This window comes from Anopheles moucheti, chromosome 3 (assembly GCF_943734755.1).
Source record: "Anopheles moucheti chromosome 3, idAnoMoucSN_F20_07, whole genome shotgun sequence".
NCBI classification, from domain to species: domain Eukaryota; kingdom Metazoa; phylum Arthropoda; class Insecta; order Diptera; family Culicidae; genus Anopheles; species Anopheles moucheti.
The window spans coordinates 21,196,688-21,318,448 of NC_069141.1; the positions used below are offsets into that span (position 1 = coordinate 21,196,688).

Sequence of the window (121,761 nt, forward strand, 5' to 3'; positions counted from 1 at the left end):
TACGGGCGGACACAGTCGCAACAGACGCAACAACAAAAAAACTGGAATCCGATCACCGAAGTGAGATGTAAATCACTGTCTGCCTAAATTAGGCCACCATCCGTAAACAGCCAAACACGAGCCAAAGCAAAGAATCGCAGCCACAGAACACCGTACACGGTCGAAGAAGTCTTGCCAATAGCCTCACCAGCGTGTGTCCGAAAGGGTGAAGGGAGAACAAAATTCCCAAACGAAACTTAACCCAAATGCGTCGTCCGCGGATAGCCACCTCGACACCAAACCCCCCCCCTCCACTGCATGGGTCGGTACCGAACCAAACCGCAACATTTGCATGTGCATTCGAATCGGTGCGCCTATATTGCACACACCGGGTGAAGCGTGAACTTCTCCATTCGGCATGCACTGGCGCGACACGGGCGCGAAATCGAACCCCGGGACCGCTTGACCCCTTGTCAAAGCAAAATGACACTAATGCTCCCGCGGGGCAACCAGCGCAACCCGCGTATTCATAATTTATATTGCGCGCGAGCTTTGGCCACCCCCCCTCCCGCTCTCCTTGGGGGGAAGAATGTCCTTCGTGGAATCGCTCGAAGGGTACCTTCTCCCTTTTACGAATGCCAAATAGTAGCAAACGCATCGCGGGCTGCTTTCGCACTGGTGCGGCAGATACCCCTGGGGATGTTTCTGGTTTGGTGAATGTAGTGGTGATGTAACCCGCGCACCGTAAAAGGACTTTGGTGGTCATTAAAATTGTTCTCGATTTGAGCTACATTGTATGTGATTAGGACGGGTCGTTTCGGAAGATTGGACGTGAAATGAGCGCTGCCCGATTGGGTGTGAAGCGCAACGGAGAGATCGTTAGATGACTAGGTCTGGTGAGCAAATAGTTGACAAGCGGTTTTAGATGATTCGTTGTCAGTAAAGGTGGAATCTGTGTTAATGAATGGTTTGCAGTTAAATTGCAATTGACATTTCAATGATGGTAAATGAACCTACTGTGTTACTTGGCATCTATGGCAGTATAAAGATATTTGTTTTAGAGTTTTTGAATAGTATTAGTTGATAAGCTTCAATCAAAAGGAATTTGGAGAATAATTTAGTTATAATATAATTTACTAACAACAATCAGATATCTCACAAATGTAATCCTCTACATTGCTACTGATACACCGTTCACGATGATCAGGTCAGCAATTTGTAAACCCATGTCCGTTTACACAAAAGCAAACGTCCATCAGCGTTTGTCCAGCGTTTGGTTTTCCGCCTCCAAAACCAAAACCACGCAACAGAAACGGTGGCACATAAAATTAAACAAATTCTTTAACCCCCTTTTTGCCCCAACGGACTGCTACCAGAAATGTAGTGTGTTCTGCACAGCGGAAGAGATTGGAACGTAAAAGACGAACTGTTGAACCATCATCGACACGACCCATCATCGACACCCTCCCCCCCTCTGGTCGATGTGCCGTGCGAGCATGATTAAATAAATGCAATAATTCTCCGAATATGGGCAGAAGATGAAAACCGAGCTGAACGATCCCCGGTGCCCGGAAGAGTCTTCGCGCAATGTAGGACGAGTGATTGATTTGTTTACTTGCCTCAGGAAGCAAAAACCTATCCCTGGGCGTGTTTGTCGGGTGGGCTCATGGCACCCGACTCCCAGGCACCGAATCCGCTTTTGATGTGTGTGATGCTCTGTTTCTCTGGAATGTTTATTTACCATTCCTGCCATGTACGGCCTTCGGGTACAGGGATGCTGGATGTTCAAAATGCACTGAAAGAGGCCCCGAAAAAAAAAAACAAAATCGAGTAGCTTATCTACCAATAGAAGATACAAACGGTTAACAGCTCGATACTGCTTATTAATGTCAGACCCATGGCGAATCGTTTACTCGTTCGTTTGTCAACCTCCAGCAACACGATGCCCCGGAGCATGTTTGCCCACAAACGGATCGGTTCGAACGTTTAATAAGACATCACCGAGGGCTCCGACACTGAAAGAGGACCACTCAAAAATTAATTCATCCATTTTCTGTGTTTTTTTTTCAAATTTCGTTCTCTCTTTCTCTTACCAAACCATCCACTTGTGGCTATCTTTTGCAATACTATCGAGCACCCTACTAGCGACATCGTGTCCCAGCACTGGGATGGAGGTCAAGTCGAGGTTTCGGCGGTGCGTTGCTACATCACCGAGGAGGACAGCAAACCTTGTTGACGGTTGACGGGGAACGCCTCCCAACTGTCAATTCGTAGCCGTGGACCGTGGAGGAGATCGACGCGAAATGAGATTTTGTTTCAATATGTTTTTACCGCATCTCGCAATGTGGAGCGTGAAAATGGGCAAACCATATTTGTTTGCTGTCCGCTGTATTCTTGCACAATCCGCTGGCTGTGTGGTTCAATCGGGTGGATAAACGTACGCTTTATAAATGCGTGTAACAGGTTGCATGTAATCGTTCGCTTGTGATAATGAAGAACCCTTCAAAAGCGGCCTTAATGATCAACTGCTTAGGATCCTGTCTCAACCGAAAGGAAGTTGAAGTTGGGCAGTGTCGAAATGTTATCACCAGCATCTGAAGGTCCCTGACACGACGACATCCGTCACGAGCTAAACGCCAGTGTCTCTGTCATCGTCGTTCAACCCAGTCACAGACCCTCATCGCAACAGTCGCGCAGCGTGTAACATTAAGGGAGAAACATATGGCACTTTTAGTCCACAGGCACAGACCAGGCGCTCGGTGTTCTCTGTGACAGGCATGACGATGACTGCACGATGCATTAGGCAGTACATTAGACAGACTTCAAGACCATTTCTTTAGCACTTGTCAAGATCGTTGTCGTCGCTTCGTACGTTCGCTTGTGGCAGGCACAACTTAAGGTGGCTGTTATGCGATCGTCTCGTCTCGAATGAAAAGACCCGTCTGCAATGAAAGCGAATGCCGATTGGTTCCAGTGGAGGGTGTGATGATGCTTTCCGATCCATCGAGCGCATTCAAACTTAACCGCTGTGAAAAGTTTGAAAAGAAAAGTTCTAATGAATGGTCCGAAGATGGCAGGCGGGATAAATGATTGATTTCTAAACTCCAGAGGTCAGCTTGCTGTTGCTAAATTCGCAATGAAAATCGAGGTCGAAAGGTTTCTCACCACAGGGCCGCGGTCACGGTTCGTGACGGTTCCGGGAGCTCTCACGGGTGAAATTTGAGTAGCACGATCTTACGCGGTGCCGAAGCAAAACCGCTCATCTTTCAATGGAAAGCGAACGGCCCCCCGACTCAGCCGGCACATTGTTAATGCAGTGATTCATGGGTTCCCGGTTTTCCGTCATGCAACGTGTAGCATCGGTTTTCATTACACCATAAATCAGAAGATTCCATTTCCACCCCCGCGAGCAGTTTGAAGTGGTTGATCATATTGAACTATTAAAATAGGTCGTTGCTGGTGTCTTTGTTCGCGGGTGTTGCGTCTGCTTATCTGCGAGAAGAATAATTCTGGGGAAATCTAATTGTAAAACCACTCGAAATGGATCGGTTTTGTGGCACGATCAAGCGTCAACTGTGAGTGATCTTGGTTCATCGCTAAAAGTTAGGGTGTTACACACTAGGGCACCGTGAAGGAGGTGCTGGTTTCATGGCATAATGTGAAATATTTCATTTGGCGATCAAGTGCCGGTGGGAAACGTAGTAATGTGATGCAATTTATATTTGTTGAGTGATTTTTCTTACTCGCAAAATTTGGGTAATGTCCTATATATTTGTAAGACTTTTTTTTTCTAAATTTAATAGTAATAATTTCTAATGTTTAATAACAATTAATATACGTAAATGATTACATTAATATGCACTGAATGTAAATAAGTAGTTTGTTTTTTTTTTATTCTACAGTCCATCAATTATTTTCACAAAACGTCATATTCATGAAATGGACCGGAAAAATGTCGCAAAACTTTCAACAACGGGAAGCACTAGAAGAAAATCTTCCTTCAAATCGTTTGCTCCAAGTGAACCAAAAGAGTGAGTAGTTTCTATTCAATCATTTCACTGTAAATACGTAGCCTACAAAATGTTTTAATAGATTGGACAGAAGCGAAATCATTTTTTAAAGTGAAATTTAGACACAAAATGATTAATTCAAACATGCCTCATATTTCTCTTTCATCTTATTGTATTTAATCTTCACTTCTGAAATTCCACTTTGTTTTGAATCCAAATCCCACGCGAGGAAATTTTATAACCTGCTATCAAACCCTGCATTTTCAAATAATACGCCGTAAATGCTGCAATCCGCATGCATATCGACCCGCATCACACTGCCATTAGGCGCGTATCATAGCAACGCAACAGCGATGGGATGATGATTCATCAGCATGCACGTTCTTTTGATTTGCAGAACCCAACCGGATCGTAGCGGTGGCAAGGTGGAACGGAACGCCAGCGGCATCCCTATCCAGCAAAACACCCTGCACTATGCAGCCAACTTTGTGAGTATGCATATTTGTCAGGCTTTATTGTTCGACGCATCAAATAATGTCACTCTCACTCGGCACAAAGAAGAGCGTTCCTTCATCAGCCTTTTGCGTTACGGTGCCGGATTCTTATTTCGGTGCACTGTTTGACACCGGCCAACACACACATACACACACACTAACACTAGTTTTTAATTAAACAAAATTCTTTCTAGGCCTCGGTGCATCGTCCCCGGCAGATAAGCAGCATAGCGGCGATCAAAAGAACGGCCGGCCCGAATGTGGCGAATGTGGATGGTTGGGATGCGGCGACGGTCGTCTTTGGCGTGGACCCGGACGGCCAGCAACCGGGTCAGAACGCTTACCCACACCACAAGCGACACCCGAAGTACGGCACCAGCAAAGCCGTACCGATGCCACAGCGCCCGGAAGCGCACGGGAATAATGGTCCGATAGGCCGATCGAATGCCAAAGTAGCTCTGACGTACACGGACCAACCGGCCGGCCGAAATCTGCACCCGGCCGGTACCGGTGTCGGCGGCGAAAACAATGGCAGAATATTTAATCAACCGGCGCTTCCGCTGCCGGTGCAGATTCCGAATCCTTACGCGTATACGTCGTCACCTGCGGTGCCTTCGGTGACGGCACCAAATTATGGAGCCCAGCAGTTGGCGCACAGACCGGCACATCAGCTACCGGTAGCACAAAAGACTGATTATCTGCAGCCGTCGTCGTCTGGTGGCATCAGACAGGGCGTAAATCAAAAGTCCTCAAGCTCGACAGCCTTGCCGGCCGGGGTCGGAGATGGCTGTCGACGGTTTGCTGCTCAGCCGGCCAGTTTCGGGACTGGTAGTCGTTTCACGAAACAGCAATCAACCATGGCTCCGGCCCAAAGCGGCGCTGCTGCTGGGAAGCTAACATCGAAACTGCTGAATGACATCTACGAAAAACACTTGTTGAGCCAAACTACCTTCGAGGTGGGCACGAACGGGCTAACCAGTTCGTCCGCAGCGGTGAAAGCACCCAACAACCTGGCACCTGGCAAACACAACTCCTCTTCGGAAGTGACTCGAACGCTAACGAAGAGTGACACTCGGTTGCGTGCCACGTCGAAAGCGGCGGGAAAGGAAGGCCCATCCGTGGCGCCGTACGATGCAACCCTTCGAGGTGCGGAAACGGATGAACATAATTTGTACGAGTCCGTGCGCAGCAATTATCACATATACGAAAAGATTGACTCGCGAAGATCTTCCCTCGGCGGCACTGTCACGCCACCGGTAGCGTCGTCGGCCTCGTCTGCGGCTTCCTCGCTAGAGCAGTACGTACGCCCGGTGGCTCCACATCTAGCACCACCACCACTGCATCCTCGACCCAAGTCGCATCCATCCGGGGGGTTAGAACTCGAATCGAATGTCACGCCACCCTCGACCGCCGTCCGTCAGATCAATCTGAATGAACTGCAAAAATCGATACAGTTTAAACTAGCGCCGAACAGTTGCGGGGGTTCGAACGTTCTTTCGCCGATCCAGGAACGTCCCCCATTACCACCGGCGATCGGTAGCAGGACCCTGCTATCACCACAGAGAAGCTCATCGACGCGTTCTGAACGGGTCAATATTGCACTGGAAACGGCCAAAGCGATTGCAACAGCAGCGTACATCGAAAGGTGAGTGATGTTTATAAGCATTATCAAACATCTATCCTTATAATATTTTCATCACAATCGCGTATTCAAGTCAGAACCCACAGGTTTTGTTGAAATCTTAGAATAAGTGAAAAAAACTTTATCATTTTTCTCCAAATTTTCTCAAATATTCTATCAGATCTGATTCAAAAGTAAGTTTGATTTGAAAGAATGCTTCTACCTTCAAGACTAGACCGCGTCCAATCCTTCAAATCCACCTTGACGAAGAGAGATTCGTTGCTGACAAATAAATCAGCACAACAGCTCTTCAGTGGGTGTGGGCGGATAAATCTGACAGCTTCCCGGCGTTAATGTGCCACCAGGAATTCCTACCGTCAACAGCAACCGATCCTAATGGTGGTAACGCTATGCAGAGCCTTGGTACGGCAAAGACATAATTCAATCCGATTAGTTCGAGAGAGAGAGAGAGAAAAAAAGTACCACAACTCCTAACCGTGTAAATCCACCCCGTGGTACGAGTAGCTTTGCTGTCTGCCCATGTGCCCTGCAATGCTGAGGTGAAAGTCAGCGATTTGTTTGAACATTCTTGTATGCTGCCGTACCGAAACAAAAGAGACGACTACTTAAGCCGTCCAAATAAATAACGCTAATGTTTGCTCATAATGCGGTGACACTCCAAACTTGTCACCCGGGTGCCGATTTGTTGCGGTTGCGTCCCTAGTTGTGTTTCCCCGATCGTGAAGATCGAATCACCGCGATCGCGGAGGGAAAACTGGTGACTTTTCCGGACATTTTGAGTGTTGTTGAAGGACAAAAACACGGAAAAGGTAGAGCTCTCTTAGTGATGGTTTGTTTTTAATTCTCCCTTCCGCTTGAAACCATTCTAACGAGGTTCTAATTTCGGAAAAAGGTTACATTAGTGTCTCCATTGGGGCAGAAACGCTCCAGTTCCCCGACTGGTAGAAAACAGCACAATAAATTTACGAACTGTTCAATTCAATTAGTTACACTGTTGGAGGGGTTCTTGTCGGCTTCCAGGTCGGTATCGGTTTGAGTAAAAAGTCGGAAGCAGGTGAAGGTGAAAATTGTTCCAACCAGTCACGTTACCCGATCGTCCGTCAGGCGTGGTGATTCGGTGTCATAAATTTATCACAATATCACATAATTCATGCCGTCTCGGGGTGATGTTTTGTCATCCACCGTCAGCGTCTGTCCACAACTACACACAATCAGTGGATGTGGCTTTGGATGACAGAGATTGTACAAACATGTCGTGGGGCTAGACAATGGGTTTGATGAGATGAAGAAACAGTTGCAAGCATTAGCCCTCTTCGGGGAGGACGATGGCTCCAAACTGTGAAAAGTGTTTGACTGTAAGGAGCCACACAACCAACTCGAAATTGATGGCTTCAGCAAAGAGTTTGTTTCGGAAATACTTCAGAAAGTGTTTGTGCAACCTTACAAACCTTAAACAATTTTGAGGTTATCATTTTATTTGACTTCTTTTATAACTTTTTCCAAAACTTAAATATTATTTACGCCTACGTCAGTTTGTAATTTTACAATGTTATTTCTACGTAAATTGAATAGTTTCCAAATAGAACTTAAGTTTTTATGCAATTGTTTTGTTTATTTTCTTAAAAAAAGGTTGATTTAATATTTTAAAGTTTTTGTTACTTTTTAAACGTCGTCATTTAACGTTCGTTTTCGTACTCTTTTTGAACTTATTTTAATGATTTAGTGCATGTCTCTTATTTGTATCTTTTTATAATGTTTTATTGATGTATTTTATAACTTCTTTTAAAAATTGTACAATTATTTGAGAAAAAATTAGATTGAGAATTTGAGCATTTATTTCCTTTTCATCAAGCCTTTTTGTTAGTTTATTTTTAAATAACAGAACATTTTCGATCGTATTTGATGTTTCAGTACCTTTTTGGTACGTTTTAGCAGAATCAAAAACTTATGCATTCAACTTCTCTAAAAGATGCATAAACGCAACATCACCAATGAGCCAGAGACTATCCAGAAGCGAAAAAAATGGCAATGACGACGGTTACGATCATTTTCGTGGTCACCACTGGGCCGCCGGCAGCGGGTTTAACCCTGCATGGTCATAAAAATTGTTTCACGAACGTCAAAACAATCTGCTTGCCGGACAAATTTATGTGCGAGCACTTTTCCTTTGCCGCCGTGTTCCAACCATAATGAACACGCACCAAACACGGCCAGAAGAGAATAGAAGCGAAAAGTATGATCTGATAAAACTTTGCAATTTTCGCATTCGCTTGGTTTATTTATTTTGCTTTCTCGACATGTAACGTTGAAGTTTGTTTTTTTGTTTTTTGGTACATTTATTTGGTTTGGTTTATGTCTGTTCAGAAAATCCATTTTTTTTACTATCATGCTCCAGGCTTTCCTTCACCGTTCATGAGTTATGATTTTGCGGTAGCATTCTTTATTGGGATGTGACACATTGCTCTTTTGTACATGCGTGTAAGTGTATGTATATTTTATTGAGATGTAAAGTAAGTGCAGAGTTGTTGTTTATAAAGTGCGTCGTTGTGAATTTCAAGTAGAAAATATATATTTACGGTTTAATGCATTCACAGTCATGCCATTGCTGACTAGATGGCAGATGTCATTACTAGCAGAAACATTTCCACCATGGCCTACTCGGCACCGAAACATCCTGCCGATTAATACATTTTCGTTGTTCAACGTTCCGCGAAATTGACGAAACAAGCTCATTCCGGGCCCCGTATCCAATCTTCACACCCGGCCAAATATGATGAATGCTGTTAATTGTATATTTTATGGGCTTTCAAGATGAGTTTGTTTTCCAACACCAACACCCCGGGCCCAGGGGTCGATAGTTCGGTCGAAGGTCGGTGACAAAGTTACGCGCGAATGATTTACGATGCCGCCCATAGACCCAAACAAACATTTGGCTTATTTGTTGGCTGTGCAGGGGCAGCTAGCTGGCTACAAAAAGACAACCGTACCAATATGCACATTCTGCGCTGTTTATTGACTTTATGAACGCTCTTCAAAGAAAACCATATGGTTTTGTGCGTCGTGTGCGACGAATGGTTTTAAAAATTAATTATGTCTCGTGGCGCGAATTAAGCCATCCCAGGCCGGGAGTGCTGGTGCGATCGGTGGCGCCTTTTTTATTTAAAACGCTCGCAGGATGAAGGATGCGCATGGTGTTGTGATCAGTGGAGGATAATGAAGCGCATAAATTATCTCACGATCGGAGCTCGTTGGGACATTCTTGTGTTGGTTGCTATTTGCCTGGATGACATCTGAGTGATTCATGTAGTACTGTAACTTTGTGGTTAGGCTACAATGTATGTCTCGGATGACACTGAACCTCTGAACAAAATGTAATACAAAGCCTTAATTCTATGGATTTTATTTATTTTTTACTGGATGTTGGAAATACCGGACCGCTCACTTTTCTTCAAATTGTTTTAATTCATCCTTAATTGAAAAAAGAACTTGAAATTATGTTAGTTATTAGTTATGAGATGCAGATTAGATGATATCTGACCTTATTAGAATGAAATAATAACAGTCAAGCAATCCTCTAATGAAACGCATTAAATTATGCAATATATAAAATACGCTATACGCTTGTAAGGCCTAAATTAGTCCTTTCATGTTCAAACCTTAAATTTAAACATTGGAAACCTTTCGAAGTGAACATAAACATAAAGATTTTTCGTCACAAAAACACTTGATAGCTCTCGGGCCAGAAGGACGGATTCAAGCCGAAAACAAATTCTTCAACATATGGTTCCCACATTCATGCTACACCTTCAAGCGATATCATATTACAAATGCTCATGTAATGGTTTTGCTATGTTGCATTTCCTTGTACTATTCGGAAGCGTGAATGATTCCAGTGTGCATCTCACTACTAAGAGTTCGTAACGCTTCTAGTCCCTTTCCAATCAACGACAATTCTAACTAAGGCGTGAGTTTCAAATAATTAACCCCATCCAAGGGTAGCACCCCAATCGAGCGTGAGGTGTCAGTTTCCAATTAACTACACCAAAACATGACACTTTTCACCTTGTCACCTTCACGTTGTCTCAAAATTTGTAACTCATTCGCTGAACGACCTGCCGAAATTAACCGGTAATCAATACCGTCTTGCCAGTTGTGTAGCTGCCGCTGGGTAGCATTTGTTTTACAACTTCTCCAAAAAAGCACACCCAATAGGATGCAATAAATGTTCGAAAGTTTGGGGTCGGGTTGGTGTTGGAATCGATTTGTTTCCTTTCCGAAGCGGATGGAACAGACGGTTGCACACCGGAACGGAAACCGGATAGTGTTCATGTGTGTGCCGCCCGCGCCAGCGTCACGTGAAGGGATCGGAGCGAAATTTTAGGAAATGCATTTTCCATTGCATCGCCAAGTACTTAGCCGTGGTGCTTGTTGTTTTCGGATGTTTCGTGTACACCAGGGTGCTTTTCTGGGGAGGAGAGAGAAAAAAACGACCTCATCCGCGTCTATCCGTTTCCAAAGCGGATGGTTTTATACGTGGAGTTAAATTTCCCGATCCGTGGGTGAGTCAAAAGAACAAGCTCGGTACAAAACAAAACACAAAAACAAGAGAGAGAAAGAGAGAAGACACCACCCAAAAAAAGAGGCAAAACGGAACCCATAAATCCGAATTATCGCCGTGGTGAAAATTTATGGTACACTTTGAAGCGAAAATACGGCAAACGAAAGGATTGCCTTCGTGCGGTGGAAAAATCCCCCGCGAGCGTGCAAAGCACGGGTGGGAAAGCGGGTGGAAATGGTGGAAACAGTCCCAAAAGTCGAAACGAAATAAACAAATTTACGGCAAACAGTTGTTTTTGTCAAACTGATTTGAAATATTTTTGTCGTCCCACCCAATCGGAAAAACGTATCTGTTTTGTGGCTTAGGTAAAGGTTCTATGCTCTTCCTGTTCATTCCCCCTATTTTTCGCTGACCTTTCATTCTCTCCCGTGCACGGCAGCGCATGCTTGGATAGTTTTATCTCTTTGACAGGTGCATTCGTTCGGCGGAGTTTTCCCGACCAAATGGTTGGAAAAGCGCGGTACAGCCAAACAAAAAAAAAAGAAAAAGGTCGGTTTATCTGCTTTTCATCTGCGGTAGACGAATCACCTTCAAAACAGCACCATACCGTGGAAGAACTGTTAAAGTGGTCCATGCTTTCCATGGCACCGAAAGTGGCCGTACGTGTCTGAATGCGAATCATTACAAGGGACATTGTGGTTTCTGGTAATTGTTATGGGAAATGTTGTTAAAAACGGTAACCTTATTTCGATTGGTTTCCTTTAGTTTGTGGAGTTTGAAGGAGAGTTTTGTTAGGGAAATTCCTTGACCCTCTAAAACACTTTTTGTTCGATCATGTAATGTTCAGCGAAGAAAAGGTGTAACAAACGAATAAAATAAACGCGATCATTCGCGCTCAGATCAACATCACCATTTACTTCCCCCATCATCGTACTTTGATGTCCTTTCGAAACAGTTCGCCTACTCATTGAACCGATGTCACTTATCCGTACACAAGGTGTACGGTAAAAAAAGCCTCGACTGTTTCGGTTGTAAAAATGAGAGATAATTTAATACCATGCATCTGGTTCGGCTGCACGGCTCTGCCTATAAAAACCTTCAACCCCCGAAACGTGCTCGAACGTGCGTTTTCATGTTCTTCGAAACGAAACAATCACGCACAGAACGTGCGTATGAGTCACGAATTCTTAAGGGTGGCAGTTTCCACGATGTGTGCGTGTGTGTGTGGAAGCTGTCGGCTCTTACACACTTTAAAATTGACACGTTTCCTTTTATAGGATCATTTTTTAGGCTGCAGCATAACCGGAAGAAGTTTACCTCTAACATAGGCGCTAGGCGCATTCCGTACGCAAGCCGCTCGATCGTAAATCATGTCACGGAAGGTTGGCGCAAAAGGGCCTTTTTTTCGAACGGCAGTAGCAGGCACAGGACGACCGATGGTAAGGTAACCATCGAAAGGAGACGACTTTTTTCCGTGACAGGCCTGTTGTGCATTACGGGTTACGGGTTGGTTGGGTGATTTTGAAGATGGATAAATCTATTTTCACATTAACAGCCACGAGTTGCAGCAGTTTGCACGTGTTGTTACTATTGCCACCGATGACTTATCGTGCGTCATCGTAGGAAGGTATTCTTTTTTTTATCGATTCTTTTACCGGAATGTTCCTTCCCATATCACTTTGGTGTTATTCTAAAGACAAAATCCTGTGCTCCCTTAGGGTGGGAATAAAGTACCAAACAAGGATATGATTAGCTGCAGTAATAAATTCTCTAGTGACACTGCTATTAGTTTCCTTTAAAAGATACCAATAATATACATGAGTGTATGAACATGTATGTAAGAGCAAATGTATTTTTTTTTGTTTAAGAAAATTGTCTTAAACTTATTTAAAACGAACAAATCGATGTATTAATCTCCTTGAAATAATTTGATTTTTATTTGCTGTATATTTGCCTCAAAGATCCTGAAAGTACGCAATTTTTATAATATGTTAAGCTTATAATAATCTTCATCAGCATACTTATTCCGCTAATACTTTTTTTAGTAAATAAAGAACATTTACTACTACCTTTCCTTTTGTACAAAAAAAACCTTCAAATACTGCATAAATTAGCTTCATTTTGTTCGCCATTAGGATCTATACTGTTTAATGACTTTTAGTGGTTTAGCTGTTTATTGCCATTTGCAAGCTCAGTACTATTCTTAAATGTCCTTAAATAATTTGTTGCATTTGTACATACTCCAATAAAATAAAAGCATTTATTTTATTGTCCATTGATAATTTTTACCCTTCCCTACCAAAATCATTGTCAACATCCATCTTCCCATCCGCCAAACGATACATTCAATCTAAAAGAGCAAACGTTTGCGTCTTTTTCACACATGGAGACGCTTAGTTCTGGCAATGATAAATACGTATTCCTTTGTCTTTTTAAGCTCTTCAGCACAAATCGGAGTAGAGTACGTGGTATTAATTTAGCAACAATTAAGTCTAGATTTATGACTTCCCAATGTGGGTAGAATGGGCCGCTGCTGCTGCTGGACATTCGCTTCTCATATGCGTAGGTGACCTGACCTGCTCCCTACTCCGCTTATTTGTAATTCCCTTCATTTTCTTGTTTTTTTGCGCCACCCAAGCAAAGAGCCACACCAAGGTTCGCTTGAGGGGTTTAATCCCACCCTGCCAACCAGTATGGTGGCATTTTCTCAACCTACCCAGTAGCGGTAAGCCGGACTTAAGCAATGGTTTTAAGTTGAAGTGTAAATATTTACACTCCTGCAAATGCACGGACCGCGGCGTGTGCGAGAGACAGCTGCAACAGATCGAACATTCCGGACAGACAGACCGAATTGCCGTGTTGCACTGATGCACCGCAATGGACAGTGGGGATTTTTTTTCCGGCCACTCCATCTATTACAAATACCAATGTTTTCTCTTCGTTCCTATGTCGGTGCGTGTGTTCTAATCGCTCCTTTCCGGGCGTCCCAAAAACACATTATTTAAGTAGGTCGTTCCGTACCGTTTCTTGCGTTTTAACACGAGTGAAATTCGTTTCGAAAAGGTTATTTTTTGTGGATGCGGGTAATTATGATGCGATCATCTGTGTTCATTCTCATCTCCTTTTTACCTGCTTATGGTGGTTCCTGTTTTTCTGCTGCAACCATCCAAGCGCGGACTCGTTAGTCTCATTTTTCTTCATTAATTAGTGATATAATTAATAGTTGCTCTTCTCACACGCGAAAAACGCGTGCCCTGTGTATCTGCTATTTGGTTTTTCCCTGTGCTCACACACACACAAAAGAAAGGAGTGCGTCCCAAGCGAAGCGCCATGTAGATACATAGGTGAAGATTAACAGGAGTCACATAAATACACGAGCAATGGAAAGAGAGATAAGTAAGTGCAGTGATCAAACGCTGTCCTTCCGGATGGAATTCCGACATTTTCTGTGCCTAATAGCTGTCTTCCGAGGTGACAGTCCGTGGTAAAAATGAATAATGAGTGCTCTTTGCTGTTCGTAAATGGGGTAAGAAAAACCGCAGTTAAAACGCATGTTCTAAGCGATGCCACACATGCAGCGGAAGGTAGATAGCAAACGAAAGAATAGAATTAATTGATATGATTTATTTCTCTGCGGCTCATAAACCATAAACATGCCGTTGAAAGAAGCTTCCATTACATTTCCGATTGATAATGGCTGAAAAACATTTTCCACTTCGTCCTACTCAGACGCCAAAGTTTTCCATTACTACCATTGCTCCTTTCATCTGTTCTCTGGATTGTCAGAGCAGAATAATTCTTCAGTTCTTCAACTTCTCCACCACTGCTCTCGGTAAAGTTTATTGTCAAGAAGAAAACAGCCAATTTTCCTGTTGTGCTGTGTGTTGTGCCGGAATGGTAAAACAATGCGGGTCATTTTTATGCGTTACTTTCGGTGAAATTTCCTGTTCCACCGCACGCAGAAAGGTGAAAAAGGCTACCGTGGAATGTTGCTCCGAGCTTCGAGTGCACATTTTTATCTGACCAATTACGGGCACAATTTGTTTTCGAGAAGAAGTCATTCTGGCGTTCATCTTTATTTACCGCTTTGAGTTACAGTGGAATTTGTTCCACATTCTTTTGATAGTTGGAGTATTTTTAAGGTCATTTAAAAGGTTCAAACGGTTCATAAAAAATATTGTTTCAGAAAGATTCGTATCAGTTCACGCTTTTTGATGATTCTACGTAATAAATTATAATTATAAATTTGACGAAATTAATGCACAATACTTATCAAACATTACTGCGCTTTATTGCAAAACATTTTTACTAAATTAATAGAATGAAAATTTCTGGAACATTTTTCCTTGTGAGTGCCCATCGGTAAAATCACTTCCATCATGGGAAGGTTTGAAGTCACTCAATCTCACAGCCACACCGCCTGGAAGAACTGTTTACAAAGTACGTTTCCAACCACACTGCGCATCACGTGGCTTTGTTTTGGGTTTCGAGCAAAATCACCCAAAAACCGTTTCCACATTCCATCGCTGCGTCGCGGAAAAACTCTTCGGGCTCTACGGTTTGGAAGGGAAATCTCCCATTCAAACACTTTCTCGCGTTCTCTCTCTCGATCGTTCTCACTCTCAGGGAATGACAAGCTCCATAGCATCACATAAACTCGCTCACCGATTTTTCCCGGTGAGTAAAACGGTTGGATGACAACATTTTTGCCCGCACACGGTACCGGCGTTCCGCACGGGAATGTCGACCATATGTCGACTTTAGGCCGACTGGAAAATGTACCACCCCGAGAGCGGCAGGAAAAACCGGAACCGGTTCGTTTCGTTGCTTCAGTTGCATTCGAGACGCGTTCGACGTAGCACAGCTGCACGTTCTCGGTTTCGTCGCGTTGTTTTCTCGCGTTGTCGGGATTGCGTCGATGTTGTCGGACGTGAGTTTATCGGGGAGTATGTTTTATCCGAAGTGAAAAAAAATGACGCCGTGAAGAAGAAATGGGCGAAATATCAATCGAAACATCATAAAATACGGCTTTCTTTACTGAGGTGATTTTCCAAGCGAAACGTGACAAATTCACGTACCGGAAATCGTAAACTCACTGCCGAAAAAAAGTTCAAAATTGGTAGTTTTTTTTTTGGTAAAACTGACTGTGTGGAAAACTCTAGCATCAATTTAGTTGGCAGAAAGCAAAAGACGATCGGAAAATTGGAAAATTTCAGCACATCGATTTGAGAAAGTTGAAGGATAGTTAAATCTATTCCACTTATCCTTCTCGTCCGTGCGAATTCGTGTTTGTGTGTGTGTGTGCGGGAAAGTGTACGTGTGTACGAAGAAAAGTAACGATGACTACTGTTTGCACACGGTGAAGGTGTGATTTAGTGCCAGTGTATGTGTTGCCAGAATAGAAGAGAAAAGTGGAAATTTTTCGAGTCAAATCGATCACATAATTCTTCGCAGGCGAAAACGTGACCCCAAACGTAGTGGAAAAAGTGGAAAGGTTGCGGAAAAATTTTACACCCGCACAAATGATTTTCACCTCACCAAATCTAGCCGGTAGCTTTCCCATTCCAGGAGCTTTGGGTTTATCTTCCGGATTGCGGGTTGTGTGTAAACGCGTGTCTGTATGTGTAGTCTTCTAGTGTGCCAGCGATGAGCCTGACTGTAACCGGAAGGAACAGGGAAACCCCTTGGCTGAAGCTTGCAAAATTCGTCCGATGAAGCGCCGACGACGATGATGATGATGTTGACGATTCGGTGCCACTCGACGGCACGGTCCGGTGGACATGGTGAAGCTTTTCCGATGCCTAGTGCCGCACCCGTGCCGCAAGGATAACGGCGGCGACACGATGTTTTGGTGGGCCCGTTGTCGATGATAATGCCCGCTTCGTAACGTGAATCGAGTGAAATCACAGCCATCCCGGGACCTGATTACACGGCTGCCGTCGTACAACAAATTTTACATCAACCCGGCCGAACGACACGCCACGCATAGTAGTGCTGCTGCTGCACGTGCTTCGTTAGCAGTGCTTGCGTACCGGTAGGTGCCCATTGAGGTTAGGTTTGATGCCGCTTACATAGTGGCATAACTCGATCGAAATCGCATAGCTGTGGTTGGGTTTTTTTTTTGGTGGGCGTAAAAAAAGTGATTTTGAAACAAGAGAAAGCGTTCCGATTTTGTCTGTGCAGACCGTGCAAATGATAGTAGCGAGTGAAAAGCGTGGAAAACAAATCCTTACAAAAACGACTACTGGAAACAAAACCTGGCGCGCGTGAATCATCCTGAACGTAAAGCCAAATTTCATCAACTGCTGCAGGCGTCTCCATCGGGTTTTCCTTTTTTACCCTTTGTGCGAGCGAGTGTAAGCGCGTGTGGGTGCTTCTGTGTTAGTTCTGTGAGTGTGTTTGCCGCACACACACAAATTCCCGGTGAGACTCAATTAAAATTATTAAATTGAAGATAAACGCAATAACGCGAATGGGTACTATTTGACCGTGGGATGGAAGTGTATCAAAGCTACCGTAGCTGAACGTACGGGAAACATATTTTCCCTTCAATCGTAGCAATCAACGCCAGAAAGCTCACGACTCGCTTGCGAAAACAAAAACGAAGTGAAAAGTTCTGAAAGTGAATAAACAAAACCGGGCCGTTAGCGTACAGCATTTTTTACCGCACCTAGCAACAGTAAGTAAAATCTAAACTGTTATGATATCAGTCCATTTTGAAGCTTTCTGTTGTACTGAGGGTTTCATTTCTGTGTACACATATTCCATCAACTCGGTATGACTTTGACCCAGGTGAATGTTGGCAAACATTCTTTTTGCCATCGTGGGAGGTTGGGAATTCGGACAGCCATGTTTTATTTTTACGCTTTTTTATGCTTTTTTCGCTCTTTTTCGCCTTCGTCGGTATGGAGATTAAGTTGGAGAGATTTTATGTGGTGCTTTATTTTTTTTACATTCATTCTTCTTACCCCCATGACGAAGATGAAAAATATACTTTCCATATACCATTTGCATGTTTCTCCACCCTCGACTCATTGCTTTCAGTCTCCTCCGGTAGCAACTTTACCCTCGGGTTGGATATTTTGCATTTCATGTTTTGAGCGCAGAATGTTTGACTCAACAGTTTTTGTCTGCCCTTGAACTGTCCGGTTTGGGACAATCGGATGTAACACTTGGAGCTACCGGAAACACAACCGAAAGAGATGCCGGTTCATGTTTCGTAACGCGGGCAGATTCCGAAGGAGATTGACCGGGTGGCCAGCAGGGCAAAAGAGAAGTGGAAATAATTTTCCATTTTTGCCAACTGCTCAGCCGGCCATTCCCATGGTGCTTCATGGCAAGATGCTGAAGGACCCCGCTATGGAGTATGAAGCGCTACAAGTAGATACGAGCTAAGGGAATGCTGAGAGTCTCAAACAATGCATTAAAAATAGTATTATTGATTTTTGTTTCGCTTTGCTGACTGGCTGTTGCGAAAGAGATTATTGAGATATGTGGTTGGTATCTTTTTTTCGGATAAAAATGAATCGGAATGGAGGGTGCAATGCACGGTTTGATAATCAAAATCATTTTATTAAAAGCTAGAAATTGTATATGAAATTTATTACCAAAAAACTAAACAATAATAAAGATGATTGCGTTTAATGCTCTTTTATTTAAGTTATTTATTCACTCTTGATTTAGTTTAATTGATCGGAAAAAGAGTTGTAATTCAACATTTCTGCTTTTTTGATTTATTTTCCATGGGAAGGCTCTTTACAACTCCTGGTAGTATGCAATTATCAAGAGCAATAAAACTTTTCAACGTAGACGGTATTTGCATAGCATATATGTAGGCGTTTATACACAAAACTTACCGAAGCTAAGAACCACAGAGGGAAATCATTCCACAGTTTAAGTATGTTAACATAACGGTTTATACTAAATCGTCTTCAGCCTCGGATCAATTGTATGCATTGTTTGAAAGGTTTGTTTCAAATAGATTCCGAAATATAAAAAGAGTTTCGAGTTAAATCGTTGCTTTTATCTGAAGTAAATCATTTCCTAACAGATACGAACTTTAAAGCATTGCAATTAATAAAAACCTTCACACTTTGCCATCCTTTGGAATCGAATCGAATTTACTCAGCGTGAAGGCATTTCACGAGAGCACCCTTTACGCTTGGCAAAGATTTTTCCACCTGTCTGACGGCTTTTCAGCAAACATCATTCACTCCATTTCAACAACGACATCTCCTGTGTGCTGAGGTGCAATGATTCCCACTGACAACATATGCACGAAGCGCGAAAACCTTCACCCATTGCACAAAAGGCACAGAAAAAGCAAACAGAATGAATATCGCAAAAGTAACATTTATTCAGCAGCAGTTCATCAGTCGCGATGGAAAAACACATACAGCCACGCTAGTACGGTATCGCCGTGGTGGAGTGTTTCGAACATATGCACTTTCCACATCGTTTAACTATGCTCGAAGCGGGAAGATGATCGTACGATAATCCTCGATGCCGACGATGAGAAAAGGAGATGGGCGGTGATGAAGCGCTTCCGTTGCCAGATTGCTCGTGCCTGCTTGCCACGACGGTCAGGCTCATAAAAGTGTCCCTTCAGCAGCGTGACGTAAATGAGAGTAGGCTAATGAAAGGACACTATCCAGATGGTTTCCTCTGGACTCCAACCGGAAGGAAAACGGGGCGATACGCTTACGCCACGTTCACTAGATCGTTCCGCTGGGACTATAGATTGGCGTAGCAATAATAAGCGTCTCGGAAAATATCGATTTTAATTTACATTCACTTCGCCCACCGCCCGACTCACGCCCAATATGAGCTGTGCGAGCGGACACACCACCGGTTTTTATGATGCTCGGTGCCACGATGCACCATTATGCGCCCGGAACCGCAGGGCCGGTCAGCGAATGCGGCCTACACTTGCAGCCCGATAATGGTGTAACGATAATGGTGCGCGTTATGTTCCAGTTCGTTTTTGCAATGCGAGACCGCCCATGTTCGACATGCAAAACGCTGTGACGCTCCGTGTAGCAGTCCGGGACCGGGACGGATCGTGCCACCACTGGTCAGCGTTAGACAGTTTCCCATGACGGGGTGCCGGGTCTTTGGAAACGACACAATTGATTATGTGCGTGATTTGCGCTTGTGGTGAAGAAGCTAAAGGGACCGGTAGTGCTGATGCATAATGCTCGTTATTAGCATGTTCGCCTTCACGCAGAGCAAATTTCTTTGTGACAAGCGTATTGGTTAAATATTTTGATTTGATGCAGTGTGTGTTTGTATGCTGCTTGACGGAAAGGAAGATAAATAGCTTTCAGGTTGGCTTTTCCTTTGGGGGAAAAAGTATTGCAATGTATGGAACAAGAACGTCACAAGTGGCACGCTTTACGACACTGTGTAGGAAGTGTACACTTTTTTGTGAAAGTGTACATATATTAAAGTTTAAAAAGTATTGAATATGTTTAAGTTAAGGCCATACTTCCTTCTTAAAATTCTTTAAAGTAGACTACAAGGCGGCAAGACTGACTGCATGACAAGAATTTATATATTTCAATTGAATTGAAAGGCAGAATATTATTGTACTTTTAGTCAAAAATTGTTTCTTAAATTATTTATTTCCTCTGCCAATTTTCTAATCCCACATCAAGAAGTACTTTGGACGATAATTATGCAACGCTCCGAAAAGAAGCCATTTTTATATTTATTATTCAACGTACTATTTAAAATATTGACCATGTCATGAAGACATCTACAAAAAAAATTGAAGACAATTTGTTTTCTCAAGTATTTATTACAAAAATCTCGAGTTTGTTTGATTCTGAGTGCATTTTATCCTGAAATTTGCTTAGTGAAGCTATGCCGATATTTAATAGCAAAATTGAATACATTAGCGCAGCCAGGAGATTGGTAGTAGAATTGTTTAATCTAATTTATTATTCATTTACCTAAAGATGATCATCGAATTACGCTACCTTTCGCATTAAACTCAATCATATCCATCCTTTCGAATATGCTTTCCGTAGGGATACGCACCCACTAAGCTATTAGTTATGAACGATATCAAGCGGAAAAGCGACTATCAAAAGATCGTTCCATCCCCGAGTAAACGAGTGGAAGGATAAACGGTTTAAAACCATCGAAGGTTGTTGGTTATTATATTAAGCATCGGAAGCAAACGCACACATCGTACGAAGACTTCGTTCTCCGTTGCATGATGAGAAAACCATCCACAGCTCATCTCGCCCAATACACTGCGGAAGGAATTTCTCTATGCAGGGCAGTATGTTATGTTTCGCCCGATTCCAAAACCAGCATAACATATCATCCGTACACTCCTTTGCCTAACCTATCGACGGTTGCTTCTCAAAGCTCTAAGCCTCAGCAGCAGCTGAAGGCTGAGGATTGGCATGTGAGGGGAATAAAAACATTCCCATTTTGAGAAATGTTCCGTATTGCTAGATGGTAGTCCCCGGAACGCCGGCAAAGCCCGAAACCCATTCCCGTACGGAACATATGTTGCATGAAATTATTATTGCTGACTTTAGACTTTTGACTGCTGATTCCGGGAGAGGTTTCTGCTTCCACGGCCCCATCTTGCCATGTCTGTTCCTTTCTCCTTTTTTTGCAAATGGACGAGAGTCGGTTTAGCTACCGTGTCGTTCCCAAGGGACTGTTTCTTCGCAAGTGAAGATGCTTCCTTTGCATCCACGGAGTGTTTGTGTGTCACGGTATGCTTCTGCATGAGCATGTGTGTGAAGGGATGGCTTTTTCTTTTCTAGGGCAAAATACAAGGCCAACAGAAACCCGCACGGTTGTTAGGAGTAAGCATATCATGCAGGAATTTAAAAGGATAATAGGATTTTATTATTACCAAAGTTGCTGTATATTAACATTTTTCCACAACCATCGACATTTGTGCAGGGAAGAATGATGGGAAGAGAGTATACACGGTGGCAGAAACTCCCGAATAGCTTGAGGATTTTGAGAAGTTCTCCATTTTGCAACGCAAGGCAATGTTTTAGGTTTGGGAAGCTGATGATTTCAAGTGTTTTTTTTTCTTCTCCGTTTACCACCGGATTCCAACCTTTGCTTCACAGCGCGTCACGTGTGCTTTATGTCTTCCGGGATGGTCCGATTCCGGGCCGCAGTTGAGCATTTAGTGATGGAGAACCTTTTTTATTGGGAAACAATTTGGTTCTGTCAATTTATGAAATATTTGTTCTCCATTATCTTGGTTAAGGGTAGAAAATAGGTGTTTCTCCTAGAGGGTTGAGATGAGGAACTTCGAACTGATAGCAACAATGGCCTACTTTTTTATTTAATATTAAATACAATAGGGTAACATTATAACTTAAAGCTTTCGATACAAATAATCCAAAGTGGAATGGACCGTTGTGAAAAATCACGAAACATATGGTTCATTAATCCCTTCGCTAAACAAATGGCAGCGCTGAAAAACCATACCCAACGTATTCGTTGGCGCGTCATAATCGTGTCTGATTGCGAAAGTGGTTTCTTTCAGCTGTTGCTCTTAACTCCCGAAGATTTATCCTTCCTGCAATGCTTCCCTCAACCATCGCACTGGCTCCAGGAAATAGACCAGACGGGGAAAAAGGTCAATCCGAAGATGATGCGCTGACTCAGAACGCTGCTTCGGGCAGTGCAGAACAATATGATATATTGGAAAAACAAAACCTCACACCATGCGCGCAAAGGAAAGTGGACGCAGGCATAAATAATGCGTTTGTTTATCGTTTTCTTTCACCGCTGGAGCGTTGCCGTAACGAAGTAGCAATTTAATTGCTGGAATTCCAAGAATGGAACACCTGGATTAGTATGGCTGGCTTAACGTCAGCATGATGGATATTGATTTGGCATTCGTGTAGGTTAATCTGTTTCGGGAATGGCGTGAGAGTAGTACCGGTACATTTCAATGTTCCAAAAACATTGCATACCTTTAGGCGTTTACGGTGAAAGATCCTTTCAGAAAGAAGTGTCACGAAAAATCAAGTCGGCACAGGAAAAGTTTCTTATCAATCACAATTATTGGAAAATTAAATCTCAACTCCACCGTATCCATCAATTTGCGGGATAACTTTATATATGCGGGATATGGTTTCCATTTATTTTCGTTCCCACCAAAAACTGCCCTGTCTGCAGCCGACTTTTCATTACATTATGTTGATCCATAATAAGAGGAAAGAAACAGCAAAACAACACCCACACGCATACACATTTCAATCGGTTCATTGCCACCACTCAATCGTAATTTAACCGATAAATCCCATGTCGTCAATCTTTTGCCATCCAGTTTTCCAGCTGATCTCGTGCGGTAATAAATTCCGACCGATAATTGATAGGTAATCAATTCGATGCGTACGGTGCATTAATTTACCCCCGTGGTTGCGGAAAACCTGCCCGGCTTTTTCGCCACCACCCGCCTTCAGTGAAACACGTCAATTGCACAAATAAAACGCACATATTTGGGAGAGCGATAAAAAAATGGCTTGAAACAGTTATATGTGTGACGTGGTGAAAGAACAAAAAAAAAAGCAGCACAGTGTGGTATACTGTAAATGCATATTTGCACACAAAACCTAGTGTTTGAACGAGTTTTCGGTGCCATTTTTTTGTGTTGTTGTTGTTGTTTGTGCCTGCGAGGAAAACCGAACAGTGGCCGAAAATAGATTATCACATCAAACGATTTTCACCCATAAATTGAACAAACAAAACATCCCCCCCCGAACGTTTTGCCAACCCCGAGCGGCGAGGTCTGGAGGAAGTGTTTGCATTTATTTGGACCGGTAAAGTTTGATTTTTCGTACAAAAGGAAATTTATTTATGCAAATGGCGTTCGGTTAGGCTTCCAACCGTGTGACTGTTGCGCCACGAATGGAACTTTATTCCCTTTTCCCCCCACTCGTGGGAATCGTTTGTAGTGTGTGGTCGATTTTTGCATACCAAATCTCTGGATTGCATGGCGGAATCTCCTCCGTTCGCGATGCCGCTATGTTATTATTTGATTTGCAATAATACTATTTTTATATCGTTTGTCATCGAACGCGTCACCGATCGTGGGGTTGGTTTCTTTGCGGGCAAAAAAATGTTTCCCAAACATCGTGCCATTCGCCGATGAGTGCGGCAATGAATTCTTCACACCGAAAACTGTGACCATGACACTGACGGTGACGCTTTGGGGCTGCCGGGTGAAAAAACAAACGGGCGTTACAACGAGGACACCTTTGGACTGCACCGATAGACCCAATGGACCGGAAATGCGTTTGCGTGTGCTACTCTGTGGTACGTGATGCGGTCAGTGGTTCTGTCATTCGGATCAGTGGTCGGGCTCACAGAGAATTCACACGGTGCTTTTATTGTGCTATCAGTTTTGGGGAGAAATTTAACAAAATGATTTCCAATGCTCGAGGTTGCCTTGCTGGCCATGCGAAACGATTCATAAAATTGCCCAGAGCGGTTGCATGTTGAATGTTTGGGAGCAATGGATTGGAAAGGTATTTGCACTGCTATTGAGTGTGGAAAAAAATAAATGCTATGGAGACTTTGAGGAACTTGAACATTATATCTTGCTTGTGTAACTGGGTGATCAAGAATTTATTTTAAAAACAATTAAATTTAGAAAAATCACGTTTAAGTTGCCAAAAGATCGATCACTTTCAACGCATCGAATTAATATCTAAAATAAATCGAACAATTTGCTAGTCCAACACTGTACAACTTCAATTGAATTCTGCTGCCTTCAATTCGCACAGCATTAATCTCGCTTTAAAACAATCCCGGCTGGAAAATCGCTGTATGATGAATTACCACAATTTAAACGATCCAATTTCCAGCTTCCCCCGCGTTGAACCTCATTTTCGCAAACTACACCCCGGCACGGTAATGTTGCCCACTCACTCAAAGCAAGCAAACCACGTAACGCGATAACGCTCAGCCACCCGTGATTTGCCACCAATCGATAGTAACTTTTGCAACTTTAAACGGTGAGCTACGGTGCAAAATTAACTTAAGTGAAGTTGTCACCATAAATTACCCTCTAACCTGGCCCTGGGTTCGGTTCACCTGAAGTTCAACGGCGGTAGTAGTGGTAGTCTGGATCCTTCCCGGAACCATCCCTGGCTTGCAGACGGTCTCTCACGCGCCGTCTGTGGGAGGTTTGTCGGAACCCGGTACTAATTTCAATTAGCAGGATTCAATTAACACTAATGAGATCACTCTCGCCATCGTATGCCATAAATACTTTCACTACACTGTGTTGAGTTTCACGCGAGTGAACCGGAGTGTGAGACAAAGTGTCCTGCTGTGAAGGAGTGCTTCCGGGAGGTTTTTTTTTTTTTGCTTCTATCTGCTGCTCTATCTCCCGCTGAAAGTCTCCAGCGATGGCGCGAAGATGGCCACCGTTGGGAGTGTCGGGAATAAATCAAATTTACCGACTGTAAAAACACACTTCTTCGCATCGGTGGTGTGAGCTTGCAATGGAACTGAACACTGATCGGGATGTCACCGGGGATGGCAACGTTCGGTGGAAGGTTACAGCGGCACTACATCTTAAATATCATCCATCAGATTCTGCGTACGTCGGTGCCATTTGCCGGTATTTCAAATCTGAAGCGGCGGTGAAGTGTTTGGCAATGATGCAAACCGACGCGGGCATGAGGTCGTGAAAAATGATTCCTGCTGCCTGCTGCCGTTTTTGTTTTAGGCGCCAGAACACGGCGTGCACGCAAGGGAACTCGCGCAAAATGATGCCTTCTCGATGACGACGACGACGCAACAATGTCCGGTCCGGTGCTGGTGATGTGTACAAGTGTTTTCATTATTTTTAACAACCGTTAATACACTCGCTCGCTTCTTTGCCTCTACCCCGAGGTTATCCGACTGGTGCAGATGAGGGAAAATTTCGAAAAAGGCAAGCAAACAAAAACAACTTCACACTCATTGAGATAGTCGAGATGAGCGCGTTTTTCCACGCAATTTCGTACTGAAGCCTTTGTTTATTTGACGCACCGGGGGATGGCTGGATGGGCGAGAGTGAAGATAAGCGAGGCGATGGCGACAAGGAGGCTTGATGGTGAAAAACGATCGAGTACTGGGTGGCAAGCAGCAAAACCTGCTCCCAAGCTCCTTCGGGGCGAGATAATGGAAGAGTGTGCGAAAAGCGAAACTCTTTCCTAAATATAATTAATTTTATAGCCAATCATAAAATTGATTAAATTCATCCCATCCATCCGTCCGGCGTTCGACGCTGGTGTCATGGGTTTAGTGTTCGGTTTTGGCGTCGTTTCAAAACCGACACCTTCCTGTTGAATGGGAGCGATTTTTTCTTTGCTCCCCAGAAACATACCACACAGTCTGGCCCCGTACACGTCACAACGTCATCCGGTACGGTTCCGATGGAGGCGCCTAGTCGGGTGTGAAAAATGGCATTTTCCTTCCTTTTTCCCAACAAGATTTTCACATGCTCCGGAGTGTTTCTTTCGACACCAGGCGTAATGTTGGTACGGATTGAAGCGTTGAAAGTGCGAGTGCAAAACGACAAGACCTCCACCCGGTTAATGGATCCTTAATGAGTTCGTTTTTGTCACACATACTTACGCGAGGTGATCGATGAGTCGATCGATGATACGTTCCGGTGCTTTTTGATTTTGTTTTTGCATAAAACAAAAAAAATGCACCTTCTCTCTGTGCATGGATGATACAAACGGAATCCATTTTTTCTATTTTGAGCTGCGTGAATGACATGGTGAGCCGCCGTAAAATGGATTTCAGCCGATCGTTTGACGCCAGCACCAAATGGCAAACACCGCCTCGCTCGTGATGTTTATTTTTCCAATATTCTCTTGCCAACAGCAGCATCCTTCAGCATTTCTGCCGTCGATGAAGATTGCAGACAAGGGAAATGTTTTTATTTTTCATGTATATCCTCGACATCCCTTCTACTTCTCTCTCTTTCTCTATCTCTCTATCCCCCACAAACAACACGGTCACATATGGTTCGTGTTCATTTCGATGACGATGTGTCAGAAAGTGGAGAAGGTGGCTGCTGCTTCCATCGAACATCAGATGTCAATTTTCGCTGTATGTCGCATGCTTTTGTGTGCTGTTGCATTCACTTTTATCATCCCTTTCGGGTAGCTGGTTTGATCAGGCAAAACGAAATGATAATAGTATGCTGTCACTTCATAGTACCCTCAATGTGTTCATGGTACGGTTGAAGAATTTTATCAATGGCTAGGGTTGTTGATTAAAAAGAACACAATGCTTCGAGAGGGATAAGATTCTATGGATTTTTTTTATGAAATCACAGTGTGTTACTGTAACGAACAGTAATTTTGCAGTGCCTGATTTACAGATTATTAAACTTGTTTAAGGTATGAGTTATCGCATTTTTTTTACAAAATATTCTTCAATTCAATGTTTTGTCAGACGATTGAATGACTGTTTATTTTAATGTATTTATATTTTGTTTTGTTTTAAACATTTTATTCATCTTGATTGGTCAGAAATTGTAAAATCTTGCTAAAATTTTTAAAGTTTAACTTAATAAATTTTGCTTAATCAAATTAAACACAAATTCAATCTACCCAATACATCAAATATTAATCAAGTAGTCTCATTTATCACTCGGAACTAATATTTACCGCCATCAAACCACTCAAGCGCAGCAATTCCAGTGCAAAACATAAACCTCACCACACTTTAGGCGATTGGAAAATTGGGCACACGCCACAAAACAGGAAGCATGGACACACATCGCCGTGCTTAATTAGTTTGCCGTTTAATTTGGTTCACAGTTCAATCGGTATTTGAAGCTTTCCAGGTGTATCATTTTCCCAACACTAGTTTAAAACACTAGTGGCCAAACATCCCGTCCGCATACATAACTATCCTTTGAAGGTGCGTTCGACATGATGGAACACCGTGTGAAGTAAAGGGATGGCGTTGTTTTAGGTCTCACGCTCGCTGAAGGTGAGAGTCTAAAAATAGGATGAAATTATTTATGTTTAATTTGCGAACCTTCGTTTCGCTGGTTTTGCCAGCCTCCCGTCATTATTCGGGCTGCACGGTACATAATGACTCCCTGTTGGTGTTGGTGAAAATGGAACTGGTTTTGGGAGTTTTTTGGAGACAACTCTCCTCGTATTTACTACCTCGGCTCCTGTGGGAATACCGGGTGACATCAAACGGGCTCGTGTGGAGAGAAGCTTTGACACCAAGTAAACAGCAAGATGGGAAACCTTCACCTCAAAAAGGGTTTTCCCCTTGCTGGTGGCAGAAGCAAATCAGAATCAACGTTTAATTTCCATCCGGCCGAACGGAACCAGGACGTGTTTCCGTACGTGTCCTCAAGAAGAACTCATTAATAAAAAAGGGAACGATGCACACGCACACACACCTTTGCCGGAAGTCGCGGATTATACTGTCTAAAAGGGGCAAAGATGTTCAACGTTGTATCGGATTTCCTTCAACCATGGAGCTTCTCCATGATGTTTGGATGTTAGTGTAATAGTTGTACCCGAAATCCCGACCCGTGCGCTTCCCGGGATCTGCATAAACATTGCCCCAAAATAAACAACCCCCTTTGCGCTTTCCCATTTCCACTGGCCCCAAAAACTTGGCTACGAAACATCGCCGGCACAGAAGTTGACGGAAGTTCGAAACCAGGTCGACTGTGTTTAGTGGTGGCGTCCCACAGGAGCAAACGTCCCACTGAAAACCGGGAAGAAAAACGGAAGGCGACATCGGCATGGCAAAGGCCCAAGAAGATAGGAACGTTGCGTTAAAATTATCATTTATATTCAAAACATATTTCCAACTCCCAAGATTCGCATAAAATAAATATTTTTCTGTACACCTTTGCACTGCGGTGTACCTGTAAACCCGGCCCGGCCTCTTATTTTTGCGCACAAGCAGCGCAAGATTTAGGATTAGACTGGGGTAGTGGGAATCTCCCGCCGAGACGGGAGAGGCCCGCCTATCGGAAAATCACACCCCGACGCGAAGGCTCATGATGTCGTGATTTTCTATGCAAATATAATTTTCACTACGCTGTGACCTCATCCTTCGTGACACCTTAACCACCGTGGTCGCATGGGGAGGGGCAAGGTAAGGAAAAAAAAAACCACCAGCGCTATACCATTCGATTTGGTCTGGCGATTTTCCTCGCTGGCTCACAGGGGGGGTTGCGTACGCCGAGTTTCTTCCCAACGCAACGGAATGGCATAATGAGGAAAATAATTTCGCTCATTTATTATGCGCTCCAGTTCGCGCCCGTTCCCGTTCGTTTACTTCCGTTACTTGTGCGGTTTGCTTCCGTTTCTGCCCGCGAGGACGATTTTTCCGATTCCGGCTCCGTTATTCCATCGCGCACTCGACATTTTGTTGCGACAAGGTGACGAAGGGTGACTTTCTCTAAGCACCATCGATTGTCTGCTCGCTGTCGGTGGGTATGGGAAAAGCTGTTCCCTCCCTTAACAACCCCTGCCAGTACAGTGGCAGGATGGAAAAGGAAAAATGGGGAAGGAAAAACACATCCCTTAAATGATAGTGAATACCACAAATGAAGATACGTACGTACGTAGGGAAAAAGGGACAAAAGAAGCGTCAAAACAAAACGAATTACGAGCCAAACGACAATGCCGGAGAAAACACAGTGACAAACTGCTCAAACTGCTTCCGGGCGGGTGGAAAAACGGATGCTTTCCCTAAACTGGCAGCCGATACATCCCCTTTATCCCGGTCCTGCCCACCCCATCCCCTATCCGTAATCTGATTTTATCGTGGAAATTGAGATTTAACCGAGAATTATCGCATTTTTATTCAAATAAATGCTACCCTTAGATTAGATAAATTTATTGGTATTCGTTTACGAACCACGACGCCGACAAGCTACCCGTGTGCCCCGGAAGTGTCACATTAAGCGCGAAACGGACAATACAACAGCGGGCTGGTGGTTTTGGTATCATTTGGCTATCCACAAAACGTCAACAAAAGCTCCCGCCTTGTTGGTGGTCGAGAGTGTGGAGTGTGAACACGAGGTTTATCATGGACGATCCCTATTATCAAGTGCAGATTTTCCACTCACGCCAAATCTTCCCACACTCATCGGGAGTGGCTTTTACAGCTTTTACCCGGTTAAGCAGTGACAGCTTTTTAAGCGAATTTTTCCTCGGATAACTTTAGCGCACCACGCTGCTGGTGACATGGTGACACTTGAAGAAGTTTCTGTAAGAAGTGTTTGCTTTTATACATGTTTTTTTTTGCTTTCTCTCTTTCACTCCACCCGGAAACCATTATCACTTTGCTTGCTGCCGTACGCATATGCCGCGCTTTCTCTGCTCCGTTTTTTTCCCGAACCTTTTCCCGAGTTGGTGGATGAAGCAAAAATTTGAATATTTTTGCCATTACTTTTAGCATAAAACGATTATGTCTCCGGTGGAAATATGCTACTTTTCGGGGGGTGTTTGCCTTCTGCAGGGTTTTGCTCCGGCTTGTTATTAGAATGTGTGGTGCGCTTTCCTGTTATGTTACGGCAGGAAGAAAAAGGGGTTATTGTTACTCTCGAGTACGCCGGTTGTGATGGTTGGTGGTCGTATGTGTGACGACGAGATTGTGTTTGAATGGATTTTTGGTCACTTGGAGAGGCAGTAGTAGTGAGGTGCCATTGTCATTCCGAGTGGGTTCCGGATGTTATCTGATAGATTGGAAGCAATTTTTCGGTGAAATGGAAGGATCATGCCAGCCTTTTGTGATTACTGTGCAGGTTTGGGGTCATAAATAGAATAAGGTGTTTATTTTAAATTTATGTCACTAAAATGTGGAGGCTCTCTGGATCACATGTGCATTGCACAATTTGTTTGAAAGAATCATGGGTTTAACGCATAGTTCTTGATAAAAGAAGTACTCTACTACTTTAATGACAATTTCCAACATTCAATCGCAAACTAATACACGATCTCTTGAATTTGAATCACCAAAACTTATTCGTGCTTATATGTTTCAATGATTATAACGCTCCGAATTTTCCCATGAAAATCCTAAATCAATCACAACACATTTTAGTGCCCGCTTTTTTCAACTCCAATTAAAACACATTTTGCTTTATTTTCATCCCTCACTATCACGGAACTTACCGCATCTTGCACCCACCTCAACAACTCATGCTAAGCAGACCGAAAATAATCCATAATAAATTCATGACCACAAAAAAACAGTAGCACAAGCAGGCGGTGAAACTTTTTATCAGAGCATCATGCAACACGGGAACTTCAGTCCATTGCCGACCGTTCGGTCGAACGCACCAACCGCAGCTAGCGTGGAAAGTTTTCCCATAAAACGCTCATTTTCCGACTATTATTTCATAATTGATCCAACCCGAAATAATCAATTCGCAAATGAAAGATGTCTTTTTAATGGAGGTCGAGATCTTCCCGGTGTGCTGTCAAGTTCACTAACCAAATGCGAACCCTCCGCGCTCAAAAGCGCCCTCAAACGAGCTGACATTTTAATGGAGGTTAATAATAGAAGTCGGCCGGGTAGATAAACTCCTACCCAGCTTCTCTCCGACGGTGCTTGAGAAATCCCGGTACCAAGAAAGGACAACAGATAAGTGAGATATAACACGGGCCGGGCCCTGGTAACTCTGTCGTACCGGAAAAACCGGGGCTAATCGGTGTATAGTATGTTGTCCAGCATGGTGATCCAGCATTATACGGGATGTATTCGAGCCTTTAGGGGTTGTTTGTGGACGTGCCCTGTCGGGTTGTATTTGCTTACGACTTTCGGGAAGATTTTCATCTGATGACTAGACGACTAAAAAAGATGTAAATGTTCCCCCTCCCCCCCCCCCCCCCAATCTTCCCCAGTTTCCGGGTACCCCGTGGAACATACGGCACACATTCCACTGTGAAGTTTGGGCCCCCTTCTCGGAATGTGTTTGCTTCATGTCGTGGAATTTAATTACTTCCTTGGTTCTCTCGGGTTGCCTTCACCACACTCCACCTGCTGCGCGTGAGCAGCAACATGGGCCAAAGAAATGCGCTGTACGGTCTAAGATGCTACCCAAACTGAAACTCATCGACCAGCCCCGAAAAAGGTGGACTTGTGGAGAACATTAAAATCAGTTTCCACAAATATTTTCTCCCGGTCTCCTATGCCTTTGACACAACCTTCACACTTGATCACGTACACAAAGCCTTCCTTCTCACACTCCTTGAACGGGGGCAGAAAGTTCCACCTCTTCTCGTTGGTCCTTCTGCCAGGTTTAGGGGAGGAATTCCCTAGCCTGTCTAGCCTTTTGGAAAGCAATAAGAACCTGCTTCTCGCATTGTTTTACCTTCCATGGATGGGTAGGAAGCAGATGCACGATGAATGCTTGAATTTTCCGGTCAGTCATGGCAATATGCAGGGACAGGGCGTCGGAACAGTTTAGATTTTCAAGCACCTCTTCGGAGCGTTCGACCGGGCTGGTAACATGATAACCTTTACCTGAACCACCAAACGACCAAGTGGAGGGTTTCGCTCTCGACTCACAATTACAAAGCTTTTCATTTTTCGTTTATTAAATAAATGAAGGGGATGCTCGAGTGTTTCCTGAGCTCCAGTTTTGTGTCCCTCTTGCTATTGTCCCCTGGTCCCTTCCTTTCCGTGTTCAGGCCGAAGGTGAAAGTGAATGAAAAATAATGCAAACGTGTTTTCAAAATGCTATGCTGGCAGTAGCATACAAACGTGCCAGATGTAAAACATGAGGGAAAAGCCCCCAACATCGTCATCAACGTGCTCAGGGAAATTGTACCTTGCCAGAGCATGTACCACCGTACCGCCACAGCATGCAATGCTCGCTTTTAAGCAAGACGAGAGGCAGATTTTTTGTATGCACAAGAAACGACATTTTAAGCAACTCATTTTTTTTTTCTTTTCCGCTCTTCATAGCTCCAAGAGCCACTAACCGGCTTTAGGACACTTTGCGCGAAGGGAAACTGTGGCAAGGTGTGGCTGTAAAATAATTGTAATGAAAACAATTTTTGCGGTGTAAAAGTCTTAACAAGGGTTCAAGTTATTATCGTCAATTTTAACGAGCTGTGGGGCGAGATTGTCGGGGAGCTTACGGTGTCAACGATAAGGCGGTATGGCTTCATTTGCTCATTAAACTCTTCCCGAGGATGGTGGGCAGTTGCATTGACGTGTTGTTCGAAATGTTCCACGCTACAGCTGTTGCTCTTGTTTCATTACCTACCGGGACATTCATTTGTATGTTAGTAGTTTTTAAGACGCTTGAGATAGGTTGGGGAATGGTTATATGGTTATATATGGTTATTTTTTTGAAAAGTTCATGAACTTCATGAAAAGCTATTGCAATTTGCAATGCCGAAGACTGAATTGAAGTGGTGATGTGGTTGATAAGATGCTTGAGATTATTTATCGCACATAACGAAAAAGGTTATTTGAATTTCAAGGGGCTCATTCATTTGAAAGAAGTGTACTGTTCTTGGTCTGTAAGTTCATCCGAACAGGACATCGTCATGAGGGAGAACATATTTTCCTACCGCTCAACTTTGGATAAATTGGAAGTTTTTAAAACTGCCCAGAGACGACATGCTACTTTATGAACTTTTTCCAAAGCTTTTTTTCGCAAAACAACCCAAAGTTTCCTTGACTTTGGCTCTCTGATCTTTGTGCAGTTTTGCAGTAAAGATCCAAATGACAGTTTAATTAAAAAGTCGGTCCAACCACAGACCCGTGGCTAGCAGATAACATTTTTCAACTTTTTTTTTTTCATTAGGTTCTCCTCTTACACTTGATTCGAATCTGCCATGCTGCATAAATCCTGCTGTGGCTGTTCGTTGGTAGAAAAAAATCATCATCACCCAGAAAAAACTATCGTCATCATGCCGGTTGCACCGTGCAGAAACGTGTTGCCCCCCCCCCCCCCCCCCCCCCCCCCCCCCCCCCGGAAAAAAGCCCCATCCGTCACATGTATTTTTCATCATTTTGCACCTTCTCCAAATAAGTGGAAATGGCCGTGAATGGATGAACGCCCATCCATTTTCGGAAAGTTTGCTTTTTGGTTTTTTTTTGCTCTTGCTCTTCTCCTACTTTGGACCACTCAATTCCACCACTTCGCCGTGCTGGTAACAGTTCTAAAGGATGGGTTCGCCCAACAAATCCCTTCACGGTGCAGCTTTCGCGTTCGCCACACCAAAAGTCGCCCGTGAGTAAAACCACACAAACTACGGGGATGTGCGAACCGTGTGTACACAAACATATATACATATATACAATTTCATGGCGGATTTTCACGCTCGTCCATGTGCCACGAGATGCCGCTCGGTCGTACATCTTCCATGAAATATTTCGCTCACCCAAAAAGACGGATTGACTGAGCCGGATTGTAAGGACGGAACTCCTGTTTAATGTGGAATGCGTTTGTACTGCAGCTTATTTTTCGCCCCACCTCGTACCGTACAGCAACCGTTATTTGTTATGTTTCATGCTTCTTAACATTATCCTCATCGGCTTAGTGGCCTGAGCACGCGGGCAAGTCGCGGGCAATCGCCTTGTGCAAAGGGAGCCAAAACCCACCCAAAGATTGCACGAACAAAAGCTCCAACTGGAAGAAAGTTGACCAAGTTCACCGTAATGCCGTCGTCCGGGGCGGTTACGCTAAAGCATGGGGAAAGTTCTGACAAAAACATTCACCGTTTTTATCACCCATTGGCGAGTGTACAAGATTTGCTGATTCTTTTCCGCTTTCTTTGTGGCGTCCGTTTTTTTTTTCAACGTACACTTTAATACAATTTTTGGTTAAAGTGGAGAAAAAGTTGCGGATCCTTGACGGCTCGCTTGTACATCCGTTTGCTGTGCTCTGGCAACGAGTTCAAAAGAAACAGCAAGAGATCTTAACAGGAACAACCAAGAAACCTCAAATGACAACAGCTAACAATTGGGATATGTTCTATAGAAGAGGTGATGGTGAAAAAACTGGCAAGTTGTGATGAAAAACGTCTTCTCTTGAAGAGAAGAAAAAGCTTTACCACACCAACTTTAAGGATGTTGAGGTTAGGAACCCTAGAACAACGGAAGCAGGGGATTTTTTTAATCTTGGGTGGTCTGAAATAATCACCCCGCAAGATTAAAAGTCTGAGAAAATCTGTTAATAAATTCATTCTCCAAGGAAAGCGGACAAAAGCTCCGAATGAAATATAATCACAAGTTTATATATTTATTATGTCCCCGCTGTACAGCTAGCAGAGTTAAGGTACATCATTTATTCGCACACCTTAATTCCTCTTCAAAAGTTTCACCGGAATGCCAGCTGTGGGGCGAAGAACCAAATCCGTCTTGTAGCGCACCTGATTGATGGATTCTCCGGGCAAAATTTTGTAACTAGCGAGCAGCTTTACGATGGTAACCTTCATCTCCAACAGTGCGTACTTCTGGCCGATGCAGTTTCGGAACCCGGCACTGAACGGAATGTAATCGTACGGTCCACGCTTAATTTCGTTTTCATCTGAGAATCGTTCCGGGTCGAACTTTTCCGGATCGGGGAACACTTTGGGATTGCGGTGCACGTTGAAGATGTTGAGAGACATGGTGGTACCGGCAGGTATTTTAGTGCCATCTGAAAGAGAACGTGTCTCGGATTAGTACAAACGGTTCCCTGGGGAGAGGAAGACATACGTACTCATTTCCATATCCTCGAGAAGTTTTCGTCCAATGAACGGAACTGGGGGTACCAAGCGTAAGGATTCCTTGATCACCAAATCCAAGTACTTCATTTCCTGAAGTAATGCGCCGGTTAATGCAGTGTTCTTGGCGTTCGCTCCCAGCATGCCATCGATCTCCTCAAACAATTTCTGCTGAACGTCTTGGTGTTTGGCCAGCTGAAGAATTGAGAACGAAATGCCGGAAGTCGTTGTGTCGTGACCTTCGAACATGAACGTGTCCACCTCCTCGCGAATGTCGGCCGTACTGAGCGGTTTCCCATCGATCGTCACCTTCAGCAGCTGATCGAGGAAGGTATCCCGGCGCTTCGAGTACAGCTCATCCTCATCGGCGTCGAACTCCACCTTACCGACGGACTGTTCTGCCTGCAGCTGGCGGCGACGCGTCTCAATGACGGAGTTGGTGAAATCATGCAGCTTCTTAATGACCCGGCCCTGTTCCCGGGCGAACGGGTACAGGAAGAACAGTGAGGGGAACTGACGCAGCACACTAAACACGCGCCGGAAGATAAACTCCGACATTTGCTTCACGGCCCGGGCGTACTCGTTGTTTGGGTCCTCCTGCGCGTTGATCTGCACTCCCATCGATGTGGCTACAATGCGGAAGGTATGCGATAAGGCGCGATTAACGATAACGTACCACCAGCATACAGCTGATCCAAAGCACTACCTACCACAAATGCTGTCCAGTGCATAAAGCGTAATATAATCGTAGATATCGAACTCTTGTTTGTTCACCTGCTTCTCCAGCTTGGCGACCAGTACGTCCGCTTCGTGATTGAACACGTCCATGAATTGGTCGAGAATTTTAAAGTGAAACGCGGGTGTTATGATTCTACGCCGCTGGAACCACTTTTCGCCAAACGACAGCAGCAGGCCGGTGCCGAGCCACGGTTCAAGAAATTCATACGGGAAGGACTTTTTCGTTGTCTTGGCGAGTAATACTTTCTCCAAGTTTTGCGCGCCGGAGATATCTAACACGAGGTCATTGAAAGCACCAACCATACTAACGTCGGCGCCATATTTATGGTGCAAACTGTTAATCAAGTCGAATATTTCTGGAAAAGATGCAACCTTAAAAGTCGTGTTCTATTCCCATGCTTCAAACAATACTCACCTGGAACAGACTTGTTGCGGAACAGATAGAAACATCCCAGGAAGTAGTCAGGGTAAGGGCCCTTGAAATGCTTGGCAATGTGTAGCAATTGCTGTCGTTTTTGGTGGTACTTGAACAGCACATAGCTCAGGTATACCACGACAATGGCCACTAGCAGCATCATTATGTCCACACGAAACACTTTCCCGTGCGACTTACCGTTGTTTACTGAAATACTCATACCGATCGAGCCTCTACCCTTCGGGTGATTGTTTTCACAGATGTCTAATCGGCTGGATAGGAGATAGCAGATTCGTTATCTGCCCCTCGAAATACTCGATCAATGATAATGCTACGCCTGTATAGGTGTCGTATTTTCACAATCGTCTCCAAATGCTACTCATGCTGACTCGGCATAAAATCGTGCGAATTGCTCTAATATAAGCTGCAACCTTTGGAATTAGTACTTGCGCTGCTGAAAACTGCATCTCATACAGTGTCAGCATTTTATTAGTGCAATTTGTTATGACTCCTCAACAATCGGTCCATTGTGAAGCATTTCTGGCTTGCAATCATTACGGTACGTTTTGGAATAAAGCATATCGTTCCAACTTTCCTTGTCATCTTTGTCCGAACAACCCAATATTGTTCGTTTCCCTCCAGACACAGACCCATTGCATAATTGCACCATAAATCAACAGTGAAAAGGGAAAAGGACAACAAACAAAAATATGTTGCTGCGAAAAACGGACGCTTCATCATGGCAACCAATGTTGTGTGCATAATGGAGGCTGCATGTAAAATGTTTTAATTGATTTTGATACCCGCACAAATCGTCTTTTCGGAAGTAAAGTCACCACTTTATACACCACAAATGCGTCATCGCATTTTCTTGGTTTGCAGCATGCTCCACCAATGTGGAAAAATTAACATTCGATTAAAAAACATTATTTTTCATTTGCACCGCACTGTGCGTTAAACCCCATCCTTTCAGGCTCCGGCTGCAACACGATCGATGGCGATTCGTGATGCCATCCTGTTATGCCATTGTGTTTCAATTCCCCATTTTATGCCTTTTGTCTCCATATCAGAATGTTTCTATACTTTTTTTTTGTTGTTTCTCGCCTGGTATTAATATTTTCCAACAATTTTTTTGTACCCCATTTTTCCATCTTTCAGAGCTGCACAACGATTGGCTTCCGGCGGTAGCGAAATTGCACCGGTAACGAAAAACGGCACCACGGAAATGAGTGCGAACGGTGGTTTCTGTGGAGCGATCCAGCGGGCACCGCCACCGATACCGGCCGGTTTGGCCCGTCGGATGGCGAACCGGGAAAATATCGGCCTAGGCAAGGTAAGTCGATACGATTGCATCCGGGGGCGAAAGGGGAAAGCAACTGCGTTGCAATATGTTATTTTAAATGGATGGAAAATTGTTGATTCGAACTGCAGCGCTGAAACAACATTCATTTTCCGGAGTGTTTATCGCGTTTCCTGAGATTCAACCGGCCATTATTGGTGCGTGTATTGTGTGAGGAAGGTTTTTTGTTTTGTTTTCCCCAATAGGTGCAGCACATTGTGCTTTCACGAAAGCACACCGACGCCGTACGATATTTTAATTGCATGGAATCTCTGTTTGATCTGCTGTTTGTAATCAAATAAGCAGATATTACCGGTAATCATGCTGTTAAGAATATTGTTTACTTAAGAAACGCACCACGCTTTCAACACAAAAATTATTAAAAACTTTATCAACAATAATGAACTTTCATCTCCAGTTTTTGGATTATTCGTGTGAAATAGATTGTCCGGGAAATTTGAAAGGAATACACCTATTCATCAATAATCGAGCTTGTTCTCCCGAAGTACCCTTGAAAATTGAGCTTATTTTATTACTTCCAATCTTCTGCATGCTAAACCAAGAGGCATCCCATAGCGACAAATTGTACAGCAGCTCTGCAACACTGCAATGAAACTGAGTACTAAAACACACTGCATCACTACTATTCCTTCCTTGTGTTAGCTTCCACCAGACACACCAACAGCAATTCCGTAAGTCACGTCATCTCGTGCATTTCCTTCCCGGCCACTCAAGCGCTTAATACATTTTGTTCACTTGCACGATCCCATGCTGCCCGTCGGATTGCGGGTGAAGTTTTCAGTTTGACTTACGAAAGCAGTTTACAATGGTACCGGCAAGCATCTCACCGTTGCTCTAGTGGTTCGATACGTTCCGAACCGCTTAAGAAGGTTCGTACGCGAGCTCGCGAGACTTTAGCTTTTACCCTGGGACGTGACCCGTTTCGGAAAACTATACGGGATTTATAACCGATTGGAATCGGTTGCTTTTTTATTCCTCAACGATTGAGGTGGTCTTAAGATGGAAGAGAAGAATCGAAACTTTATTTAATCGATAGCCGGGGCCAGACAAAAATTATGAATGCTTCCAGATTGAATTACTATCTTCGTTAGAGCATTGTTTATCTTAAAAGTATTGCACATTAGGAATAAGTATCTAAATCGATTTACAATGAACACTATCTAACATCTTCCATTTTTGCTTGATATATGACATACAGACAAACACAATTCTCTTCTCCCCAATGTGATACCCCCGTAAATATCCCACTGTTCGCCCGGGGAAGCTTGAGTAATGTTCAATTTCCTCTACACGATTGCTTTCCACACAGTATGGAGTCGTAGCCGAACCCCCAATACAATCACCCCATTTCCTCACTCAACCCCCAAATCCAACCGCAGACAAACGCAAATAAAAGGTCCTACTAAGCACAACCTAACCGTTCCGCTTCGCAGTATCAATTGCCCCATTACCGAACCGTTTCAGTAGCAATTGTTGGGTTGACCATCACCACCATGCCGGACTCTGTAAAAGGAGCAACAACAGCAAACAACACACCAACTCCACATCCTACCGCAGGACTCATTTTCCCGCCAATGGCAGCAGCATTCAATTTCCGGACTGCATACAGAGAATTGGCCACTCGTACCCTTCTCGGCAAGGCGATTGGAGAATAAAAATGGCTTGTGCGGATCGGATCGATTGGAACGGGGAAGGCCAGATCCATTTAGATACTTGAGACAGCCACTTGTCGCATGATCGTGAGATGCGGCAAGCTTTCGATGCAGGAAATGCGATATATAGAATGCTGTTCCTTTGGCAGAATATGGTTACAAATTGTAGCTTGGGGTTTGGGGAGCTTTTTACATTTCGCTAGTTTATGTCACGTTTATAGGCAACAATATTTTATTCTAAGCTAAAGGACGTATCTCGGAAGGTAGCTAATCACCAGCTTCATCTTTTATTACAAACATTAATTTAACCCCAATAAAGATGACTCCAGTTACATGCGCTATCACCCAAAGCAGCTTGTCCTATCAATAACAGTAATGTATGGAAACTTCCTAATCGGAAGACCCATCTTGGACCGTTGTCCGTGCGAAGGTGTGTCCTTTAAACCCCCGGCCGGAGCAAAGGCACATCAAGCATCGGCCCTGTCCGGATGTCCTGTCCCCGATCTAATCGTGTTATTAATTTGACAAATTCCTTCTGCCTGGCCGGCCTATCGCACAGACACCGACACCGACAGTCGATCGATAGACCACCACAACCTCCAAAGTGTGTGCGTGTGTGTGCCCTTTGGGCGGGTTAGTTTTTCACCTTAATTTAACGTCCCACGGGTGTGGAGAGGCTTTCCGAAGGGGGGAAAAACTTTTCCCACCAACCCATACAATCAGCGTCAATGAATGGAAGTTTTGTAGGCCCTCGGGCAATAGGCGCACGTGGTTGAAGCTTACCCAAGAAGCTAAAAGGACCCAGAATATTCGCCCGAAAAGTCATACATTACTGAAACAGAAATGGGTTTTCTTTTTTCCAGTTGCCCAAAAGAAAAAAGCCAACCCCGGACCAACCCTTGAAAGATGTTCGGGGTGAAGTAGAAAAAGAAAAATCAATGACCCAGATCTGGTGCACAGATTTAACAGGCGAAGGCGCTGGTGATTCGTTTCTTAAACTGCCAGCTTTGGGTTTGAAGCGAATTTAATGTCCAAGTAGCCGGTGGACGGTCCTTTTTTCCTTCCTTCAAGTTACCATCGCAACGTCTGGGGTTTTCAATGGGGGTATCGGCCCAACAACAACAAAAAAAAGAAGCACATACCTACTTGATTGAGCGATTCCATTCTGGACGTGATCTGAAAGCTTTCTAGCCATAATAACGGAAACATTTTCAACAACCACTTTCCCCATTTTTTTTTCATCGACTGGGACACCAACGGTTCGCTGCCGGAAACCGACTACACGCATCTGGGCTGTGCTGCATTTGATTCCTTAGCTTACCATATTGATTGGCCCACGGGTAATCAATAAGCCCGGTCGCGTTTCAATATAAACGTTTCACGTGGAATTGCAATCGAGAGACAAAAAAAAAAAAAAGTGAGAGAGAGGATTAAAATTTACCGACCAATACAAGTGCACCCCGAATTCACACCGTTGTCGTACAGGGTTGTCCCGTCCTGGACGTACCGATACCCTCGATTCCCGGTACTTAAAGTCCTCCGGTCTGATGAATGCTTAATCCTGGAATTGATGCGAAACGCCATTTCGACGGGAGCGATTTATCAATGATAAAGAATGGAAAGCAAAACAACAGCAAACACTGCGGGGGATGGTTGAGTAGCTTCATGGCCGGAGGCTTTTTTTGTATTTGATGTGTATGAGAGGATGGTCGTTTGTTGTTGTTATTCTTGAAAACCATCCCCTAAATTTCGGCGTTGAAAGTGACCGCGGCTAGTGGGGGGGGGGGGGGGGAGGCTAGAAATCTTTTCAAATGGGTGTAAAATAAATACAAAAAAACGACCCCGTCCGACATAAATTGATCCCTGCGCGGACGCGGTTTCCAGTTTGATGTGGATCAAGGTGTCGGTGTGGTTCATTTTATTTCCGTCCACTTCACTGTTGACCGTATTTTGTCGTTTTGCTCCTATTTTTATTTTCGTTGTTTAAGAGGATCATTGAGTGGCACGAACAAATGGGACTCGCTTTGGGGACTGATTTTTTAATTTCCGATCCGATTTTGGGGGCTCCATGATCTGTCCCGGGGTGGGGATGTGGGGCTTTCGTAGTCACCGTAATTGCTACTGGCAGGTTGACCATTTACCAGTCCAGTCAGTTCCACATCCGCCTGGCGGAACCACATAGTTAAGCGGGCGCACAATGGGCGATGGGTCACGGCACATGGTACGGAATGGGATTGAATGCGTGATTAAATATAATTGAAATAAATATTAAATTATTGTGAAATTATACCGTAAACAAGAGGACCGCACGTTGGAAACAAAGCCCTGTACCCAGCGCTGTAACTACATTTCCATAATACGCTCGTAGCAGGAAACGAGCTTTTGCCCTTCGATTCACTCGGGTGGGAACGTGTCGAACACAAAAATATGTAAACCACCCCTGCGATTCAACGAAAGCTTTCAGGAAGGAATCTTATTTACGACTGTTCCTACACAATCATTAGCGCTATGATTATTGCGTATGATTATTGATGTAGTTTGGTTTAGTGGGTCCCGATAAGTGTTACGATGCCAATCGGTAGCAATTGTTTGCTTAAGACCACGCCTGTTTATTGTTTGTAGCTGAGCCGCGCTTTGTGGCAACATAATCGGGCCCCCATAAACACCGCAATCAAACACAATCAGGCTCGGGGAAAGAAATTATTACTCTAATCACCAAAGCAAATAGCATCGTAGAGTGATTATTATGGAACATTTACAAACCGAGCTTAAAGCTATAGGACTATGAAATACTTAATTTCTTACCTAACTTCCACCATGCTCCTTCTTGTTTATTTGTTTTTCTAGTACTCTTTGCTTGTCTCGTACTATCCTCCTAACAGGATGTTAAATTAATTGGCCAAACAAATGTATTCCAAATTAATTCCATACCGGTGTCATGTTTGGAAAGATCCTCACCCCCGAACGTCATCGCACGATTCGTGCAATATCTTTAACTTGCAGGAGGATGCAAGAAGCAACTGAGCAACACACCCAGCGATTCGTTTTACAATCCTCCACAAGCGAGCTACACTTTCCTGGCTTATCCTTCCCAACAGTGCAACGTAAAGTGGCAAAGGCCTGCACGTACTCCAGCAGAACTAATGATTTGTTTCCGCCAACCATTGTTTTATACACACGAGCTGGGCCACGCGTTAGTCACTTTTCTCTCTCTCTCTCTCCACATCCGCACTTCGTTCGCACCGTTGTGTAAAACGGTCAGTCCCTTTTCCGGCTGAGGCTACTACTAACGACTTCCGGCCAAACGTACCCCCTGACTTGCTGTGTGAAGTAGCTGTGTGGAAGTGTGCTTTTCTGCATTTCTGCACGTGAACTCACGAACGAACGAATGGCACTGCGGCCACACAATGGAACGCATCGAAGAAAGCGCCTAGCATCACTGGCACCGTAAGAATGCAATCGAAGAAAGAGCGCAGGATGTTTGCCGAACCGATGCTGCTGGACGCAAATTTACCCACACACACACACACGGGGTCCGAACGGGGTCAGTTGTATAAAATATTCCAGCAGTTTAAACACCGTACCGGAGAATAAATTAGGAGCAAACATACGTTTTCCATAAATTGCTAAACTTGGGACCCTTTGTTAGCTGGGAGCCACAATGCAAGGGCTCGTACAGGCACTTGTGCACCATTATTTAACTCCTCCGGCACGGAAGCTTTGCTAGGGCTATTCTCTGTGAAGCATGGGCAAATTTTACACCACACCGCTTAAGCCCGTGCACTTGAAATGGATGAAGAAATAAATTTGCCTGCTGGTGGCCGTTAGTGTTTCGGGGGGAGGTTAGAAAATGGTTGAATCCTTAAGCAATTGAAATCTATCAGCGCCCGTAGGATGAACATGAGCTACAAGTTGAATGGCTTATCCTAACACGATGCCGAACAGCAAAGGATTCAGAGGAGACTGTTGTAGAACAAATTGCCTTAGGAGACGCTTTTGCCGATTATTCGATACATTCTGGTCGGTCAGATCACATTGTTTTCATATTAAGTCAGTTTTGCTACACGGAATGCATACTTTCAGGCTAAAATAAAAATTGTTTAACAGAAAATCATAGCTTACATTTCCGCATTACTCTATTAGGTACTACTGTGCTCTCGTAACTCTAGATGATTACTGTTTTTATTTTTGTAATACCCACGATACTCGCTATCAATAAATAAAATTTACAACACCAATGTGTTGCATACATTTGGGCGTTTAACGCGAGGAAGATATTTCAGCATTAAGTAAGCCATGGTAAATAGACTCCAATACTGGGGAAATCGTTTTAAAATACCTACCTCCCACAAAACCCACCTTTTTCTCGCTTATTGCAGTTGATTTGACCTTAATAACTGGTAAAACAGTGTAACGAAGAATTCCTTAGCATAATTTCAATCCGATTGCCCTAGTTACGTCGAAAACGACGCCATTTCGTTCCGATTACTTTCACCCACATCACGGAGCGTGGAGTTGAGTCGTGAAACTTTTTCCATTTTCCCACACTTTTAATCACCTGCTAGCACATGTAATTTTCATTAAAATAGTCAAAAGGCTGGCAGAAAAAAAACAAGCGTACGCTAGAAAATGAGAATCAAACACACAAGAATAAAAAAAAAACAAGCGGTAGGAAGTCTTCAAAATAATTACATCCGTAATCCGTTTCCTCGCGTGGGTACTGTTTTGGGTTCGTTGCAGTTCATTGCGATAATTTCCACGACACGACACGACCAAGCGTCCTTCCAGTGGTCCAGTAGCACCATGCCCAGTTCAAAATGGACCGTGAACAGCAGAAGAAGAAATGTGTAATCTGGATGCCAGTGTGACCTCACACCGATGTCAAGGTGTCCTTCCAAACCACAGATGATGCCAGTTTATTTACCGGTTGCTTGCCGCTATTCGCTTTCGTCCGCGTGTACGCCGGCTAACAAAGGAGTAAACTCGACTCACTCAACTGTCAAGCTTTGGCCGTGTTTCGAGGCAAGGTTTGCGATGTAATATTTGTACGATTTCTTGAACATTTTTTCCCCAGTACTACACACGATTACCTTTCCACACGTCGATGTGACACCGAGGCACATTCTTGCCATTCCTGATTCCTGTTTGCAACAAAGTTACAAAGCTAATTTCATGCTTTCGAAAGTTGTCCGTTAGAAAGCGGTAGTTCACAACTGCTACTGAACTTCTCAAAAGCCCTCCTCGTGGTGCGTCCCCATGTTTGACGGTGGACGTCTTTATTGGAGAAAAAAAAAGAAACCCATAGTATGCCACCGGGCGAGTGGTTATGATAAATAAAAATGTGAGCAAGGAGAAAGTAATCGCCTCAAACCAAGAAAGCTAAACAGCGACAGGTTGAGTTGGACAGGAAGACAAGTTTCAAGTCCAAGCCTCGGCTCGCTGTCTCAAGTATGGATGAAACAAAAGCAACACACATTGGAATGGTGTTCTTAACTGCTTCATTTTTATTTCGGTACGCTTTATTGGGAAGCAAAAGACAAGCAAAGGCTGTAAGTGCCACACCACTCTCGAGGGAAAAGGTGATAGAAGGCTAGAAATTCTGCCAAAAAACTGCTTCGGCCACTGCCACCATATTCTTGGCGTTCCTTAACCAACTCGTAGCAACTTGGGACATCTCCGGCGTGTGTCTTCTCACTGAAGCTGTCGGCTATTCCATTTCCCATCCGCCTCCTTATGGGCCACCAAAACCTCTTCGACCCATCAGCCCGTGATGTAACTTCCTCGGGCTAAGTGTGGTCGTAGGATTCCTTTTCGCTCGTCACGCCACGAAGAAAATAACAGTACCATCCTCCACCATAGTTTGTATCCAGTCCGTCCGTCTGTCTGCTTATTTATTTACAGGGTAAAAAATAAGATCAGTAAAAAACTGACAACACGAACCCGACCCAACATGACACCGGCAGCAACTGCCATTATGCTTTTTCCAGCCACTCCATCGCTACCTTCGCCGGGGGTTTTTATTGTGACCGCCCCGGAAACAAACGGATGTCATAAATAATTTATGTGATTTTCAATTTGCTATCTGCCACATTTTGTTAATACCTTCCAGCTTCGTTTCTTTCTCTCGTGTCCGACCCACTTGGCCATCAGGAACAGCGAATGACTTCCCGCGAGCCGTGGAAGACTGGCCCACAGGTGACAGGTTGCAAAGCATTCGTTTAGCTTTCGTGGAGGGTTGTTGTGCTTTTGCCTAAAAGGTCAGCAAATCGTTAACCGGGAAACCATTACAGCTGGGGGATTTTATTTCCAATTACATTTTAAAAAAGCTTCTCCCACCCGTGAGGGGTTTGTTTGTTTGTTTGCTGTTTCTCTTTCTCTTTCTCGTGTCCCAGCCACACGGAGCTTTCAGTGCAGTAGTGGTGTACTGTTACTCATTTAAGGTAAATGGAGCTTTTCGCCCATTCTCGGTATGGTGCAATAACGCTTTCAAATGTGGAATTTAATGAAAATAGGATACAGTTTCAACACTTTCCACCAACAGCAACGTGTCCCCACTTTGTGGGGAAAATAATGGAGCCCCACCCTGTTCATTCCGAGCCTTAACAAGCCAGACACTCATTTGGTAGTGAAATAAATTGGTCTAGACTGGACCATTTTCCGGCCGGTACTGGTTGTTCCGGTCGTGCTTCATCTTCCCGGTGGCGTGTGTTTGTGTTCGTCTGACCCACATTTTGCGTACAAAGTTGGGACTAGTTTTGAGCCTCCAAGCAGTGAAAGAGTGAGGTTAAAGTTGGACTTCCTGGTTCGGGGGATCGAATAAACCTTTCACATACTTTGGTGACTGATTTCCCGTAAAGGAATGCGAAAGGAATGTAGCACCACTGCTCGTAACAAAACCACTGTCAAAAAACGGCAGCTAAAAGCTGCTTCGTCCCAAGGCGCCCGAACAAAAAAAAAAAGAAATGGCCGCAAAACATTCTTGAGCACTTTCCGACGCCGGGTAAATAGTCACTCAATTAAAGTTATTGTTATGGTCCGTTCGTATGCTGAAAAGTCGTTAGCAATCGAATTTATGAGCGACACATCGACCCGAACGGAAAGGAACGGTTGCTGCCGGCTGCTTGAAAAACCCCGAAAATCGAAACACACGCCACGCCACGCGGGGTCACACGCAACGCAAAAGCTAAACTTTCTGCCGTTCTGTCTCGCTGCCGATCGACGCGGGCAAGGAAGTTGGACGAAGGAACTGTGCAACCATACTACGCCACGGGAGCATAAAAATAGATTTGGGAAAAATAGAACCACGGCGGGATACTGGCCCGGCATTGGACAAATGTGGTCCCACAGCAGGATGTTACGTGGTTCTGGTGGTTCACTCCCAACCGGGGGAAGACTCGCCGAGCTGCACTCGACAGGCAATCCGCAATCAATACCGAGTGGGGACGTCCTGCTGGGCTTTGGAGTATATAAAATCGAGCGTACAAACAGCTGAAAACAAAACCGCTTCCCGAAAGCGGTAACCTGAAGAAGGTCTCGTTGGAGGGTTCAGTTCAGTTCTCGTTTTTCTTATCGTAACTATTCCCGTTCGCGCTGTTGGTTGTCTTCATTAGTAGGTGAATGGGGATATCTTTCGCCCCCGCTCGGTAAGCAGAATTCAAATCTACCTTTGCCGATGTCCTGCCGAGCCTGGTAGTTAGTGCGACTGATAGTGTTAGTATCGATCGGTTTTGCCTCGAGCAGGGCGGAACCAGAAGGCACAAAAGGGATACCGTCCACCGTCTCATAATCATCATCGCTACGATCATTACCACCATTGTGAGGGGTTCAGTTAAACCAAAAGGGAATGGTCGTGCGAAGCAAAAGTTGAGGGAATTAAGGATATCCTGCTTTCCATCCTATGCGAAAAGAGCAACAACAACAAAAAGAACAATCAGGAAGCCAACCCTGTCCAACGGTACGACCTACATCCCGCCGTGCGGGGCCAACATCAATTCGCACGTACTTCACAATGACCAGTTCGCCAGCACGTCGGTTAGCATAAATTGCACTACCAACAACAACAAAAAAAAAACCGGGGGGAGATCTGCACGGCCATCGACACGGCCCACCCAGTGGCCCAGTGACATCCCAGCAAAAGGTGCTCGTTTTACTCGGTCACGAAGCTTCCCTTACTGGCCAGAGAGTGTGGTTACGCAACAATGGGCAATAAAGGGCACATTATTACTCCTTCACAATATTTATGCAGACCCGAAAAAGGGACGGCGCCCATTGCCCGGTTCCCCTGTGCGTCTTCATTCGGGAGCTACCTTCGGGAAGGGGGGCGGGAAAAGCTGTTGGTGGGATTTTTTGTTGTTGCCCTCCCAATTGGTCCCTACCGAAAACTAGCAGCGATGGGAAGCATTGCCTCTGGAACGATATTTTTCCTCTATTTATTTATATTAGCCGCTCATAATCATGTCTGAAATGTCGATGTTCGCACTTTCCGGTGGGACCGTTTCTCCGCGCTACGATGGTCCGCATGATCCAGGCTTATCCCCATTTTGTTATTCCTTCCCTTTTCGACTCTACCGCTTACACCAGCCATCGGGAACGATGTTTTTGTAGTCGGTAAATAATAGCCTTCCCAATAGCGGTATGTGTGAGTGCCTGTATGTCAGACGGCAGTGGGATGGATCGAAATTGGCCAACGTCCCAAACATTACTCCCGGCTCGGACTCGGAAGTCGAGACACATACTTTAGGGTGGCAGGAAACAGGTTGGGTCCGGTGCGGTGCGGGAATTTGTCATAAATATGTGCCGGGTGTAATAAGTTTGGCCATGTAATGTGAGTTAAATTTTATGCCACACGGGAAGGATGCGTGACGAATTTTGACAGTGCACACGATGATTCCCCCGCCCGGCCCGGCCGGATTTGTTTGGCAGGGAAGTAGGTTTGTTTTGTCTGTTAGAAGGATATATTTTACCGTTTCCATCACAAGCAAAAGAAGACAAAAAAACCATTCATAACCATTCTTGCGGTAAAAGGCGAAGCGAACGAGTAAGGTAATTTGATAACCGGTCGGTGGAACAAAAACAGGCAGGTGAAACACATTTACGTGCAAAAGCATACAACCGATCACCGGAACGGTAAAGTAATGGATTACGAACAAGATAAATCAAATAAAGCTTACTTATCTTTTCTTCTGGCTCGTTGCTTAAATATTTACACGTAGAAAGCAAGCAATCCTGTATAACATGTTGAAAAAAAAAGTATTAAGCCTAGCCAGATGGGCAAAAACCGATATAGAAACATTTTTAAGTATCAAAACAGGCAGGAATAATAAATTCGAATGTTTTTTATTACTCAAAACATAATTTAATTAACTAAAAAAGTGCATTCATACAAGTAAAAACTAATTTTATGCTGCATCAGTCACGTAAAAATAATAGCTCAGTCAAATATTGCATACTTTCGGGCGTTTTTGCCATTTACTTCATTACGCCTAAATTTATGCATGTGCAATGTTGCAAGTTGAATTAAAAGACAACATTAAAACGAAATTAAACTTTTCTTATTTTATTGTATTTTAAGTCAAAAGGCCAACAATAGTCATATCAATTATGAAGATAAATATAATATTAGTTATGAACAATGCTTTCTTGTACGAAATAAACCTTTCGATGTGGATCCCAAGTACATTTCAACCACACTGCAGTACTCCATCACTCCTGCACGTCAATCACGCACGTCTTACCAGCTTCACCGGGATGCCCTCGACCGGTCGGATCACCAAATCCGTCTTATATCGCATGCGACGACCCGATTCACCCGGCAGGATCTGATAGCTGGCCAGCAGCTTCACGATCGTAACCTTCATCTCCAGCAGTGCGTACCGCTGTCCAATACAGTTCCGGGAGCCCGCACTGAACGGGATGTAGTCGTACGGTCCTCGCTTGATTTCGTTCGCTTCCGAGAACCGTTCCGGGTCGAATCGTTCCGGATCGGGAAAGACGGTCGCGTTGCGGTGGATGTTGAAGATTTTGATTGAAATCGATGTTCCCGCCGGGATAATGGCACCGTCTATGTACAAAAAAAAAATAGAACCACCCGTTCCGGAAAAGGGAAGAAAACGAACGCAAATGAAGATTGATCCATGTTTGGGACGCGAACAAAAAGCACTCGAACGGAGCAACAGGATGGTCCGTCGGAAGGATAGACATCGTTGTATAGCAAAAAAGAAAGGACGCAAACTACTCACTGATTTCCATGTCCTCCAACAGCTTTCGGCCAATGATTGGTACCGGTGGTACGAGCCTCAGCGATTCCTTTATCACCATATCGAGGTACTTAAAATCTTGCAGCATTGCATTCGACAGTGGAGTTTTCTGCTTCTCATCTCCCAGTATACGGTCAATTTCCTCGTACAGCTTCTGCTGCACGTCCTGATGTTTCGCTAGATGCAGAATAGTGAACGAAATGCCGGAAGTCGTTGTGTCGTGACCTTCGAACATGAACGTGTCCACCTCCTCGCGAATGTCGGCCGTACTGAGCGGTTTCCCATCGATCGACACCTTCAGCAGTTGATCGAGGAATGTGTTGCGACGCTTCGAGTAAAGATCGTCCTCATTCACGTCGAACTCCACCTTGCCGATACGTTGCTCTTTCTCGAGCTGTGACCGTCTGTTTTCGATAACGGAATTGGTGAAGTGATGCAACTTCTTGATGACTCGACCTTGTTCCTTGGCGAATGGATATAGGAAGAACAGTGCGGGGAACTGCCGTAACAGGCTAAACACGCGTCGTAGAAAGAACACACTCATCTGCTTGACAGCCTGTACGTACTCGTTGTTGGGATCGTCCTGAGCGTGGATGCGAACTCCCATGGAGGTTGCTAAGGTGGAGAAGAAGTGTTTAACCCTGTTACCACAACCATAACCTTATGCTGTCACTTACCACAAATACTGTCCAATGCGTACAGTGTCACATAGTCGTAGATGTCAAACTCGCCCTTTCCCACGTGCTTCTCCAGTTTCGATACCAACACGTCCGCCTCCTCATTAAACACATCCATAAACTGGTCCAATATTTTGAAGTGGAACGCCGGCGTTATTATCTTACGTCGCTGAAACCACTTTTCGCCGAACGAGATTAGCAGACCCGTCCCTAACCACGGCTCCAGATAATCGTACACGAACGATTTCTTGGTGGTTTTGGCCAGCAGAATTTTCTCCACATTTTTGGAGCTCGATAGATCCAACACCAAGTCATTGAAGGCGCCAATAATCGCCACATCCTGTCCATAGCGTTTGTGCATTCCAATCACAATATCGAATATATCTAAAATGAAGAAGAGTGCTTTAAACTCCGCCACTACCATTGTACCAGCATTGTAGCCTTTGCCTTACCAGGAATGCTTTTGTTTTTAAAAATTTTAAACGTCCCAAAAAAGTAGTCCGTTTCGGGACCTCCAAATTTGTCGCGTATTGCCAACAGCTTCTGTCGGTGTTGATGGTACCGGAGCAGCAGATAACCCAAGTACCCGACCAGCAGCGTAATTAGCCACAACATTCTTTAAGCGGCTAACAGACTGTTCGTAGCGTAACTCTACCCGTTCCCGAAGACACTTATCAACTGAAGACCGCAGCACGTCCACATATGAGTAAAAGCATTCGAATTTTAATGACTGTTATCAAACGAGGTGAGCCAAACGGGCAGATAAGGCTTATCATGGCGCATAACCGTTGCCTTGTCTTATCATTGTTGGTTCCCAGCTAAAAAAAAGAGCTCTCATATTCACAAAATCTATAGCTTGTTGGTTAGTTAAATTGCAATATGAAGTTTAATCTTTGCTGCTATTAAATCATTATCATTCGATGGCAGATTAGCGTTCCAGTATCAAATTTCAAAGTGCAGCATTACTTATCGGGCTATTGCTGAGGCAATACGGAATGGGTATTACTTTATTTAATGCCACCTGCTCCCCGTTTCCCCGCAGCTGCCAGACACTCGGTGCTCCTAATTGTTCCGCTAACTGGTGAACATTATTATTTGTCTTTTATCTTAAAATCGTTTTACTTTTTCAAGATGTCTCCAGCCGGCGTGTCGCTTGTCGCTTTAACTGTGCATGACGGATTGAAGTCCTGTCTGTATTCCGCCTTTTCCCACAAGGATTCACCGGTACCTCCAAACGCTTCACTCGATGCAGCTGGAACGAGTGATCTTTCCCCATTAATTTAGCAAACTGTTCAAGCACCTCTTCAGCAACATCCCTTTAATCATTCCACTTTTTTATCTATCTCTTTATTACTGTGGCTAGTCCTTGTCGAGGTTTCTCATTACTTCAACGTGCATTGCGTTGCGAGAGTGTGCAGAGAAAAACAAAGAAAACGTTACAAAATAATGCCACAATACATCGGTCCAATCTGGTTCGTCATTTTCCCTGCGTGAGGGTGTTCAAAGCGGAACCATCCCGTGTGCATTTGGTTAAATTTGGCTTACCGACACATTAAAGGTGAGGAGCGCTCAATTTCATCTCACTGTGCTGCATGCTGAATATCTCTTCATTCTTTTGCTTCACTTTCGAACCTTGCTACTGTGACGGCTGTGTGACATCGATAAGACATCGGATGAGCTCCTTTTTTTTACTTCCAAACGTCACATCGTTCATTTTCCTTTTATCTTCCCTGCCGGAGTTAAATTCAACACGGCTAAGGTTTACGCTTTTGATGATAAATGCATCATAGCGTAAAAAATCCTTACCACCACCATCAATTCGGTGGGAAACGATACGGCCCAAACCACAACCGCATACACTTTGTGAAGGAAATCAAACAAAACGACAAGAGATACGTTTAGCACGTTGGACAATGTGCTTGCCATGTATCAGACACCACAATAGCACACACAAAACAAAAAACGAGCAAAGATTGAATATCTCCATACTCTCCGGTGCATATGTTAGCGTTTTTCATTATCCATTATCCTGGCCGTGTTTGACGGGTCGGTTCGTATCGGAAGGAAATCAACACGGAAAAGAAATCCCGAAAATAGCAACAAAAACGAGAGGAAAGTTCACTTCTTCTTCCAGCGGCTTTGGTGTGTTTCTGTGTGAGTGTTTTGCATTTGATACTAAAGGAAAAAAAATCGACGTAAAGTTTTATTGCTTTTTTCGACATATGAATTAACGGAACAGTGTGAAAGATTATGGACAACTAAGGACAAACGTAGATCAAACTGTACAATTCAAAATTTTTGGAAATATTTCCAATGTCTGAAATGCCACCAACAACTCCTTTTCTTCCTAGTTAAGTTAGGCGAGCAAATTTGTTACCTTTAAAAATATAAATTGCATACTTTTGGGCGCTTTGAAATTACATAAAAGGGTCTGAGCGGAGTTAAGTTAAATTGTTCTCGTAATTTGTTTTTTTTTTCGCTTTATTTAACTTATGCAAGCTCTTAGAAAAATAATTGTAGTCATTGAGCTACAAGAAGCAAAGCATCGACATATTGATTTATGCAAGTTTTATTGAAAACGCCTAAAAGTATGCAATTGGGCAAGCATCTTATACCTTGTTATCCCTGTGACAAATTATGCTTACAATGACGTTGATAATAGAGTTTGTTTTTTTTGCTTTTAATGCAATAATTCAAAACTTAACCATTCATTTACATTATTAACTTTCTTTTAATTATTTTGTTATATTATAAACTTTTAATAATACAGTGATTAACATGATTCGCACACTGTGAACTAAACCATCGCATATCGATGCAAGATCTGGCCGGATTTTCACAACTCACTAGTCATCACCTTCCAATTTTTGCACATTCTCCCCAGTACCGCTTCGTGCAGTGTTGTGTTTGTGAATGTAATGCGCTTGCTGCAGTTGGGTGCATTTTTTATCATTACTGGCATCAATTTTTCCTTTGTTTGCTTCTGTTTGAAGCATGTTGCTGTGTGTAATTTGGGTGTGTAAAACAGATATTCTACGTGAACAGCTGGCTAAAAAAAACTCCCCCTAAAAGCACAAAGAACATCATGCCCTTCACTTTGCGGATGAAACAAGTTCAGCAACTCTCGCCTGTTGTTGTTTTGTTTTCCGTTTTTTTGTCAGAGTTTTTCCTTCTGTTCACAAAAGGACACGTATATCAGCGGAATGATTTGTGGTGTGGATATTATTCTCGTTTGATTTACGGCACATCCGATTGTGGCCCGTGCCCCGGGAAGGATGGCGTTCGATTTTAATCCAAAATTCACCGACGCATTCGGGAGATGCAGTCGGGCGTACGGATACGTTTGATAATTTCCGGTACACGAACGTAAGCCTGCAGGGAATAATGTTGCCCCTACTTCAGATGCAACATTCATCCATCCCGGATGCACTGGTCTTAAATGGTTAGACATACGCCACCGCTACCATTGCTTCAATCATTAAAGCGTATTGAACGTTGTGTATTGTTAAGAAACGATCCTGTTAAATATTAATGACTGTTTCATTAAGGGTAAATATTTAACGCAAGTGCAATGTACATGAAAGATTTCCTGGACGTTGGCACGCAAAACGATTTTTGCCTGTTTACATTTCCACGGCCACACAGCAGTCCATCCATTATCGATGAGGAAAGTCAATCGCCCGAACAAGTGTTTGCTTAGTGTTGCGACTCAAAATAAACCGTCTTATTTACGCCAGATTTGCTTTACGAGGCAAGGAAATGTCCGCTGCTGAGATTGCCCGCAAGATTTCTGCTTTCTTTTCACCGATAATGTCACACAGCACAGCATGAAAAGGAAATGACCCCGCACAGATCTCGAAATGGTACAACGAGCTCGATCGATAAGCAGCTGGAATTTGTCTCCTGTCCCGTTTGCAGCCAACCGGTAACACAATGGCGACCGGAGAATAAAGGACACTTTGCCCGAGCTCATCTCGTGTCCGGCGTATGCATTCTTGGGGGCAGATGATAAAACAGTGCGCAGCTGGCACTGATGCTGCATCAGCATCATGTTTGTTCTTGGCTCGATTCAAGAAAATCCGTTCGATGTTGACCGGAGAGCATCGAGTTTACTTTTTCATTATTGCTGTCCCTCCCACCCGAAGCCGGCATGGAAGGAGTCCTGCCAAGATGGCAAAACTTAGCTAACTCCACCGTGGAAGGACGTACCAAGAGGGGCGTACCATGACAGAGCAAGGACCGCAGCTAAGGGTCACTTGGCAAGTGAAGCAAGCTCCGGAAGCTTATGGGGCACCATTCTCGAAGCACCAGCTGGTGTCCGGTTGCATCAGTTCTATTTATTACTCTTGTCACAATCCGTTTGAATGGGGAACCTTTTAACCTGCAGCATACACACCACTGCAAACCGGCTCGGTTTTCTTTGCAGCAAGCGAACAGCTTCTTGGCGTAGTCCAACAGTTCTCGTTATTGAAATTATCAACCCCATAAAACAATCTTCACCCTTCTTGTGTGAGCTGGTGTATTCAATGAAATCGATCAGATAACATACGCTGCTGCAGTGCCTGTGGGCACTTGGAAGCGGCAACAAATTGCTTGAGATGGTTGTGAATCTACACTGTGGTGGAGTTGCTCTACTTGCATCTCTTTGTGGTTTTGTTGTTTGTAAAAGAGTGTTTGTTAAACAATATTGAGCACATGACTATTCGTTTTTCCAGAAGGCATTCGGTTTGGTAGTTTCTCGTAAACACAAGCTTCATGTCTAAAACTGAAGATCTTCTTGATGAAATACGCGATTTTTGGGGTTTCTTTCACTTATTTAATTCTTCACTAATATGAATCTTTTTCCTTTCCATCTTTCACAGGTAACTAGATCAAAGTAGTTCTTTTGAAGTTTTCAACACAGCTTTGTAAGTTACAACCATTTTCAACTTCACGTAATTTCTTATCGCGAATTTTTCCCTTAATCTTTCCACTAGGATTTATGAGGCTTTTTTTAAACTCAAAGACTTCAATTAAGAATCAACCAAGATGGATGAACAATCACCATGCTTTGCACCGCGCTTTCCGTAGAGCCAAAACTTCAAACTTGTACGTCTCCTTTTAAACCGGCTTCATTAAAACGGAAAGCCGGCCGGAAGTTCAAGACGGTCGAAACCACTGATTCTTCAATTTTCCAACTGTCACCTTGCAGATTGTTCGTACCTTTCAGCCCGCACAGGTTCAACCCCGAGGCAACACGGTACACGTAGGGCTATCCAACAGTCCAACAGTGGGTGCCTCATTTTAATTGGATTGTGTTTAATTATCCATTAGCCAAAGTTTTGACGGTAATTTCCTGCTCGGCCTGCTACCGACCACGGGCACAATGGATCGCTATGGGGAAGTGACCTGGCGCCCACAAAAACCACCAATAGGCACATAGGCCGAGTTCGAGCGGCCATGGCAACGCATTAACCCTCGAGGGAAACACACACCCTCTCTCTCTTTCTGTTGTTGTGATGTCGTGCAAAAGTCGTCTCTATTAACGTTATTGTTAGGACGTCCAGGAAAACTCAATGGTCTGGACCTTGTAGCCTACAGAACGTCCTAGCAATAACACCATTTAGGCTTCAGGTGCGCTACCTTGTGCGCTTGCCGGTTGATTGTGACAATTTATATCTTCTCGCTCAACAGAACCATCCGGTTCACCATCCTTCAAGAAGCGCTCCGGGGGATGAGCTCAAAATCGATTTAGATTAAATCGATAGAAATTGATATATTAGCTAAATAAAGTTGTCCTCCCTTCCTCTCGTATAGGTACTGGGACATACACACAAACCTCCCCCCAACACGTACACTAAAGTGTGCAGTGTCCGCAAAACCGCAAGCGGAATATCAATGAGCTACACAGTTGTCACTGCCTGGTCCATCCAATCCGATGCTCGTACTGCACGAATCTGCACTGCAGCATAATTTGTGTCCGGTGCTAGAACTCTGACAAGATGGATGATTTTTCCAAGAAGCTTGCCCACATGCCTTCCATTTTGGGTTCGGTGCATACAACGTTCGTCGATGATCGATTCAGTGCCGAACTTTGTCATTATTACTATTATGTTGGTTCCAATTTGGTTGGCCGCTTCTTGAGCGCTGCTGTGAACAAGTCATAAAGTTGATGGTTGCCTTCTCGTTTCGATGCGCCATTAGTTGGGATCATCTTGCTGCAAGCATACCACGGACACGGTTAAGTGTCCTTTCCCTGCACGGTAATGGGGGTCATCCCATCGAGATGTTGGAAAATCGAACTGCATGACCTCATGAGCAGAGTTCGCTACGACCATTTCCTACTCTCCGTCTAACGTCGTCTAATGATGGCAAATAAATTTTGACATGCAAAAAAGCTCCCGCCCCCAACCGAATTCCTTTTGCCGCATATTACGATCTACGAAAGAGGTGGCAAAAACGGAACTTCATCCGTCTTGTCCCGTGACGAAGCGAAGGACACACTGACAAGGGAAAGCAAACATCGTCCAACAATTATGGGTTGGTGACACTCGGTTCGTAAAAGAAACGAACACGGCATCCGGGGTTTGGGATGCAAAGAACGTGATCAAATGAAGTTGGCTCATTTATCTCCTGGCCAGGCGAACTTTCTGAACTTTTCTGTTCCCATCGCAGTGACAGTCGTAGCAGGATGTGTGTTTGGGGTGGAGTTTGTTTGTCTGCTAACGAGCTCTGGAAATGGAAACAACTCCATGCCAGCCATTGTGTACCGTTGCGTGCAGTGCACTGCGCAGTGCGGTGCACCGTTGCGCACTTGCCCACGCTCCGATGCGAACGATGCTTTGATGATGTGGTTTCGAAGTCGTTTGGTAAAGTCATAATAGGATTGAAGCATTAGTTTGCCTTTTTTTTAGAGGTGTGTGGGTGGTGTATGAGGCCCATCCCTTGCGCTGCCATTGGGATGGACAATTAGGAGTTTGATAGTGTGCTTTGTTGTACGGGTACTGTGCTTGTGCTTGATATATCCATACGCTTGCATCATCCAACCCCCCCGTGGTTGTGGACATCTGCCCGCAAGCTTTCGTGAGAAAGCACACAGCGCTGCGAGTAATCTAACGAGCTTGATGGTTGTAACTCGCATCGCTCTGAAGGATGCAGTTTGTAACGTACTAATTGCCATGAAGTTTGCTAATTGAATGAAATAATCAGCAAATGCGACGATTCATGGTAAAGTGTTTGCGGAGGAGGAAACAGTCGTACCGTTTTATTTAACAGATATATCCATGGAAAGTTGGTCTTTGTGCCATAGTTGTGGGTTGGTTAGCTGCGTTACTAATTAACGTAAACTATGGTTTAAGTTGTTGTTTTTTTAATTGAATACAACAGAGAGTTTAGAGGATTCTTAATTCAAATATTATGCATAAAAGTTTCTACAGTGGATATGATACAATTCGAAATGTAAAGAAAGCTCTTAATAAGAGAATCATTTAAGATGACTTTCTGGCCGAACGACCATATTGTTACTTTCTTACAGTAGCAGTAGTATATCTACTCATAACTGCCGTGACGGACAGCGTTCGTCAGTTTATTATCCATGTACCAAGCTTTTTGCCAGAATGCTCTCTACGTTATCCTTTCGCTGAAGCCAGGAAACAGTAACAAACTTATTCACTGCAAAGTGGACTGAGCTGCTGCTCAATTAGCCATTCCGTGTATCGTGATAATGTGTCCCTGGCAGGATGTGTTAGCGCAACCGAAATCCCCGGGACAACCATTAAACACATTGTCTTCCTGGGCATCCTTTGGCGTCCGAGTAGGGGGGGTGGTTTGGTGAATGGCATGGCCCATAATCCTATCACTTACAGCTGAGCACATTTTAATCCACGTCCGGTTGGCTTTCGTTCATATCGTTTCTCCGCACATTCACCGAGAGTCTCCGAGATCCGGTGGGCCGATAGGGAAAGCGAGTGCACCGCCCCGGGGAACGCAAGACACTAAAGCCCATCGCTTAATCGCCAACAATCTTTTAATCTTCTTCCATGTGCTTCGTGCCCGCGCTCATTGCCACTAATGTTCTAATCCCGCATTGTTTTAAATTAATAATCTCATTTCATATTCCCGTTATGATTTCATTAACTGGCATCCTTTATCCCTGGTGTAGTGTGTCTGTGTGTTTGTGTTTTGGGTTCTTCCCTGTAATCTACTCGCCGAGAAGTTAGCGGCCCACCGGGTTCCCGCCTTTTCCTTTGGACCATTCTGCACGGCAGTTCGAGAGGTCTTGTGGCAGTTTGGCTGGAACATTATCAATACCATTAAACGGGTACGAACGATACGGGCGTACTGCGGTGGCCTCGTAAGGCTGGGTTTGCCACTGCAGAGCCCACACTAACCATTGTGCAGTGTCGCAATGAAGCTTCGGGACCGCACAGGGCAACGAGCGGAACTTCCCGATCGGAGGAGCCTAACGAAGTCATTAGCATAAAACCGTAATGTGTCCCAATTAATCATAATGTGAAAAGTCTGCTTGTCGGTGAATAAATTAGACTCCTCCTTCCGGAGCGGGCTGGCCGGTAGCCGGTGCCACACGCAAATACGGCAAAGCGTGAAATGTTTAATTCATACCGAAATTCCGAAGAAACATGCTGCCCGGTGGGACAGATGGGACGGGCGCTGTTCGCTGAGACTCGAGTATGTTTTTAGGCGGTAGCCAGCAAGTAATAAACCCACCAAAACCGAGCACAAAGTAAACAAATGGACGCGCGAATTTCGTGTCGGTTTGAAATCTGAGCAATTTTTGTTTTCATTTGGGGGGGGGTGCTTAATTTTTTCGCAAAACGTGTAAACATAGTAACGTTTATTTGTGCACCAATGTCGACACGTTCGAAAGGATATTTTTATTTTTGCTTTTATTTATAAGCTTTGCAACACGAACATTTAGCTGGTTGTTAACAGTCCATGTCAATTATCTAAATCGACGCGAATGTTTGGGATTAAAGCTTGTTGGACGTACGAGTAATGGTGGATTAGCTAATTTTTCGCTTAAAATATTCAATAAGCGACGTTTCCGTGGACGTTTCGTGTTTTGTACGCCTGAAGGTATGCAATCGATAGTGGTGAAGATCTTTTAAGCTATAGTTTAGGACCCTTTAAATACCATCGACAATCCTTTCATATTTTGGGTCAAGTTAGCCGTTCCGAGTGACTTCGCATGTGTATAAACCTCTCTGAAAATTTTCGAAACTGTATAAAATATTTTGCATACATCAAGGCGAATGCACTCTACATGCATCCTCGGATGCGTACCAAGGTGAATATACTTGACTTCGAATTAAAACCATTTAAAAGAAAAATTTTGAAACTGTGTCGCCTAAATTTATGCAATATGCTAGACAAACCTGCTTTGTGCAAACCAAATAGGCTTATTATTTTCCTTCATACTATTTCAGGTTAAAGTAACTTAAAGATAGTTTTTCTTGTACTTTCTTCCAATTGTTTTTTCAAGTAATTCTCGAGCCAGCACAATAACACTAACTACACTTCACCTTGATTTTCCAACCACCTGAGAGCCACTTTATACCAATCCTTCCACAGCCACTTTGGCCGGAGGGCTGAAGTTTTCCATGGGGAAAAACTTTTGCTTTCTACCGATAACAAAACAACGCACTCACCCATTCCCGACGCATTTCTGCCCATCAAAATGACATCCACAAAATTGAGCACCGAAAGCGCGATCCCGCTCCCAGACACACGAACGACATTTTCCGAACAATTTTACTGCTCCCCACTGTCCTGGTGGCCACTCTTACCACCGCTGCCACTACTTTCGTGGCTGTTCCGCAAAAGGCTTCTCCACGGTTGAGTATCCGAGCTGATTGACGACGTACATTATTCCAATTGTCACACTTAATCCGCCGGTGGAAATCGATGGAAGAAAACCGTCCGTCCCGTGTTCGAATCCGAGCAGGGGAGATGGAGAACGACGGCAACCGTTGGGCATAAACTCCTCGCACAAACGGAATGTTAAAGTGCGGATTTAGTGTACGTGTGTGTACGGGGACGCGCGCGCGCGCGCATATTTCCAAGCTTTCCGTCGCGAATGCTACCGGTTTCGGGAGGATAGGCGAGGACATTCTCTGTTTTCCTTCCGGTGGTAAGCGAAACTCCCGCATTGCTTATCCCCCTTTTCCGCACACCATGCTTTGCGTTCGCGCCGAGGACAAATGTGTTTTTGTGTACGATACGCTACACGCGAGTGCCACCACACATCCCACATCCCACCGCATAGGACGGCGACTCGAAAGTCGGGAATTAAATGGAGGCGAAAAGTCTCTCGACTTTGCACTTTTCCCATCCTGCGATAACGATGACACTTGGCGAAGCGAATGTTCTTCTTGCGCGAATGGCTGAATGGATGGTTGGACGGATGAATGGATTCGTATATCACTTTCGGGGCAAGCGTTGTGTGGCAACAGTGAGCCTTCCGGGCAGAATCGTACGTGTGGCCACAAGTGAGTGCAAATATGCTGTTGTCTGGTTGATGGGTACGTACATTTAAGGTATCGCTGTCTTCACTGTACGTTGTGAGTGCTGCGGGGCCTCAGTGCAAACTATTCGAAAAGTATTCGAGAGTGCAAATTGTGCTCCATCGCCATCGTCTGTTCATGTTTCTATTTTAGCACTTGCAAAAGCAGTTTATTTGCTAGTTAGAGAGCGAGAGAGAATTAAATCTACCTGACAGAAATATCGTTAAAAAGCTTTCTTTGCTAATACAATTAACCACATTTGACGTCTTTTAGTGGTGAACTGAAAGCTTCGATTGTCAATTGGAACTTTATGAATTATTTGGCCATAATTATTTGACCAGTAAAATTTAAAAATTTTATTACCTTTCACGATTTAAATTTAAAAAAATCATTCACTCAAACATTGTGAAAATCGTTAAAAAAAACGTATCATTTCGCTATTCACAACGACTATCACAACCACTGCAACACAAAATGACGAACGCTTAGACGCATTGTTAGTCGTCACCCTTCACAAATGTATGCAAATCCACCCACAAGCTGCCTTAAATTCGTTCCACAAACCTCACAAGGATTATTCAAATTTCCCATCCCATACGGAGGAAGTTTTCAGCATTCCCCGTTTCTCAGCAGCAGAAGAAGCATCTTGAGCAGTCAAAAACTCCTTTTCCGTTCGCTACAACCGGTAAAGGAAGGCGACACATGAACGACACGAGCTTCCAGCTCACAGACAATTAGATATGACACTGTTTACATTCTCAAGCACTATTTATTCCCGTAATTGAGTGCAAACAGATCGACGATAACACACCGTGCCTTGGTACCATCGAACGGAGAGGGAGGGACGAAATCTTTGGACAGATTTCACGCGTTCTTGGGCCAACATTATGTTGAGCATTCATTCCCATCCGAATTGTTCTTCGTGGCGCAAAAAGGTGGTTCTACGTACGCGGAGATGAGTCAAACCCCGTTCCGCGACGAATGTCTGCGTGCAGGTGATGCCTGTCTTAACGTGGCTCCTTACTTAACGGCAATAGCTCCCTGCTCAAACTCCCACGCCCGGGTGCCCTTCATCATCACAATTACCATTCACGACCGCACGGCTGAAAGTTTTCCAATTCAATTTCGGTTTCGAGTTTGCTGCTAAATTCCAACCAACGAACGCTGCACGGAGTGTGGGCGCAACAACGCAAAACCCTGTCACCGACTGACAGTACGCCAGTACGCCACCCCAGTCGCGGTACGCAAAGTGCCCGCAATGCTCCCCAAAAATTGCCATCGCCGGAAAAGGGAAATTAATTAGAAATAATTTATGGCCATATTTGTGTGCGGGGTTGCTGCTTCACTGACGGGGTGTTACCGCTTTTCCACACCCTGTGTTTACAGCACCCGCGCGGGTCTACATCCCGTGGACAGTCGCTGGACTACCGGCGATGCCTGAAGGGAGGGAGAGAATATAAAATTTTACGACTATTCACGTCATGCATCATGAGCACAATAAATCCTGGGCCAGTGTATTTGCTTAATTAAACTTGAGCACTTACTAATTCTGCCGCATTCTGCCGTCGATTTGGGGAAAAAAAATATCCACCAGGCAGTGACAGAAGTCAGCCGTGATGATGGAGACGCATTAGGGTAGGGGTGTGTGTGTGTGTTCCAAACTTCCCAACGATATGAAACTCATCCGGCGCAACACAGTGCAAATACAATGCTGACGAATATCGGAGGGATCCGTTTGGATACGTAAAATGACGGGATTACTTCACGTCAAATGTGACGTCTACTTTGCGCAATGTTAAACTCCGCTCCCTCACGCTCTGGAGGGTCAAAATTTAAAAATTCATTATCTTGGATGACGGACTTTTCCTGCAAATCATCGTCATCTTCCAACCACCGCCACACAGTGGCCGGCCCGTCCCGATAGTCCCGTGTGATGGTACTTGTTTACGAAACATTAAGCAACTGGGTCGGCTCTGCTGTTCTACCCTCCAGCTCGATTTGATTGGCTCCGTTTTGATTGGATGCAGGACCTGTGTGTGTGTGTGTGTGTGTTTCTTCTCCGTGCTTTATACAAAGGTTTATCATTTGAACATTTAAGCAGGAAAGTTTGCAGACCGAGCACGAGCACAAAAACCCTTCCATCAAAATCTAATCCATGGCCGATAAAAAGCGAAAACATACCTTTCGAATGCTTTCTGGGTTTACTTTAAAGCGGTCACCCAAGCGACAAGGCTTCCCGGAAGGTCTGTTAAGATGAAAACAAGCTAAATGAACGCTTTTGTTTAGCAAAATAGAAGCCGTTTTATACGAATAATATAACATTTTCGATACGTTGTACGTTTCGCCTAAAGTTATGCTATTCGCGTAACAATACTCATCTATTAGTAAGGTTAGCACCTGGGCACAGCGTTCCATCCACTATTCAGCTATTGCTATCCCGCTCTCAGTACCACAGCTCAACTTTGATCCTAGCACAACACTCAACCATCAGCTCCAAGTTTCAGCTGCATCCTTTTTCAATTTCCCTACTCACCGCGTTTGCAGGTCCATTTTTCAGCCTGCTCATCTCATCAAGCAGCAACGGCAAATGGGCCAACGGGCCATTTCCGTTTTGCACATCCCTGCACACGTTCGAGTGACTGGAACGTGCCTGAAGTGGCGGTGAGCCTGTCCGGGAGTTGATAAACTTTCAAGACAACAATCCTTCAGAGTTTTCAACTTTCCTCGGAAGATTGTACCGATTGAGGAATATATAAATATAAAATGCTTCAAACTATTACGAATCCGCCCGGCTAGCTCGGCATTCTTCAATCGTTTTCTGCGTAAGGGAAAAAGTTTGTTTGAGCAGTTTGCCAGTCCCACAACTGTGCTTACCTTGTGTTCGTATTATGCGCTCGTTGCTGAGTGTACTACCTTTACAGAGCATTTTCATGCATGATTATCTCCTTCATAAGTACTTGAACAAATGGTTTTTTTCTCCTATTCATTTATTCATCGATTTGGATCATTAGCATTCTTTATTCTCGTCTTAACGAACAAGATCTCGATGTCGGTGTGTCTCGATTTACTAAACCTTCCTCAAGTCCTAAACCAAAACCCCAATCTTGGTCGATAAAACTCATCAAATTTTCTACGATTATGCAAAATTTAACGCAGCACTACTTCTGTTCTCATCGTCACACGCTCACCAATCTGGTTTCATCACAATTTTTGCAACCCAATCTTCTCAACAACCTTACCCATGATGAAGGTGGTTCGGGGTAGATACTGCAACGACCGGTACCTTAGCACCCATCGATTATTTTTGGGATTTTCCCATGGCTTTCCTTCGACGGCCCAACCCAACCCACATCGATGCCTAAACACACCCCCAGGCCTTGGCCGGGAATAGGCAGATCTTTATCCGGCATTTTTGAATGGGAGCCGGGAAGCAAAACAGATGATTCTGCTTGCCACATCCCGAGAAGTAGCAACCATATAACAAATCTCGATTTTGCCTGGTTCCATTATCCTTTTACACACGCATCAAGGCACACGGGAGAGTTCTGCGGCATTTAGGTTACTTTACAGGATGCAGGATGGTAGGTTCTTCCAGCGGAACTGAACCGGTACCAAATATTTCCCTTGCCGCCAGGTGAATGGTGAAGACATCCAACGCAAGTTGGAAGATATTTCTCATTCCAAACGCAGTACTTCCGAAGGCAGTTCCCGTCTGGTCGCATATATTTTAAGCGCCTAGTATGTGTGTATGTGTGGGAGAATTTATTTTGCCCAAAATCGATTTTTGCCTGCCGGTGCTGCCACTTTTGCATACACTTTCAATGCACCTTACCTGTTACCCTGCCTGTTTTCCACGTCACCCTGACCTTTGCGAGGCATGGGAATAAAATAGCTTTTCCTACGAAACTGAACCTCACCCTCGATCGTGGAACGAAGTAAATTCACCGTGAAATTTTCATTCCACCATTCTGTATCAGTGCATACGTTAGGGAAATGGGGTTTTTTTTTTGCTTCCTGAAAAGAACCGGGAAGAAGGCCCAACGCGGATGCCTGCATCCGGTAAGAAGGATTTAAAATTCCCTACTTATTCCCGTGGGTTCCGCTTCCGAAGCGCGGCAACCATAGTCAATAAGCCCGTCATGCCCGTCTAGCGCGATTGCATACATTTCGGCGTTTATTGGATACTACCTGTGAACCGATACCATACGGTGCTTGAAAGAACCTGCCCGATTCACAGTAAATCCGATTGTTTACACATCTTTAAGCAGCGACAAGACCGGGATAAATGTTCACACTAGCCACAACAACCATCGGCACCGGTACGTCTTTTACGTACCGATGCAAAAGAGCAACAGAACAGGCGATCCTCGCCTCGCTCTTTGGACACATCACCCGTGCGAACGTTCCAAGACCTGCAGCGTTTGACATCGTTTAGATAAGCTGAAAATTTATATTTAAATTTCAAATTAAAGGATCCAAGCCCTCCGGGGGAAGAACCGTAGCCGAAAAAGTCGACCGACCGGCGCTGGTTGGTTTTCGCCATTCGCCTGAGCCTACGCCATCCTATCGCAGCCAACATTCAGTCTCAGCTGCTGATTCCACCGAGTGAAATATTCTTGATAAGATCGCTACCGGCTAATTTATACAAAAGTGCCTCGCGCCGCTTACCTGACAACCACCACCACAGGGTAACGCACGCAAAAGACTTCCTTTACCCGCCATTTACGTTCAGGGAAATCTTCATCGGGAACGCATTGTGAATGTTGTGCTTTACCGTGCGGGTCCCTTGGTTTTCGTTGGTCTCTCTCTCTCTCTTTCCGAAGTTGACAACTTTAGCCCCCCCGCTGCATCTGTCGCCCCCAACAATCCGACTCATCCCTCCGTTGAGGAAAGTTCACCGTGGCCTATCGCTGCGAATGAATCGATACCGGGAGATGGCCCAAGGCAAACATTTTGCGGTAGCGGCTTGTCAACCTGGTAAGGGATTGAGTTTGCCCTTACGGTGCTGAGAATTTGTTTACAGGCACCTTTTCCTTTGAGGACTAAATAAAATATTAGCAAACACCATGTAAAGTTGATATTTTTTGGGTATAATTCATTTCTCGTTTGAGCTGTATTACGCAGGAGACTTGTATTATATGTTAAATAGTTAGTAAATATTTAGTTTACTCAATCGCTATTTTATTTTAGAATCTTACAAAGGTTAAACCTCTGTTTTCTTCGGAAAATTCTTCGCTGTAGAACTGCACTTGATCATTTTTAACCTCAGAACACATAAATTATCACACTACAGTGCATAAAGTGAAAATCCTATGTGTTAAACAATTTCATCATGGTAACAGCTATAGCCCATAAGAACACACACCATATATCATCCCATCCGATCGCCGACTCCCCGGAGTGAACTCTAACACCGGAGCTTTCAGCACGTGAACTTTGCCCATGTGTTTTAATTATTATTTATGATTTCACTTTAGCAATAATAGACGAAAGTTGCTCCTTCACTAACCGTGCAAGCTTTGCCGAATGCCGTACCGCAACCGTACCCCATTGCGCCGAACTGCAACCGTACAGGGCTCGTGTACTCCTTTGTCCAATTATGCATCCCGAAGTCTCGACCACTTGCCTCGCACACAAACCGACTCCGCTCGGTGCAGCACTCGCTTCATAAAGATCCGAAAAATATTGCATCATTCGGGTTGCGGTATCTCCGTTGCAGTAAAGCTAACCAAAGTAACTCGCACAAAACTTTTTCCCAAAACATCTGCACCCTTCCCACTGAGACGTTTCCCAAGGAGCTAAGAACGATGGCGGGTGGCTAAGAAGGAGAAACATGTTTCTCCTCTCGAATGTTTTGCTACAACGTTTTGTTTAAATATTCAGAAACGGGTTTTTTTCCCCGCTCGTCTCTTTCATGTAGCAAAAGGAGTCTGTTCTCAAATTATGTACGATGTTTATTCAAAGTAAAATGATCTCCTCTTTTCTTTTTGGGGGGGGGGGGGGAGCAACAAGAAATTTCAACCACGGCATAACTTTTGAATGCTTAAAAAGCTCACTGTTTAAGGTGCTCACGGCTTGAAAGGAGACTGTTCTAGCAAGTGGCTGGTAGCGTTACCTCAAACTATGCACACGCAGTCGAAGAAGATAAAGTTATGAATGGGAAAGTTTTGCATGTTTATACGGAACGGGTAAATGTTGTAGATTTAAAGAAAAATATATTAAAATTATTTAATGAAAGAAAAACATTTCCTCGCTGAATAGAATGCGGAAATGAGGGGAAAGAAAAGGACAACTTAAAGATGGAAATAGAAGACAGTGCTTTACATGAGCAAATGCAAACTCAAATTTAATTAAAGGCATGATTAATTACTAGTTAATCACCTTGCAAAGTTCTTAAAACAGCTGAGTCGTTCGGTGTCATTCTATGAAAGCTGAAAACCATTCACAATTTCAAGTTTATATTCGGGGCTCAAGGCTCGACACATGATCTTGATATAGAGTACTATAAGTTACCCAAGATATGAAAATAATTCGTCGATCTTCTGTTGCTCTTGTTAGTCCTTTCAGGCAGTTCATTTTATTCATAATCTAATTATTTTTAATGTTAGTAGCTTAAAACGCAAATCTGATACTAAATCAAATCAAAATCAATTTCAATTTCATGAAGACATTCCTTAAATAAGCAGAGTTGAACTTATTATTCCATACTTTTGATGCAAAAAGCTTTTCCACAACCGCTGCCATTGGCATCATGGCACAAAACATACCTGAAGCTAATTTTCCAACTGCTTTGCGGGAACTCCATCCCATACGGGCAAACGGAACAGGGAAACGAGCAATCTTCCCTCCATCAGGACACAAGACAGCAAAAGGTGTGACGGTAAAGTTCGAGCCACTCGTTTCAAATTAAATAAACATCAAATTAAATCTGCAACCGAGGAACGTTTGGCTTCGAAGACGATTCCCATTCTCACCCCGTGTCGTGTGCGACAGTCAGATTGTGGCAGTTTCGATTTTCTGCAAATCATGCGACTACCCCATGCGAACGAGTGGAGGACCCCGGTGGTGGCGGGAAGAATCCATTACTTTAAATTTCTTTTCGTACTGTTAAGGTGTGTAAGCACGTGAGCACGGTGGCACGTGCAGACGCAAGTGAGCAGTAGCAGCAAAAAACATTCCAATCCAACACTCTCGACCGGTACAGTCAGGAACAAATTCTGGGAAGCAAAGGACACCTTGTCATTTTCCGTTCCACCGTGCATTTTTGTCTCTCACCTTTTTACCTATGTTTTGTATTACACGCCGGCCATTTCCTACCGGTACTGTCACGGGTTTTTTTTGTTTGTTGTCCGCTCAGAGGTTTCTCCAAATGTCACCGCTTCCTCCAATTTGCGGTGGTTGGTTGCCTTTTCCGGTGCTAACTTTCCTGATTTTCCACCGCGCTTCTGCCACACTCAAGCAATTCAGCACTCGCTGGGCTCGCGCGACAAGCTCGTAACCACGTGTCGGTAGAAGTTGGACCGTGCTGGAACAAAAAAAAATGCTGGGAAGAAATCAAATAAAGACACAGTTAAACTTTTACCAAACAATACCGACGCAAACTTGTGCCCGAGGAATGGAAAAAAAAACGAAACAATATGCGGAAGTTGTGATTATTTTTTTCGTTTCGTCCAACACTAACTTGCCTGTGGAAAGGCGAAACGTGGCGTGTTGGTAAACTTTTACAAAGGAAGTAAAAGAAACTGAAAGGAATAAATGGTGTAAAAAAAGGGCAATGCTTACCAAGAAACAAAACAAAAAAGGCTGGACACTGAAGCACTACCACACAAACGGATTGTTGAACTTTAAAAACATTTCTTTTGCGTCTTGTGCTTTCTTTGCGGTAACTGTGCTGTGTGTTTCCCTTTGGTTGGTAGAGAAAGTTTCTGCACGAAACTACGAATACTTAGCTGACTGTCAGCTCAGCATAAAACTCCTGCTGCAAAGTGCAACAAAATAATTTCTCACATACACACATCACATTGTGCGATTAAAGCACATTCCGATGATGTGCTCTACCCCCAAACCATGGCTGGCTCAATTTCGACGCATTAAATTTCATTACAGCACGCCATTCCCTAACGTGCGACGGATCGATTCGTTCCACCCACCAACATTTCACTTTCCTTGCAAGAATCCCTAACTGGGGTCAAATCTCGATTAATTAATCGATCACGAACCACGTCTACTATCGATGTTTTTCTTCCCCCTGAAGACGTTACTCTAGTAGGAGAGTGAAGCATGGCAGAGGGAAAAAATACACATCGATGACCTCATTGAAAAATGCATTCCACGAGTAGGGGGGGGTGGAAGAAATCTCCGGAGAGTTTATTCAAACCCTCATTCAGCAACACTCTACCACGGAAGCAACAACACCAACAAAATAGGGGAAATCCTTAATGACCAGAGAAAGAATGCTTCACGTACTTGAATGGCGTGGCTCGGGCTTGTGTACACAGACACAGAGAAGGGTCGTCTTGGAGGGAAGATGTGTTCAAGAGTGTATTTATTAGGCGAATAACCATCCCCTGTTCGAACCAAGGTTTCGATGCTCGAAGATTGAACGGAGTGGCTTACATACGCTTCCTTTGCTTTTCGAGAAAACCCACAAAGTTAATTGAATTAAGTTAATTATGTGTGGACAAATCAATCCGGTTTCCATTTCCAGGGTGCAGCGAGCCCTGTCCTTGTTCAATTCACCCGATAATGTGTGCCTTTTTACAGTAAAGCCCTTATACGGTATGTGACGGTATGTGTGGGCAATATTTTCCAACGGGAGTGAGCTTCAGCTCTAGAAAATTATCTTTCCAGCTAGTTAGACCCAACTGAAGCAGACTTGGCTGACGCAGGTCATAACCTTCCCCCCCGGGGGAGGGAAAACAACCTTCCGACCTTCGAAACAAAACGATGGCAACAGCAAATGACAAGAAAAATATTACCCGATAAAGCAATAGCATTGTCTGGCGTAAACTCTTCTCGATCCCGAGGAAAACCAAACGGTTGGTGATAGGTTTTTACGGTTCGCTAAATCAATTGCCATTGTCACTTGTCGACCACATCCCTGGCAAAACCACAATGCCTACGGCATCGAAACGGCTGGAGCGAGTTATCTCTCTTATTAAGATACAACATTTTGCGCTTGTAAAGCTCCGTTTACTTTAGGGATTCCAATACGTCCCCCTTTGCGCAATCGATTGAGACGTGTCGCCCAAATGGTGTTGGTGAAATAATTTTACTTGCTTTTAGTGCAGTTTTAGACTAGTTCCAAACACTCTAACATTGTCGAAATGGAGAAATAAAATATCGATCCAGTCATGCCGTCAGGTTTTGTAGAGGGTCAGTATTTCTCCACGTCCTTTTTGAAATCACCTGTATCACAGTAACTCGCAAACACACACACACACACACACACACACACACACACACAAACCCATCATCAATGGCCATGAGAGAATGACATTAAATTATAGCCATTCATATGTAAACACTCTTCCGTAAAAGTAACGACCATAAACACGACCGTAAACAAAGAGCTATAAAATGGTTGCTACGATTACTTTCGAACATTAACGATGGCGCCAGTTGATCAGGCTTTTCCACATTCTGTGTGAGGGTGTGTGTTTTTTTTCTTCTTGTTGCTTCCACAATGCAAACCTGTAAACTGACTTTGGCATGACATTACAGCAAAATAAAATCCCCACACATTTCATGCTCAGCTTTTCCCACTAATAAACGGGAATAAAAGATGGATTTAATAGGACTTTCTCGCGCCATATTGAGCACCTTCGTTAACTCGATAGGTGCCAGAAGACAGAGACAGAGAGAGAGAGAGAGAGAGAGAGAGAGAGAGAGAGAGAGAAAAAAGTAAAGTCAGTGTACTGTATCCATGTTCATTAGGATGGCACTCGCAGGCACAATCATTCACGGTGGTATTTATAAAATCATAATCATAAAGCATATGCATAATTACACCGATCACGCCACGGTGGGAACATTTTATTGTAACTCAGACAGCTGATTTATTTTGTGATAAGAAGCAAGAAAAACCCAGCAGGAATATTTGGGAACTGTAAGTATTATGATGGAAGAGCCGTTCTCGTGTGTTTTGACTGTTGTTGTTTAATTGTACAGTGAGGTGAAGTGCGCATCAGGTGATAACAATTTGATAACAAGTACCGGTAGTTACTTAAAGTGACATTTGGTTGTTTTGCATAAAACGTATTGTTAAACTTCAATAAAGTTTTAATACGTTTATTGTTAAAACACCATTTTTATGCACTTGTTGTATAAATATTTATCTTAATTTATTTTAATCTTATCGTAAAACATTTTGCAAACAAACACCGGCGAAATAATCAGATTTATTTTCACACTTCCCGTTGGAAAAATACTCCCTTCCTACAGCAGGGAAAAAAGTCAGACAGTTTTCCCGCATCGACAAATACATTATCTCTTTAGCGGGTGTAAAACCGGTTACCCAGTCACGGCCATAAATATCGACTAAAGTGGTTATTTTTCATTACCAAACCACTACGCCATTGTGTGCGTGTTTTGTCGTCCAGTATCCGCCCTTTTTACGGAGTTCGTTTAACCCCCATTTTACGATACTCGAAAAATCATTTCCCAGAAAGCAATCCGGCAATGTTGCTCCCGCACCTTGACCGGTTGACCATGGATTTTCGCCCGCCAGGGTGTTCGGGAGCATTCGGGAGGGGTCTGGTTCTGGTGGTTCTAAATAAATAAACTGTCACCAGTTTCACCCTTCTTTAGGGCGAGTCCATCCCCAACGGCTCGTAGGTGACATTAATCGTATAACATTTTAATTCGTTAGATCACATGCAGGCAGGGAGTCGACACTGTTACGGATTCCCGCTACTTGATCCGAATGTAGAACACTCCAACCCCTTGTGGACTTACGAGAACCTTCCCTACCCGCAAACACACGCAACCTTTCTCTCTCAGGAATAGGGAAGATTTCGCCTCCGTTAACATTGTTTGCAATCGTAAGGCCTAATCCTAAGGCCTGTGAAATCCGAAAAAGGAACAAGCACACCCACCCAAAGCAGAAGCAAGCGAGGGTTTACTCCCTAGCAACATTTTCACTTCCATTTGTCTGTTTTCCCCCTCTTTTTCGCAGGTCAAAGTCATGCTCCGAGTGTCCGATGACCCACCGAGGCAAGCGTCTACCGGCGAACAGCAGGACCAGCCGGCGCCTGGATCCACTACGGGCACGTCAGCACCCACCTACCTGACCGTGGACAAAAAGAAGCGTCAGGTGACGCTCACCGAGACGCAAAGCAACGCAACGATGGCTCCATCCGAGCGTGGACCGATGGTGTCCGCACCGAAAATGTTTGCATTCGATGCATTATTTACGACCGAGGACACGCAGGTATGTACGGACGATGGTTGGCCAATGGTCTGTATCAGTGCAGTCCATCAGTACGGTCAGTTGCAATCTAATCAACTAATCAAGCAGTGCTATCTGAATCGCATCTAGAGAGCAGGGTTTCGGTAGATGAACACTATCGTACAAGAAAAGAGCAAACCGTTGTGGTCACGAGGACTTCTCCTCGATCTGGACAGCCTAAATGTATGCAATCGAGTATCATGTTGCATCTAAGCGAAGTGTACTTGTGTTCACTGATTGGTTTAAATGAAAATTGAAATATTTTTATTAATCTAACAAGCTTGTGTTAAATGTTAAAAAATACTTATAAACACCGCCTAAAGGTATGCAATTTTCCTCACACATGTTTCAATAGTTGTGTATCCAGCAACTATCTAAAAAGCATAATAAGATTTTAGCCTGCCGCTAACACCATGTACACAAGTGTGGCACTGTTTACGCGGCAACATCCAACACAGCTTGTTCTCTTCCAGCTCATTTGCGTTCCACTTTCCGCAACACGCACTCTACCTTCCTCCCGTGGTCTTACCACCGCTTAACGATATTCAATCAAGTCATCCGACCCAACAGGATGTGCCTGCGAATATGTCCATGACCACATCACCGGTTTACTTACGGTGCATAATTGATGTGCCCACTGATCACACCTCGGCAAAGTTAATGGGCTGTAAACTGCACGAGCCCGGGAAACTGGTTCAACATCTACCCTTGCCCGTGTGCGAATTCGAACAAACTTTCCCCCTTTTTCGGTTGTATTTGGGAACTTGGAAGGCTAGAACCTTTTTTTTTTCATTGAATGGGAGAGGCAGAATAAAACGACCCCTCACAAACTGACCGAAGGCGTCTGCTGGGCGGGGCAAGTCGTACGAATTTGAGATATTATTTAAAGCGTAATCGAGTGCGGGCCATAAAATATTCGTTCCATGTTTGGAACTCGGGCACACACTGCTGCTGTTACCGTCCATTAACGCTGTCAAAACAATTCAACTTGTGCATCGATTCCTTTGGGTGGATGGTTTCACATCAGTAATGGGGCCGGGATTTAGGTTTCCAGTACAGCAGCGGAACATTTCGGTCATATCGGTAAATTTCTCAAAGTGCTGTAAGCGAAAAGTCGTGTTTTGATTTCGTTTTATTGCATTAAGAAACCATACTTGAAATGGGGCGTCTTTACATTGTTTCAAACCATAAAATATCAAATGTGAGTTAAGACTGTGTCATGGTAGTTACTTTCTAGTTTGAAAAAAAGTTAAAAAGCATTTCAGGCATGAGAATTGCATTACTTTAGGCGCAGTTTTGTAACAAGGTAGACAAGTGGTAGAATTTAATAAAACATTAAATGATGAAACGCACTTGTACACTGAAAAACAAAATTATTAAAAATTAATAAAACCACCAACGGTCAACTAATTCGCAATTTGAATAAAATAAATTGACCAATACAGTCATGTATTGTGCGCCTACATGTATGCTATGTAAAAATGACGGTGCATGAAATTTCAAGCTGAGCTATATTAGTATTTTACCATAAGTTAAATAATTCCACAAAATGTCCAACTCTTTACACGTTATCTATTTCACAGTAGCATCGTCTCCGTACCTTGTTATCAGTTCAATTTCCCCATTTTAAAAAATACCATCAAGCTAAGCGTAAGCTTCCTTAGTAAAGTAGACAATCACCTTCATTCCTTCCGTTTACGGTAACAACGTTCAGCACCATATCGTCGTTACCATCTGCCAGACGCTCGGAACGATACTACCGCCATCATCTTTATCATCCTCACCCAAGCCATGGCACGAAATATGATAATAACGGCCAAGGTGACAAAAAGTTGGCTAATGAAAAACGTGATCTTAATACAAAATCATCCCGAGGCGCTAGGCGCTAGGCGGGTCTGCCCGTGCCCGTAAAACCAGCACCATCGACCGATGTTGATGCCGGGAATCGATGTAACGGTGTTAATTTAACGAAGGAAAGCAGGTGTCGGTGCAAACTTTTCTTCCGATTGCACCGAGATGGCGTGGGGGTAGGGAATATTGAACACTTTCAGCGCAGTTTGGGCATTAGTAATATTTCAGGGATTAAAGTGAAAGCTATAATCCGGCCGATTTCTGATAGCGCTGATGCACCGGACCGAAGCACAGACAGACGTATTACATTGCTTTTAACCATCATCTCTTCTCTCCTGTCTCCACTTACAGCAAGACATCTGCGGGACGGCACTGTCAGAGGTGATACCGGCCGTACTGGAAGGATCAGACGGATGTCTTCTATCGCTAGGATACCCGGGTGCAGGTGTGTTTAATGTGCATTTAAATAGAACTCTTTCATGCGTAGTTTTTTTTTTTTATTTTGAGTTGCTTTCTCTTCCACTAAAGAGTAGTATTTTACAGTTAAAACGTCCTCTTCGCCCACGATCAGTCATCACAACTTGACTGTGCTAACAAACCAATGTAAAGAGACGTCGATAATCCTCCCGTACGACCGTTTACCTTTCGACCGAAACTACTTAAAACTTGTCTGAACTGTGGACGTGTAAACGGCTTAACAATTTCATAACAAAGTAATGCAACATCTGCTGCACCAATCCATTCACAAGAAGACGTTTCCTTTTGGCTGGGAGCGTTCTGTGTCAAGATTGTCCATTGAGCGTGCATCCAGGTGCATCGTTGTCGTGCACAGCTCAAATCTTCACCACGCACAAGATGCACGGTTAGACAAGCCAAGCAACAACGACAAAAAAAAACCCTTCCTTTTGCTGCAATAGAAGGCATACGAGTGCTTCTGCTTCAACTGCGTCACTGTTGACACTTTGCGCAATGGTGTCCCTCTCTCGCTCTCCCCCCCTCCCCCCTCTGTGCATGCTGTTATGGTTATACCTTTACCACTCGCCAAACAATTTGTCCCATTCCTTACGCTCGCTGTGTTAGACCCGGATTGTACCAAAGTGGACAAAGTTTAATCGCAAAGTTTCGTCAAACGTCCGCCAGCCACCCCACCCACCAAAGACCCTGTGTTTCTTCGAACCGGACCACAAACGACCCTTTTGCACCCTAAAGGCAATCGAAAACGGTACCGCCCGTGTGCGGCGGTGTATGCAACATGCAAAAAACCTTTTCCACCAAAGTTTGCACACGCCACGTTCCCGCAAGGCGTTCCCGTTTTGTGCGACAGTTTTTTTTTCTCCCCGCCTGCTTGTTTCTCTTTTTTAATTCGGAAGTTTTGTCACAGCTGCCGTTACACTTGTACTTCTAGCGCGACAGGCGCGGGCGAAAAAGTATTTCCCCTTTTGGCGTTCGTATGCGCTCGGCTCGATGGAGGCGCATGGTGGGTGGTGAAAATTTATTCCACTTTCACTGCAAGATAAATCGCTTGCAGCATCTCATACCGATGATACGGCGTGAAAGCGCTATGTGTGAGTGCGCTGCGTTGATAGGCGCACGAAACAATATAAAGGAACGGCACAAACCAGCCGGCATAATAACGTGCCTGGCAGGACAGGAGTAGGCTAAATTTAAAAGGGATGTCAATATCTAGCTGCCGGCAGTGGTCGGGGAAGTAAAAAAGAATGTACATCGCCCGATAGATCGATGTTCAAACGTCTAACCTACCGATGGAGAAATGTTGTTTGTCCGTTTTTATTGCATTTGCAAGTTTTTGTTTCGAAAAATGTGTTCAAGTTCGGTTGAATACCGATCCTCCACAAAAGCAGGCCCTACGTTCCCTACGGGCGCACAATTTTGTGTACCGTGTTAGCAATGGGTACTGGGTTTCTGTTTTTGTTTTCGTGAAATCCCATTTGTTCTCACGTTTCCTTAGATTTGTCACCAGACATACCATCCAATTGGCGTTACGCCTCGGGCGCCTAAAGCTTTTTAGTCCTTGCGAAGCATGCTTTTTTTCTTCGTATTTCGAATGAATGTATCTCTTTTGTTATTTCGGTTTTATTTGATATCTCTTTGGTAAAAATGTTTAAAGATTCAAGATAATTTTGTTAAAAAAAAAATGGTGGGCATAACCTTGTAGAAATACTGTATTATAATAAATCAACTTTAATTTCGTTACGTTTATAAATTTATCTCATTAAAAACTAAATGTTTACACCTTCAAACTAATCTCAGAATCATCAAAGTAACATTCATTTGACATCTGAGAGAATTATGCATAAATTTCACAGCGCCATCTGTGAGCAATAGCTTTACATCCCACTAAATACAAATAGCATATCGTACCTATAGTAACCACAATAAATCCATAATCCATTTGCTTGTTGCAGGTCAATCACGCACCATGTTCGGCACGGTGACGTCTCCCCCGGGAGATCTCGGCGCGATACCGTGCGCCATCTCGTGGCTGTACAAGGGTATTAATGAGAAACGTCAAAAATCGGGCGCCCGCTTTTCCGTGCGTGTCAGTGCACTCGGCGTGAACGCCACGAAACCGGGCTCATCCTCGCGGGATCTGCTAGCCGGACATGCGACAGGTAATTAATCACTTATTCCACCCGGAAGGGACCCCCTTATCGTGTGAGTCCTTCTGCTCACATCACACTCCCAAACAATGGACCTAACACGCTGCAGCTAGAAACGTGGAATACGGGATGAAGTTGAAAGCTTGCAGATCGGGGCTTATTCCCTTTCGATGTGTCAACTTCTGCACGTAAAAAACTCCCATCAACTCAGGGACGGTGGGTAGAGTTTTGCATGCACGTAGCTCATCCACTAAAGCTATTTTTCATATTTGTCGACACGTGCTTCATCAAACAGACTGTGAATCTCCTGTATGAAGTGTAGCAAAAAAAAATATCCCACAACACACACCGGATCATGCTGACCTCTGCCCACCCAGTGCAAACAGTTGCATACTTGTTTTACATTTATTATCGCCTCCCCGTACAAATTGCTCGTAATAATCGTCCTTTTGATGGATAATTTATTCATCGATGATTTGTGGCAGAGATGGGTAGCAGTGTCGCTGACAGGTTTGTCATAATAAAATTCACTTGCATCCATCGGGCATCCGGGGGAAGGATGACACAACCGTTGTAGCTGTCCAATCATGCAGCTTTTAATGGAGCTTCTGGGAGTTTATCAATAACGTACCACAGTTTGCGCTGTAATCCTCTTATGCACATGTGACCCAGCGTCATCAAAAGCCAATCAAGATAATAAACGATGGGTAAAGCTACACAACCCTGCTGACGGGTCGGTTATTGAACAAGCTTTTTGGACAGATAAAACATCCGCCGTACAATCTTGACCACGGGCATGCCTCATCAAGTGCATCGTAAACAGCACTCCAGAGAATAAAGTGAACTATTTCTTCCGACTTTCTCCACCTGTACCGTCCATGGGAAGTCAATAAAAATTGATACAACAAAAAAGCTGCTTCTCTGACCCGGTGTATCGGTGTTCTCAAATGGCAAGGAAGTAAACCCGCGCAGAAACAAACCCCCTTCCTTAGCAGCATGCCAATAACGTATTACATTTCTGTGGCATGTACACAATTTTGCATTTGTCTGAAATGCGACACCGGAATGCACGACAGCTCGGACTAAATCGTTGACAAATTGTTAGCTCTGTGTCTTGCCTTGCCCGCGCCTAGCCTCTCATCGCCCCACAAGCTCGGAGCAACCCCAAAAAAAAAGGGAAAACAAGCTACAATTTCTGTGTACAATGTTCCCTTGTAACCGGAAACTTGCTGCTTGCAATGGACGGAACGGTTCGCCCCCGTCGTCGACGTCGCCAAATGTACGGTGTGCTTGTTTTTGTTTGCAATGTATGTAGTTAAATTTTATATTTCACTACCCTTTTTCGGCTGAAAGAAAAACACTACAACCCGCTGTAAACTGATGCAGCTGATGAGTCGAATGGCTTGGTACCGCTTTACCACTTCGCCACGCCGGTTCTAGGGCCACGCTCGTCAATTTTTGCCACCGCTTCCCTTCCAAAACAAAAACAAAAAAACAACACCGCACCGAAAATGAACATCAAAAATATGACGATCCGACACAATGAACCGGATCCGGATCGGGTAGGTGTTGGCGAATGAAAACAGCTGCACGGGCTTCATGTTTCCCGAGCCAACTGTCACACGCTGGCACCGTGGAGTATCGTTTCGGCAGACGCGAATGTTACCACCACCCGGCCGGTCCGGTTTTTATCTGTGTCGTCACAGTCATGCAGTCAAGAATAACATGTCCCCGTCCCGGCCCCAGCTATCTCCCACGTTGACTGACACCCTTCACGGTACCTGTGTCCTGGGTCGGCGAGACAACAACGTCAACCCGAACGCACGTCCCGATGCTCGATGGGATTGGAAGTAATTGAAGGAAAGTGTATGGCCTCGCACGACATCATCTCGCATCGATAAAACAACGAAACGGAACGGGCAACGGATACGAGGATAGAAACCACCAACCCGGAGTCAACCACTCATTGGATTAGTGGCAACATTCGCTTGTGCCTGTGAGTGCACAAGAAGTGGCTAGATAAAAGTGAATTTTCATGTATCCTGTTAATCATACCGAGGGTTTTCCGGGATTTTACTCTCCCACTTTACCCATTTTCTGTGCCTGAAGGGATAACAACCCCGGGCCCAGTGAGGGCGGGTTTCGGGGATGCTTGGATTTTTGGGGGGGATTTTTTATTCCTGCATCAAGCTCCTGAATTGATGTCGTAGGTGGAAAATATAAACCTTAAAGGTAATACCACATGACCTAGAGAACTAGTATGAGTTTGCTTTTTCTTTCGATCCAATTAAGCTGGATATAGAATATTCTTTAGCAAAAAGAATTTCCATAATCATAAAACCTGGCGATTAAAATATGAATAAGAAATACTTTGCCCAGTGTGAAGTCCTCTTTATCCAAAAGCGAAAAAATACAAAAAAAACCCTTTTGCAATCCAGAGAAAAAAGGGATTACCTTTCTGCGAACATGCCGGAATTTTCCACGAATTACTATTTGCTGAGAAAACGTGTTAGAAAAAGGCTCCGAAAAATGAAAAACTACACTCCGGAAGCTAATGCATACGAGAGTAGTGGGGCAGGAAACAGAAAGAAAACGGCACCTTCAGTCGCAATATGCCCGACCGAAGATTAAAAGTTTTTAATTCCAAAGCCTTGTTTTTCCTGCACCGAACCCGTACCAACCTAAAGCGAGAATCCACTTCAAGCTTGTGTGGTTGTTTGGCGCTTGTCGGACACACGGTCGGTCCCGATGGGGAAAAAGTTTCGTTAGTTTCAATTAGTTTCTTTCTCCCAAGACTAAATACTTTAAGCTGACCGGTGCGCTGCACTGTGCCGGTACGGATGCAGTAAACAGCTTCCAATTTCATACGCTGGTGCTAGCGTAGTTACTACCCACGCTTACAGTCGAATCGCTAAGACTGGACGGTTTTGTAGCTCACCCCGGGGTTGCAGCTCATTAGTGGTGAGCACAATTGAACTGCATGATTTAGTTGTCTGTTTGTGTGCAAATTAAATTTTCCACCCACTTTACGAAACAAACAAGGGCTAGACACCTTTAGTCGATTCGTATTAAAGCATTCTAAAGAGCAAAGATTTATTTGTGTTACATGTGTTATTATGAAAATTGCAGTAATTTTTGTTCTCAATTGCAATAAAATTCGCTAAATTATTCGAGTTTAGTTGATGTAAGAAATACATAATATTTAAACGTGTTTTATTAGTCGTTGTGATATTTTACAACAGATGGTGCTACAATAAATTTAGTAGATAATTTAAACGCTAAATATTTGAAATGTTTAAAATTATTTCTTCTGTATTGGCAAATGTTTAGAAAGTTTTGTAATTTCTTTCTAACTCGAATATTTGATTTTCCCACATTTTCCACAAGGTTCAAGCATTCAAAGTTAGTATTAAGCTTCTATGTATTTCTCTAAGAGTCATGCTTGGAGTTCTTATACATGCGAACATTCTTTAACGCTGATAGATATGGAACTACTTATTTCAAATCGTCCTTCATCCTGCCCTAGTGCAGCTATGATACTTGTACTGATACTTCTTACACGGTATTGAGGTAGGTAAAAGTGAATAAAAACCAGCAGTTTATTTCATTACCATTCCCGTCCATAGTAGGCTGTTTTCTTCGAGTTTTTCCACTCTTCACAAATATTACTTCCAGTTTCGGTACTTAGCTCGGAACAATGAACTTTACGCTAGAAATGATAATCCCTTTTCTATTCATTTATGCAACCTACGGCTACTGGCCGTCGCCTTTGCTTTGCTCCTTTCTCCCACTGTCCTAGTTTTCCTCCTCCCCCTCCCCTAGTTCACCTTGATTATATCCAAACCTTGAGGCACGAACAGTCGATTAGCTTTGCGTCAGTGCTACTGCGATGCAATTTGCCCACGGTTTCTACACTTCCTGCCAAGCGGGTGGTGGTGTTTTCCTTTTGTTTAAACCAAATCCCCAAACCTCGCTGTCCTCCACACGCGATCCACTCCTACAGCTCAAAATATTGAGTCCAGAATTTTCCCCTCGAGGGTGTACGAGAGTGCACGAACAAAACTTCCCAAGAGACGCAGCGGATTACCGGAACTCGGGGCCTTCGTTTGAATGTCTACCTTCGAAAACGGCTCAGAAACACAAACACTCACACCGAAGGCACTCCATCTATTTCCTTTTAATTGCGTCTCAAATGCGTTTCCATTTGCTTTATGCATTCATTGCCTCAGGGACGGAAAGTATTTCCTTTTTTACTGCTTAAATTTTTACTACTTTCCGCCTATTCAAATAAATCCTTTTGGCGAAATATCCTTTTCGTTGCGTTTTTTTTTTTGCGCGACAATGTTGGCAAATTCTAAAGGGAAACCTGAAGAAACCCCCCGGAAAACAGTCAATCATCGGTGCGTTTCCGTGTGCCTACAATGGACTTAAAGATTGGATGGGGTATTATATTTTTTTCTCTCGACCACAAACTCAGGCTAATGTAAGCCGTTGCCCCGAAGGCAGTTGTGTCTTGCGATGGTTGCAAAAACCCGGGACACCAACACCCGATAGCGAAAAACAGATTAAAACTCCATAAAACATTATCCAGCTAATGATGGACTCTTTCACCCACTAACCACACACAAACCACGTTAAATGCCTATCGAGTGGCATAAAGTTTATGAATATCAGTTTTACGATTGTGCCATTTTTACGAGCGCACCATTCGAGTGTACGCATTTTGTCATTTTTGGTCCTTGGTTCCAATGAATTGTGGTCTCTCGCTTTTTTTTTTGTGAGCACTGAGTGCAGTTCAAGCTAATGATCCAATCCAAGTGGAGTCCGTATTTTTATAGCAACGAAAATTATGGTAGCTCATGGTGATTGTTACCGTGCGCGAAGTGAAGTAAACGTTTTACCATCCAGGCATAGATTTTCAGCTTCAAATTCTACTTTTAAAACTTTGTTTATGATGTGCAATGATTTTAACTGTTCGTGCGCAACGCAGAACTTTTATTGGTTTTTTCTTTGTTTTTGTAAAATTTATTTGCCTCCACCCACGGATGGAAGGTTTCATGATTGTTTAATGATGTGGCTTTGAAACCTAAGCCCTTCCATTCTGGCGATTCCGGTTGAGTGACCGCTAATAATTTAAACAGACCAGTTGTGAGTAATTAATAATGTACTCATCGTACTTCACGAATCGCATCCACATCCTTCGAAGTTAGCACTAAAATTGTATTGTAAAGAAAAACTTCCTCGTCCTGGTTACTATTTTACATCGGTGTACATGGAAAAAAAAAATCACCAAAACGCAACCTAATCCTAGTACGGCAGCAATAAACTCTGCAGCACGCATCCGGTTACCAATTTGGTTCGGAGACGGCCGGAACAGTGTACCCAAAGAATTAAAACCCTCGCAGTAAATGATTAAGGGCTTGTACACCAAAACCCCTCACCGGCATCGGAAGCCAATTGTGGAAAATTCGCTACAGAAACTCCCTTCGAAGCCTTCGTAAGCCACCGACGGATAACTTCCATCTCTACTTCTCGCTCCCGCCAGGTGAAGTGCACACACCGATAAAAGAAGAAGAACGGTTTCGCGGTTTGCAAAAGGTAAACGGTTCCTGCCGTGCCGTGCCGTTTTACGTAAAAGCTGAACGGTGAAATGATAATAATAATGAATTCATGAGGATAATAAAATATTATTGCAGTTCGCTTTGTTTCCGCTTTGTTACACGTTCAAGCGAGAGCGTGCGGGTGGGTCGTAAAGTGAATTGAGGAGGTTTGTGTGTGTGTTTTTTGTGTGTGTTAAATATCACAAATGTGATTTTAATTCGTGTTACACGAAATTTCGTGCACCGATTATCGTGCAGTTGAGCATTTTTGATAACAGGGTGCTTTTGCGAGTGAAGTGTTTGTTTGTTCGTGTAATCATATCATTTCAAATGGTCTACTAAAAGCAATACACATTCATTTCAAAAGCGTGTTAGATCAGTTTTGCACTCAACAGTGCACACAGTGCAAGGTGAAATTCAAATCTGCATTCCGCACACAAATCTTTAGAAGCACTGCCACACAAAATCGGCAGCAACGACTAATTTATCTTCGCCCAACCAAATCACCGAAAACAAAGCAACAAAATCGTTGCAAAAATTCCGCTTTCGAACAATCGTTGAGCGTATGTGTGTGTGACGGGAGGAAAATCTCATTTTCACCTCTCTCCCTCCAACGTTAAGATTTTTCACCCGGGGCGGAACGATCGGCGCGATCGGGGGGACGAGATAAATATTTGACAATTATTCGCACCGGACAGCGGTACGTAGATAATTGACATTCCTGCATCCGATGGCGATGATCAGCAGGAGTACGATGATGGTAAAATTCCAATTAAAATCGTTCCACCGGAAGAGCAGTATGTCTTTACCCCGCTTTACCACGGTGCACCTGGTGTATTCGGTGCCGTATGTGGGTGGGTTTAAATTTTGTGTTTTAACATCGGGATTTCTGGAGTTAATTTATGCACATCGTCGTCTTCGCATTAAAAGCAATGTTTTTTCTGGATGAAAAACCATTTTATTTGCACGATCAAACGTTGAAAAACTCGCTTATGAAAAACGATCATTAATATTTCGTAACTATTAAATATTATTCATTAAATTAAATAATAGACATTTAATTGGTAATATTAAAACATATTCTCAGTTATACAAAGTAACATCAAATTGTGAAACGTGGAAGTAAAAATTGAAGCAATTATGATCTTAGTAGCTACTAATTCATTTGTGTACCAAAATTGCATACCTTTAGGCGCTTTAGCTATGTACTGATGTCTACATAACCAAAATATTTTACAATGTAAAAAAAAGTGTTACCAATTGAAAATGTTAAACTTAACTAAGCGTCTAAAGTAAAATCTTATAGTAGTTAATAATTTAATTTTTATTTTATTTATACACGAATTACTTTGAATTCATAGATTTTTGTAAACGTCAAAGCATTATGTCCGCGGTTTGTTAGCACAACAGCCCAATGTGACCAGCATTCTTTACACGCGATTTGAGCACAAAATTACCAGACTCCACTACAAATTCATATCATCCCGAATCTGCACCCGCACCCACTGGACCTGTCATGACCGGCTCAAGTAGGCTTAAACATCAACTGCTCCACCTGCAGCTAACGGGCGGGATTAGCCCATACGCGCATTAGCTCATCAGATAAGCCAGTGTCACACAGCATAGGCATACGAGTCAGTACCATCCCCATCCCATCTTCCCCGTTTTACGCAACCATCCCAGATTAGGGAGTATAAATTAATTGTTTAATAATTCACTAATAGCATCAACATTTATCATTTCCAATGGTCGGTTGGTGGTGCGGTGGGCCTTTACGTCCCATGTGTCCGAAACGTTCGATATCAGTCCAGACGACAATAATCATGTTTCGGGCAGAAAACACCATCCTGCGGCGTTGCATTCGTCCCATTTCCCAAACGGCGATGTCCACCGGTGCAAGTTCCAAAATCGAAAGCGAAGGTTCATTCCGCAGAAAGGGCAACATAATTCCAGCAACGTTCGATGTCCATGTTCGGTACGTTGCGAACATCATGCTGCCACTCTTGGTACAGTGAACCGTAAATAAAGCACTTGACGTGGCGTGTGGTATGCAGACTGTATACCGCCCGCAAATGGCGGCAATCAGGACGCTTGAACAATTATTGTATTTATTTGATTTCATTACTGTTGACATCGGTTTTTCGGGAGCGGACCATTTGCCGGTCCACTCCCCTAGATTCCGCGGGTGGGAGCAACATCAACCACGACAAAACCTGGTCGAACATGATCCCGATCAGGGGGCGCATCGTTCACCGTCGATATCAAAATCGATCGATGCGGAAGAACGACACTCGCGCAAAGGGCGATGAAAGTGTGGTATTTAATTTTCACCAATTACTCGCAAAGGGATATTCTTTTTCACCTGCAAACCGCTTCACAGTAAATATCAATCACCTAACGCTTATTATGCAAAACAACTTGGCCAAGCTCGCTGCAGCTTACCTCGCGATAAATTGGTACACTTCAGCTCATTACCGTAATGATTTGCCCATTATCATTTGTACCCTTGCTTGAATGGTTTCTCCCTTTTCCTTGGAACGTTTTCAAGCACGCCAAACAAACCGGTAATGACCGTTTGTGATAGCATTTAAATTGGCCAAACACACAACCCTCAAACCGTCCCGAAATAGACAAGGTGGAAATTTTTGCGTCACCTCGCTGCATCGCTCAAGAGGTTCACTTTCGGAGCACAGACAAAAAAGGAGAAAAAAAAGGGCTCCCGTTGCACGAAGCGAGACGCGAAAAATCAATCTCAAATCAACTACATCCCTTTTTCTGTGTGATAATTCTGCAAGACGAACGAACCTGCTCCAAAACGGAACGGCAAACGGTTCGCGTTCAATGCGAAACGAACAGAATAAAGATTTATATCTTTTTGATTTGCTAATGGGCCGATCGATGCCGCAGTTGCCGATACGCGGATAATAGACGCTTTTTGATGGTCGATCAATTGAGTCGACAATCGGTTTCATGACCGACCCGGGAAGTGGGAAGGAACAAAAAAAATGCGGACATGGGAGAAAAACGTACCCTATCGTTGGCTATTACTTGTGTCCCTTTGCCGTATCTTTTGCCATCGGAAAACTTCATTTCTGATTGATTTTTAACAACTCCGATTTTGCAACAAAAAAAACGAAGTACCGAACTAGCGAAAAACGATTCAACAACTTAATTTTCCATTATCTGATCAAATTGCTGCAATGCTGCAACTGTCAACCGTTGGTTTAATGGTTTAAGCTAACAAAGTAGAATAATGCAGCGAGACACTGTCCGCTGTCCGCTAGAGCTAGTTACATGTAGGTGACTCAACTATGTTTTCGAAAATTGACTCCTTCCTGCTGCTCGAAAGAAATTGATCACTGCTGCTCGGTCTGCACGATGGTGGGCAGGTTTTGGACTTATTTCCCTTTTGCATCGTCCATACCCACCCATCACCATCATCATCATTGTGACCATCATCATCAATCAAACAAACAAACAGCTCAATCTGCCCAATAGCTTGTCCGGGACCGGGACGACATCCTGCGCAAAAGGATACACATCCGAACAAGAGCAGCGAAGAGAGAAGTAAAAAAAAACCACACACACACACACACCCACCAGGAACCCGGTAGTGGAATGTCTGGAAAATCTGGACCCGTTGTCTAACCTACAATCCAGTGCTGCCTTTCAATCAAATCATTTATAAATGTCCAGTTGTGTTGCCGTGCGGATGGACACAACAACGACAAAAAAGGGAAGTTTCCCCTTTTCGTAAATTGCTCACCCCCCCCTTTCGGACTCGCCATCCCGGGTGCTCCCAGTTGGTTAGCATGACACGAGGACACGAGAAGCACAAGACCCTCGTTAGAACCCTCATAATCGTCAAACGATTTACTCTTGCCCGCCCAATGCTTTTCTGTGTTTCGATCGATCCCTTTTTACTCTTCTATCTAGTATCTAGTATCCCTTTTTTTACTCTTCTCGTTTCGTCAACATCCATTTTTCTATTTCTGCCCCAGATCGGACGTGCGGAATTTTGCCGAACACTGATAGACTGAGAACTAATTCTAAACTCCCACAGCTGGCCTCCCGAGGTTCCTGATGCGGAGGTTGTGTAATTGGTAGCATTGCGAGATGATGGCTCCTACCACTGTCATGGAAACCGTAATTCATCCACTGCCACCTGGATTCGGCCGTGTGGATGTGTTATTTAACGTCCCGGAATGTCCCGTTTGTCGCTAGCAATCGATTTTCGCAACATTTTACTCACCTGCCACCATTGAACAGAGGTGCTTGTTTCCAAAAGAGTCAACCTTTTCTTATATTCCTTTTTCCTTCCCGGGGTGAGCAACCTTTAAAGGACGGGCACAGCTGGGTTTATGGGGAGTTTTGTCAACCCAACGAAATAATCAGAAAGAATAGCCTTCAGGAGTGAGGTGAGGTGCTGGTGTGTGTGTGTTTGGAATTTTGATAAGGTTGATTTTATTTATGGTAAAGATGGTAAAGATGTGACAAAGGGATCGAGGGAGGATACAGGCTGATGGCACAGGTTTTTCCGACGCACCCCTTAAGAGACAAATGTCCTGCACGTGATGATGCTTCTTGCCAAGGAACCGAAGAAAAGAAAGAAAAGGTTTTTTTTCCGCCCCCAATCACACATGTGCTATAATCGATAGTCCTTCCGGAGTTCCAAAGGGAAATAGGAACGAAATGGAACCACCCTAATATTCTGGGCCGCATATGCAGTTTTTCGGCAATTTGGGAAACGAAAACAAGTTTCAATTTCGTCATAAATCGATTACGAAAAAAGTTCGTTCCGTTTATCAAAATTAAAGCGATAAGAGAAAGGAAAGGAAACAATCGGTTCGCTTTTGTGATTTTCCAAAAAAAAAAAAACGATTTATTAAGCAAATCCTTTTTTCCCCCGCCTGCTTTACCCCTTTTTCCCACAGAATCGGATGACTCCCCCGGGATGTATTTGAGGGGCGATTTTCTTGGCCGACCGACGGAATTGCGGGCGCCCACAGCGGAACGGGCGGCACTCTTTCTCGATCTGGCCCTATCGGGACGATCGCAGTGCAATTTCGAGCCGGCCTTAATCTACACGCTGCACGTCTACCAGTACAGCTTATCGGGAAAGCGAGGCGGTAAGTATCGATGAGAAATGGCAGGACATTGCCTCGGAAGATTACTTTAATTCGATTCGTTGTTCGAATGTCCAACGTACAGTGGAAGGAGGAAGAAGCCGTCTGCATCTAATCGATCTCGGTGGCTGTGCGAACCGCAACGGAGGTCTACCACTGTCCGGAATCGGAAACGTTCTCTTGGCAATACTGAGTGGCCAAAAGCATCCCCCAAACAGGGACCATCCGCTGACACCTATACTACGAGACTGCCTTGCACCGATCACCTGCCATGTGGCTGTGGTGGCCCATGTAGCTCACACACAGGTAAATTCAGCTAGCTGGATGCTGAATGCCCCTGCAAAAGACTTAACCACCGGACTCTATCTCTCCCCCAACAAACAGACACATACGGACACGCTCACGACCATTCAGCTTGCCTCACGCATCCATCGGATGCGACGAAGACTACGGCCACGGAACCACCTGCTAGGAGACAAAGGACTGAACAGTGGATCCACCGGACATCAGTCGGGTGGATCGTCCGAGGGACCGGATCCTTCCAGCTCGGACTTTTCGCAGGACACCGTCATCTACATGGGACCGTGCGACGATCCAACGGACGGGGAGCATCCTCCCGTGTATCTTCCCAGCCTCAACTCGGGCGACAATCGGTGCGCCATGAACAAGGCACTCAAGGGTTCGGTGGCGGAAAAGGGACCCTGTACGGCGACACCTTCACCGAAGAAGAAAGCGTCTGCGGCAAATGCTTCCAAAGGTAGGTTGCGATAGTTTAACATTTTCAGTACTTCATCACGAAGGTAGTTATCGACACACTGTACGTTGATGTATTTACTCCCCAAATAAAACAGCTCAAACAACGAGTGCTCCCGTCGCGAGTAACGCTGCCACCGTAGTTCCTGGACGTACCGATAGTCTTAAGCGCAACCAGCACCCGTACGCTCACCAGCAGGTTCCAGGCGCGGACCTCGTCTCGAACGCCATTCAAATAGCGTCCCAGCATGCCTCGCCCAAAGTGATAGCGGGAGCCTTTAAGCATGTGTCTGGCGTCAGTAAAGGCTCCAACATCCCAACGCCAAAGGGTTCGCCCATGAGACGTCCGAATGCGGGTCCGCCGGTCACTACCGTCGGTACGTCGGCCAACCATGGGCCAGCTCGCGAAAGCCCATCGCGACAAATCAGCGAAGAGAAGTGGATCGATGGTCCGCGAGTGTCCAAATCGAAGGTGCACGAAGCGCGCCATCTGCTGCGGGAGATCAATCACGTCAAGAAGTGTGAAACGTGGGTCGATGGTCCCCGGACACAGGGCGCACAACCGCATGCGACTCACTCGCAGCTACCTTCGGCGGCGGCGGCTGCGGCCGCAGCTGCCAACATTGCCGGTGGGTATGGGTTTATGGATACGCACAAGAAGAACATGATCCGCCAGTGGGTCGAAAACCAATCCATCCAGCTGCTGCAGCAGTCCATGTCGGCCAACAACTCACCGATGCACACAAAACACCACACCACCTACAGTCTGCCAAAGTTTAAACCGAGCCGATCGGATGAGGATGGGTTCCTGACGCTCGAGCTCGATCGCGGTGCCGGTGATGAGCTGGTGAATCCGATCGCAATGCGAGGTTTCACCGCGGCCACTACCATCGCTGCCAACAGCTCCGAAAGTCACGTGCGCACAGGACTGAAGCAGGGCTACAGTCTGGATGCGGAACAGATGTCAGTGCCAACGTTGTCCAACACAGCCACCCAACCCGCGTTTCATCACCACCCGCAGCAGAGTCAACCGCTGTACGCTTCCGTCACTGCTGCGTCTAAGATGTCGAATGTAGCGAGTTCGCTTCACGACAACCACTCGGAACGATCGCGGACAACGTCGCAAGCGAGTGACAGGGCGTCGCACACGCAGCAGCAGCAGCAGCAAACGGATGGGACCACCCAGGAGGAAGAGGACCAAGACAGTGGACCGTCGGAGGTTCCTCCAGCCTTACCGCTGATGGATCCGCTAGGTTCGCGGGAAATCTCACACGAAAGCATCCACATGCTGTGTTCCAGGCATGCCTCCAGAGATGACGCGATGAGTGTGCACAGTCACAACAGCCACAACATCGGCATGATGGACTGTGGGCTGCAGGTGACGGAGGACGAAATTGCCAAGGCAATGCATGGGTAAGTGACGTTGGTCATTCGAACGCCGTTGGAAGGGTTTTTGACGAGAATTTTTTGTTGTGCCGTGATCTCCCACAGAGAACATCCGCTCAGCGCCTTGAGTCATGGAGAGCTGTCCATCGTTTCGAGCTTCAATGTTGGTGGAGATGTCTTTAGTGATTGTGTTATCGGCGATAACATGAGGTAAGAAATTCGATCATCAGTTTAACTTTATAAATAGAGTGTCGCTACCTGTTCAATACGATAGATTGTGTGAAGAGTTTATAACTCTGCCTCACTAACGCCCTCACTAATTTCTCAGGAGCCAATTCGACCAACTTGCGCGACTACGCGAAATCTTCACCTCCCAGCTAGCGATGGCTGAGGTGACTCCTTCCTTCCGGCTTGGCGATACCAACAGCGTGTACAGTGAGCCTGCCTACCGGTTCAATGCTGGTCCGGGGAGTGTCTGCAGCGAACCGGCCTACCGTCCACCGAGTCCACGCTGCCGTGACTGCCGGCAGTCGATGACCATGTCCCGCACACCAAGCCAAAGCTCGCTGCCGAGTCTGACGGGGATCGTGGCGATTGCGGGCATGGAGCAGTACGCTTCGCTACGCCATCCGGACGGTGCTTCCGACCCAAACTTACCAAAGTTGGAGAAAAGTACGGACGATCTGCTGATGGAATCGGAAGAACCCCACACGCACATCCGCGAGAACCCTCTCGCCGAGCTGCTGTGCCAGAGTGAGGACGATGATGGTCAGCTCAAGGGACCAACTTCGAGCCTTCTCCCTCCACAGAATCTTCCCACCCTTCCGCTGCTACCTCTCTCTACGCCGGAAGCGTACGACAGTGGCCATGACTCGACACCCCGTACGTCCAAGCATTCAGGCATCTCGAGACGTGCCGAAAGTGGGTACCACAGCGTGGGCACTGTACGTGACAGCGATGAGTCGAGCTTCGGATCGGCGGCATCCAGGGCGCACCAGAAGTCGGCCGGTGGGGCTAGCGGGAAGAAGCGCAACCGGGCGGACAACAAATCGCTCTGCCACTGGTTACGGAACCCGTTCAACTGCACGTACCCGGACACGGAGGGGGAAATCAGTGACTTCTAGAACGCGACGGCTTCGCTGAACGTTCGATGTGCTTTAGCTAATTTTATCCGTTTTATCGCCGTGACGCCGCGCATGGCTGCTATCGGTGTCGTCGGGTTTGTTTTTGATGTGTATTTGTGAAGCCTGCATTCAGAATCGCCTAACTGCTGACAATAAGAGGAAGTTACTTAAAATCGATCGCTTCATCATGCAACGCTGAACGGAACGTGCGTCCAAGAACTGGGTTGGTTTCGAACGCACAGACCCTGCTGGTGCTTCATATTGGGTACAATGAGCCTATTGCTGTCTATTGGGGTTATTTAACTATTTAATTCTACATTTGGTTGGTATCTTTCCTCTTCGTCTTGTCTCTCTATTTCTCTCTCTATTTATCCCTCTCTTTCTCTTTTTCCACTATGTCAGCAAATGAGAAAATTAATCCTAACCGTTACGCTATGCTTCTGTCACTGTTGGATAATTGTACTGTTATCGAAATGTTATCAACCTATCATTTAACGCCCAAATATGTTACAGAGGCTCTCATTACGATCGGCTATCGGCTAATGCTTCCTAATCTCTCTAATCCTACAGCTATAGTTATGACACAAACATTGTACAGACTGGTTTTTAACATGATTATTAAAATCGGATTTAAAACTCAAACATGCAGGGTGTCCCCTGCGTACCCGCACTTCGGAACAATCTTTTTAATTTGATTCTTGCGCCATTTGCGCCAGCTACCATTTGCCAAAATTTGTCGAGCAAAATGACACTGCCAAACCGCGAAATGCCGCTTGCATGGAGCTAATTACGTTCGCAAATTAAGCCTCTGTATCTGCCTCGACTAAGTGGGCAATTGAACTGATTTGTGCGATAATTATCTCCCTCCGTGCATTGGAAACCGGCACTCGGTTAGTTATGTTGGCATCCGTACGGCATGGGCTTTGTTACAAATACACGTGTAAAAACAAAACAACGGAAATGCAAAACTCGTTTATGCATTATCTGTTAGTAAATCATTCCGAAGAATGACGGACTAAAAAAGGAAACATAGAGAGAGACACAGAGAGAGAGAGAGAGAGAGAGAGAGTTTGTGTTTAAGGGTCGTTGTTCGCAAGTGATCGAACAATTGTGGCAATTATGTATGCTATAATCACCATGGTAATGTGCACGGTTTTAAAATCCGATTTGTGTTCGCGCGTTCTGAAGTAGCGAAATAAAATAAATACACGCTAAAATCAATAATACATGCATAACAAAGAGAAAAAGAGAGACACGATAGAGACAGAGGAAGAGAAAAACAAGCAAAAGAAGAGATAAAAGTGAACTACATTACACTTTCGCGATATGCATCCAACCAAACAACCTGTCATGGCGAATAAGTAAACACTACACTAAACTTGGTTTATAATCCTGGAGTTGAATTCTTCAGCATGTTGAGAGTATTTGTTACTATTAGCGAAAAAACGACACCCCATGAATTCTAACTTAACACTTCTGTTCTTATGATTTGTATACCAAGCTATAACCAGCGCTTGCAAACAGCTGTGACAGGAGCTGTCAAATGAAGTTAGTGGAAAATAAATCAATAAACCGCTATTTCAATCTCTCAAATTGGCATCTCATTTTATCATTAAATTAAAACAAAAAACTCGATAGTGTAATGAACTGAAAACCTTTTTAAAATGCCAACGAAAAAGAAATAGTAGAAGAAACAGTGTAAAGCTCCACTCAGCCCGATCCATTGTGTATATTACAGGATACTCGAGTGGTTTGTCCGGTTCCAAATACAGGTACAGAGTTTTAGAACATTTTTACAACAGGAACGAATGGGAAAGACCGTTAGATGTCGTCTTTTTAACCCTGCCCCAACACATCTCAAAATGGCGCTCGAAAGCGCTCGTAGGCTGCTTTGATTTCAAGGCTTTTGCTAACTATCACCAAATTCATCACGACTCATCTAAAACGAAGGCGAAGGCACTCGCGTGCTCATGGACAAGCGACACACAACTCAGCTGGAACCGATCATATTATTGTAATTATTGCGAAAGCTATTGTACGAAAATGTTATTGTATAATCTTTTACTACTGCTTTTATGAATACTCGGAAAGCGAAAAAAAAAATCCGGTGAGGAATAATCTACAGAAAATAGAAAATAATTTTATAAAAACATCGCTGTGCAGTGAGCTTCTTACTTTGGACGAAAAGGAGAAAGGAAAAGTTAAACGGTAAGGTAAGTACAATCGTTTAAAGTTCGCCATTGATGCAAGTATGAAGCAAATGAGGTGCACTTTTCGTCTGCATGCACACAGATAAGCACTCAAATCCCTGATTGAGCTTTTATCCCGTCCTGATACGAGCGAACACTCGATGCCTTCCACCTTCTTCATTTCAAGCCCCATTAACGTCATTAACGATGCACGTGATTTTCCGCCCTTTCACTATCACTCTTCCATCGTTTACAGAAAGTTCATCAACATCCCCAATCGTGGCCGATAGTAATTCCGTTCCAGCAACGGCAAACCACCTGCTCTCAGGCAGTTTTCCCACCGCTTTCGCTGCCAGCTTCGATTTAACCTGGAAAAAAAGGCAGCCGTAAAAACTTTTCCCTGCCATTCCACCTGCCAATGGAAATTCCGGTTGGTTTCCTTTAGCTTCCTTTTTCCTCTTTTTTTTTTGCTTAAAATGCATACAAACGCCAAGGAACGGGTGAGTGGTAAACCAAAGCAGTCAGGGCCATCCTCCGCCATCCTGGCAGTCAACCGTAAAAGGTCGCCGTAGGGCCTTTGCCCAAAACCGAGGGCAAAACAACAGAAAAACATAGTACCAACCAACAAATACCGAAACAAAGCGCTAGAAAGGGTAACACGGTTTTATTAACAATTTCATTCCAACAAAACATTCCTCAAGACGTTCAAACATTCCGCCGTTCCTCGAAACCTTACCCCATCTCCAACGGGGTTGACCTAGATTTGTGAAGTTATCAAAGTGCGTTGACTTTTCCCGCTGCTCTGCAGCTTCTTGTTCGCATCAATATGGCTCTGTGTGTATGTGTGTACGTTTTTTGCTCTTTCCGGACACCTTTTTAGGTGTGGTGTAAGTGAAGGTGTACGACGATGACGGAAGCTACGAATCAGGGAGGGATGTAATTATGACGGAATTAAATGTTAAGCTCCCACCCACGCCTGCATGCTGGGACCGGAACAGGGCACAGGACTATTGTGTGCGTGTTTGGTCAGGATGAAATGAATCCTTTTCCCAAGATGTTCACCATAGCAATAAGCGGCAAAATAGGTTCTTTTGGATGGAGGAGGTTGGAGACACAGGAAATGTGGGTTTAAGTTTCTTAAAATAACAATTTGTTTAAATTACTCAAAGTAAGGTAAGTAACTCCAGTAAGGCAGTAATTAGTGCCGTGTTTAATGAAAGTGGGTTGCTTTGATGATCTACTGTTGGGTTGCTATGCAGGTACAGGGAAGCCTGCAGGGTTGCGAGGAAGCATCCCTCATGGAATGCTTTGATTCCCAAAAGATGATACTAATATTTTTCTGCCTTATGTTAATTCTTTCGTGGAGACACGTGACTAAAGTATTACTCATTAAGTATTTCAAAACCCAAACGACTAGACCCAAATGATGAACCGCAATCATATACACTACCGGTGGAGCTCCCTTAAGATCGTTCATATAGCATATTGCACAATGTACACCCCAACAACACGCGCATTCCATGTTCAAATCTCGACTTGACCGAGTGCCACTCCATACACGACGGCGTATTTGACTTTTCAACTGTGGATTCAGTGTTCAAGTCATAGATAATCCTCCCAACCTTTTACATGTATGCAGCAGAATAACGGTTGCAGAGAAACCCCAAACAAGCAGAGCTCCCTGATGACTCATTTCCGTATCGTAAAGAGAGAAGCGGAGGGGACGGTCAGTAACGTAGCGTGGTACATATAATAAATAGATAGGTGTGTAATATATATATTGCCTAAAGGGACAACTGTACTAACTGTCGGTTTCCAAAATCCAGGGAAATGAGTAATGAACACACTTTATGGCCATTACAATCGAGTTGAGAAACGTTAGCTTTAAGGTCATGCAGAAGAGCAGAACACATACAACAGGCTCGTGTTGTTCTACCAGCCATAATAAACTATCAATACCTGTTCCACTCCCATCTATCTCTCTCGCTTTCACCCCAAACCAAACACGATCCTAAATGTTAAGGTTACTAAATGACCAAGAAATATGCTCATTCCCCTGCCCCCACTCGCCCCCAAAATCCCAATCCACCCCAGGTCACCTGTTATTACGTTTTATTGTCATCCTATTCAACAACAAACAGACAAAAAAAGGAACACATGAAGGCTGCCTCCATCTCCCACCGACCATATTGTTACGAAATGAAGCGACCGGTTTCCGGATTTTAGCCTCCAGGCTGTACAGGATAAAGTTATACCAGCATAATGCGAATGCTAATAATCATAATAGTAATGGTTTTATGTTCCGGGTACTCCGTCTGTCGAGGGCTGCGCTCTTCTGCTGCTGCCGAAATTGCATTGCTTACGGTTAGGAAAACTTTCAAAACTCCCTCAGGATTTTTTCGGGGAGTAAACGGATCCAGCATCCGGCTGGAGCAGCACAGAACAATGGAACGGGATGGGATGGAATGGGATGAAATGGTTGTTTGTTTAGTCTTATCCTGTGATGCTGGCATTTGATGATTGCTCATACTATGGTATATTTGGAAATGAACACAAAATTCTCTTTGGTAATATAACTCTCTTAAACGTTATGAGTAACTTCTTGGCGTCGATTTACGTACCAAATTTCTCACAAACTTCTCTGAACAGCTCCAGCTTCCGTTCGCCAGTGCTTTTTAGTGCTCCATTACCATAAACCTCCCTCGACTGGGATCGATAGCTAAAGCGTATTTCCACCCCCAACGACAACGGAAACCAATCTTTTGCCCGCCCGAAAGCAATTAAAGCTCCTGTCGCAAGTTCTTCCTGTCCGGAAAAGCTTACCCACTTGCATTCCCTGCGTCCATACGTTTGGAGCGCAGCGCCATATAATCAAATAGGATCTAATTTCGCAAACGTTATTTCACTCACATTAGTTGTGATCAATGTGGCGAGGATAGTAATTAAGAGAAACTTTCTTTCCCTTCTGTTTTACGCTCGCTTCCGTTTTTTCCGGTGGCTCGCTTTCTTTGACACAGCTGCTACGACTACGACGCGATACTGTGGGTCCTCTCATACCGTGCCGATTCCGAAAGAAATCGATTCCCCCGCCGTAGTGGCTAGTCATGAAAGATAAATGATGGCACTGGCAGAGGAAAACTGAACCGAACCGATTGTCCAATAGAGATGCGATCGATTGACACACGGATTGCTTACAGATTCAACATTTAGCTAGCCCTTTTTTCTTGCTTTGTCGTCACACTGGACACACTCTTCCCTGCACGATGGCATGGCTGTGAGTCATGTCATCAAGATTGATCTCGATTGAAATTAGATTACCGGAAAGAATGTGATTACGATAATAGGTCCTCTCGATTGTGTCTGCTGCTATCTCGCTAGTGTTTTATTGGGTCAACCGTGATTGGAGCATGTTTATACCCACACCCGGAACTAGGGGCATATGGGGATATATTGGTTTGCTTTCTTCGGTGTATGATTGGATTAACAGTGATGGCAATGTTTGGGAAATGCGTTTCATGCTTCAGGGCACAATAGAATGCAGAATGTATGAAGAAAGAGTAAAGCTGGATATGGTTGAACTTGAAGCTGAAGGTAGAATCCTTTAAAATTGGTCCTTTGTCTGAAACCTTGTTATAAATCTCGCTATTTCTATCATGCTAAAAGTTTTCGTTTCATGGATTCATTGTGTACTACCAAATTTCCAAAAACGCCTAAATGTATGCAATTTACATTTCATAATCGCATCGTTTGTTATCTACATAATCCTTTGGTTAAATCGCTTCGTTTTCAATTACTTAACTAAGAGATATATAATTCGAAAAATTATTTTACATTCGTTCCATTTCCATTGAAAACCATCATCACACACACATTAACACTAAGTGGACAGCTGTTAAGTAGCGTGCCATAAAATCCTTCCCTCAACGGTACTCTACCAACCATTCTAAGGCACATCTTGCTACCATTAGCAGTGTAGAACATAACCCTGGAACCTATAAAATTAAAATAGATTCCTCCTTCTTATCGCCACGCTTTATTTATGCTTTCAGCAGCTATTAAACGCAACGCTCTCCAGCGGTCGCCACAGCTAATCCGTGCCAGATTTACGCTACGCGCCCGAACATCCGGCAACCGATTGTCGCAAACGAATCATTCTCCATCCACCGGGAAGCGACAGTTGGCATCTCTGGGCATCGCTACCTTCGTTTGTGCAGAGGAAAAGCTAAAACAACACACCACACCACACTTTCCTCGCCCCAAAACATTGGAACGTTCCGTGCCGTAAGGACGTAATGAAACGTTTAACCATTTCCGATACATACCACCGATAAAAGGGACATGGTTCGGTGAATGAAGGTTTGAAGATGTTTTTATTGCGTCCAATCCCGTTGTCCCCTTGCAAAAAAGCAAAAAAAGCGATCCCGGCACAACAGCACCACCACCAACCGGATACCGTGAATTAAAAGTGCTCCTAAGGTAATTCTACGGAAATGACTGTGGTAAACAATGGCGTAAACCGATCTTCTGCCCCGGCACGCTGTACACATGCGAATTACGACATTCGCAGCTAAACAAGACCATTTCACCACACGAGCGAATTGTCACGGTGCAAATGGTACGGAAATAAAATCCTAGCGGAATCACATTAAAAACAAGCATCGTTAAGTTGCTGAACTGTTGCCCTGGTTTCGTCCCATGCCGTAGTGATTGTTCCCTTAGTTTTTGTGCTCCTTCGTGTCTGTCTGATCCCTTCCCTTTAGGTAGCACGTTACATGATGCTGCGTTGTCCAAAATCTGGACAGTTTCGCAACATCACCCCGTGAGCTCGAGGCGTACCGTGCAACATCCAATCGTTATCTCGAGTGGACCAACGACCATCTCTTCCGAAGTCGTTCCGATTTCGGCTGTCTAAAGGACTAAATCGTAAGCTTTCGCTACACCAAGCCCGGATAGTCTTATCCCGCGTTTTTGCTCTCTACCACTAGGGCCAGGGACTGGCAGGGCATGGGTTCGAAAGACAAAAAGGATTACGTTTGGATTTGGTTTGTCACGTTCCGGTCACAGCCGGCAAATCTCGATCTCGCACACGGGTCAAAGTGCTTGCCCGGATTCCAATCGCAAACAGTTTCACAACGCTTTGGTCAACGATTTCTTATCCGGTACGGTTTGTTTGCGTTACCGAAAAGGACAAGAGTTTTCCGGCGGATCAGTTTGCTTTTGTTTTTTATGCGTACGGTTCGTAACAGCACGTTGACATGTTTTTTTTTGTGTTAAAAGTTGGATAATGCAGCTATTCAGAGGTCACTGTTAATAATGTTATTAATTTACTATTTCCTATACTGTTCCAATGTGTCTGATCAATTTATTTATATTCTACACTGAAATTCCACTCACCGCACTTCGCACCAATATTAAAATAATAAATTAAACGTTTATTTTCATTACCTTACATCACCTGCAAAAAATGTAGCAAGTTCATTGCTAAATCTACCATCGACTTTTAAGGAACATGACCGACTGTTTTCGCATCACCGATCAACAGCATATTTTCAAACACACAACAGACAAACCATACCCATACCGCAGTGTTTGTGTGATAAGAAATCGGCTGACCGTGTTGGCGTGATAAGACGCCGGCTATATATACATTCGCTCGAAACTAAGCTCGTTTATTAGTGACGGTTCAACATTTGATAGGTGGAGAGTTCACACGTTACATCAGTAAAATGTTTGTTGTGTTAACGCTGTTTGTTGTGTATCTTTCATATTTATTGCTAAAGTACCACCAAAAACGTCAGGAAGTGCTCAAAATCCTGGGCTACTTCAATGGTCCGAAACCGGACTATTTTCTCGGCTGCACCAACTTGTTTAAGGACAAAACCATCCCGGGTACGTGGTCTTTTTATTAACATGCGCAAATTTATGTAGCGCTGTAAACATCCTTGTTCTTCTCTTGAATCAGAACTATTCGACACTATTGTTGGCTGTCATCGTCAGTATGGCAAGGACGTTTGCTTCATTGGAGCGTTCAATGATATGGAACTGGACATCTCCTGTGCGCGCAATGTAGAGAAGGTGCTGCTATCGAAAACCACGAAGAAATCGTACCAGTATGACTTTATCGAACCGTGGCTCGGCACCGGCCTGCTACTGTCGTTCGGTGAAAAGTGGTTCCAGCGTCGAAAGATCATCACACCATCGTTTCATTTCAAAATTCTCGATCAATTCATGGATGTGTTCAATAAGGAAGCGGACATGCTCATCACAAAGCTGGAACGGCACGTGAATCAGAAAGAGTTCGATATCTACGATTACATCACGCTCTACGCGCTGGATAGCATTTGTGGTAGGTTTCTTTCGTTGCGCCACAGTGATTACATCTTATCATTTACGCTGTGTCCCGTTTCTTAGCGACATCGATGGGAGTTCACATTAATGCGCAGGAAAATCCGAACAATGATTACGCCAAGGGTGTAAAGACGGTGTCCGAGTATGTGTTTCGTCGCAACTTTAGCGTGCTGCGCAAGTTCCCGGCTCTGTTTGTACTGTACCCTTACGCCAGGGACCAGGGAAGAGTCATCAAGCGCTTGCATGACTTTACCAACTCGGTAATTGAGACGCGAAGGAAGCAACTCAGCCAGGAAAGCAAACCCCTCCAGGATGATGATGGTTCCACAAAGCAGCGCGATACTTTCCTCGATCAGTTGCTGAAGGTGAAGATCGATGGGAAACCGCTCAGTACGGCCGACATTCGCGAGGAGGTGGACACGTTCATGTTCGAAGGGCACGATACGACGACGTCGGGTATTTCGTTCACAGTTCTAGAGCTAGCCAAACATCAGGACATTCAACAGAAGCTGTACGAAGAGATCGATGCAGTGCTGGGAAAGGAAGCGGGATCGATCTTTCTTACCAACTCGTTGCTCCAGGAGCTGAAGTATCTTGATATGGTCATCAAGGAATCATTACGCTTGGTACCACCGGTTCCGTTCATTGGACGCAAACTTCTCGAAGACATGGAAATGAGTATGATTCCCTTTCATGTATCGGAAACCGTATCGGGGCTTATAATGTATGTTTTATTTTTTTCCCAACAGATGGCACTGTACTTCCCGCAGGAACAACCGTGTCCCTCGACATCTTCTGCCTGCACCGCAACCCGGCAGTGTTTCCCGAGCCGGAAAAGTTCATCCCGGAGCGTTTTTCGGACGAGAACGAAATTAAGCGTGGACCGTACGATTACATTCCATTCAGCGCTGGCTCACGGAACTGTATCGGGCAGAAGTATGCGCTGTTGGAGATGAAAGTTACCATCGTTAAGCTGCTCGCTAGTTATAAAATTTTGCCCGGCGAGTCCATCGATCAAGTGCGCTTTAAGGCCGATCTTGTCATCCGTTCCACCGGTGGTATTCCGGTGAAGCTCGTCAAAAGAAGTTAGACCGGGCTGCTTCATTAATAAACTTTCGTCTAATCTTCGTACGGTGAAAAGAACTCCTGACTGACCTGATTGGCCTCCGGCTAACGTGCTTTTTGCCTTCTGCTGTAACTGCTGCCGAGGGAAGCTCATCAACGTGCTTCACCTGTTTCGGAATATTATAATTTAATTAATCAATCAGAAACCCAACTATTTCCACGTCCACAGCATGACAGAGTGATGGGAAGTGAACGAAGAACGCGCACACATCCACAAATACGTTGAAATACGTATAACCACAAAAACTCTATGCCACTTCATGTTCTGCCCGCTGTACAGTAGCATGGTTTCGTAAATTGAATTTATCAACTTTTTCTTTTCCTGTCAACTGGCAGCACTTTTTTGCCTGCGCGCAGTATTGGGCTTGCAGAACAGCTAAGTAGTCCTTCAAAGCACCGCGTACTACTAACCGGATGAATGCTAACCAATATCAAACAAAACTACCCCGTTAGTTGTTAGATACAATTTTTTCCACTTCCTTTTTCACCGCAACTACACTTCAGTAGAAGCACGTTTCACTCGGACCACCACAATCCCGTAAAGCCGAAAGACGGAAAGTCATCACCGGGGACAGCGGTGGGTGGGATGTGTATTATTTTTCTGCCCACTTTCTCATGCTTTTTCACCGAAGTGTCAACCACATTCCGGGCTGGCGATGGGACAAGGATGAATGGATGGCTGATTGAATGAAAATATTGTGTATTTCATGCTTCGATATAGTTGAGACAAAGTGTGCTTCCCAGCGCATAAAAGTTCAATCCTCCCAAGAGCGGTATAAAAATGAGAAATAGAAAAAGTTTTATTTAAATTAAACGAGAAATTATGAATATCAACAATAGCAAAGTAGTAATTAGTTTCCCTTTTCAAATCATTGCATACTTGCAGGCTTTTGTGTTTTTTGCTCCTAAATCTATGCAATGTATCTATGTGCAACACAAAATAGATGCAACTCCTTTTTCAACACAGTTTTAAGTAGAAATGTTTACTATTTAAACACATTTTACTGTTTACAAACGAAAGAGAAACAAGAAAACAAGAACCTACTCCACCATCCAGATGATTGATATAATTGTGATGGGCATCCCTGGCTTCCGGTGTTTATCTCTTCAGCAACTAAAAACGGATCAGCACGGACCACCACGGAGCAGGAGAAGGACCAAAACTTTTTGATTCAATTTGTTTGATTATGATTGGGAAGCAAGCAAGTAACTCGAAAGTGGATAACATAATTGTGGATTGTATTACGTCACTTCGCATTGGGGTGGTAGCTTTAAGGAAGAATCTTTACTTTCTTTGTTGCGTTGCGAATTGGAGCTGCTAGCTAAGGCCAGCTTGAAATACCTTTGCTTAAACCATATTTGGCAAACCTATCTCAGCGGTGTAGTGAATATTTTATCAGTTCGAAGTACATTGCGCTTTGAGGTAAGCGTAGTAAGTGACTCTTCCTCTTATGCCTTGTAATATCTTTCCATCGCGCTCCCGAGCTGCGTGCTTTACACTCGAACTATGTACGCATCCTAAACCGTTCCGAAATTTGTCATAGAAGATATTTGGGCTTGGGTAATTTATTGCCAAAAGCTTCACTTTTTTGCATTATAGATATCCAAGCGCTTCTGCACGAGCAGCTTTTCCACCATGCTTTCCACCCCAAAGCAAACCCTTCACTGCCGAATGGTGTGTGATGCGGTTTTTGGGGATGAAACATTCCGCTTCATCTCGAAAACCCTGTTCTTTCTGCAAGCTCGTGCCGCTTAGCTGGAATGCTACAACATTCCCCAGTAGCGTTAAGGATAACGCTTGGAACTGCAGCTTCACTCTCAGAATAAATCTTTCCACCGCTTGCGTCACGGTGATTGCGTTCCAGCGTCTCTGCGGCTGTGTGTATGTGTTTTTGTAGGCCACCGCATCCACCGTTTCCGAAAATCCGATCCAGTGCAGTGCGTTCCACGGCTGGTACACTGGGTTTGTTTATTATTTTCTCACCTGAACGGCACCGAATGCTTCTTACGCTTCGGGATGAAAGTGCAAACACGGTCGTTCAAGTGCGGTGATGAATATGCAACGCTGTAAGTCGCATCGGTGGTTAGCGGCTGCTCGTGAATATTGCAGATAAGTGCAGTTGTAAACGGTACTGCAATGAACTGCCCGTAAAAACAGTAACCGACGGAGTACAGCCATGGCATTTTGCAGCGGAATGTTTGCTCGAACGTAAGAAAGCACGTGATTTATTGCAGCTGATGGTTGACGGTTATATATTGGATTTGCAATGTAATATTAAATTTTACAACATTTTTACAGCCTTTTACTAATGAAAGACTGTAACTTATACACTTTTCTACTATTTTAAAAATAATTCTCATATTTTAAGGAAACGAAACGTCATCACAATGAATCATTTCCATTGCATACCTTTAGGCGTTTTACCCTCTCACTTTCAGTGAACCTTCTCACCGTTGAACAATCTCACTAATGGCAACACTTGCAGCTAAGTGGTTCTATGGGATGTACTTTTCATGAGCATTGTTTCGCCCCACTTTCGCTCGTGCATTGTCACCTTTCACCGCTTAAACACTCACGCCGCCCTACTCAGTTTCATTTACACGCAAGAAAGAATTGTGACAAGAAAATGTGGGCCAAGATTTAGCTACTCCCTTGTGCCATGGCGCTTTCCACCCTACCACACTGGCAGGGAGTACCCGAGTAGAGTGTGGGCTGTCGACTCTTTAAGTGGCACCTTTGAGATTCATAGAAGTGTAAACAACGGTCGTTAATAACAATTGTTCCCATCATGTCGTAGGACGTTCTGCCGGTCGGTCCTGTGTCCTATTGCTCCTGCTGCTGCTGATGCAGAAAAAAAATTTATATAGACAGGGAGGAGCTCAAGAATGAAGCCAAGCAGCCAACTTCTTCCTGCTCGATGGTGCGCATAAATGAATGCTTTTTTATGATGATGAGCCTCGTAAAAGCAGCGCGGCCCCAATTCTTCCCATTCCCTTTAGGTGGATCCGCCCATTCAATTGTTGGACAGCGCCTTAAAAAGGAAGAAAAGTTTTTGTGGTGCTCTTCCTCTCTCTCTCCATTGCTCTTCTTATTATTCTGCTAAAACTTTTGCTCATCGTACTGCAGAAATGACACGGTACGTGTCCGGCACGTACCCTGCCATGGTTGCGTCGTATCAGAAACAATTATGTGCCAGCAGCAAATGCACGCTTTTATTAATATTTTCATTTCAATTTTATGCAAATAATATTTCTACCTCGTTCTCCCTTCTCTCTGGTGCCGTTTTGTGCGAGATTGGAAGCAAAGACTATCCTGAAATGACCAACGATATCCAACAGCATGGGATAACTGTGCCGGTATGGTGCAGGTGTAGAGGAAAAAAAGAGCACCACAAATACTCACGTCTGTCCCACGTCGGGCATTACACTTATCAAACATTATCATACCTTTAAACAGCGTAATAGCTACTTAATTTTTGTTTTTCGCCCTTCGCTTTCGGGGTCCCATCTAAATTGAATCTTCCTATCCAACGGAAAGCAAGGGAAATGAACGTCCTACCGTTTCGGGATGTTACCTTCATCAACGACGTGTTTTTTTTTCTTATTCATTCGTCCCACTTACAAGACATAAATAACACTCTAAGAAAACATTTGCATCAAGTGAAAATGGAAACTTTTTTTGTTTAGTACGATTATTGTACTCGCTTCAGGTGGGAAAACTTAACATTTAACCGTTCAGTGAAAGTGGAAAGAGGGGTCAAGTTTTCCATCCCTATCTCAACTTTATTACTCAAGTGATTAAGAATGATAACAAAAAAAAAACTTTGGAAATTTGTTTTATTTTTTTAAATTTGTTCTGCCTCTCCGAAGATCCTTCAATTTTCCTCGGGGAATTTGATAATTTATTAAGCCATCAAGCCTAAAGATATATTGCATCACAATGCTAATGAAGAGCCCTCCATTCGCACAACGTTTGCTAAATACAAAAAAGGCATGTTCAAATATTTAAATTTAAACATTTTCAGTATAACAACGCGCAACAACATATAACCATCCTTACATGTTTTTCAAATTGCATACTTTTTGGCGTTTAAGGTTAGAGATGAAGCAACAGCGTTGTTGGCTTAATGAAGAAATCAGCTTTAAAACCCGCCAACACAAAAAAGGGGAAATGTCAAGCACATATTTTTCACACGGCTAACACAAACCTGAATTTAATAAACGATGATAAATTGCTAACAAAACCGAATGTAATCGTTTGACTCTTAATGTCCCTCTGTCTTGTCACATTTTTTTTGACCCCACCTACCGTAGACATTGGCACCCCCAAATAGCCACTGGTATGACTTTCCTTAGGTACCGGAACATCTGCGCGGGAAGGTGAAAGTTCCTAAATTAATTAACAGCATCATAACGCTTATCCTGCTGTAAGCTTTACTATTCCAGCGCAAGTGACAACGCAGCACTAGGAGGATGCAGGGGATGGCATGGGTCACACACCATGCGGGGATCGAAAACTTTCCTACCGTCGGTGTGATTTACGCGAATCGCAGCTGACAGTAGTCTAGCGTAAATTGCGTATTTTATTACATTTTGATTTATTTCCAGCGTTGCCTTTTATGGCACACGGATGGTGGCAACACGTTTGTTTGCCTTTCTTCCCCCTCGCTCTGTTTTGCTCTTATTTCTATCTCCCAAACACGTTGCTTTAACACGGGCACGAGAATGTTTCCCAGCATCGCCAAAAAAAAAAACAAACCAGGGGAAGGATTTTCCATTGCCAAGCTGCCATTTGTCCATATGGCGAGATGGTATAAAAACTTGCTCTCTTAGTCGCTTTATCGAGCGATTAGGTGGCTTCCGAGTGGCGAGACGAAAGATGGAGCCGGCCCCTTCTATCGGGAACGGAGTTTTCACGACTTATTAAGCCGGTTTAACGGAACGGATCTTCCCCGGAGGCCACTACTTAAGCCGAACCGCCCAATTCGCCGGCGATTTTTGTTCCGTTGTCCACTATTGGGAGGGTGTGTGGTCGTAAAAAAAAAACACCCTCCCCGTTAGGAATCCTAGTCAAGCGTAACATCCTTCGCTAAGCGCCACCACCATGAGCCATCAAATGATTGATAAATAAAAAGTGAAAACAAAACTGGCTTTTATTACAGTTGCCACAGCCACTCGGAGCATCGGACAGACACACACACGAACAAAACTCCAATACAAAACCAATAAAACACTGATTTTATACAACTGCCCAACTGCGTCCGTCCGCTGGCAAGTGCTGACATTTCGGATTCGGTATTGGACTTTTCGGCTGCTGTCCCCATTTCGATAGCGCCGGAATCGAACTGCAGAAGTTTGTGCCTTTATGTGACTTCGGGAGAAGCAGCAGGAAATGGTTTCCAGCTCGTTCCTGGTAGCAGCTGCAAAAAGGGGGCGCAAACATCTACTTAAAACTCTTCCGTGTCCAAAAATTGTGTACACAGCATAAAACGTTCAAGTAACGAATGATCCATTGGGTTGGTGCCGGGCCCGAAAGCGTTCGACTAAACGGTTGCTCAATAAATTATTTAAATGACAGCGATCCGCTGGAATGGTCCATTCGGATTATATTTATTTTCATTCACACCAGATTTTACAGATCAATGGCGTCTTAATATAATAATTGATGTTATAAACCAGATAATGTAGTAATTTTTTATACGTTTCACTAACTTATTTGATGCTTTGTTTTTAAAGTTATTTCTTTTTAAATACAGTCTTCAATAGTTGACAATATTTGCAGGCCAAATTGCCTATATTTAGGCGAAACCCATATTCAGCACTACTTAGATCATTGAATTGTCTCCGCAACGGTTACAACAGCTCGCCTTGAATACTTCACATGAATCACATAGCCGAGGAATTTCAATTTACATTCCTGCCAATAAGCCACGCCATAATCATAAAATAAGGTATTTTTTTGTTCTTCTCAACTAAGCAAAGTTGCCATTTTTTTCCAAAACAAAACAACAAAAAAACAACGCATAACACAAATTCCTCACAAACCAGCAAACCCACTGCAGGACATTAATAGCGTCCAAAGCAGGTGAAAGCTACACGCTGTATCCATTTCCTTATGCTTTCACAAATTTCTCACCAAACTATCCATCATCTTTAATGAATGGTTTGCGTGTGACGATGCATCCTGCCGGAAGCATGCACAACAGGCATGTTTAGAACTCCCTTCATTCGCTCACCCAGCCAGGAAGAAAACCGAAAACATAACACACGAAATTAGACCACCACGAAATGCAGCGCTGTATGTAGGTTTTACATCAGGTCATGCATCATTGTGATTGGGCAGGAAAGTGAAACAAAACAGAGCAACAAAACTCTGGGCCAAGATTTATGCACATGGACCGGTTCGGCCGGTCGGAATCATCGATTCGTTGTTTGCATGTTCGCTCGTCGCCTTGCTCGTGGCAATTGGAGCCACGCTCGCTCAGACATCAATCATTTGTGCAGCTGACCCTCTGTGGGGAGGAGACGTTAAAAAATAAACCACCCCAAAAGAAGGACCACACAGAACACGACATGCCGGTTGCATTCATTAGGATCGATAGTAATCGGAAAACGTTTGCCTTTGCACAACTAACCAACCAGCCTTTGTTACGGCCGTAAGCATATTATGTTCCACTAGAAGAACCCACTAGAAGCGTAAATTATGAGTCTATTTAATGGAATAGCAAAGAAATGTTAAATGGCAACTCGTTGCCGGTGAAGGAGAAAGAAACGTGAGAAAACACTTTTCCTTCGCTGCGAAACCCACCCGCGGTCATTGAGCGAATGCCTAACCACAGAAGGAGTGAAAGATGATCGTCACCGAGTCCACTTAGTGTACGTAATTAGGCTAATGATTTGAGCTCACCCCGGGAAGCGCAGTGGCCCCCTGTCTTGTAAATACCGGTGCAAAGGAACAGAGATTTCACGCTTGTGCCAAATGCCGCAGACATTACGCTTCGAGCAAGCAATTGACGAGAAAGGTTTCTCATGCTCGGCACCGCAAGCATACATTTCGCGTTCGGTCGTGCGGAATTAACCTTTTTCTCGCCTCCTTTTTCATTGATTTCTTTTGCTCACTTTACTGCTATCGAATCCTTCCCATGCCATACTAACAGTACACCACAGAGCGAAGGTTCTCTGACATAAAACAGAAAATAATCGGCCTAAGGGCACACATGCATAGAGTTCCAGTTTTATTACATTGCAGTATTCTTCTGATTGATTTTGTAATATTAAATTTTACATTTTGATTTTTATATCCCGGTTTTATTGCAAACTATTCATGAACACATGAATTTCGATTGGCTAAATAAATAACACGAGCGCCTAAATGTAGGCAAGTATGTACATTACATTTTTTTATTTGATTAGTAGATTGCATACATTTAGGCGGACAAGTTAATATGGCTTATACTTAATGTTTTATGTTGGATTGTTTAATGGTTAAGTTTTGTTTCTATAACGCCATAAAGCAGTGTAAAACAAAACAGTGTATCAAACTCTCCTTTTGAATTGTCGTATATTGTAGGATTCAGGAAAAGTTTAAGAAAATAATGGATTTTTTTCATATGCTTAACGATGCCGCTAAGTGCATAAGTCATGCTTGCAGTTCCTCTTTTCTCTCCACATACATATCATTGACCTTTTTTTTCTGCGTCGTAACTAAACCCCATCTCGTTACACTTGAATAGGTTAGCGTGTCGTCCGTGATTTTCATTTCAGCGTTCCGCACAACGCGCACCATTTGCGAGTGCCATTTTACTGGCATACATTAAGTGTCACCGTAGCAGGGGCTGCATCGGAGTATAGATCAAGCGACGTTCTTTTATGTTCGTGCCACTCGTCCCACTGGCATCCTTCCAGGGCCCGGTAGCAAACAGCCATCAAAATTCATGCACAATTCATATGCTACCCATACAGCAACGCTACATTTTCAGCGACATTTTCCATCATCAGAATGGGCGCCCGGTTCGGTTTTCGCTCCGTGTCCGCCCGTCGGTTTCGCTCGAACGAGCTCGAATATTTATGCAGGGCAAAGGAAACAGCTCTGCCCGTCAAAACTGTAAAGCCCATCAAACATGGCACGGGCGGACGGTCGAACGGTGGCAGCAGTGGGTGAACACAAACAAGTGACAAAACGATAATTCAATAACCCTGTTTGCACGTATGAAATTATAATTTATGATAATGAAGTGGAATGGTAAATTTAACGAACAAAGCAAAAAAAAAAACACACTCCAACGCACCAGTCTTGCGTGTCCATATGTGACACGAGCTGTAAGCTCCCGAGAGGAATTAAGTCGTGTCTCGCACGATAATGAGCTTTGAGCAGTGGGCACATTATGAGGATGATCAATGTGAGTATAATTTAAAAATGAATTATTTTATCCCTGCTGCACAGTGCGACGTTGAACGGTCAGACTGCATGCTTTCTTTTCGAATAATTCCATATTACGCTTTACTTTAATGAATGGGACATAAAAAAATCGCTTTTATGCAGCATAAAACAGTTTACTTTTAAAAGCACGACAGCAAACATCGTGTAATATCTTCACCTTCCTTCGTTGCACTTCTACGTCCCTTCTAATAACCGTTGTCAACGATTGACAAATTAATCGCCCCCCAGCCAGCAACTTCATTGCAGCTGATAACATTATCACGGCGAGGTTGAAAATTACAGCTCAAAGGGAGAGCGGTTTTTTTTTTGCACCTTCACCCTTTTTACATCGAACCGGATTATTTCCACTGAATGAGGATGAGAGGTTTATCATAATTTTTGTTCCACCCCACGGCCGGTATGTAGCATTTTGAAAGTCTTCAAACAGGGTTGGGAAAAAAGAGAGCTAGATAGGAAAGAAAAACCACCAGCGTTCTTTCCATTTCCAAAGGCCGTGCGGTACGGGAAATGAATGTCCGCTCGAACAGGGTTTCATAGCGAGCGAATGAGTTATAGCTCCTCCGTGGGACGGTATTAATCAGTTACTCGGGCGACGAGCAAAACCCTCGCCAGTACGCACCAGCGCACCACCGAAGCCGTTGGACAAACATGGGCACTCTAACTAGCGAACCACCAGCACCAAACGAATGAGCGGAAGGCATCATTTAGCAGAGTGATACTTGCAAGGATTCCTTTCGAAAATCCTACTCCCCATCGCCTCACCCTAAGCTCGGTGGTGAAAAGTTTGACGATGATGACAAAAATTAGCAACGGACAGTTTAGCTCCCACACTTCGCTCCATTAGATGCCGCTTTAAAAGCTTACGTCCACGGGTGCAGGGTGAAAAGGGGACCGGCAAGCAGCACGATAATTGAACGATTGCCAGAGAAAGTGGGGCAGAAAAAAAGATACTCCAAATAGCGTTCATTCTTTGTGTCCTAATTACGGGGGATTAAAAGTAGCCTAAGCATTTGGGAATGGAGGTTTCCGGTGGAGGCTTTGGAATGAAATAATTGCGCGTATTTCCAACTGGGTCAGCAAGGGCCAATTTTGCTATCGTCCCCGATCGGGGAGGGAAAGTTATGCAAAATAATGCTACAGTTCGATTGTTACGTTGTTATATTTACCACTAATAATGATTCACTTTTCTTAAATAAAGGATGGTAGGCGTTTTGTTTTAACTTTCACTGCTGGAATAAAGAATAGTATTGAAGGTCTACCATTAAAATCAAATGTATTATTACATATTGTTTGAATGTACACTTTGAATCGGAAATACATTTTATAAATTGTGTTTGTAACTGTCACAACCAAAACTCCATTCTCATTGCATACTTTTAGGCGTTAAAAAACATTTAATCGCGTCATAACAACGCTGTAAAATAATGTAATTTTAAGTACGATGCTGATGTCCTATTAAAAGCAAAAAACAACATGCTCATCAAGTCAAACACATCCTTATCCTGTGACCTCTTTTGGTGGGAACTTATTATCTCCGAAATGACGTACAAACAATCGTCCGACACACTGCTTTGTTCGGTTTCAAAATAAAAGTTTTAACAGACCTCAAAGAATGCGCTGCATAATATAGAAGATAAATCAAAAACTTTCCTCATAATGCACCATGCCCAACCACCGTGTGCATCAAAGCAACCGGGTGCTTCATTTTCATCAATGATTACAAACTGTGAACTGTGCGCTACAACAAAAGTGATCCACTGCCAGCTTTATGCCCACTGTGACAAACTGCACCGCAGCGCTGGTTCCTTTCCAAGGGCTTCTACATTCAGTGAAATGTTAGACGTTGGATGCTTTTGAGCGCAGTTCTTGAGGAAAGAAAAACTTTTCAATTTTCACAGAAAACAACACGACACCACCACAACGGTTCCGTAATACTTCAAACGAAACGCAACATACGTCGTTGTTTGCCGATTCGAGGAAAGCTTCTACTAGACAAACCTCAAAAGCACAAAAAACAGTGTTGCTTTTTTTGCCCTTTATGTGGCGGAACAGAAAGAAGTTATCATTCAGGCCAGCTCGTGATGGTCGTGTTATCTCTTTAGTTCTGCAGTTTGTGCAAGCTAACGAAAAAGTAGTTCACTCGCTGAGGGCGATCAGTGCATTGTGCCACTGAACCAGAACAAAAGATTAAAATCCGAACAGGGAAGAAACAATGTCCTACTACGTAATGGATGCCACGTTTTTAACACGTTGATAATGTTTCAAGGATCAGCTAGAATGTAGGCCATAGATTTACCAAAGCTGTTGCGTGTCCTATGAATGGTTCTAATTTAATTAAACAGTCACATCGCACATCCATCAAAACATTCGTAGCTTCTCGGAAATATAGCGGAAATATGATTTCATTCCACATCCTTCCACAACTCGAACGTAAGCGATGGTGGTCATGGCCAAAGATTTGAACTATTTTCATATTGAAATATTTCACTTTCCTTCATACAATCTGTTGAAAGCATCTTCGGCATGTTTCTAGCTCGAATTAGAATACTTACCGTCTTAGTTTACCTTTTTCCGAGCGGGAAACTTCTGCCGCTTCAGCGCCATACACCCAGCGTGGAAGCGGTGGAGCATCACAGACATTTATAAGAAAATTCCAAGAATGAATCCCTTCATTACCCGGTTTCGAAACAATTGGTAGAAAACCATCCGAACCAAAACCATCCCTCACCACCCTAACGCACATCGGAATTTGCCTTCCCGACTGTTCGTTCCGTGCGAAGTGATTGATGTACCTGACGAGCACATCACCATACTGCCCACTGCAAATGCTGCGTTATAGCACAAATTTAGAAGACGTTTTCTGTTGAAGCCAGCATTCCAGACGGTAAATTCATCATCCACCCCCTCGAACATGCAATTCAACAATTCAGAACCTGCGATCGGTTAACAAGCACTTTTCGGAAGAGAATTTTTAATCTCGATCCTATTGTCTGTACATTCCAGTGCCTGGACCTTCACAGATCATACACTGCCCGCACCGTAACCGCAATCATAAATGGTTTCGTAGATTGGCCACATTTGAGGCTACATGGGTGGGTTTGCTTACCCGGCCTGGGCACGATGTCCATCTATTTTCGAAGCCCTCCAGTGGTGAAGCATCAAATTGTTTGCGGTCTCCCACTGGGGCTGGGAAATCACTTTACAACCGAACTGGGAAACCGGTAATCGGTTTGATTGTGTCTCGAATGGCCATAGAAACGGCTCTGGACTGTTTGCGGGCAGTGCGTTAAGCTTTTGGTTGTGGTTTCTTCGCTTAAATAAGAAAAAATGATTAAAATGGATTCAGGTATCCAGAAGCAATAGGAAGGAATGTTACCGGAATTGGACTACAGGTATGTCGCCTATAGATGTACTGTTTCTACAGCTGTGTCCCGTGTCCGAAAATAGTGACCAGAGCTCATGAAAGAGCAACTATAAGTGTAGCAAGCAAGCGAAAAGGGTATCAACTGATTTTATACACGAATTGCATAACTTTAGGCGCTTTGTCTACACATACTGGTTGCACAATAAAATATAATCGATACTCGATACCGATTTCAAGTATAAGTCTTTACAGAGCTAATCAACATTTACTGAAAATATTACCGTTCTAGTTCCTCTAGTTTCGGGCTTGAAAACCAACGAAGTATGATAAATCAATACTTTAAACTTCAAACCCATACCGCCACCTTCGAACTGAAACTGTCGACCGATATGGTACTACTCATTTATGACCACTAATTTGCCACCGGAGCCGGGAACGGTTCGCACAATTATAAACTTCAACAACGCACAAAGCTCTCACATCTTTCCCCCCGCTTAGCCTCCCTTTACCCCTCGCTAAAGAACATTGTCCCTGAAATGTGTCTCACCGCTATTAATCGGGGAAACATTATATCAAAACTTCTAAACAATGGCGTCAACACTGGTCCGGTACGGCTGTTTACTGGCGAGGCCTCAATTCTGCATTGAATGCAACCCTAATGAGGTACACCAGCCCAGACCTAGGCTATCGGGTTACGGTGTAAAGTCTAACCTTAAACCTCTCCACTAATTACCGGATATTGTTTCGTTGAGGTTAGGATCCCGTATCCCGTACAACCGGCAGCGTGCCGGCTGTGGTCGAGTGCATCCATCGTGGTTCAAGGTTCATTCGGAAAGTATTATACCGACCACCCAAGCCGGAAGCTATCACCATAATGGCCTGGGAGGCTGATGGCTGGTACTGGCGTTCGGTAAGGTTCGGTGCAGTCAATGCAAAAAGGGATTATAAATAGAAATAAACCACACTAAAGGATTGGTTTTTGGGGGGGCGGGCTGGAGCTTTCCACGGGGAAGGAAGACCGGATAATGACGGCAAAGCTGTGGTTTGTGGTTTTGCTCCAAAGTCATCCATTGGCTCGATGTGTAGTGCACCCGTTGGGATTTCGGTACGCGACATTGATCCTCTAGATAGAGAGTGTAACATCTTGGCTTTATATATTAACCGATGTGTAAGCTTTCTGCTGCGTACTACTTGCATAAAATGTAGTATCATATTAGTTTATAGTACCGATTTAATGCTGTGATACAATTCTTATCAATTAAAGTTCACCAGCGGCAGTCGAATTTATTACATCCCACAAATGATTCACGATTAATCCCGTTTTCCAGTTAACTAACCCACTTCCCAAACTGAACACCTTATACTGGTATACTCATCGCTTTCAGAAAGGCAAATGTTGATCCAAAAATTTTCCCACTAAATCCGCTAACAATCGTTACACCGCCCGGAACTCGGAAGCGAACTCGTTCCCAATGGCAAATATTTGAAATGTAATTTAAATTATCTCCTGCACCGAGCATCCAGTGATCTCGGTACGGAGTACGGAGTACGATCGAGGGAGATAACGTCAAGAACAACGACCGAACACACCGACACCATTGTCGATAGTGCTTCAAATTTTCAATGCTCAGTTCATCATTCGGCACCAGGCAGTTACATCGCTACATCGCTTCCTGCGGTATCTCCGCCAGTTTCTTGGTCGGTAGCACAGTGTAGAACAGTTATGCCGGATGCCTGGCCCAAGCGAAGCGAAACCATCGCCCATCGAGCGAGAATTTCCACTGCCAGATTCCCCGGTTTTTGCGGGAGGAAGGAATTGTTGCGGGCGTTCCGGCGTTGTGAAGGCTGTATTTGAGCTGTAACCGAAATCTGTATTTAAATGAGAATTTCATTGGTGCTATTTGCATTCGACTTGAGCGGTTTGTAGGATCCCAGCTCACCGTTTACCAGACGCAAACCACACCGCACGAAAGCGCCAGTCGTCGATCTACTTCCTTCCACGGTCGTCGTGGCGGTCGCCCCACGAAAGATAGTTCAAACCATACACCTTCGCTGCGATGGAAGATGTCGCCTGGCCGCGCAAAAGACGGGTACGGGCCTGGAATCATCCTCCCGCAGCAGAATACCATCGTTCGGGTGAATGCTAAATTTGTTTAATTATCTGTGAAGAATGTGGCTTCGGTTGTTTCCGCATTGGGCGTGAGCGTCACTTTTTACGGCTTCAAACAAGCGAAGTCATCCCTACCGGAGGGATCCGAGGACCGCAACAATATACTGACCGCCATTTGGTTTTTTTTTTCTTTCCGCTTCTTCGGTTACCGTAGAACACGCTCCAATTTATCGGTTAATTTCATTTGAAATATTCCTGTCCAACGGCAAAGGACACTTTCTTGTTCGCTGGTTTTTTTTTTTTGGTTTTATTTTACGATTTCGGTTGTGCGCTGCAGGACAGCTAAAAATACGATCTTAGAAACAAAGCCCGACAAAAAATGAAGCAATTCGAATGATCAGGTCCGGGTGCCCCAATAAAGTGCGCCGGGTTTTCCTCCACCGGTTTCAGCTACCTTTTCCGTTTTGCCTATCTATCTCCAGCCCCCGTTGGGGAGCATTTGAAAAGCAGTTCAATTCACGGTAATGGTAAAACTTCGCCTCCCCCCCAGCAAACTCCATCCATCCGACGAAAGAAATCAAGTTGATCCGCACAGCGAAGAAGATAAAAACAACGACAGACGGAACCTGCTGCCACCCTGGTTTGCTGCGAATCCGGATACGGATACGCCACCGAAGAGTGAAGGATGGAAAAGGAAAATGTTTCGCTTTTTTATGTATTCCTCGTTTATCTCGGCTGTATATCAAAACTACGTGAGGATGCTGTTGCTGAAATATGGTAATTCTTCGATTTTCCTTTTCTAGCCCCCCCCTTTCCAGCGTACAGTGTTTCAGGTTCTGGGTTTTTTGCACGTTGTTTTCCTGCCGATTGTTTGGCCTATGGAAAAGCGGCAGCAATCATTTGGCTGCCCGCTGTATCGACTAGCTTTAAGCATTAGGCACAGTGGAGTTGATTGCTTGGTTGGTTAAAATTGGCACAGTATGGAAAAAGTCAAGTTTATTAAATATACTTATAAAATCTAGACTCTCAGTTCCTAATTGCTAGGTTCCCAGCCTTATGAACCCTTTTGAACTGAATTTAGTCTTATGGACCCTTTTCATCTATTACAGTTTATACAATAACCTTAAGAAGTGTTCAAAAGGTGCTTATATTGCATACATTCAGGCGCATCTCGATTTCTACTTCTATTTTGCTACTGGACATGACTTTATTCAAGCATGAATTGTGATGTTATGTATTTATTATTTATTTTAATGTTGCAGGACATCCAACCACCCCTGTAATTCATCAAATGATCTTATATTGCATACATTCAGGCGCTGCTCGTTGAAAACATAGTCCAGCAAGTAAATGCCTTGAGTGTTTTGCACTTTCTTGCCCACTTAATTTTGACCACTTGTAACGTACCCCACGTCCACAGTGCACTACTACTTCACTCACATCCTCAATCCTCCCACAGACCGTATTCAAACCCGACGGCAGCTTCTGGCGTAGGCAAAATGACAATTGATTGGATTCGATTTCGTTTCCTTCGTCTTCGGGGCATTTTCGCTATCGATTACCAATCTCTTTGCCCAGGTTTGTGCTGCGCGGTTGGAAATCTCGGTCGCTCCGGTGCATTTCGCCTTGCGCCCACCGCCCTCCCGTTAATCCAGCCCACGCCACCCGTCGAAGGTTTGTCGGGATAAACTTTCCAAACCGGTCGATCTGTCGTACCCATCCGCAAGACGGTAGCAAACGGCAGCAGCAATCGAAGGAGGCCGGGAGGCCTATCGAGACGCCTACTACGTGCATACGGCACGAACAGTAACAGGGAAAAAATCGATGAAGCTATAAATTTAAAGATTTTCATATAAATGATGATGGCAGCGGTGCGATAACGATTTGAATATTTCGCTTCACAATCTCGGCGACCCTTCACGCCCTATCGCAGTTCCACCGCTCCGTTTACAGCGCCGTTGGGGTTTAGTCGTTCGATTAAACTTTTGAAAAACGCGAATTACCTATCGAGTCCTCCCGGAATCTCGGATGCGATGTTTATAACGGTAGTAAATAGCCGAAGAGGAAGCTTCAGAATGCTTCGCACAACAACAAAGCCTATCCGCCTTATCCCACCTTTGATAGCAACGAGCTGTTTAAGCCGGGAAAATTTACGCCTTTTCTGAAGCGGTAGGAAAGCCCGCTCGAAGTTGACGCGGAAATCTCCACAGAAATCACTTCATTCTTCTTCAAACGGTCCATTAAAGCACAAAGCGCGTAAACCAAAGTGCTGAAATAAACAGCGAAAACTCTTCAACGCCATTGAGGGGTAGCCCGCTGCAGACAGACGCAAAGTGAGCGAAACAAGGATAAGAACTTTTGAGACAGACAGGTTTGTAAAACGCCGCAGAAAAGAACAATACACCGGCAGACAAACAACCGATGAAAATCGGACTTTTCCTGCACAATAAGGAAGGTGAACTTACCGGTAGCGGAAAATTGTTATCCAACAAACCGAAAAGTACCACCGCTTTCTTGACGAGCGGGCCAGCCAGTCCAGCATTCCAGCTCGTTTCCCGCAGGTACCGTTCCATCGCAGGGCGCAAAAGATTAATTATTTTACAAAACTGCACGGCAACAAATTGAACGTGCATAATTGAATTACTTACTGCTGAAACTGTGGCGGTGGAGATGGGCAGAAGTCTTACGCTCACTTCCAGTCTGGTAAGGGGGGACGAGTTTGGGTGGGGTTTTTTTTTGTTTGAGTACAGCCAGAAAACTGAAGCTTTGGCGAAGGAAAATTAATGAGCAGCATCATACTAAATGAACAATTCGACGAATTTGATGGTGAAACGCTGGTGATGGGTTAAATACTGCCGGAAAAATGAACGTTGACGTGATGATTGAAATTAAATACTGCTGAAACGACTTGTCATAATTAATGTTTCCGATTCTTTAGGAAAAGTATCAAACCAAAAATAAAAAAGCAGAGAATAATTATGCTAATTTTGTTGAAAATTACTAATTATATAAATAAATGATAAAAGGAGAAAACTACAAACAACGACCGAAGAAAAGTACATATAAAAACAAAGAATAATAATTTATTTAAAGCAACTGACTGCAGATCTTTTAACAATTTTCAGCTCAGTGATTGGCTTATTTGGAATCGCGGACCCATCGATTCCTAGACCGATTTGAAGCAAAACTTTTCTACTTCTTCCATTACCGGCAGAACTTTCCCAGCCAAAGATGTAAACAGTTCGAACAGACGAACGGGAATAATTTATGTATCCGTTTATTTTACAGTCGCTTTCTTTTCCCGCCAGCAGCTCCACAATGTTCGCACTCCCTTTGATGGTTGAAATCACAGCACAGGCGCGATTCCATCAACAGTTCCAAACCCTGGAACATCAAACCGGAAATTCCGAAATGAAGCGAAAGCGAAAATGTCCCACTCACCACCGCGACGAATGAAAAAAAAACATCATCCCCTATACAAAAAACCCCCCCGCAGGAGACATTCGTGCGAACATATTCAGCCAGAAAAGAAAAAAAAATCCAAAAATATCGAAAAACTTTCACCACTTGAGCGACGAGTGAAGCGTAAAATTTGTCTTCATCCAGGCACGAGGGATCGGATTTCAAACCACGGAAGCACCACGCCGCGCGTTTACACGCGTATTGGCGGGGAAAGCTTCAGCTCCGATGGAGACGCCTGGTACTTTTGCCGCCCTGGCGGAGAAGCTGTGATGGCATCGAGCCAATTGTGTTTGAGTCGTCAATTGAAGCGAGCTGCCTTTAATGGTGAATGGTGCGCCACCAACCAATATGCAGCCCAACCTCCTTCTACATCGCTCCTCTACACGCTCTCCCCCTGTCGTCGCAATGCACAGCTCAACGTGCTGCATCTCTATTTCGCAGGCTAAAGTGTGTAATATTAATGGGAAAACTTTACCACTTAATTCGATTCCTGTTCGCTGATCGTCAATGCCATTGTTAACGTAACTCATCCCACTCACAACCGAAATTTCAACGAAAATAAACTCCATTCTCTTCCACCGCCGGGTGGATCATGAAACGAGCGCTTCGTGGAACAAAGCGGGAATTTTGAATCGGAGAAAACTATTTATCCTGTGCTGTTTTTTTTTTTTTAAACATCCCATCTCGAGTGTAAGGGGCTGTATTGAAGTCTTTAATTCAGTTTTCCCATGCTCAAGGCTTCCGCACGTTTTCCCAAATTCTTATCATAGCGTTTGTACGGTAAGAGTTTTCCCACCCAAGTGCTACTTTTTTATGCATGAACTACTAGTAATGTGGTCTTTTGTCTATGTGCGATGTAACGGAGAAGTGTTTTAGTATGCGGGAACGTTTCTACTCAACCATGGCCTGCTTATTCAGCCAACGCACGGCCACCGTCAGCATACACCGTACCGTTGGCAGGCACGTACACCGAACGGCGAAAATAAAACAATATGTTTAACAAGCTTCGTGCCGGTGAACATGACTGCATTGACAGTGCTGTAACTTTCAAATCGAATATTTGCTTGCAAAGGAACTTACTTATTTCCCTCGTGCACATTCAGGATGCATGTCAAATGTATTGAGAGACGCTTTCGGACAAAAAAAAAACAATGCAATGAAATAATAAGAAAATCTTGGCTTACATATACATGCTTGTATAAACACTGGAGCCAAACAATCTAACTTCAACGAAAAAGAAAGAGAAAAAATCGTTCGTAAATGACACCATTATCGAGATACGCCCTAAGTCACACTGCACCGGTCTCGATCGGTTTAGTGGACATTCGCACAATTAGCACAAGCGCTTAACACTGAAATGCCGTTATCTAACTCTATGTCGAAAAATAGCATCGAAAAGCATTCAGGTAGTTGTTTTGTGTGTATCAAACACATTGGAAGCTCTAGAACATTTCACAAGCCCGTAGGGCACGTCACTGATTTTCACACGCTTCCAATAAATGTCATTTGCCATGTGGAGTAGCATACCGATCTCGGAGTATAGTGCAAACTCGCTCTAATGCCCACCGTTTGTTGTCGGCGGTTGGTAGCATCGTTCCCTTTCTAGGGTGAATTTATTGTGTGTAGATTTGTTGCCAAAAGAAAAAAAACTAAGCTTGTGGTAAAATAACAACGCAGAAAATCGCGATAAGGAATAAAATGACACCGCTGAGTCAAACCAAAACAGTTTGTGGAATCGAAAACAATGGCGAATTTTGACGGTTGGTTTGTGGAAATAAAAACAACTACTGTAAAGTGCTATACATATTTGAGAGCATCGTTTAAGGCTTATTGTTTTATTTAATTCTGCTTATTATAATTATTAATTATTAAATTTGATACTTTTTTTAATAGTTTCTTTATTAACGTTATTAAAAATGTTACACTATAAACTTATTGAGAAAAATTAAGTTTATCACAGCAATTTTATGTATAGTTTAACTTCAAATGATTAGGAGTATTGTCTATTTGAACATTAATAAGATAATGCATATATTAAAGTGATGTCTGCGTAACCAAAACAAAACGATGGAACAAAACCATATAAGCCATTACAAATTAATCTCATAATACTATTTCAGCTGGGGATACTATAAAATCGGTCAAAACTACCGGAATTATTCATACACGACTCCTCATTTGCGGTTCGCCCCATTTGCCCTGCGCACTCCCCCTCCCACAAAGATGGCTGGTTGCTGGTTTGCGTTCGAAAATTCCTCAATAACAATGGTACTCTCACATTTGGACACATGTTTTTCCGCATTGAAAGCACCATGGGTGGGTGGAAAAATGACCGTGCCTGTCGTGTGATCCACGTTCGTTTGGATGATTTCATCGCTATTCCCACTGCCCTTGTTCCTTCTGCTCCTCACACCAACTGCCCTAAACCGTACCTTGCATGTACGGGACACCGGCTCGCATCGCCCGTTTCAGACAAATTTGAAACAGAGAGAAAGAAAAAAGAGAGGCCAACCATTCACCATTCCTGTGGCCGTATGTGGAAAAACCGCGCGCCAATTCGCGTGGTTGCCTTTTTGTGCATTTTCCAGCGGAAAAATAGCCATTCTTACTTAACATCGGTTCACCCGGCTGCACGTTCGGTAAGCTATACCGACGAGTTAGTGGGTTAGCTTCCCGTTGCGTATATGCTCTCCATGTTTCGAGCAGCACGACAACGAACAATACATGTCTGTCTGTCCGGGTGGATGACGAGGGATTAGGCAGGAATCATCCCAAACCACTCCAGACGCGGTTCACTCAGTTAGATAGAAATCGCACGAGGTCAGATAGCTTCCGCTGGCTTCCGCTTTAGAAAAAAGCCCCAAGAGTCTATCGACCACCAACATGTGTCAGCGGGCCACGCCAGCGTAAGATATGTATCGAAATAATAAAAAAAAATCCCCAAATGCTATCCCTCGCTTCATTCATGTGCACTGTCCTGTTTCGTTGGGCATGATAGCGCATTACGCCGCTTTCGGGTAGAATGTTTCATTCATGTATGAATTTCAAAAGTTTCCCGTTTTCCGAGGATGAATTCGGCAGAAAAAGCTTGTCTATCCATTCTGCCAGCGCCTTTGCTGCGACTTTGCGCTGACTGACTGACATCCGATAAGATTATGGAGCCAATTGTGCCGTGTCGTTCTAGCGGAAACAACCCTTTAACGAATATCGCCTGCAGAGCAATGTGACCCTTGTCCCCCAACAGGGGGGAAAGTGCAGTCGTGGGGCCAGGAAATGTTTTTATTTTATGATATTGAGTAACAAATAGAGTACTGTCAAGTATAGTACTGCGAGATGAGTTTTATTTTTTTATAATCCACAAGATAAACTCAACCAAACGCATCAAGAAAAAGAAAGGAATACGAGTACATCACAATACAAATTATAAATTAACTCAACTATAAAGCAGCATTCCGAAAAACTACACGGCTCCATCATTATCGGTACCATCATAACCAACTGCGTGATTCAAAGCCACTATGTTTACTTTTTGTCTGTCCTTTTGTGAAATGAAATTGTTTCCATAACGAAAGTTTCGCTGCAATTCTGGCACTTACATCGATGAGTACATAAAATACACTAATAAAGCCATTTATGGTGTATGGCGCGTCTACGCGAACAAAACCGTTCAAAGCAATTTTTAATGGAAATGATAAGCTTATACGTTTAAAGCCCTTATTTTTAGTTGAAGAAAACAAATAGAATTAAAATAAAACTAGCCCTTTGTCTTATTTAGTTTTAGGAGCCAATCAATTTCATTTATTTTTTTCATTTTTCA

The 121,761-nt window shown here is 44.0% G+C and overlaps 4 protein-coding genes across 4 annotated transcripts; 2 read left to right on the plus strand and 2 right to left on the minus strand.

The window, feature by feature from the left end:
* Nucleotides 1–3,918: 3,918 nt before the first annotated feature.
* On the plus strand, nt 3,919–91,858 carry LOC128305101 (kinesin-like protein CG14535). The gene is made up of 13 exons (XM_053042402.1): nt 3,919–4,010; nt 4,387–4,477; nt 4,678–6,128; nt 37,708–37,882; nt 72,173–72,427; nt 74,648–74,741; nt 76,723–76,929; nt 87,452–87,646; nt 87,729–87,949; nt 88,028–88,400; nt 88,495–89,809; nt 89,888–89,992; nt 90,111–91,858. The coding sequence occupies exons 1-13, from the start codon at nt 3,919–3,921 to the stop codon at nt 90,904–90,906; spliced, it is 5,370 nt and encodes a 1,789-aa protein (XP_052898362.1). The 3' UTR covers nt 90,907–91,858.
* LOC128305103 (cytochrome P450 4C1-like) lies at nt 34,989–36,712 on the minus strand. Its single transcript, XM_053042404.1, has 4 exons — nt 36,550–36,712; nt 36,107–36,490; nt 35,393–36,025; nt 34,989–35,329 (listed from the first exon to the last, which is right to left on the minus strand). Exons 1-4 carry the CDS (start codon nt 36,710–36,712, stop codon nt 34,989–34,991), a joined length of 1,521 nt encoding a protein of 506 aa, XP_052898364.1.
* Nucleotides 49,281–51,109, minus strand: LOC128305102 (cytochrome P450 4c3-like). Its single transcript, XM_053042403.1, has 4 exons — nt 50,947–51,109; nt 50,495–50,878; nt 49,800–50,432; nt 49,281–49,621 (listed from the first exon to the last, which is right to left on the minus strand). Exons 1-4 carry the CDS (start codon nt 51,107–51,109, stop codon nt 49,281–49,283), a joined length of 1,521 nt encoding a protein of 506 aa, XP_052898363.1.
* Nucleotides 91,859–98,821: 6,963 nt separating the features above from the next.
* LOC128300591 (cytochrome P450 4d1-like) lies at nt 98,822–100,533 on the plus strand. Its single transcript, XM_053036708.1, has 4 exons — nt 98,822–98,984; nt 99,058–99,441; nt 99,507–100,121; nt 100,193–100,533. Exons 1-4 carry the CDS (start codon nt 98,822–98,824, stop codon nt 100,531–100,533), a joined length of 1,503 nt encoding a protein of 500 aa, XP_052892668.1.
* Nucleotides 100,534–121,761: the final 21,228 nt, after the last annotated feature.

Coding starts and splice junctions, on each gene's coding strand:
- LOC128300591 (XM_053036708.1), top strand. CDS start 98,822: ATGTTTGTTGTGTTAACGCTGTTTGTTGTGTATCTTTCATATTTATTG. Junction 98,985..99,057: donor TAAGGACAAAACCATCCCGG/GTACGTGGTCTT, acceptor CTCTTGAATCAG/AACTATTCGACACTATTGTT. Junction 99,442..99,506: donor CGCGCTGGATAGCATTTGTG/GTAGGTTTCTTT, acceptor CCCGTTTCTTAG/CGACATCGATGGGAGTTCAC.
- LOC128305102 (XM_053042403.1), bottom strand. CDS start 51,109: ATGTTGTGGCTAATTACGCTGCTGGTCGGGTACTTGGGTTATCTGCTG. Junction 50,433..50,494: donor CGCATTGGACAGTATTTGTG/GTAAGTGACAGC, acceptor TCTCCACCTTAG/CAACCTCCATGGGAGTTCGC. Junction 49,622..49,799: donor GTTGGAGGACATGGAAATCA/GTGAGTAGTTTG, acceptor TTTTGTACATAG/ACGGTGCCATTATCCCGGCG.
- LOC128305103 (XM_053042404.1), bottom strand. CDS start 36,712: ATGATGCTGCTAGTGGCCATTGTCGTGGTATACCTGAGCTATGTGCTG. Junction 36,026..36,106: donor TGCACTGGACAGCATTTGTG/GTAGGTAGTGCT, acceptor TCCGCATTGTAG/CCACATCGATGGGAGTGCAG. Junction 35,330..35,392: donor TCTCGAGGATATGGAAATGA/GTACGTATGTCT, acceptor GTTCTCTTTCAG/ATGGCACTAAAATACCTGCC.
- LOC128305101 (XM_053042402.1), top strand. CDS start 3,919: ATGGACCGGAAAAATGTCGCAAAACTTTCAACAACGGGAAGCACTAGA. Junction 4,478..4,677: donor TGCACTATGCAGCCAACTTT/GTGAGTATGCAT, acceptor AATTCTTTCTAG/GCCTCGGTGCATCGTCCCCG. Junction 76,930..87,451: donor GCTAGCCGGACATGCGACAG/GTAATTAATCAC, acceptor TTTTTCCCACAG/AATCGGATGACTCCCCCGGG.